At 39.7% G+C, this 106,047-nt stretch overlaps 4 protein-coding genes and 2 long non-coding RNA genes across 9 annotated transcripts; 1 reads left to right on the top strand and 5 right to left on the bottom strand.

Moving 5' to 3' along the window:
• Positions 1 to 7,449: 7,449 nt before the first annotated feature.
• Positions 7,450 to 12,464, bottom strand: LOC128910551 (uncharacterized). 2 transcript variants are annotated; one of them, XR_008466755.1, is made up of 4 exons: positions 12,028 to 12,464; positions 9,411 to 9,518; positions 8,810 to 8,925; positions 7,450 to 8,324 (listed from the first exon to the last, which is right to left on the bottom strand). It is a non-coding gene; the product is annotated as an uncharacterized LOC128910551 (long non-coding RNA). The 2 variants fall into 2 exon arrangements; XR_008466754.1 differs by having other exon boundaries at positions 8,810 to 9,518.
• A 56-nt stretch (positions 12,465 to 12,520) lies between these two features.
• On the top strand, positions 12,521 to 17,981 carry EXOSC9 (exosome component 9). The gene is made up of 12 exons (XM_054203428.1): positions 12,521 to 12,663; positions 12,832 to 12,926; positions 13,499 to 13,618; positions 13,732 to 13,834; positions 14,261 to 14,398; positions 14,864 to 14,946; positions 15,268 to 15,400; positions 15,858 to 15,946; positions 16,152 to 16,298; positions 16,634 to 16,824; positions 17,138 to 17,216; positions 17,736 to 17,981. The coding sequence occupies exons 1-12, from the start codon at positions 12,598 to 12,600 to the stop codon at positions 17,815 to 17,817; spliced, it is 1,326 nt and encodes a 441-aa protein (XP_054059403.1). The 5' UTR covers positions 12,521 to 12,597; the 3' UTR covers positions 17,818 to 17,981.
• A 415-nt stretch (positions 17,982 to 18,396) lies between these two features.
• On the bottom strand, positions 18,397 to 26,884 carry CCNA2 (cyclin A2). Its single transcript, XM_054203429.1, has 8 exons — positions 26,698 to 26,884; positions 26,336 to 26,579; positions 25,092 to 25,207; positions 24,511 to 24,734; positions 23,432 to 23,636; positions 22,523 to 22,636; positions 21,886 to 22,019; positions 18,397 to 21,470 (listed from the first exon to the last, which is right to left on the bottom strand). Exons 1-8 carry the CDS (start codon positions 26,827 to 26,829, stop codon positions 21,419 to 21,421), a joined length of 1,221 nt encoding a protein of 406 aa, XP_054059404.1. The 5' UTR covers positions 26,830 to 26,884; the 3' UTR covers positions 18,397 to 21,418.
• Positions 26,885 to 27,127: 243 nt separating this feature from the next.
• On the bottom strand, positions 27,128 to 47,797 carry BBS7 (Bardet-Biedl syndrome 7). The gene is made up of 19 exons (XM_054202848.1): positions 47,698 to 47,797; positions 47,411 to 47,476; positions 46,665 to 46,727; positions 45,625 to 45,800; positions 44,812 to 44,998; positions 43,985 to 44,057; positions 42,932 to 43,048; positions 41,366 to 41,496; positions 40,520 to 40,604; positions 38,709 to 38,811; positions 37,944 to 38,136; positions 36,351 to 36,425; positions 35,212 to 35,277; positions 32,963 to 33,102; positions 31,811 to 31,975; positions 30,550 to 30,659; positions 30,337 to 30,440; positions 28,725 to 28,848; positions 27,128 to 27,701 (listed from the first exon to the last, which is right to left on the bottom strand). The coding sequence occupies exons 1-19, from the start codon at positions 47,731 to 47,733 to the stop codon at positions 27,565 to 27,567; spliced, it is 2,151 nt and encodes a 716-aa protein (XP_054058823.1). The 5' UTR covers positions 47,734 to 47,797; the 3' UTR covers positions 27,128 to 27,564.
• A 968-nt stretch (positions 47,798 to 48,765) lies between these two features.
• TRPC3 (transient receptor potential cation channel subfamily C member 3) lies at positions 48,766 to 88,658 on the bottom strand. Of its 3 annotated transcripts, none has more exons than XM_054202846.1 (13): positions 88,573 to 88,658; positions 87,481 to 87,845; positions 77,800 to 78,571; positions 68,986 to 69,171; positions 61,723 to 61,887; positions 58,623 to 58,839; positions 57,124 to 57,357; positions 55,524 to 55,788; positions 54,738 to 54,933; positions 53,488 to 53,697; positions 52,040 to 52,123; positions 50,906 to 50,981; positions 48,766 to 48,912 (listed from the first exon to the last, which is right to left on the bottom strand). In XM_054202846.1, exons 2-13 carry the CDS (start codon positions 87,705 to 87,707, stop codon positions 48,770 to 48,772), a joined length of 2,775 nt encoding a protein of 924 aa, XP_054058821.1. In that variant the 5' UTR covers positions 87,708 to 87,845; positions 88,573 to 88,658; the 3' UTR covers positions 48,766 to 48,769. The 3 variants fall into 3 exon arrangements, with proteins under 3 accessions (XP_054058821.1, XP_054058820.1, XP_054058822.1); XM_054202847.1 differs by lacking the exon at positions 88,573 to 88,658 and adding an exon at positions 49,331 to 49,366 and having other exon boundaries at positions 48,773 to 48,912; positions 87,481 to 88,132; XM_054202845.1 differs by lacking the exon at positions 88,573 to 88,658 and having other exon boundaries at positions 87,481 to 88,132.
• A 2,582-nt stretch (positions 88,659 to 91,240) lies between these two features.
• LOC128910047 (uncharacterized) lies at positions 91,241 to 105,554 on the bottom strand. The gene is made up of 3 exons (XR_008466590.1): positions 104,960 to 105,554; positions 99,805 to 99,946; positions 91,241 to 92,008 (listed from the first exon to the last, which is right to left on the bottom strand). It is a non-coding gene; the product is annotated as an uncharacterized LOC128910047 (long non-coding RNA).
• Between the last annotated feature and the right edge of the window lie 493 nt (positions 105,555 to 106,047).

Raw genomic sequence — 106,047 nt, forward strand, 5'->3', positions numbered from 1 at the left:
GGCTCTGAGCGCTCGCTGACAGGAATATCCCGGGTTTGGTTTCATGCACTCAAACAAGTTAAATAAGGAAACAAGGCACAGAAAGGGTGGCTAAAGCATACTGCTCTGCGTTTGCCACAATGGTGTTGCAGGTCTGGGAGCTGGAAGGAGGGTCTGCTCAGGTCTAGTTCATGGATACGTTTCTGAAGTGCTGCAAGGAGGATTCCCCTCAGAGAATCCCTCAGGATTTCATGCCCCGTGGTAGTTCTGCTTCTTGTTGGTCCTGCAAGGTGATCTCTTTGCAATGGCTTTATTCTTCTTGTTTGGGCCTTTTCCTGCTTTTTGTTTTATGTCAGGCAATGTAACTGTTCCTTGGAAGAATGATTTTTGCACCTCTCTCTGCACTATTGTGATGAAATTCATGTGTATCATTCAGGTCCTTTCTGCAACAGGCACTGTGCCTAAGATATTTGCTAATAATGGCTGTGGTTTTCTAATGTAGTATGTAAATTGTAGAGGATGCTGAAACCTGTTTTAATACCCACTAGCTCTGTTGCTGTTACAGATGTTGTGTATAGAAAAGTACACTTTTTAGGGGATCAGTGCACTTTTTCACTGCATGCTTAAAATCCCAATGGCAAAATCAGTATTGAAGTAAGAATAAAAAGAAAAAATATCTAGTTAGGCAAAAAAAAATCGAATGTGAAATGTCCCCAGATGAGCATCTGGTGGGATTTTTAGCTACAGACTAGACAGAAGGAACTTGGTGGTGCATTTGCTCAGGCAAGGTGGGGCTGGGACTCGGTTCACTGCTATGAGTGTTTCAAGTGGCATGAAACCAGGTCAGCCCCAGGCTGGTTGAAAGATGCGTGGAGGGTAAGAGCATGGGAAGGTAGCTTGTGGTTGTGGCCATACATATGTGGATTAAGCAACTGTGAATCTTGTTCTGGTTTCGGTGGGATGCAAGGTGTAGTTGGACACGAGCTGGCCTGTCTGCTGGCCTGGGGGGGTGATGGTTTTCCTGGGTCACTTGTGTCCTCTGTCCCACCGTTTCCTTCCCTCTCACACCCCAAAAGGTATGTTTCTCACTTGAGGCAAAAGCAAGGAGGGGGAAGGGGGAGCAGGAGGCCATGGGGCTGCAGCAGGCTTTGATGGCCCCACTCAGCTTTCTGCCCTAGGGCAGCAGCCTGCCTTGGCTAAAAGGGCCAAAAATGTTTTTGGGTTGTTTTCCAATAATATTTTCTTGGTTTTGTTTGTTTATTTATTGAGCCTTTATTGGCCAAACCTAATTTTGCAACTGTGTTTAATTTATTTTGAGATTTTTATAGATTATAGATTAACTTGCCTTCTTGCTTTGGCTTGGCTTTTCAAAAACAGATATTATTTTTGGCAAAACAGCTGCATTTAAGTTGATTGCATTTTCTCAGCCCTATGCTACTCTCCAAACACTAAGATAGCCCATTGGCAGCCTGTGCTTTCCATATATTAATTGCACTTTTAGTAACCCCTGTCACTACCTGAAACCAACAGTGTTCCTGGGCCATCATCAGCATTTCTGAATGTGTTTCCATAAACTTTGTGTTCCTAAAACGGGGACTTGTGTGATCACTGCTGTTTTGCGATGTTTTGTCAAGGTACGGGGTTCCTGGAATTCCTGCTGGGTTTTTCTCCTCTCCTGCTCAGTGTTGCCGAGGTTCAGGTTTTCTTTGGGTCCAATATTTCCTATCATAGCAATACGGCAATGTTGTCCACTTTTGTTGAGCCAGGAAAACTGCATCCCAACTGAGAGGGTTTTTTTGTGTTCCCTTTCAATATTTGAAGCCATGTATCAGCCCGTATGTGGTCTGTGGCAGCCAAAAGGTATTTCTGAAAGTTGCTCCAACCTGTGCAACTTCTTGCTTGTTACACATGAGGTGCAGCAGGCTCTGAACTTGCTCATGAGCTCTCCTCGCTGTTCAGAGAAGAGCTGGTTAGGATTTGGGGTCAGGCTTTTGCTTTATCTCATTTTTCTGGAGGGCCCTGGGAAAAGGGTTGAGCAAGATGCAATCTGCGAAGCAGGGCAGGAGCTGAAGATGTCGTGGTGTCTTCTTCGGGACGTGAATGCGTACGGTAGTGCCATGGGTGCCAGCAGGGCTCCTGTCATCAGGTCTCCGGGCAGCACATAAATTGTTGCGTGCTGGTCAAACTGCTGCCCATCTGTTCAGCTGCCAGCTACCCTGTGCTGGCAGCTCTGGGTCATTTCTGTGGGATTTCTATTTCAGCTGTTATTATACAGGGTTGGGCTTTTTCTTTTTTTCACCCCGCTTTACTCATCATCATAGAGTGTAAATAAACTGCAATTCTCAGTGAGAACATCCTTAAAAAATAACTGTTAGGTTTCCTGAACATGGAACGTTGGTCTTAAATCTGTTAAATGGTCCTTGTCCCGTGAGGAGTTATGAGCCAGTCCTCCCTCTCACAGCAGCTCTTCACGTGCTGGCACACAGCAGTGGCCTGGGTGTGGGAGAGGCACAATGTCTTAGAGCCCCAGGGAGGAATGAGGATGCCAAACCTCTGGCAAAATGGAGTCTCCAGTGGGAAAAGATGCACTAATAAGCGAGGGGAGAAGACTGATGTGTTTGACTTCAGCACTGAATCCACACTCTGAGGCTTCTGTCAATTAGAAGTATCTGCCTTTTATAGTCCTCGAAAAAGACAAAAATCACATCTGTGATACAACATTTTAAAAAAATAATCTCTCCAAAGATCTTTTGTTTGTTTGTCTTCTGTATTGAGGGTGAATTGCTGCGCGCGCGTGCGTGTGTGTGTGTGTGTGTATATATATATATATAAAAAATTAAAACATGAGTTTTAACTTGCTTGTCTTCAAGTTCTTCAGATGAAAGAGATGTTGGTCAAATTGTAAAGATGAAATTAAAACCAAGCTGCCTGGGCAGGGGGAATTTCTTCTTTTGCTGAGATGTCTCACCCTCCTCTGTGCTCTGCTCGCACACAGTCGCACAAGCACAGCCCCTGGGCGCAGCTTTGCTTGGAGGTGAGGGTTGATGTGGCTGTGCAATTTGTGATTGTGCCGCGCATCTCCCTTGGAATGCAGCTGCATTTCTTGAAATACTCAACAGCACAAACTTGTCACTGTCTTCACCTCATTCCCACCTTTTGAGGGAACATATCAAAATGTTGTGTTTCAGGTTTTTTAACCTTGAAGTTTGACATTCAGGTGCCCTCCTGACAAGACTGTGATGCTGGGATTCATTTGTAAGTACTACTTTGGCAAAATATTCAAGCATGTTTCCAAATCCTATTTATTTTGACTGAGGCTGGGGTGTGTTTTACTGGGCCAGGTGCCCTTGGAAGCTCTGGATGCCTGGTAAGTATGTATTTTCCTTTTTTCCTCTCTCTGACTGCATGCATACTAGTCTGATGCTGCCCTCTGTCTTTTGGTTTCTAACATGAAAAAGAAGACAGAATTAGTCTTTTGTTTTACCGGTCCCTTTTGTCTGACAGCTTTGCCCTTCCTTCAGTGAGGATAACTTTAATTAAGGGCAGTAACTAACCTTCTGCTAAAAACCAGTCATTGGTGAATGTGAATCAGCACCAGACACGTGCAGAGGGATGAATCTTAAGGGGCTGGAGACAGCAGTGCCCTGGCTAATGACTCCAGCAGGGCTGTGCTGTGTGTTTCTGTGGCCATGGGCTTTATAGAGCAGGACGAGTGTATGCCCACCTCAGCTTTCCTTTTTTCCCCTCTGACAGGCTGCAGTGGAGGAAGTGTTGGCATGCCTTGGAGCAGTGTTGGTGCCACAGTGAAAGGGGCTTCGTCTGAAAGCTGAAGTGTGTGTGTGCAGACATGTGTGTGCAAGCAGGAAAAGGGAGTGTGTGGAGCAGAGGGGATGGTCCTTGGGGGAGCATGAAGTTGTAGATCTTTGGTGGTAATTAGATAAGACAGAGTATGGTTAGCTGGCCTATGGGTGCTCCAGCAACCCATGTCGGGTGGGGAGTGATTAAAAAGCAAGAAAACCAGCTGGGGCAAAGCAGGGCCAGGTGCGAGGGGCTGGGAAAGAAGAGGTAAGAGAGAGAAAGGCATGGCAGTCTCTTGGAGGTAAAAGGAAGACCTTGGGAACCAAATGGCAGCAGCAAGAGTGGCTAGGATGCCCGCTGAGGAGGGAAAGAAAGAAGGGCTCTTTGGCTCTGCTTTTCCATTCCTGTCCTTTCTGTCCTGCACTGAGCAAGATTTTGGCGAGGGAGCTGGCATCTGCTTGTGCAACAGAAAAGTGAGAAGCAGGAGAAAATCGCCATGTGGCGTAATGTGCTGTTTGTTTCATCTGGCGGCCGTTCAGTTGGAGATCTGACTCAGACTGTGTCAGAACAGTGCATGGATTTGCAGTTACTTTCTTCCAGCAGCCTGTGCTGAGTTAGGTGTGCTGACTTGCACTGTCCTTTTTTCTTTACTTTACCTTCTTGGAAAATGTGTGTAGGGGAAGATAATTTGCTTATGATTCTTGGCCCGAGTTAAGTCTTACCCATCAAGCAAATGAAGACACAAAAATGCTTCTCGTTGGCAATTGAACCAGAGCTAGGCCTTGCTGCTGCTCCCAGGAACAGCTCTAGCTGCATAGTTGCCTGCTTAGAGTATTAATTTTCAGGACCATTAATTTAATAAGCTTCAGAGAAATTTTCCTGTGGGATGCTGCCAGGTAGCAGGGGTGCCCTAGAAGCTGGGCAGGCAGCCGTACCACACCTGTGTTCTCGTCATCACAGCCCAGTGCACGTGTCGTCTTATCTCTGTCAGGACGCTGGTTGCTGTGTCACCTGACATATGGGTGTGCACCCATTGAAAGATGGAGTCACCATTTCAGTGGAACACTGATGGCAGCTGTGTATTTGCGCGGGCTTTTTGCGTGCAGTGGTGGAACGCGATAACCCCTGCAGACAAGTCAGGCGGCAGAAATTACATAGCTGCCTGTTGGCTTTTTTTTTCCCTTGTGCTGGAACAGTTTTAAAATGAAACTGTGTGGAATCCAAGGAATTGCGTTAAAATGCTGTGAAGTGGCAGCAACACCAGCCTTGTTGACAGAGCCAGGAAAGAATTACAAATATAAGTTTCATCTCCTGGCTCGGAGTACTTTATTTGCTGCCAGTTCCAGTCGAGAGAACATGAAAAGGTTTAGAAAACCAATACAGATGTGGTAAAAGCAGTCAGCAAAAAATTTAAGTGGAGCATCTGGAATAAAGTACTGGGTTTGCAAAAATGTGCGCTGCAGCTATGTTGAAAATAGTTTTAAAAGCAGTTTCAGCCTAAATGAAGATAGAAAGCTCCATTTAACTGTGGGAGTAATCTGGAGTTACGGACTTCCCAGGCATTTGTTCTAATTAAGCTTGAACAAGTTAATTGGCTGAATTCTTATTGCTCGATGACAACTTTTTTGTAAAATCAATCTCAGTGTCATTTGGTGTCAGAGCCGTGCTCCCATCACACAAGATCAGGCTGAGCATCCTGCAGCTGTCTCCGCAGACAGAGCGGAGGACGTGCAGCAAATGAGGTAAACGCAACTGCTTCTGTTTCTCATTGTGGTTCAGGGCAGTTACATTGGGCTGGAGTTGTTGGGAAGCTGCGCAATCAGTGTTGCATTCTGAGCACTCAATTTTAACTTTAACAAACCTTTATTTACTCAGGAGTTTCCCTGAGTCGACCAGGCCTGCCCCCCATTCCTCAGTGTCTGCCGTTTGTAGATGTTTTTGCCTGTTGACATGGATTTTCTCATGCAGCTCTTTTCCAACTCCTAGATGAGATGGAATCATTTCAGAGTCAAAATGTTGTTGCAAGTGGAGGTAAAACACAGAACTGAGGCCGTGCAGTCGGGACGCAGGAAGGCAGCCTGATTTTAAGTAAGTGTGCACAAAAGTTCAGAGCAGCAAAGCAATCTCATATAATTTTACGGGGCTTTGACAGTCTTATTGCTGCTGGTCTGTCTGCATCTATATTGCTAGCACTTGACTGCAGTCCGATGGAGCACAGAGAAAGAGGCTATTCAGCCGGAGTGTTGGTTTCAGAGTCTGCCATCAATCATGCTGGTGGCAATTGTCCTTTTATTTAACTAACCTTCCGACTGCTCCCCTGAGTCTTACCGGATCATGAGCAAGAGATGTTTCTTGGTTTTGATGAATAAATTGCTTCTGACGTGTTCAGTCTGCCCTACATCCATGCATGCTACAAGGGTTAACAACACTGACGCTGGAATAACTGCCCCCAGATCCCACTGCATCTGAAAAGAGATCCTGGAGACACATACGGGATCCCTCCAGCACCTGGCTGGGATCAGTGTTACCTCTTGCTTCCATGCAGCAGAGCCCTCTGCGAAGGCTTGGTTATTTGCCGGACTGCGTCCCCCTCTACAGGAGGACATTTCAGTGAAATCATTTTCCCTCAGCCAGTGATCAAGCCAGGAGGAAATAGTCTTTCTGATGGGACTAAGAATGCATGTATATATTTTGTTTACATTTTAAAACATGCAAGTAGCACTTGCATCGCATTCTAAAGTCTTCTGTCCACATCTGAATATTTTAGCAGTATGTTTAATCCAAACAGTTTTGCTGCAAGCATGGCTCTATTAGGAATGAGATGCCCTTGAGGAAGAGCAATATTTAAAAGTAATTAAAGCTGTGAAAATACAACTGAATTCTCACAATCCTCTTTGAATGTAAACAATAAGGTGTGAATTTAAGATTATTTTGAAAGGATGTATTTTACAAAATTGAAATAAACAATAATCATGCATCATCATGGTGTTATGGCATGTCCTGTAAAAAACCCAAACAGAAATTCCTATTTTAATGTAGTGGTCAGAAATCTCACTTAAACGGGTAGAAATCTAACTTGGGGGCAGCAAGAGAGCTGAGACGGGGAGGTGGCATTTCCCAGAAGCTGGGGTGGCAGCAGGGTGACTTATAAGTGCTGGCTGCATAGTCGTGACTGGAGATACACGGCCAAGGGGGCTGGTCAGGAGTGGTCCAGAGTCTGGTCTTGCTCTTCCTGGAAGCCTGTTCATATCAGCAGGCTGTTCAAATCAGCAGGCTGGAAACTCTGATGTGAGTGACTGCACTGGATTCTTACAAAATTATTTTTTCTTTGTGTTTAAAGGATGTACTAACAGACCTCTTCGGGTTCCTGATTTTTATGGGTGAGTTCAAGGCTTTTAGATGCAGGAAAAACATCATTAATAGAAGCAGTAACAATTCCACATTTGGGGTCAGATGTGCATCATGGTTAGATGCAATGAATTCATGATCCTGAATGATTTTGCTATTGCAAATCCCGAGTTTAGTTTTAAATTAAAAGATGCAGTGGGAGTTAATGCCTGCTGCTGCTGCTGGAGGGCTGCCTCACCATGGGGAATGAGGGTAGGCTGCTCTTTTCTCTCAACCTGGGGGGGCTCCATCTTTGTCACCCTTATCCTGTTGCCAGTACTGGAAGAAGAAAAACGAGTTTGCTGGTGTTAAATCACAATAGCTTTATATGCAGGTAAGTCATTAGCATGTTGCCACAGTAATCCTATACTTTTTTTTTTAATATACTTCGACATCATTATCACATTTCCAGCAATAGTGTTTCTAGAAACAGTTCTGCACAAAATCTTTGTACTTCTGGTGCCGTCTAAGATTAAGAATGTGGACACCACTATACTGGCAACAGGCTTGTTCCTTGTAAACTTTTGCAGTTTTCCTGCCAGCCCTTAACAATATGCCTCCAGAAGCCTGAGCACAAATGTCGTTGCGGGTGGTGGTGTGCAAATTGAAATACAACAGAAGCATCTATCTTAACGATGGTGCTCAAACCTAGCACCATTTGACTTCCAGCTACAGGGTCGACAGCAGAGCTTTTCCACACCAAGGGGAATACCACTGTGTTTGCTGTAACCTTATTTCCTTGCGAACACACACGTCTCCCTCTGGTGCCTGGATGCTGTCAGGATGGACCAATGCATGTGAGTTACTCACAGGCAGCACCCACGGGTGCTGGCACTCTCCCATCAAGAGGAGAAATGTATCAGCTGGCAGCAGCACTGCCAGGCTACTTGGTTTCACAGTTTCTTACTTGGTGTTTTCACAAGCTTTTCTATATCATTATTGATAGACAGCCACCAAAACCTTTACAGGTGGCAGAAGGTAACACTTGCACAAAGAAAATGTATTGTTTTTATTTCTTAACCTGCTGTACAAAACACGATGTTTAAAAGCTGTGCAGTGCCTCCCGTATTCTCATTCCTCGGGCATTTGGAGGAGGCAGCAGAGCTCACATGCAGTTAACAACGTTGCTGGATCCTTGTCCCACGTCCCGGATCTGGCTGCTGAGACAAGAGCACACAGCCACGCCTGTCTCTGCCCTGCAGTGTGACACAGAGCCCACCCGTTCCCACTTAAAGAAGATGGCGGGGAGGGGAAGTTCCTGTCCTTTCCAAGCAACTTGAAAGTATTTATTTTCTGTGTCTGAAATTCTGTTATACAGCCTAGTTGTATACTCTGCACAAAAATACACCCCTTGAGTTTATTCTCATTATTTGTCTGGTAAATCAGACTGAAACAACCAGAAGAATGTCAATTCTTATTGAATGCAGGGAACAGGACAAAGGATGGAAAGAGTGAGGAGACAGTGCTTTAATATTTACAAGAATCTAGTGGCATAAGCAGCACTCTTGCATCACTAGTCATGGACGTTATTCAATTATTACCAGGAAACAACAGATAAACCTCCTGCTGCACACTCTATTATGTTGTGTTTTCATATAGGCAGATTTCATTGTCTTATAAAGCCAAATAAAAAGTTTTAAATTACCTCTTCACTATGGGATCAAATGCTTCAGAGTTGTAAGCTCTGCTACGTATTTCCCTTCTTACTGCATGGGTCAAACTGCTCCACCGAGTTCAGTGGAGAGTTGTCATCAAAGCCACCTGCAAAGAATTGTCATATTACCAGGTTTTAGCCACTTTCTAGGACTTGAATTATCAGGCTGTTCTCGGCATTCGGTGGGTTAGCGTCCAGCTCTGTTTCTTTACATGAATTTTACAAGCTCCTAAAAATTGATCTAACAGCATTTCCTCCTGTAACCATACAAACATCACCAAGAGTGAAAGTTTTCTTGTACTCAAATTGTGAAGAGAGGAGGTATTTCTGTTATTTTTCTCCTTGAATTCATCTTACACATAGTTATAATCAAACACCTCCTGATCTGGAACAGAACAAAACTAAGACCAGTTAAAAGGATGATCCTGATCTTTGGCTTAAGCAAAACACACTCTCACAGTGTTTTCAAAATACAGCATTGATGAATACTTGCATAGGAAAAAAATCCTCAACTAAGACTTCAGTGATGCATTCCCCTTGCTGGGGCAGCTGTCAGAGGAGCCTTTTACTTCAAACCTCTTTAATGACTTACGCTAAGTTAACTATCACTATGGTATCCTGGCATCTTCCTCCCTCAGGCAAGTTCTGTTTCATGGCTCTTGTGCTGTCCAGAACAGCTTCAGTATTGTCCTTCAGTGTCCTATGAGCATTAGGAAAGACAAACAAAAGAAATATATCAGCCAAGGCAGACACATGTTCAAGCAGCAGACACTGAAAAAGACACGGTTGGTTTGCACTTGCCAAACCAAACCAACCTCACACATCCTATCTGAACATCCCGCATGCTCAGTCTGCTAAACCCTATCATTACCTGAATGGATGATAAAATGATAACATACTACCTAAGCATTTTACTCTGCTTTCTGACTGATCTCAGGGCACTTTGCAGTGGAGGTCAGTATCACTGGCTGCTGTCTACAGACAACAGAAACTAAGTTCTGTGAGGGGAATGCTCCTCAACAGTGGTTACCTAGCACACTGACACGGCCAAAAAGATTACTTAGGACACTAACACAACAAGGTGGGTGGAAGAATTCTGATTCTTGTACAGCAAGAAACTAGTACACTATTAGCCTGCACTGGCTCCCCAAGGGGGAGAAAGCATTGTCTTTGCACCACAAGCTGTGCATGTTCACGCTATTCTCAGGGACTGTGAATATTTCTTCTGTCATAGAGTTTCTCTTTTTGATGATGAAGTTTCTTATCACATGTACGTAAGTAAATGCCAAGATCAAGCCTATCTTCTACTTCTCTGCACCATGAACTTTGTGCTTCTGCACATCTCAGCAGTACCCATAACATCAAGCATTTCAGACACTCAAAGCAGTTTACAAGTGGGGAGGCACAAACTCTTTTTTACTATTGCTAGAGTAGAGAGCAGACTGCCTTCAAATATTTCCAAAAGCATAATGTAGTCCTCTTAACTGCAGGTAGTAACTACTGCTTGCGATTTCAATGCATTACCAAGGTCCTCAAAAGGCTGGAAGGGAAAGATTTTGTCCCAAATTGTTATCCCCCTCTTTGGAAGTCATGCAGGCACCCCAAAAAGGAGTTGGAAAGGAGACAGACAAAATTAAAATTGAAATACTTTTACTGTACACAGTTGAAGCTGGCCATGGTCTCAATCTGCCTTTTCCACGGAGCAGGAGAGCAGGGGGAAACCACAAAAGGTCGTCTTTGTCTAACAGTACAGAGCCAAACCCTCCAATATGTCTCCTGCAGTCCCTGAGTACCTTTCTCTGACGCAAAGGTGGCTCTCAGTGCCACAAGGGTTCTGCCTGATTACAGTTATGAAGACCTACATGGAGGGAAAACTGTTGCTTGTTCTCACTGTCTTGGAACTGTTGTTATTGCCCCTCTAACTGTAGGGCTCACACTCTCCCCATAACTGGGCTCAATAGATATGAAACGTCTGGAGATTGATCCTACATGGGAAGTGCCAGGAGGGAAAAGTGGTGCTTGTTCTCACTGTCTCTGGGCACCTCTTTTATTGCCCCTCTAATGTTGGTGCTAACACCCTGCCCAGTGCCAGGCTCAAAACCATCAAACATCTGGAGATTGCTCCCACACGGAGAGTGACAGGAGGGAAAAGCGGTGCTTCTTCATAGTAACGCCGGGAACCACTTTCATTGCCACACTAAACTTTGGGCTAATACTGTGAGCACTCAGCTCAAAAAAACAATAGAAAAAGCAAATCCAAGACAGAATTTCTACCTAAAGACTGACAGTTAAACTCCAAGGAAAATACCCCATCAACCATGTATCTGTGATGAGAGAGAACTTTACACTAAATGTTAGCATTTTTGTGGCTAAAGTCGGAAGCGTTACATCATTTTGCTCGTTATTGCTGCTTCACACATAGTGCCTTTTGGGAAAACTATTTGCTTATTTTTGTCCTTACACCAAGGGGGCCTTTTTGTGATCACATCAATATTCTTTTACACTGAATATTTGTGATTATATTCATTTAACCTAATCTTAAAACATAAAACCAGCACGGAAAAATCAAGACAGCACGGAATCACGGAATCTTCAGAGTTGGAAGGGACCTCTAGAGATCATCTAGTCCAACTCCCCTGCTAGAGCAGGGTTGCCTAAAGCACATCCCTCAGGGCTGCATCCAGGCGGGTCTTGAAAATCTCCAGAGAAGGGGATCCCACAGCCTCCCTGGGCAGCCTGTTCCAGTGCTCTGTCACCCTCACCGTAAAGAAGTTTTTCCGTGTATTTGAACGGAACTTCCTACGTTCTAGCTTGTGCCCATTGCCCCTCGTCCTGTCGCTGGGAACCATTGAAAAGAGCCTGGCTCCGTCCTCCTTAAACCCACCCTTTAGATACTTGTAAACATTAATCAGGTCCCCCCTCAACCTTCTCTTCTCCAGGCTAAAGAGTCCTCACTTGCACAGTCCTCACTTGCACAAACTTGAAGTAGTGAAATGTGACTCAATTTTAGTTTGCACTAGAACTTAAGTGTGTTAACAAGATTTAAAAAGACAATATAGCTGAGATATTTAAACAATTTTGTGTGAGAAAAGTCAGAGTGTCTGGGATTTAACATTGGTGGGAAGACACAGTAACCCATTTTCTCAGTTCAACTCAAACTAAGCGTAACACACACTTGTTTTTACTTGAAACCTTGAGTTTTTACTTACGGGCAACACTTCAGAACAACAGGGAAGGACGTTCCTCTGAAATATTTGAAGCTTTTGCTGCATTTTGGCCTAGAGCACTGCCTGCCTCGCTCACGCTACCAACTCAGCTGTTTTCCAGGGGCTGCGGGAGCACGCGCCCCTTGAAGACTGCACTTCAACACCGTTATCCACTCGAAATGCCCGAGACGCGCTTTTTTAAACTCCAGACGGCTCCCCCGACGACCGGCGCTTTGGCACAAGCCCAGAGGGCCGCCGAAGACGGGCGGGGAGAGCCGCGATGGGGCCGGCTACTCCACCAGCCCCGTCCCAGGTGAAGTAGGCCCCTGTGCCCGTCTTTTAGCGGCCTGTAAGGGACGATGACCAATAACTGCGGCTGGATCTACTGAGGAGAGCGGCGCCTCACGGCACGGGGGGAGCGCCCTGTGGGCGGAGCCCGCCCTGAGGGGAGCTCTGCGCCTGCGCACTGGCACCCGCCGTCGCGCGGTGATGACGCGCTCGCGGCGATGACGCGCTCAGCGCGCGCGGCCGCCGGGCTCCCGCTGTAGCTCGCGCCGCGCCTCAGGGACCGCCATGAAGGCGACGCCGCTCTCCAACTGCGAGCGGCGCTTCATCCTGCGCGCCGTCGAGGAGAGGAAGGTGCGTCGCCGGCTTCCCCTTTTCCATCCCCTTTTCCATTCCCTTCCCCGTCCCCGAGGAGGGTGGGGCGGCTAGCGCGGGTCGCCCCCTGCCGCCGCCGGGGGGTAGGCCGGACCCTCCCCCCGGTTATGGCGCATTAATCCGGTGTGTCTGTCTCTGGGCCCGCAGCGGCTGGACGGGCGGCAGTGCTATGACTACCGGAACGTGCGGATCTCCTTCGGAGCCGACTACGGCTGCTGCATCGTGGAGCTGGGGAAGACCAGGTGGGTGCGGGGGCGCTGGGCCGGCTCCGCGGCCTCAGGAAAGGCTGTCAGGCTGAAAGCCCGCTGCCGTCACGTTAAACAGATTTTAAGGACCGAAGCCTAAAAGTGGTAGCAATTCAAGGATGGGACCATAGAGGAGAAGTGGGACGGGAAGGGATGGGGTTTCTGTGTTGGTTATCGATTACAACAAATTTCTAAAATACAAAATTATTATAATTTTTAATCGCTTTATTCACTGATCTCGCATTACATTTCGTACTCTTCCACAAATCAAACAGCCCTTTTTTGTGTGAGGAAACGTGGAGTATACGCACTTACATAAGCATTTAGTTATAGATTCTCATGTGCCTGAGTCTATTTTTAGACATGTTCTAATGTCTGCATTTGGTACACTCAATTGTTGACAAGGCTTTACGTATGTATGACAGGCACTGAATGAGAAACTGTCAGGAGCGACAAGTACAAACTAAAAGCCTAACCTTGTGCTTTCTCAAAGTATGTATTTTGTTTCTAGTGGTAGGAGGTTTTTTCCTGCTAAATTCCGTGACTAAGTGGTTTATGTATCTTTGCAGGGTTCTTGCACAAGTCTCATGTGAACTTGTACCCCCCAAGCCAAATCGTCCCACCGAAGGTATACTTTTCTTTAATCTTGAGCTCTCACCGATGGCTGCACCTGGTTTTGAGCCTGGCAGGTATGTAGCTTTCTTAAAAAGACTAAGTAAGGATGACATAAGAGCCGCTGTTTTGATACATGTAAGTATATTGCGTTAATCGTATTCAGTTGGCGTTAACTTTATTTTAACAGGCAAACAGATTTATTGGTGAAACTGAACAGACTAATAGAACGATGCCTGAGAAATTCCAAATGTATAGATACTGAATCTCTCTGCGTTGTTGCTGGTGAAAAGGTATGAAAACCTAATTTCAAGTGGTTTTAAACTAAAAGATACATATAGTCTGTTTTTAAGGTGGTCTCTGTCTTGTTTTGGGAACTAGAAATTCTGATTTTAGGATAATATAAGCCACACATCTGATTTTACAGGTGTTTTTAACTTAAATATCTACACAGGCTTCCTGAAGTAGCTGAGACCCTGCACACTCAAATATTTCTTTGCAGAGTAAAGTTTAAAGTTTACTTAAGTGTTACGTATTTTGTCATAATTAAATGTAGCACACTGGGTGTCTCGGATGTACTGAGATCTTTCATCTTCCTAAGCACAGCCCTGAATGCTGGTTCTTTTTATGGTTCAAAACAATGAAGTTATCTTGAAAAACAATAACTTCTGTAGAATCGTGTCACAAATTACCAAGCAGTCACATATGCGTTTCCTCAGGTTTGGCAAATTCGTCTGGACCTGCACCTCTTAAATCATGATGGGAACATTATTGATGCTGCCAGCATAGCAGGAATTGTAGCTCTGTGTCATTTTCGCAGACCAGATGTGTCTGTGCAAGGAGAGGAAGTAACTGTGGTAAGTTCTACCAGAGAAACGTTGTGGCATCATCACAGGTAGCTGTTTCTATCTGTCTAAAAGGGAGAATTAAGTGTGTAAGCAGATAAACTCCAAGATACTTACATTTTAGGATAGATGTGTTACTATTCAAAATGTGAAAGGATAGTAAGGAAGCCTGCTGAATACTGAATTTTATCAACCTCAGTTATGGGAATACGAATTGTAGAAGATATGTATTTTACCGTATTTTGACCAAATCAAGCATAAGGCTGATGAATGTGCTGTATATGCCTATGTAGGTAGTAAACAGTAAGAACTGCACATGAGTTAAAAAAGAAATTTTTTAATATTTAGATGACTAAACATTTGTTAGCCTTTTTTTTTCTTTGTTTTCTATTTCTTTAAATATCTTTGTACAGTACATAACTTTGAAATTAAATGTGTTTTGTAAATAATTGTCTTCTGGGCCAATTCTTTTCACAGTACACTCCTGAGGAACGCGATCCCGTCCCCTTGAGTATCCACCACATGCCTATTTGTGTCAGTTTTGCCTTCTTCCAGCAAGGGTAAGATTTTTAAGTCTTCTGACAGGAGCAGCTTACTGTCAATTCTGCAGAATTGATTTTAAACATAGAAGAGCCCTAAAAATATTTATATTGTCAAGCCAGTTTCTTAAGATACTTTATCTGAAGTGGGATGCCATGGGGAGATATTTCTGTGTTCTGCACGGTGTAACTAACCAGCAGCTTTCCACAGATAGCATAGAAAGCTTTTGGGAGGAGAATATAACCGCAATTACTAATATGTAAACTGATTCTTTTATTTAATTGTTTTAAGGGTAGTAACTCACCTCAGATTTTTACTGTTGCCTTTAAACTTGATTCTAGAACCTATTTATTGGTGGATCCAAGTGAACGCGAGGAACGTGTAATGGATGGTGTCCTCGTAATTGCCATGAATAAACATCGTGAAATTTGTACCATGCAGTCCAGTGGAGGGATTATGCTAATAAAGGATCAGGTAAATCTTTGCCTTGACCAGTCTCCCTCTTGTATATAAACTAGTTCCTTTGCTGTAATCTTCGTAGTGAAATGTCCTTGATGTTTGGAAGCTAAGAAATCAATTACCTGTTGGATATAATTGGAAAAGATGATGTATTTTTAGTCCTAGTGGAAGAGCATAGTACTGTGCATCATGTTGAAGAAGAGACGTAGGAAAGGAACACTGTTTGGTCAGATATGCGTGGTTTTTTCCCCTGTGATTTGGCTGATGGAGTCTGTAAATTAATTTCAGGCTGCGCTGTCATGAATAGCTAGAGGCTGTTGTGTGAACCTGTTGCATCAACTCATAGTGTATCCAGTGCCTCATACTAAGGTTCCGTATTTTATTTTAAGTGCTTGTGACTCCTGTGATGTTTGACAGTTAAAAATACCTTGTTTTCATGATTGTAAACTGTTGTTGTATGTATAACAAACAGGTTCTGAGATGCAGTAAAATAACAGCTGTTAAGGTTGCAGAAATAACAGAACTAATTCAAAAAGCCTTGGAGAACGACCAGAAAGTTAGGTGAGTGTTTCGGGAAGGAAGGGAAATGGGTGTTTTTAAGAAACATACTAAAAAGTCATGTCAGCCTGTAGTTTGAACAGCAAATTGTTTTCACTTGTGTTTGTATAGTAAGTAAATAACAAGTATTTGTATATTTGAACTGGAAAAGAGAAAGCATTTTTAAGTGTGAAACATCCTGACATAATGTCTGTCACTGAATGACTAGGAAAGAAGGTGGGAAGTTCGGCTTTGCAGAATCTATACCGAATCAAAAGATCACTGCCTTCAAAATGGAAAGCACTGCTGTTGATACTAACAATGTGGAAGAACAAGCAGAAGAAATCATCACGAAAGCCGACCCTCCTTCGGAAGTGTATCTTTTCTGTTGCATTATTCAGGGGAAAACCAGGCTTCCCACCCCCTGCATTAGCACTACTAGAAGCTAAACGCACACCCAAGGTTCCTTGCAGCTTAGGTAGCCTTACAGCCTTCAGAGGAAACATCAACATAACTTAATTCCTGGCACAAAGTGCAAAACTGCAGTCTGAAGTAACAGATTGTTACAGTAACTGGAGAAGTAGTCTCTCTCAGGTCCCCTTTAAGGATGTTTTCCGCTGGGGAGAAAAGATACAGCTTAAAACCCAACCGGTTTGCTCTCAGAATACAAAGAGTTTACTGGCAAAGCAAGATTTTTCTTAACTACTTTAGTTTTGCCAAACCGATATTGCACACTCCTGGGACAGCCCAAATTGGGGAAGGAATAGAGAACTCCTGGGGAGACCTTGAAGAATCTGACAGGGAAGAAGCGGCGGAAGAGGAAGATGAAAGTGAAGCAACTGCTTTAGAATGTCAGAAAATGGAAACTGAGGATACAAGTACAATGAAGGAAACTAAGAAGGGTAAGTATTTATCTTGATAGCAGAAATGCTTATTATATCACTTTATCAACAGTTTAGAATTCAAATGTGAAAGAGGTCCTTAGCAAGAGAGAACCATTGTAGCCACTTTCCACTTGAGAGTTACGCTCGTTTACTACTTTCACTTCACCTGGGCACTTCTCTTTTCTTCAAAAGAAAAGTTTATTTCTGTAGTATATGGAGGGCTCCAAGTTAAACACCCTGAATGCTTCTTTTAAAATGCTGTGGTTATTATTGCAGAAGTTGTTTGTACAAAACTGCTCATTGGTTTGTGGATTTGTGTGGGTTTTTTTAGATGAACCTATTGTACTGTCCGACAGCGAGGAGGAAGAAGTTGTCATTCTGGAACCACAGGAACTACCAAAGAAAACAAGGTAACCATCATGTGAAATTAGGAGGGGAAAGATGTTTGTGAGGAGTATTTTCAGGAAGCACAGGATTTTGGCAAGGCCACGAAAGGTCTCAGTTTATCAAAGGGACTGTATACATAGGTAACTGAGAGCGAGGCATTTTAAATCTAGGGCAGTTTGCTCCTGTCCTAGGAAGCCGGTCATCCTGGTGACCTGCAGCTGTCTGAAAAGGGTATAGATATTTGACTAACATCCAAAGGGAGTAAGAGCATAAAACTGGATTTGAATCAGCTCCTCCTTGGAGATGCTGCAGAGATTCTACATGCTCCCCTACAGCTAATCTTACGTTTTCTCTCCAAGAAGTGAGATTTATTGCTGTATCCCTGAACTAGCCATGGCCACCCTTATTGTGCAGAGTATGCTTTCTAGAAACAAAGTTTGAACTTTGCACAATGGTTGCCCTGCTATGGATGATCCGCCTGTGCTCTTTTGAAATAAAACTGTTCAGTACGTTTCTTTAATACAAATGTTGTTTGCTCACAGAGCACAGACCAACTCGAAGCAAGAAAACACAAGTAAAAAAGCATTTAACAAAAGGAGAAAAAAGAAGAGAGCTGCTCATTAAAGCCGTCATCCCTCCTTCAGAAATGCTGTACAATTCATAATTTGTTCTATCATTACTGAACTTATTTTGTAGATAATTTTATTTCCTCTGGTCCTGATTTTATGTATATTTTATAAAACTATTGTACACAGCTTTAAATAAAAAAAAATTGCATGTAAGTGAAATTCTGTGGTTTGCATCTGGCTGCAGCAGAAAACTCCCTAGTTCAACTTGAACTGACTCAAGTCCTACAACTTGAATTGCAGAGGCAAGATGCAGTTTTCTTAATGAAACTGCCTCTGCCGTTACTGAACTGAACTGCAGACAGTTAAGCGTTCAGGTGGTAACAGGAATTACGGCTGAAGTTTAATGCCAGGAAAAGCTTCTCTCAATGAAGGTAGCTATTGCCATGCCTTGGAATGCTCTTCACAGGGGGAAACGGTGTGCTGTGACTTGAAACCTTGCCCACCTCACTCCGCATCTTACCTGTCATTGAATCTCTTTGTATAAAAATCAACAGAAATACATGTACTTAAAAAAATAGCATAGAACTTCTGCAAAACTGTCATAGAGAAGCAACTCATACTTCAGCAATGGAGTTTCTTAAAAAGTTTAATTAAATATTACATGCAACAGACAGGAATGCTTCTTGAAGTATATTCAAAGAATGATGCTCTGGATTTCGAATGGGGCAAAGTGAAGTGACGAGGAAGTTTCCAAAATAGCTGCCCTAGCTGCTTTGTTTGAAAACCAAGTCAAACTGGAAACATGCACATATTTACAAGAGCAAAGTAGGACTATTTTACATGTGACCTTAGTATTTCATGAAATAGTGACAGGAGAGAAGTTACTGTTACAGGTTTTACATTCCCCAAATCAGATTTAGAATTTAACATAAAAAACACTAGTAAACTGCTCCCAGCCAAGCAAAGCTTTTATCAAGTGGTGCTCTTTCAGAGAGGGACGAACACAAAGCCCCATTCCCCCAGGAGCTAAATCAGTGGGTTTTCTTAGTGCTGGTTCTTGCAGCCCAAAGTCACTCTCGGGAGTACAAGAATGGGTGAAGATTCAGTTTCTTCTTATTTCTGCAGTATCACAAGACCTTAAACTTCTTCAGGAAAAAGAATGGTATTCTTTGCACTGCTGTTTCTCTCTTCACACATATTTCACACCCTATGTTCCTTAGAGGCTTTATTTTGAAAGGACTAGAAGTTAAACTGCATAGGCAAAACAGTAGTACAGTACAACCTGGAATATTTTGTTCAAAGCTTAGTAGCAAGAGCTGGAGTTGTCCCATATTAACTTTGGAAAATGAGAAGATGGAAAAAGATGGTATTTCTCACAGCAGCAAGAGCTGTTGCTGAGGGAAGTGGAACGTAATCATACTGAGCAGAGATGCCAGCCCATGACAGAGGTATTTTTTTAGGCTGCAGAGGAAGCCATATTGGTATGTTGAAAGCAAATCTCGAGGAGCAAGGGAGAATATTTCTCTGTGCTATGGGAACAAGTAACAGAACAACTGCCATTGAAAACAGAGCAAAGGGACATTTCATTAAGCAGTAAATTAATACTATAAATCACTGTAGTCCTTTCACTTAAATACTACTTCTTGCTCTTCTCTGGGGAAAATAATTCATGAGCCTCCTTTAAGTTACTCCTCTTCCAAAGTTCATATTTCTCAGTGGTCTTGGAAAGTTTCCAGCTTGCACCACAAAACAGAAGGGGAAGGCAGAACCCAGTTTCTCGGGAAGAGTGCTGTGCTCTGTTGTCTTCAAAGAATAGTTGCCAGCCAGTGTTTTGAGTTGCCCTTCCAAGGTCACAACCCGATGTCGCAGCTGTGGCAATGGTGTTCCTGTATTATAAACAAACTCCCTCTCCTGTGAGGTTGGAGCATTCCCAATGCTACACACTGAACATGATACGCTGCACGGGTTCAGTAGCTTTTCAGTGGCAACCTACTGAAATTAAGCTAAAGGCTAGTGGAGAACATGGTCGACCAGTGACATACAGTTCTTCATTAAACATTAGAACACGTGTAAGAGTCAAAGTGCATCCTAAAAAGCTCAGATTGGCCAAAAAAGGCAGCCCCTGCTGCATTCTTTAGTCTTGAGGGGTTTTGTAACTAAGTTGGTTCATGGAGGGCTCAGACTGGAGAGAGGGGTGGGGGTAGAACAGCAAGTTTTTAATTACTGAGTCGAGACAGGCGATTTGTCTCACTATAATGCGTGTTTGTCAGCTCGACAAAGGGCTGATGATTTTTTTTTTAATTTATTTTAAATAACCCACACCATAACAGCTGTTCAGCATCTGTGAAGAAATGATACTGGTATCTGCTGGCTGTCCAGATAACCAGATGGACAGCACTGAATCGGCTTCAAGTTGAGTTGGCGCAGGGTTCACCCTTGCCAAAAAGCTTTAGAAATGAGTGCCAGCTGAAGAGGGCAGTACTACCCCTCAGTGGGTACCCCTCAGGTATTGGCAAGACCACCAACATCAGATGTAAAAAATTGTTTATTAGCCAACCTGGAAATGGCTTAATTAAACCCGCTTCCGTGTGCTCACTGCTTTACATGCAAAGAACCGCAGGTACAGGGTAGCACCACTCCATTTACACAGGTTGAAGGTCATCGCCATTAGATCAAGTGGATGTTTATGTGCTAGTTTGCTCGTGTAACGGTTCCAGAACTACGGAAAAATAAAACCACGTGGTCTACATTTTTGCTGGAGAGGAACCCTTTCCAAGCAAGAGGGACGTACAGAACTCTGCACGTAGCCCATCCATGCCAGAAGGCATTCCCTTCTCTTGAGGGTACAGAGTTCACCCTCCTGCAGTTTTAATCCCTCCACCACCCCTAGAGAGGTACGAGGTGAGCAGACTGATGACTATAATTTTTTTAGTCGGTATTGATGGGCTCTCGGGACAGCTAACACATCACTGGGAACTCCACGGGTTTAAATTAGCGTCAGTTTCACACGTCGACTAGAAAATACCTATAGCAAGACCGCTTTCTATGTACTGGAAGAGAGAAGTATGAACTGGTATACTGGTTTTTGCCGTGCAGTCCAACCTTTACCTTGATGGAGATCTGGCAGTACGTTAGATAGCAATCAAGGCTTCCAGTAACTGGCACATCTTAACGAGACAATTCCAGCAAGGCATTCTCATTGTTACATAGTTTCTTCCAGTACTCTAGCCCTTAAGCCACATTTTGGATCTATACTAACTCTCAGTTTAAACTAGACAGCATAAAAATGCTACAAATACTGCTGTGGAGTCCAAGTCATTCTTACTTGGAAGGAGAAAGAGCCCTACTGTAATAATGCACTGCTAATATTAATGTTTAGTCTATAATTAGATAAGCAGTCTCAGACTTCACTTGGTCTGCATGGTTAATTCCGTGCTTGAAAAGAAAATTTTTATAAAACCCCAGCTAAATATCTGAACAAGATCGCATGTACAAAAGATTTACAGTAAAACCACATAAAACTAACTTCATAATTAAGCTCATCAAAACCTGTACTAATATTCTGAGTGATCACATCTAGAATTTTGAACCATGTTTAAAACTGTACATCATTTTCCTGTAATATACATCTTTTAAAAAGATCAGTCTCTTGATTATTACAATAAGTTTAGTGTCTCTGGTGGGTCAATAAGCGATACTCCATGGTACCTAGAGAGGGGGGAAAAAAAAAAGACGCAGGATGACACCTCACTCAAAGTGCGCTCTGCCGTAAAGAACAGCACATGTACTGCAGCAAAGCACATTTCTCACAAGGCAGGAAACATCTGGGGGCTTGTCCGGCTGCCACGCCAACAGATTTTTTTTTAGGAGTGTTAGTTACCATCTCCTGCCCACTAACTGTAGGAACATCAAAATTCCTCACCTGGTGGCGAACACAAAGTATTGCTCAACAAAACATTGTGCGAAAAACCTGGGGAGTCTTGTCACCATTTCACTTGCGTGGTGGATTTGGTTAGTTGAGTCTGACTGCAGACCCAAAATGCACACAACCCCACCCCCCCACCCCCTTCAGCAGTTACGTGCTAGGACAACCAGCTTGTCGCACGTCTCTGCAGATACTCACTTTGTACTCTTGTACTTTTCCCTTATGGACTGTTGCATGTGCTGGGCTGCTTTGAGGTAGGTCTTGTGTAGGTCCATGAGGCAGGGCTTGATGTCTTCAAGGGTGTAGCCTGTTACTTTGCACAGGGATTCAGGCTGAGGGAAAAAGGAAAGGAAAAGGGACATTTGAACATTTCTCTTTGCTTGCGCTGATGACCACTGGTAGAGTTTTTAGCTTCCTGCTGAAACTCCGTTCTTCTAGGAGATTAGCCAAGTGTCATTTTCTCAAGCACAAAGTCGTCTAATACTCACTGCTCAGATTTTAGCAGTTCGTGTAGATTTACAACAATCCGGGTAACTATGATATTCTAAGCAAGAATTCCTTGCCTCCAGAGTTTAGCCTTTCTTACCGCCCACTTCCTCATCACAAGGAAGCCGCTCACAGCTTTGAGAAGGATGACCAGAATGGAATGCATCAGTGGATGCCTCTTCCTTCCAAGAAAAAGCGTGTCGCCCCCCACCTCTTTTCGCATACCACAGGGAACAATCCCCAGTTAACTGCAATTCCTGCAGCCCTGTCCCCAGCTTTCAAAACTGCGTACAAATAACACTAAAGATGCATAAAGGTGCGTGAGGTCTCAAGGTTTAGTGGTACATACCCAAGTTTGTCCAGTGATCGTATAGTCTGCTAGATGAAATGCTGCAGCAGCAATAACTGATGGCAAGTATTTCAGGTAAGGATCAGCATCAATTAGACTCAGCTCCCCGAGGTACTGCAACGAGAGAAAGGGAATCATCTGCTTCCCAAAGGAAGTAGAAGAGCATTTGACAGTTGCACTAGAACCCTAATTTAAGCTTCCAATCCTGCCATCAGTTGGAGAAACAGCTTTTACTAGTTTCCACCTACTTTCTCTTTTAGCATCTACTGTTAGCTACTGTCAAACAACGTCCCCAGAGCATGCTTTTTCAACACTACATTTTATATTTAGAGGTATGTAAGATCTAGAGGGAAGAAAGTAGTCAGGTCTGACCTTTGCACAATGAGAGAAAGGCTTCCATGTAGGAACCTGCCATGCAGTTAGGATTCAATATAACTTTAGCTGAAACCTCATCTGCGTGCTGCTTTACAAATTAGCCTCTGGATGCAGAGCTCACTGCTTGTTGAAGGGAAAACCAAAACAAAAGTCCTTTTTAGCCAAAGTGGGTGGTAGGCGTGGCAGTTTTAGATAAGAAAGAGGGAACTATCTAGCAGTGAAACAAACCCCAAGTTCAAGTTCATCAATCTCTGCCTGCTCTGAGTAAGTACACGTGCTTGAGCCAGGCCAAGTGCCCGCCTGTGACAGGAATGGAGTAACTCAGACTTGTGGAGGACCACACGGCACAACTCTCCAGAACTCTCCCAGGGAGACTATGCATTTAAAAATAGGAGGAGGTGGGGAAGCCTGGACTGAAGAATCCTTCAGCATTTCTTTTCTTTTCTGCTGGGACTTGGAAACGGAGCTTGTGAAGTGCATTAATGGTAACAGAACTCTCTACTTAGACAGGCCGAGCCAGTAGTTCTTACTTACCATTGACAGGCTCTCCACTTTAGCACTTGTCTGCTGATGTAGGAAATACTGAGTGAGGAACTGGTTGATTGTTGGAGCTGCCAAGTCAAATGACAAAACCTTCAAAATTAAGTGCTCCATCCTCAGAACCTGCTTCTTGGTATAGGTGTCATCTGTGATGTAGACAAACTCTGCTACTTCAGGAGGGTAGATTTCTTCAAACTTTCTGCCAGGAGAAATAGATATAAGCAAATAATTGAGTACTAGAAAACCAGATAACCAGCAACATTTAATGAAAGCAGCATGCTAATTTAAATTCTGACTTGTGAAGTAGCTGAGCACTGTTACTGACCTAGTTTGCTGCACTTGGTTCTATAGCTCATGGATCAGCAATATTTGAAATTACAAAGTTACAATGGCCTGATCATAGAATCACAGAATGTGTTGGGTTGGAAGGGACCTTTAAAGGTCACCTAGTCCAACACCCCCTGCAGTAAGCAGGGACATCTTCAACTAGATCAGGTTGCTCAAAGCCTCGTCAAGCCTGGCCTTGAATGGCTCCAGGGATGGGGCCTCCACCACTTCTCTGGGCAACCTGTGCCAGTGTCTCACCACCCTCATTGTAAAGAATCCTAATATCTAATCTAAACCTGCCCTGCTCTAGTTTAAAACCATTGCCCCTCGTCCTATCGCTACATGCCCTTGCAAACAGCCCCTCCCCCTGATATTTTAGCACTGAACAATTTGGGACTCAGAGTTACTGAAATTCCAGAAGAACCCACTAAACTAATAATTAGAGCAAGAAAAACTTTGCTTTCACATGCCTTGTGCATATTCCCTCAAATACTGTTTAGAAGCCTTCTGCTGCCACAGAAATAATGAATCCCCACATTAGGGCAATCTACAAAGACAGCTTAGAACCTTGCATGCAGAGTTTCATACAAACTGCCAAGCTTATAGGTGGATAACTCCTGATTTTTCTTCTAGTGTGAAGTCCTCCCAAGTTAGCCTGGCTATAGGCAACAGAAGTATGATAGCCACAAGATTTCCACTTGTATGAGACCAGCAGGTAGAATTTTAAATTAAACAATTTCACTTACGATGCGAGCAGCATAGCTGCAGTACCCACAAGCTGCAGTTTTCCTCTCAAAACAGACATTGAAGAAAGAAACCTATCAATGTAATTCACAGCTAAGTGCAGAGTTTCATTCTGTAATTTGTATTCTTCTCCAACTTCCACCAGCCAGTCCACAAGAATAGCCCGCATGTTGTTTGTGATATCAGGTTGCTTCTTCATGTAACCCATTTTAGGCTTACATTTCACCTGTAGGTTTAGACAATAGATAACACTGAGTTTGGACTAAGCGCCAGCAGGGAAGCAACTGTTTAAGCTCCATTTACCACAGTTTAAACAGATCAGAAGTAAACAATGCTAAGTCTAGGATCAATCAGTTATATTTCCATAAGCTTGCTTTCCAGCTTCTGTTCAGTGCATGGCACAACCAACTTTATCACATGAAACCAATCTTGTGTTCACAGCAGTGGACACAGCATCTTAATTCTCTATTTCTAGCAAGATTTAACTTAGTCACTGTAGTAGTAACTAATGTTTGGGTGCATTTCTCAACCCCAAATTTCTCCCCCATAAGCTGTATGCAAAGAAGAAGAGACAGCAGCTCACCTCCATTTCCCTAAGGTATGTATGGATATCGCCGATATAGTCTGGCACGTTATTAACATTTGGTTTTTTCTCTTCTGCTTCTGAGGTTATTGAAATATCCATAATACTTGGAGAATCTAAGCAGAAGATAACAGCCATGTTAGAAGGGGCACAGTCAGACCACTCCCTTGCAGCAGACACTACCCTATTCTCTAGTATACCAATGGTGGCTCCCCAGGGCTGGTGGGTCTCTTGCCTCCTGGGCAGGCAGAGAAGGCAGACCATCACTCAACTAGACTGGGATTGAGGAGGCTCTAGGGAAGCCAAAACACTACTGCAACGGGGAAGCTTACCGTTCCCCTTTCTCATCTTCCCCGTAAGAATAAAGGGATGGAAAACTCTTGCGATTATGTAGTGCTCAGTGCATCCTGTGTTACCTTGTTACACAGATGTGAATCCTGTAAGCCTAGCTATTGGGGCTGGAGTACCACAGCTTTTTAGAGAATGCAGAAGCGGACCATGGTGAAATCAGTCCTCAGATATTCATGCGCGTATTACAGGAGATGGATCCAACAGCTCCCATTTCTTACATACTGGGAAGAGCTCAAAACACTTGCACCAGTACAGGGTATTACCTGGGAGAAAAGTCCATTAAGTCTCAGTATCTGCCCAAGTAAAGTCCCCTTCTAACTCTACAGTGCAGCGAAGGGTGAAAGTCTAAGGGCTGCTCTTCTTGTCTATAATCTGGTTTCTCTTGTGAGGTACCAACAGTTAATCATAGAATAGTTTGGGTTGGAAGGGACCTTTAAAGGCCACCTAGTCCAACCCCCCTGCAATGAGCAGGGACTTCTTCAACTAGATCATGTTGCACAGAGCCCCATCCAACCTGATCTTGAATGTTTCCAGGGACAGGGGCACCCACCACTTCTCTGGGCAACGTGTGCCAGTGTTTCACCGCTCTGAGAGTAAAAAAATCCTTCCTTATATCTAGTCTAATTCTACCACCTTTTAGTTTAAAACCATTACCCCATGTCCCTGTTAAGGTTAAAAGCATAATACTACCTACAAAGAGTAGGGGATCAAAGTGTAGAGGCTCAAAGGAACCAAATTGGGTTTCATCAACTGGAAACATATCTATCTTCCGAGCCGAACCAGACCAGCCCACTTCCCAAAGAGCTTCAGGATCTCCAGTTCTCCTCCACTTCGCTCTGGAAACCATTCCCTCGCTACAGCCCCCGCCGGAGCCCCGGCGGGGCCTCACCTACCGAAGCTCAGCTCCATGGCGTTGCCCAAGGGGGCGAGGGGCCGCCGCTCCCCGAGGGCACAGACGGCCGTCCGCAGCCCCAGCGCCGCCGCCTCCTCCTCCTCCTTCTGGGTGGCCGGGCCGCCTCGCCGCCGCCGCTGCTCCCCGTCCGGCTCGTCCACATGGATGGTGAAGGCCTGCTGCCCGCCGACCGGCCGCCGCGCCGCCGCCGCGCCATGGCCCTCACCACCGCCCCGCGCAGCCGCCTGTGGGGAGCGGGAAGAGCGGCCGGTCAGCCCGCCCCGGCCCCGCCGCTGACAGCCGCCGCTGACAGCTCCCGCCGAACCAAGATGGCGGCGCCTCCCCCCTTTCCCCTCACCTCACCTGCGGCGGGAGCCCGGCCCGCTGCTGGCCGCCCCGCAGCAGCCCCAGCGCCACGCGGGTGACGGCGGCGGGCGGCGCTGCTGCTTTGCCGCCCGGGGGAACGTTCTCCTGGTTCTCCTGCTCCGCCAACATGGTGGTGGTGGTGGCGGCGGAGGGGACGCGAGGGGACGGGCGGGAGTCGCGCCGGCGGCCGCCGCCGAGTCTCGCGCCGCTCTCGCCGTTCAAGCAGCCCGCGACTATTGAATCGGCCAATGGGAGGGCGCGTCGCGTCACGCGGCCTACGGGCGGCGGCAGGGGCCAAAAGGGGCGGGGTCTGGCGGGGAGGGGGCGGGGCCTGGCGGGCGAGCGGGAGGGAGTCGGCCGAGGGAAGAATTCCCGAATTTCCGAATTTCAGGTGGAATTGGGAAATGAAGCACGCTGACACACGAGGAGCACTGAGCAGGTTTAATGGAATCTACTCCCCAACCAAGAATGAACGCGTAGCTTTAAAAGCAGCTGTCCTTAGCCTAAAATCCACAACCCTTTAGCACACAAATTTCTTCTAAATCTGGTTTCTCTGTACCAGTTTCTTCGTACATTCTTACAAGGGGAGAACAGACCACCACGTGTGGTCTTTAACAGCACTGAAAACATTTTTGCAAAAAGGGTGTTTGGTATTTACATCCAATTGTTTTCTTATCGATGAAGAACACTGTTGACATAGAAACACTGCGCACATTTAACAAACACAACAGTTTATCTGAAATAAAGCTGATTAATGTATTCAGTATGATAATAAATATGAGTAAAACCTAAGAGACGACAGTACAACAAAAGAATGAAAGTGTTTTTCTTAAAAAAAAAAAAAATTACTCTGCTTTTCCCTTCTCAGGCTGCAGCCTCAAAAAAAGCAATTAGTCCATCTTGATCACAGCCATCCAGAATCTCCAGAAGAAGAGGGACTTTAGTTTTCACATTGGTGCCTTTGAATTTAAATTTATCTATGAAGAGATCCGTGATCATACCTGCAAAGGTAAAGCCCCAGGAATTATTGTTTGCCTTGTTTTCATTATGAAGCATCTCTACTTTTAACTCATTCCTATATACCAACTATTCCAGGTGATTCGAGATTGAGACAAGACTCTTTTTAAACTTCACATTTTAAACAATTATCTCCTTTTAAACAAACACCAAATGCTGTTAGAAGCACCGGATTCCAGCTTCATTCCAAAGTGTGTGTTTCTGCCTTACAATTACCCACATCTGGAGTAATTACCACTAAAGAGAGAAAATCACCACAGGACGGGCAAGGAGGGCTCTGCTTACACTGCAGATCCATCGCCTTAGTAAACCTGGTGCCCAACAGAGATTCCCTGAGCTGGAGCCGTGTGGGAAACACCACAGGAGGCTACAGAATTTCCTTCACTAAATTAGATCTTCTACGAGTCCCCCTTCCCACCCCATGCGCATTTTTCTGTTTTTCTGATGTTTTGCAAAACTTAACTGCTGAGAATTTAATCATTTATTTAACTTTTATACGTTCTTAAACACCATCCTGAATTTAAATACGATCCTTAATCGTGTCCATAAAGACAAGGATCATCCGAATATAAAAAGCTGTCTATTAAACAAAAGGTATAGAAGTCACTTGCAAATAATCCTGGTATCTTCATTCTCAGTGATGGCTTGTGATGCCAAATCAATTTTAGAAGTTCTCAGGTGAACAATTCTTGATAAACTCTGGAGAGTTACTTAAAGTTTGTAGCAGCATACAAACCATTTTCAGGATGTGCTCGGTTTTACTGCCTCACCTTTAACTTCAGATTTTTGTGATCAAAACCACTGTGTAAATAGGCAGCCTTGGCTGTACAGCCAGACAGACATATGTATTTACATACCTATTGTTGTCCTGAAGCTACCCAAGCGTACCCACTTATCAAATTATTTAAATTCTGCTAATACCGACTTCATATCTATTTCAGTCACGTCCAGCATGCTTTCTGGACATTAAGCTGCATTTCAATAAAAAGCTGAATTGACCAACAAACCATAAAGTCTCTCGAGATGTGCAGGTTGTCTCTTGTATTCCTCAAGCAGCTGATCTGCCTCTTCCAAAATGCTGCGGTATTTTGGTAGCAGGAAGTCCACATTTCCTTCATGAACTTGTAATTCCTCAAAGACATTTTAAATCATAAGAATTAACAGCAGTTAAGTATCGCAAAGGCATGAAAGTAAGAAGAAATTAAGCTTGGGTCTGTCAGGAGGAAATACTTCAGAGACAAGACAATCCCCTGCTAAAGTAGCAAGAGGTATTTTCAAAGTGCTTCATTTTCTAGCCTTCTAACGAAATGCCAGATATTACTTGTCACTTCAGAGACGAGATTCTCAAAATCCTGTGTATTCCAGCTCTGAGCACTGCCAGAAGAGGATCACGCCACAGCCCAGCCCCTATGGAATCAAGCCTAACAAAGGCTCAAAGCCTTCACCATGTCCTCATTTTTAGAATAAAATAATTCCTAAAAAGCATAGCACATGCTAAAGTCTGAAGGTAAAAGCAAACTTTGAAAGTATCAAGTTGTGACAGCAAAAAGTTTTAAAGACCTCTTCTAAAATGCCCCAGACTACCAATAAACCAATTTAAGATGGTTGATAGTATAGATCATTTTATCCCCCACAGAAAGACTGTTCTTTTCAAGATAAAAGGTAATTATGCTATGCATTGTGAGTCTGCTGGAATAACAGCTTTCATCAGTCACCAGATTATTTTACTGCCTATGAATAAGTTATTATCCAAAAAATGAGTGACAAAAAAATAAAATATGTTAAAAGAGGTTTGTCAAAGAAGATTTGCTGTCTAAAAAAAAAAAAGCGTAAAACAAGCAATGTCATTATTATTGCGCAAAAATAACATGCATTAACAATAAATTCTCTATTATTCTTTGCCTCCCTGGTTTGCCAAATCAAGACCAAGTCAAATACTTTTAGTGATAATAAAGATACACACTGTGCTCATTGGTACTCAGTTTTTCTACTAACTGCAGAGTTCTGTGACTAGTATTTGATTCCCCCAAAGGACAAGAGAGAATCGGTTGTCCATTTTCACCTCTTCCCCCCCTCAAAAAAAAAACAAACCAAAAGAGACAATGGCAGGTTTTTGACAGTAAAATCCTGGTTGTTGGAAAAAGTCCAAGAACTGAGATAAGCTGCCTAACTGGTACCTCCCAAAGACTAACCATTGAGGAGGGCATTAAGTAGAAGATTAAAAAGCAGATGATTCAGAAATTATGACACACTGGGATGAAGCAAGGAAGTCACATCTGGCCTGGATGATCACCCCCAGATCTAAAAAACTTTTAAAGGCTAGTGGAAAGGGACATAGAAGGAACTGGGAAATTACAGTGGGCAAAAAGAGGAGGTTAGATGATAAAGCCGGCTGCCTTCTACTGTCTGCTTTAAACATCCTCACCATCAGTCAGTAATCCTACATGTTATTCACTAGTTATATAGTACAAAATGGGAATTTAGATTATTAAAATACATGTCCTGGGAACAGGAATGGAACAGACACCAGTGTGACACACATCTGACTTGAGCTGTACAGGCTGGTCTCTGACAACATAATCCCCCTAAAAATCCTTCCACGGGAGTTCAGATACTCACTCTCAAAGCATCTATTAAGTGAACCTTCTTGGCCAACAGCTGCTGGTACTCTAATTTAGGGTGGATAAGCTTTAACGTGTGTCTCACAGATTCTTCATTTATGTCTAGTAGGGAGTAAAAATAAAACCCAACAAGCAAATTATTATTACATATTCCATTTATAAGAATATAAAATTAAGTCAAGGACAAAAAAAATAGAGAAGAAAGTTTTACCATATGATATGTTGAGATTAATCTTCCTTTTAGTAGCCTCTTTGGAAAGCACATCTTTTAGGATGGATATTGTAGAAATGTTGTCAGACTTAAAACACCCCTCACCTTTTCTATGAAGGAAGAAAAACTTGAACAAACTTCAACACACACACATGCATTAGATTTGTCTAATTTTGTACATTTAGAAAGCCTGTAAATTAATGGCCAAATCAAAGAAAGCAACTTCTATAAAGGTCCTAACGATTCTCCATGTATCATGTGGCTGTATACACACTTAAACTGTTCCCTCCTTCCCTATTCCCAGTGTAATCTTGTCAGGGAACAGTTTGTTCCAGTACATCAAAGTAGTATACACAAATCTTAGGTACACACAAAGCACTTCTCTTTATTGTATGGCACTAAGGTTATACAAGTAAGATCTCTGACTGGATTCATTCCTCCTAAGTTTTATCATTGCAATACTTGACGCCAAAGAGCAAGCTTCAACACCAGAAGCGAGAAAAAACTCTCTCCCCTTTTCTCCCCAAAATACACCAGCCCAACAACTTTCTGCATTACAAATAGACAACACACATCGTAGGCTGCAAGCAGGTTGGAATCTTTGTAATTACAGCAATTAATTTTTTCCCCACTTTACAGTTCTATATTCAGGTAGACGTACATAATTTGTTGAAGGAAGATATAACTAATTAATTTGAGAACAGAGTATTAAACACAGAAATAATATTTGCTTAATATAAGTTGCAGAAAAAGAAGGTTTTCATTAATTAATCATTATAATGATTAATTATTAATAATCATTAATTAATGCTTATTCACATCTTTTTTTGCATGAGTATTAAATGCCTTTTAAGTTATTTCTGGCCCTCAATAGAAAAAAAAAAGGAAGTTAGAAAACAATAGGCATTACAAAATAATTTCAGTACATTAGTAACTAGGTTCTTTGAATTTTAAAAGCAAGCCACCATCCTAAAAATATATCAAGGCTTTCCTCCCTGGCAATTTTGGTTTTTGGACCAACTTTGAGAAAACCCCTATTCAAGTCACAGATTGCATCATTACTGGATAGTGCTCACCCTGGTAATGTCTGAAAATCCTTTTTAAGAAAGATTCCTGTTCTCTTTAATGGGAGTTTTGATGGGGCTGGGGGTGGAGAGCTGAACAGTAGTGTGTGCGTGAAACCACACTTGGAGACTGGTCAAGAATGAAAAAGACAAAAGCCCCAGCATAGTCACATTGCACTTTAGTAACTGTATTTTACCTGTAAGTACTTTCAAGCTGTGTACCCAGGAAGGTGTTCTGAAAATAAAAGGTGATACTCTCTCCAGCGGGAGTCTTTTCAGGCACTTCAGGTAAGCAAAACACAACCCAGGAGTGAACTTCAGCAAAACTGAACTGGCCTTTGAGCGTCAGTGTATTCATGGGTCTACGACATTATGAAATTTAAAAAAAAAAAAAAAAAAAGAAAGAAAAAAAATAAAAGAGTTAACAGTTACGAAGGAGGGGCACTGTCAGTCCACTGGTTATCCATATGAAAAAACGTTTAGTTCCACGTGGTGATTTCCTTTTAATCAACACCCTGTAAAAAGTGAGCTATCTGGCTAAGTAGTTATGTATTACAGATTAAAGCTACTTTTCTGTATTTCAAGACAAAAAGCTATGTGTACATTCAAGCTTTATCTCACAGCAGGCATGTCAGAACTGGATAAGAAACTAGTTGGAAGTTTTTGACATATCCCGTTACAAGTTGTTAAACCTGAAACTTATGACAAAGGTAAATAACTGACAACACAGCAAATATGACCAAGAGCCTCAACAGTCTCCCATGCTGTAAACCACAGACAGAGCATAATGGCAGCTCATTTGCACATTAAGTAAAAGCATTTGGTATCATTCCTTCAGTCTTTCAGTTTTGTTTTGAAGCCAGCAATGCAAGATGTTAATTGAGGGCGGGGAAAAATCAAGTAGAAATTGCATAAAATAGTAGGTTCCTAACAGAGGGATAAGGGACAAAAGAAGTCTTGGCTCCATTTTGAAGCCAAATTAGCTATGGGAAAGAATTACATTAAAAGGGTGGAGGGGACAATGAGGCTGAAACTGAGAAGGCTGCGGTTACTGACAGAGGGGAGTTTCCTTTCTACCACACCCTCAACTCTACTAACACATGGGGCTGCACTATAACCCAGGTTATTATGAAAAATAATCTGAAAACAAGGATAAAGAATGGCAAGCAAAGCAGGAGCCCATTAAATCCACATTTTCTGCCAGAAAACCCATAAAATGGAACTAAAGGCTCAAAATTGCAGGTTAGTGGTTAGAAACGACATGCTTAAGTTTATAGAGTAAACATTGTTTCAGCCAGATTGCGTCAGTTTTTCAAGAGAAAAAAGCATTGATTTTTCTTTGCAAATACCTGTCATGGTCAATAGAATGAGTTCTCTGATGAAGCGAAAGGGGTTTAATTTGATATTGATGAACTTGGCAGGTTTTTGGTTGAATTCTTGGAGTTACATATGCTTGAAGTGTCCCATACTGTCCTTCAATCGATCGAACCTGCAGAAATAAAAGCAGAACCCACAAAAAGAACAAAAGGGGAAAGATTAATTTACCATGATTTGGAAAACTGATGGGTATTTGAAATGTGTTAAAGAAAGACTGTAGTACTCAAGAATATTTAAAGTACTGTATTTAATTGAGAAGTGCCACTATAAATAGGGCAGATCACAAATGTTTTAAAACTAGATGAAGTAGTGTCCCATGAAGTGCTGCTATGTTAGATGAATGAAATATTAAAAAAAATACAACCTGCTAACTTACATTCTGATCAGTTAAAATTAAAAGTCTATAACTTGCTTCTAGTTCTTCAGTGGCCCCATTTATGTTTTAAGAATAGATCAAGGAATTTAGAAGAGTAAACAGAATTTCAAAATACGCATTCACTTCTTCATAGCCACCAAAGTTCATCCTGAGCTATTTTTGGAGAAGTAAGAGGCCAGATTGAAGTTCGAGTCTCAGAACGCCTAAGAAGCAGGATGTACAAACACATTCAAGATACAGTGTGTGCTCTCCACACCTCTGAGGACACAGCAATGCATCAATCACTTCTCTGCTGAGACCAGCTACACAGACTGCACTAAGTCTGCCACTCACGCAGAACTGACAAGAAAGAGGAGTGTCCCACCTATAGCACCAACACAGCTGTGAAAGTAGGCAGAGGAGCTACTGAAACAACTTTATACAAACAAAAGAGCAGACTGCAGTTCGAGTATAGGTTTGCTTTACAACCTTGATTATGTCCCCTATTTTATAGGGTCTCAGAACTCAAAAAGTGTTTTGCAAGAAGACATCCACTCCAATGTTTTTAATAAAAATAAGTTAGTAAAGAGTTGTCTTTGGAAATTAAATTTCCAAGATTTAGAAGTTGTATCGTCTACACGTGCACAAACGAAATACAGAAAGAGAATGGACTCCACATGGCAGGCAGAAACCACTGGAGATCCTGAATGTATTGCAGGAAGGTGGCAGTAGAACTTGCGCAGATCGAATCCATCACATCAGGATCCAAATGCAAGAGTGACAGTACAGTGTTTTTGATGACACACTGCACTATGATGTAGTTTATAAATGCTTTTAGAGAGAGCGAAAAAACCACCATCCTCTTTTTGTGTATCATGAATGCATTTGACTAATTTTTCTTCTGTCATTTGCTCTTTAGCTAGTATTTTCAATAGTAAAGGTGGCCAGGGTCTTATCCCTAAATTGAACTAAGAGAACTGAGACATCAGGAGATAAAGTGACCTGCTCAGAATCAATAAGCAAACTAACAGCATTTCTTAAGAAGGGAACCTTGGAAATAAGAGTCTTAGTTCAGCACACTACGTCTATTATTGCAACCTCACCAAAAAGCAGATAACCACCCTCAACTTCCCCACATTTGATGCACTTTAAACCAGCTTAGATTTCTAATGATAATCTATCGACTGAGAATTTTACATAAATAAACACATACCACATCAGGATCCTGCAGTGTTAGGTGACTACATAAAGAGAAAACCTAGAGCCTGTGTGCATCTTGAGGATTTTCCTAGTCATGATGTCCTGCATTATTTCCCCTGGTTGCAGCCACAAAACATGTGAATTTGATGTATCACTAAAAATAAACCCCAAAACATCCATATGCCTTTAGTATAATAAGCATGGGATGACCAGATTTGCTTCCTCTCAAAAATACAAATCCAGTCTGTATTCCCTGGTCGCTTCCCAGTGTAACTTCCTTCAACATTTCCGTGTACAAACAGTGCCAGAGCTTTCTTTCCCACATCTCTCTCCACTTTACATCCCACACGCTGTCTCCAGATTCACGTATTTCCACAATCTGTGGTTTCCCCACTGCTTTCATTTTAGGGACACTAAAGAGGGACCCCAGGCTCTCCTCTGAAGTAATACAGTAATACATTCTTAGAAGCTTTTAGAAACCCTACAGACAAATATAAAGGAATACAAGCCCTGGATTAGAAGGTTCTCAGGAAACAACCTGCTGTAGAAACTGGACTGATCATTTGCTCAGGCTGAGCCGTCAGTCAAGGTAGAGATCTCTCCATTCCTAAGCAGACACCTATATAAACATTAATTAATTATGAAGAATATACTAGAGCATTTTACCTTAAGTTCAAGTCTTGTAGTATTTGCTTGGCATCGGTAAGTTGCAAGAAGGAAGTTGCTATTTGGCTGTAAACAGGAAAAAGAAAACCACAGAAAAGTAAGACAAAACAGGACTGTGGACTCACAAAAGTTCTACTCATCTGTTTTAACTGTAGACATGTACTGTAAAGCTTTTGCTATTTATGTACAGCTATTTTACAGAAGTTAAATACAAAAAGGTAATCTTTTGTTCCCTTGAGTATTCCAATTAATTTTAATGATGGTAGAATTTAAAAAATTTCTCCGTATAAGAAGAAATCAACTGAAGCGTCTTACACTCTTTAATACCACCATAAAAATCATATAGATATCTTTTTTTTCCATCTGAAAAATGCATCTATCAGCCTGCCCCACTCATCTGCAACATTAGTCCAACATCCAAAAATGGAAACAAGATCAGTAAGAAAACACAGCAACAAAAAAACCTACATTAATCATCATGAATGACAAGAAACTTAAGTTTATTTCCGAAAGCTCCAGGGTAGATGAATGATGTGCAACTTCAGTTCTTAAAACTAAAATACTTAGAGGACTCTTACAAGGAAAAAGACTTCACAGAAGATTTTCATAATGCTAAGGTAGTTTTTGGATTTTCCTTCTGGCCCTAATCATCTTTAGTAATTCTTTAATTATTTAAGTGTATAATTATTATATAAAAAAAAGCACTAAAAAATATGCCTCCCCACAGCAGAATTTTCATGTTCTAAAGTGATTTTTAAGAGACAATAAGTAAGAAAAAGAATGTTCTTCACCTAAATTACTTGGAAGTAAATACATGCAATACTGGCAAATCCAGAGAAGAGAGCAATACCGAATGTGTCCTTCACTTTCCTGATCAGGCAGGAAAAAAAGCACGAGAGCTGTTGGCTTCTGGATCCTTTTGCACATGTTTAGCTTTGCCTTATGTCAGAACTTGCCTCTAACTCCTAGTTCTGCAGTATCTCTAACAAAGCTGAGCTCTCCAAAATTAACAAATCAGTAGCTTAACTCGACATACTCAAAATTACGAACATATACATCCAAACTTGATTTTTAATATACAATATTAAGAGCTTTCATCATGTGATCTCTATAAATATAATCTCTTTTGTTTCACTTACCTCAGAATCACAGCTGCTAAAACTAACAACAGCAGAATTTTTATCCACATCCAGCAAGTCTATCGGGACATCACTCTGCAGAACACACAAGGGAGGAAAAATAAAGAGCTTAAGTTCCTGAGTAGCTTCTAATGCATTTATCCTCTAACTGTCATCGATTATTTTAATAAAGGAGAGGCAATGATTGCTTCATCCAAGAGGTAAAAGCCTAACAGATACACAGTTTACAACTTAATCTCAAAGTAACATGATGTTTCTCTTATGGAGTCCTGAACTCTTGTGTGGCTGGCTTACAACAACTTCCATACAAGATGTGTAACTATCTTTCAGAGATGAAAGTATATGCACATCTTTCAGACATGAAAGTATACCTCCTTCAAATTCATGACGTATATTCATGATTGAAGTGTTTCCCTATTTTAATAGGGGGATTACAATATTCATTCAAGAAACCAAGGATCATATTACATAATTAATGATCCTCTTACTTACAGTAATGCTTCTGAAACAGACCGCTTATCTACATGTATTTTCACTGGAATTAAGTCTAACACTGTTTAAAAATGAGATTAAAGCGTATGAGAATTGTTAATTACTTGATTTGGTACTGCTTCATAACTTCACCGAAGTGTCAGAAACATTGATAACTATGCAACATATTTCCTAAAAAAATATTTTAAAAACAGTTTTATTGTCTTCTCACAACAGAGAAATAGAGGATGCTGCTTTATGTTTCTTTAAAGAAAAAGCCGTAAGTTCTAAACTCTACATTAAGTTCAAGGCTTGATTAAACAATTTCATTACTCCTCACTTAGCTTTGGGAACAGCAGATACTATAATGCTGCAAATTAGCTGTACGTTAGCATTGCTCTAACAACATCCTTAATAAAAATAAGATTTATATTAGGAAGTGAAAAATAAAATCCTACAGTAGTTCTCTCACATTTGTTACAGCAAATTCACCTCACAAATTCCTCCTTGTCAAATTTTTGTCCCCATGCACATCCCAAAAGAAGGTAATTCAGTACCACTACTCTCTCTGACTACCAAATAAAACATTAATTTCAGCTGATGCAGTAGGAGGAATAACTAATTAAGGCTGTTCTACATGGCAAGAGTATCTATCACCAATTGCACACAAATCAGATGCTGGTCCACATTCAAAGTGCACAGGTGGCCCACACCATCCTAAAATTAATTTTCCACTACAAAGGGTACTTAACTGGCAAGTGAGAATCTGCACTTCATTTAAGATTTGGCAAGTTAATTGCTGTTTAAATAAGGAGGGACATGCAAAAACAAGCACAAAAGTTACATAGAAACCTGCTAATACAGCAGGCATTTTGATCTATTTTGGTAGTTAGTGTAATGTTGCTCTGTTCAATAAAGATTTAGGTTGTATTTGTTCCCTAACAAGCATTTACAACTTATTTCAACGTTGCAAGGCTATACACTTCAATTCCCTCTTATAACAATTCAGACATTTAAAACCCCATATACTTAAGATACTATAACTCAACTTTTTAAACTAGAAAGTCCCTGAATGTTTTATTTACACATCAAGAAGGCCAACAAGAACAAAGCGACACTCACCTGCACCAGGACATTATCTATAGCTGTCTGCACCTCCAAGATGAGGCTGTAGCTAGCATCATCCTTATTTAATGTAAACTTATCATTCACACTAAACACAGGTACTGATGAGACAGCAGTACTGGATTGAGAAGACTGCTGGTATTTTTCACGTTCCTGAAGTACTTTCATCTGTAAGTGTTCCAATTCATTCCTAGAAAAAGGAAACCACATATAATGTCTTAAAAAAACAACTATAAAAGCTACCCTAGAAATAAAGTAGATTAAGCTTGCAAGGCAACAATGTTTATCCTCTGTCCACAATTTTCCAACCAGAAGTGACTGGTGACTCCCCTCTCCACATACAAACTAAAGATAAAACATAAACTATTTCACATGAAAATGGAGATTCTACTGTACCTTGCCAAAAGTGATTTCTATGAGTCACAGGAAAGGACAACTTTTTTCCTTCAAGAGTACAACACATTTTGAATTATATGCTAGTGACCATTTTTATCCCATCATTTAGAAGCTATAAGCAGCATGGAAGAAGGGAATCTTATCTTGCTGATACTGAGGAAAATGGCATTAAGACATCATCATGTGAAGGCAAGATAGAAAGAGGCTGTGAAATGAGTCTGCTACTCATTTCTACTTTAAAAAGGGTTAAATCTACTTCTAGATACATTAACAATACAGAAAATCCAGTGAGATAGGAAGGAAAGATGACATTTCAGCTTTTAACGTTTCAATTATTTCATTTAAATTTCTTTCTAGTGCAATTACCTTAAGGATGAAATCTTGCTCTGCATTTCTTGACTTAATTTTAGTTCTTCACCTGATCCACCTTCTCTATGGACAGGTTCTGTAGTCAGTCCTGTCAGCCAGCCTAAACCAATATATGAAGTTTATATTCCTCATAAGCTATAAAGAAAAGTCTACACTCAGCTTTTGTATGTTCCAGATGCTGGGTAGAGAGAATAGAGACTATAATTTAATCCTTTCTTTGGAGGATTAATCTAGACCCTGAGCATGATTTTTTTATGGGTGTCATTCTTATCTTACAGATTGGAAAACATTACTTATTCTTTTTCATGAAGTACTTCATGCAATAAATCCCTCTGCAGCAGGTTTTAACGGAGCCCTTACATTTTTTCCCACCTCTGTTTCTCTGGCAAAACCTTGAATAATTGGCAGCACTATAGTTGGAAAAAAACCAAACCAAACCAAACCTGTGCAGTGTGTTTATAGCAGGCTGTATGTTGCACAGTGTGCTTTGAGATTGAATGCTGCCAGTCAAAGGGAAAAAAAATAAAAATCACCTTTTTGTTTACATAACTACATTTACTTATAAAAGCAAATACTAGTTGATTATATCCTGACACCTTAGGTATGATATGAAGACTTGAATGGGTGTTTATAGCTCTAGTTACCTCATCTAATGCATGCAAACAGCAAGATAGCATTATTATAAAATGCACCATAAAAGCCGACATGTCCACAATCTTTCACATTCCTTAGCTATCTACTTCAAGTACCAAGAAAGCCCAATAATGGAGCATGAACTTTAAAAAAAAAATCCACAGAAGTCCTGTGCTGCCAAGCTTCAAATGTAACTTTTACTGTTCTAAGAATGACTTTTCCTGATCTGCCAAAATCTGCCAAACTCAGTCTACTGCACATCCTACCACAGTTTACCTTTGAAAAGCCACAGGTGAACATGGGCTTTCGTTTTTTTCTTTCTCCTATGATTCACAGATCTTTATAACATTCCCACATGCACTAAAAGAAGCCACAAAGGACTTTGGTATGACAGGCTGCAACAATACTGTGGCCAAAACAACTCATACGAGGTAAGATATAAGAGACATTTAATCATGCAAAGACTATTTAAAAGAGGTACTTGAACACCATTACTTCTGAATAACTCATTAAGAATTGTATCTTGCCAAAATACATGATTTTGAATACGAGAGGTTTTGGTAGGCTAATTTTTTAGCACTGAAAATAGCTGAACATAGAGAATTAGTAATATTTTAGCTCTTAGCAGTTAACACATGCAGCAGGTTTATGACAGCCTCTGTGACAGTCAGGCCAATAGCTCCAATCCTACAGAGGGACTGCTGAGACGTCTCACACAGGGAAGCTTCATTTTCTACTAAAAGCAAAATCAACCCCATTTAAAGCCCTACGAAGCTGAAAAGGAAGGAAATTATGTAAAATGACAGGAAAAAAATATATGCATGTCTATCAATATTTTTAATACAAAAAAACCCCATGAATAATTATTTTGGGCATAACATATTAATTATTTCATCACAGTTAGGCAGCAGTCTACACCAGAGAAAAACTAGCCACTGTGTTACACAGCAGAACACATTATAAATATCTTAAAATATAAAAATGTAGCTTAAGCGTAAGAAACATTTTTGAGGTGTAAATATTAAATTAGGAGAGATCTTTTCAACAAAACATTATCTTGGTTCCAATCACCACAAAAATTTTAAGAAATGTGAGCTGCACTAACAACACAGCCTGCTTCATTTTTATCACATCACCACAGACGACATTTATTGAGTAGATCACATGATGCTTACCTGAATATGTGGATGCTAAAATTTCATCGTATCCATCTTTTCCTACACAGCCACCCTGGATTGATGCGATGCTCTCTGATAAAGCCTTCAAATAAATACATTCAAGCAGAGGAAAATGTCACTGCACTCATTTTAGAAGTTTGGGGGTTTTTGTGGGGGTTTTAAAGGTTGTGCTCCTCCTTCCATCTGCATCACAAAATACCTACATAACATGCACAATATCTAGACCTACAAAACAGTAAGCCAGCTGATGACTATCACAGCTAAATTGAGGTGTTTTAACAAATGCATTCCAATTCTACTCTGCATAATAAAGACATTAAAAAGCAGTTTAAAGCAAAACACTGATGGACAATATTTTTCCAGCAGGAATTAGCAATCTGACTGAAGCCTGAAATAAGTCACTATGGCTCAAATCTACTATTTTAAACAATTCATAACCAAGGTAATTATGCTCAGTAAAGTCCTGACAGCTTACATTTATTATTTTACATGTAAAACACAGACTACACACGGCATGGGGTTGTTTTTTTCACTGAGAGAGAAGTGCTATATTACATTTCACCCAGGAGAGACTTCAGCAGTCAATAGAGCCAGAGCTTTAACACACCCTCTACAGTATTTTCATTTTTGCTCAAATCAGGACTATTTCACTTTCTGTTTCTTAAATACTAAGATATTGCTTTGAAGTTCATATTGTCAACATTACAGAGCTCAAATTAGAAACAAACCCCACATTTTAGTAGTAATGACCTTGTATATACTTTAAGTTTTGAAACACAGATTCCTTTTTTTTTTTAATTAATTTTTTTTCAGCAAAGAGGAGTATGATGAATGTGGGCTTACATGATCATATCGAAGGCCGGGATCATCTGCGCTCTCAAAGTTATAGATTTCTAGCATTCCATCATCTCGTCCAACGAGTAATTCTTTAACTCCATCTCCCACAATGTCAAAACTATCAATACATAAGATACCTAATGAAAAAGAAAACAAAACCGTTTACACCATCATTATTCATTTATGACACGATACACAGGCGACATTAAATTACATAGAAAGAGATTCTTGATGGGCTTTTAAGGTTTTATCAACGCTGCTTCCGCATGAGTCCACTAGGGGGCTGAAGTCTCTCATCTGTGCCTGAAGTTCAAGCTTGTACAGTGGGTTTTACAGCAACCAACTCCGAATCAAAACCACAACAGTTCCCTTGGTGGAAAGCACTGCACAGAGACCCTCTCTGATGTTCAAATTGTTTACTTTTGAGGGGTTTAACGCTCCTTCATCAAACATTCCCCCAGATGAACTATTTGTCTATCTACACTACTGTAACTTTGCCAGTGAAGAAGCACGCAGTCTTTGTTTCCTATAGTTGACTTAAAGCTATTGGAAAATGGACTACTATGAATTCTGGCTAAGGTGACAGAAGGAGGGTTCTGACTTGTGCCAGACCTGAACTAGGTACTGCCACTTGACACCTCAGTGGACAAACCCACTATTAGCACAGGTGGAACCAGCCTATGACAACTAATCATGTTTGGACAGGAAAGAAAGTTAAGGTCTGGAAGAAGGAAAAGGCAGTGAGAGAGTTTGTACAAGAATTAATCTGAAAACCGAGATGGAATTTAACTTTTATGACTCCTTCGTATTTCATATGAAGAGTAAGGACATACTTGGAAGCATTTTAAGAAAATAATTTAGCAATAGCTTTTATGAGATAATTAAATTTTTATATATATATTTTTTTTCCTATTCCTGGTCTTCTCCCTTTACAAAGGAGTATGGGCTAATTGCAGCATCTATTAGAACATAGAATAATATATAGAATAATAGCTAAAACAGGCAAAGTGTCACACTATGCTCTGATCAGTTAAATCTCATTGTGGAGCTTTAATAAAAGCCTTATTCCGTCTTCAAACAAAACCCCGTGTAATGGCTTTTTTTAAAAAAAAGGAAGAAAAAAAGAGTCTTGCAGGGAAGATACTAACCTTTCCTGTGAAGAAACTTTAAGACCACAGAACATCTGAAAAATCTGGCAGGTATATTTGCACTTAGAAACAGTCACCGAAGGGATAAAAGTCTTAAGTAATCATATATGAATCAATACCGTTTTATAAATGCCACTTCAAAGACAACTTTTTAATGCCTTTTTTTTATTTAAATACTTTTTAAAAAAGTATTTCCAGTACTAAAGTGCTGGAAATAATATGAACAGAACACTCAAAGCAAGACAAACTGATAAGAATTATTTATAAGAAAATCAGGAGAGTGAAAGAGAGCTTACTCGTATTAATATCGCATACTGACATAATGCCTCCAAAGTATCTACGAATAAGATTTCCTGATTATTATACTCATAATAAAGCCTCAGATATACTGGAAAGCTAAAGAGTGAGAGACTGAGACACATACCTCCTCTCTTTTTTTCATTTCCAATTTCCCATTTAGGTATAGGCTTGGAACCAGTAATCTGGATAAGACCCAATTTACCATCAGAAGTTCCATACACAATTTCTTCTCCAGAATCACCTAAGCACATAAACTCAATTTAGAATCAAGAAAATCAAGTGCTCCAATCTAAAAAAATTGAAAGTATTGTGTAATGACATTCTGCAGCCCAAGGGAAAAAGAAAATACTAACCTCAGTGTTGTGTGACAGAACTGTCAGGCTTTAAAAACAAAAACAAATACAGGAAAACTGCACCTGTTCTGATAATTCCTTCATGGCTAACAGTCTTCTGTGTATGACCGCCCCCCCTGTGCTGGAGTTCTGCCTACAAACCATTCATAATCCAACACCTGAAATTTCACAAAGATAGGCTATTAAATTGCCTTTACAGAAGGGAAACAGATTCATTCAGAACACGCATCCAATAGTGAATGTTCTGCCGAGACTTAAGCAGACTCTTCCAGAAGAGCTCTGAGTGTCGTTGTCACACAGTCTAACTGAAACTAAATTAAGCACCAGATTAACACACTAAGGCAATTTCTATTAGGTTAGAACAGATTAGCAAGAAGGATGATCAAACTATTTTAAGCTTGATCCTTCCACAGTTTTAGTTTATGTGCGCTCTACTCAATATTCTCATCCATCCATGGACGGATGCAACTAATGTTTCTAATTATGTAAATCCACGTGCAAGAGAAACCCAAACCCAGAACTTTGAAAAGGCCCCCAAAAGTCCAGTTCTTATTTACACAATGAGACCAGCTTATACCTCACTGCTCTCCTAAGAGGCTTTGAATTAAATGCAATATAATTTACAATTGTCTAAAACAGTCATATGTGTGTGCATATATTTATTTGTGTGTAAGAAATGACTTCACATAGTCAGTTTTCTGCTGCATTTTTAACATCAGCTTAAAAATCAAGGCAAAATGTAATTAACAAATACAAACAATAAAATCTTAAAAGTATAGTATAATAACGTTATTTAGTTAAGTGTATGTTCAAAATCTTGTTACCCCCATTTCCATTGTTTAGAGCAAGAACAGTAGGTGGTCCAGGAAGTTCGACTTCATACAGTAAATCAGATCCCTAAAGACAAAGAGAACTATCAGGAGGTTTTTTTAAAAAAAAAAAAAAAAAAAAAAAAAAAAAAAAAAAAAAAAAACAACAAACCAACCCCCCCAAAAAAACAGCAAAAAAACCCCACCAAACAAAACTATACCAACGAAACTAAAAAAAAAAAAAAAACCACTACAAAACACCAACCATAAAACAAAACCCCACAAGCATAAGCATAAGGACAAAATTATTATTACAGTAATGGACATGCTTCGCTTATGCAAGCTCTCAATACCTACTGGAGAACCATTTCTAAGCCAAAACAGAGTGAAGTTTACATAAATAAAACACAGGACTCTTGAAATACGTTATATGCAAATTAATGGCAAATAAATTTGTTAAACCATTTAACATTACTGAGACTTGTTGCAACAGCACTTTGTGAGAGCATGAATTTCCAAACTGATAAAGACTCACACATTTAAATTCCCTTATGTGAGCATTTTTTGTTAGAATGGACCAATTTGTTATCTACTTCCACCTATGAATTCCAAAGCCTATTTATAGTGGGTTTATTAATCCTCATTTAGCAAGTTTACAATGATGATTTTTCTTCTAAAAAAAAAAAATAATGTACCAGCATTATAGACAGTAACACTGCCCAGTAAGATACAGTATGCTTATCCTTTTGGTATTTCAGCCACACTGATATGCTGATTCCCTTAAGAATTAGTCCAATCCCATGGCATCAACACATAAAACATAAACAAACAAGCATTTTAACCTGTAAAACTCTGAGGACTCTATCCTGACATGCAAGTACCGGTGTAATGCAATTCACTTTATCTACAGGAAGGCAGAGAACATCATTGATTTTGTCTCCCGATAGGTAGTAGTGCTGGTCTTTGCAGTCACAATAATGGTTATAGATATAGCTCGCACAAAGAAAGAGATCTGCTCCTGAAATATGCCTGAGAAAAAGAAAACACTGCCTGTAGCGTTTTCCCAGTACAGTTGCAGTGATAGTCTTTTAGCCCAACTAGACACATGCACTGCCGCTGGCAGATTCAAGACATTAGTGGGCCCCGTAAGCTGGTCCAGCTATTAAAAAATGTTTCTTATAAGTACTAAAATTGCATGATTTCTACAGCTCTCAAGTTTCCTATTTGTCTGCAGTAAATCCTAAGAATATCTTTATAGACAATTCATTAACATCATTTCATGATATTAATTCTTCTTAAGCCAGCTAATACATGGCAGCATCTTACACCACGATCCAAAAAGAAAAATAAAAAATTTGTTCCTGTTCTGCTACTGGAAGGGTATATGGTCACGATACACTATGGCAATAACCCTGGCTCTGCTCACCTGCATTTGCACGGATGCAAATGCCTCCAGACCCCTCCCAAGACCCCCTACACTTTCTAAACTTCACTGTGATTTTCTAAGTTCCTTCCTACGTGTCATGGCACAAGCTAATGCTGGACTGGCACTCTGTGTTACACACAAGCACACAACACAGTAAAAAAATTATTTCATAAAATTACAAACTAACAATCTGCTACGGCTATGAAAAAATGCAAAATATCATACATACATAGCTTTAATGCTTTCAGTGAGGTTAGTTTCAAATGAAAGAAACTGCTTCCCTCTTTTTGTGAAACCTCTAACTTCTGATCCTGTAGCCACAAAAATTTTCTCTTGTGGTGTATTAAGAGCTCCTCCCAACTCCAGTCTTGAAATTTTTTGGCCTGGCAGTGTCTTGAACACTGGCTGTAAACAGAAAAGCAATTTTCATCATCACAATATCGTATTTATGCTAATATTTTAACATAAGGATAATAAATTTGCTTTACAATTTCTGGCAAGACTAAGGATACTATAGATTATATGCAGACAAATATAATCTATACATTTCAGAAACACAAAACAATCAAGCGTTTTAAAAGTCAAAAAATATATATGTTAAATATGATAAATTAAGACTTTACTATTTCATTGTTATTCATCCATAGGAAAATTTCAGCACTGCTGGTAGCTCTAAGTTTTTTGTTTGTTTGTGTTTTTTTTTTTTTAAACAACATACACACACACATTCCCTCGCTCTCTCTTACATGTTGCATTCTTATTTGAAAAGACTATGTAGATTTCTTTGGATTGCTATAGAGTCCTTATAAGCTGGCTACAAAATTCCTTAAGGAAAAAAAAACCATAATATGAAATGATAAATTTTTATTAAGCTGGGCATAAGTCTAGGCTCATAAAAAGCAATCAGTTTGTCAAAATCCCCTAAGGTGACTGACTTAGTGAATCACTGCAGGTTTTTGTCCAGTCACAGTAACTGAGTACACATACAGGCTTAAGCCCAACTGAACTGCAGAGGAAAAGGTGTTAAACTGACTTTTTTTCTGATGATACACACTAGTGTCTGACTCTACAACCGTGGAGGATCATGTTCTTGCCCCCAGCATGCCCTCATCAGCATGCCCTCATCATAGCTATGTATCAGTCCACAGCTCTACCTTGACACCTTCTCCACAGGTATTTTATTTCCCATGTCAATAAAAACAGGCTTTCAAAGTTCATTAGGAAGAATATTTAAAAAATACAGTTTTAAAATGGAACATTTCCACTTACCACAGCTTCCCCTTTTTTTATGCCAAAACATGTAATGACCCCATCCTGATCTCCAACCACCACCTTCAAAAGTATAACACATCATTATCTTTTATTACACGCATAAATATTTTTTTAAGTAATGCTTTTCCTATGTTGCTCATATTTTCCTCTATTTAAATATTTTAAGTTCTACAGTACTTAATTTACATAGTGTATGTAGAAAAGCTAGATAAACTGCTATAGATAGGATACTAAAGCCTAAGAACAGTAATTTAAGTGATACCATTTACAGTCCTTTTTCTGCTTCTACTTGTAAATGCCAGCAACAATCAGGTGGAACACTCCAGAAATGCATATTTGGGAATAGTTGTATTTTCATTTCGAGAATTTATTATTAAAATAAGTGTTATTTCTATTGCATTTTCCTAATTAAGTTTCCTTAGTTTAAAGCTGCATTAAAGAAAACTGAAAAGGAAATGTTTCCTCTTAAGTGTTAGCAAAACAGAAATAGAGAAACATGCAAGAACTTCCTTGCGGTTTTCAGCAATGCCTGAAGTTTTGACAATTCCTTACTGGTCCTGGAAGTTTTCCAAATACAGACTTTTTTTTTCCCCCCTCCCTATTTTTTCACAAGTTTCCCAAAACGTTCCAGTAGTTTTTTTCCAAAGCTTTTTTTCCTGTGAGGCACTACTCAAAGAGCCTCAAGAGCCGGTTGACAACGGGAGGAGGGCCGGGACCCTGCCGGAGGTGCCCACAGCCGCTACCTTCTGCGTGGCCTTTTTCCCCGAGGCGGGAAGCAGCCTCATCGTCTTCTGAGCCGTCACTCCCACCTGTCGGAAGACACCGTGGTTAACCGGGCCCGCTAGCCCGCCAGTGTGCCCAGGGAGGGGTGTCCCGGCCCGCCTGAGGCGGCGCTGGGGGTAGGCCTGCTCGGCCCCGGCCCCACCGGGAGGCGCTTCTCAGCCCCGGCCCCCGCCGCCCAGAGCACCGGGACCCTCCTTTGGGCTTCTCGCTCCGCTGGCCCCCGGTCCCCCCGTAGGCCCGCTCCCACCTGCAGGTAGTCGACGCGGGCCAGGCTGAGCTCCATGGCGCCGGGGCAGCGGATCCCGCCCGGGCCCCGCCGCTCCCGTTACCGTGGCAACCGACATGGCCGCCAGCCGCCTTCCCATTGGCTAAGGCTGAGGCGAGGGGGCGGGCCCGCAGCGAGGGGCGCGCCGCCATTGGCCACAGGCGGGGAAGGTGGAGCCTGGTGCCTAAGCAGCGGGACTAGAGGGAGGGCGGGTACAGTTGGAATATTTAATTTTATTTTATTAACAACGAAGCATCAGAGGCGTCATTTAGAACGGTGTAACAAAATACCAGCCCTGCAGGGAGGCTGAGTGTTAAAAAACCCCCACATTTCTACCACATAAAGAGTAGCTCTGGACCAAGGTCACAGCTGTTGTTTTTTTTTAAAAAAGGTATAATACGCAGAATTAAGAAAGAGGAGTTGTAGGTACGTGTATATACATAGGTGTTAAATAGTGCTACTACAAGTACACTCACACTTACCTGATTTTCATTAATTCCTTGTAACCATACCATGAGTTCTCAGTTTAAGATTAAGACGCATCACTAGCATTGCTAATAAAGAACAAAGATTTCAAGTAATCCTCCACCAACCTCTACTTCATTTATTGTATTGTGAAAAATCCTACTCCTACCCAGCCACTGCAAGGAACAGAGTACTACGCTGTATCTGTTATTTTAATTTCTTCTTGCAAATTTAGTGCAAAGAATTCTCAATATGTATTCAGAAACCTGTTAAAATATCAGCAATTGATACCATTATACCTTTTTAATGCATAAATGCACAAAAAAAACCCCAAAAAGAACAAAAACAAACAAAAAACCCAATCAAAAACAAATAAAAAGGAGAGTTCTTGCTTTTAGACAATTTAAATGAAGAGAGCAATCTTTCTGTGGCGAGTTAATAAAATTTCCTAAGACTAAATTCCAGAGAAGCTGTACATAAAGTTATTCAGTGCTAAAAATCTACAATACATTTTTCAAGTATAAGATACTGAAATATTATTGCCAATAAATAGTTGTGCTGTAGTCAAAGCCATGGTTCCTCTGTTGAATCATTCACATCTCAACATATTAGGATTTAGTTTCTCACTGAGTTTGTGTATTAAAATCGCTAACTCTTCTGTTGCTTGAGACTTATCCTCCAAAAGTTCATAGCGAAGACTGGAGATGTCCTGTTTGATTTCCTTTAATTCGCCTGTATTAATCATTGAAAGAAAAACATGTTAGCAAAGATCAGGATTCATTCAATCCTGTTAAGTCACATCAGTGAGTATCTCAGATTATTATCTTAAAATGTTGACAAGAGCAGGTACAGAGGTGGGGCAGAAAGCTTTACTCTCAATAAAATTGAGTGTTTCTCCACCCCTAAATAGCACCAAATGTATTTTCATAGTCCACCAGACTCTAATGTTGTGCTCCACACGTATACAGAACATCAAAGATTCAAAAAGCGATTTACATAGGTTAATAAATTAATCACGGCAACACTGCTGAACAGCTGGTAATTATTAGTATCCCCTTTTTAGAGAGAAAAGGCAGAGAGATTTTTTTCTGAAGTGCTGTGCCAAGATCACACACAGGAAAAGTGTGGCAGAGCTGGCAGTAAAACTCACAGCTTCTGAGTCTCTCTCCTCTTCCTTACCATTATCCTTTGAATTAGAAAAAGTCAACCAATTTAAAATTACGTTAGAATTTGACACAAATACAAAAAGCGCATTTAAATGAAAGCGATTGTCAAGGCCAGGCTCATAACGAGCAACAGCATTTTTTCCATTATAGGATATTCAGTTCAAGAGCAGAAGCTTTTTAAAATATTCAAATACTATTCTCCCAGCAAGTGTGAGGTATGCAAAGTCGTACACAGTAGCCACCGCAGGAAATTATTTGTCATCCGTGATATAAAGGCTACAAAAGAATACCTGAATTCTCTACTGATGCAGAACAGGGAAAAATCCCTAGACTTCGGTTTAAAATAGCTGCAGTATATAAGAATGCACAAGTTTTCTATTTAGAATACAGCAAACTTCAAAAATTGTATCTTCAAAGGCTGGATCTATGTTTCAGGTACCAATGAGAGGGGCGTTGACCCAAAGAGCTCTACACCTTTGCTACACAGATGAAGACTGAGTTTCAGGGATTAGCTGACGTGCTCTAAGTGGACTTAGCGAAAATTGGTGATAAAGCAAGAACCATGATGTCCATGAACTACGATTCTCCTGCTTGTTATGCTTATCTAAAGACATATATGCCAATACCACCCAGGCATCAGGGAACTGGAAAGACTTGTATGCCCCTGGCACTGTCGGTGAGAGAACAGCCTTTTCATCCATCTCTAGGCAGATGATTTCCATCACGGAGCAGGAACAGGAGGAGAGCAATGGGGATTCAGAAGAGGGGCACAAGGGGCACACTGAGAGGAAGATACTTTGTGGAGTTTCTCTGCTTTTGTCACTCACAAGCTCAGCTCTGTACAGCCACATAGGATGGGGAAGAGTTGGGATAACAGTAAATGCACAATATTGCCTTTTGAAGGCACAGAGTGGGATTTAATTCCTATCTTCTTTTCCGCTCCCTGCTTCTCGCAGGGAGTTACACATAAGCAGAAAGTAACTAACAAGAAAAATAAAAGCTGTGCTGCCATTGCTGAGATAGCGGCCCGTTCGGCCCCTTCACATCATATATCCAGCATAACGCCTGGTGCTTCCATGCCAGTAAAAACTGTTCTGATCCCAAGCTGTTGATCCCTGCACACCAGCTGGAGAGCACAAGGCTGCCAGCAGAGTGGCTTGGGTAAGCATTCCCAGTGCGCCAAAACCAACTAGCCCAGACTTATGCTAAACACATATGTTTTTCTGGTGGTGATTACACAGATTTCTTACTGGCTGAACTGCAATGGTTATAACCTCCAGCCTATAGGAACAAAACCATTGCTGGGGTGTTACATTTCCAAGAGCAGAGCCGGCTCTGGAAGGGACATCGGTCTATTGCTTGGTAATCTTTTACATTGTACTTGTCCATTTTTGTTGTCACAGGCATACTTCCATTACTATCTAGCTGAGTTCAGTGCATTTGAAGCAGAAATAAACCCTCTTTTTACCTGAAACCTCCATGCACCACTGTAATATGGATGCCTAATATAATGTGACAAAAATTATCTCTGAATATTGCAAATGCAGTCTCTTTCTTACCTTCATTTACTTCATCATTTTCTTTGTCCACTTGTGCTTTCAGAACATAACGTTTTATCAGTCTTTTCATTATTTGCTGCCAGATTAAAACAGTTACATAATTAGGTAAGCATATATAATTAAACACTATTCACTTTTCCTTCTTAACTATCTCCCTCACATCCATATAAGGAAAAGAATGAACAGCCCTACATCAAGCAGTTGCCTCGGATAGGCTCTTTTGGTGGCATGCTGCGATTCTTCATTGCAATAAAGCACCTTTTTCATCCAATTAGCTCATATTTACAGGGCACCACAACTTTTTGTAGGGAACAGGACAACAGGAAAAATACATCTAAACACACCTAATTTAGGCTTTAAGTAGCTTCAGAATGGGTCTACTCTGTTAAACTCAGTTCACATATGAAAGGATGTGTAATAGTATGAGATAAATACTTTTTAAAAAGAAAGAAAAGTTGAGATTTTACAGTATGACAGTGCAATGTCAGCGGTAAAGAAAGGATTCATTAAGATTATATCTGTATTTTTATACCATAACTGCCAGGGTTCCTTGTATGTACTAATATACTTGTACATATCTAATCTAATGTAGCTTGTCTTAAAAGAATTTGCATAGGTGGATTACATACCTTCAACGTTTTCACTAGGGGAACAAAAGCTCCTATTTACTCTTTTCTTTCCGAACTGGAAAGCAGACAGGAAGGTAATATCTGACAGATTCCTCCTATCAGGGAGAAGCATTCCCATCTGTAGGAATGCTGAACATCACATCTCAGATCATGAGAAGAAAGGAAGGGAAAGTAATGCTAACCTAGTCAGCTCAATGCTTTCACATCCCTTCCCCAGAAATCAGTTTCAGATGTTTGCTTCTCACACTTTCCAAACTGGGACATCAAAGGAAAAAAAAAATAAATAAAAAAAAAAAATCTAAGTTTTGTATGGGCTAGTTTTTTAAATGCTTCAAATAATGGGGCTTGAACAATAACTGTCTTTTTTCCAGTAGCATCCTGGAGTTTGATTTCTACAGGAGGTTTTCTTTATCTGATGAAGGCAAAATGTACTTGAAACACAAAATTCTGCTAGTACCTTCACACAGTTCTATTACTTAAAACAGTGGCCACTGTAGGTACTTACCTGATAGCGTGTTGGCTGATTGAGAATGCTGTTAAAACTGTGCGATTCAAAAACTCTGGAGTTCGACTGAGTGAAAAGGTTTAACTAGGAAGAAACAAGACAAAATTAAAATATATTATAGAATTTGCAGTTAGAATTCAGCTCCATTTTTTTTTCTTGGAGACGCCTCCATACTCACTATATCAGAATATTCTTTCCAAAAAAACTGAGATTGCCTTGACTTATTTGTTGGTCTGGGTTTTTTTTTTTTAAACACTTACAGTTTTAGCCATCCTGTTCACAGCACAACTTCAAAGCAAATGTGCTTGCACAGCTGAGGAAATAATGAATGACGACTTGGAAGCAGGGATGAGTGGCTAGAGCAAGGAGAGACTCTCTAAACTGGCTTTAACAAAGAGCTGTTGTGGATCTGCACTCTTAAGCAAACGTTTAACTACAAATACATGCCCCAAACCATTTCTGCTTAGTTTGAAGTGTTCTTCCAAAGCACCATTTTCAGGAATAGTAATACATGTAGAAAAATGTTCAATTATTCAAGGATCACAAAGCCATCAGATCCCAAATAATTTAAGTGTTTTGCAGCAGTGGGCTAGAAACTGAAGGGAAAAAACCTACCTTGGACAAGATGGCTTTGTGACCAAGGAGGAAGATTTGTTAATACCAAATCAGGGACCTAACTCTTCTCTCAGATACATTGGTGAGGGTGAAGCAGAAAAACGTGTATGAAGAAGGTTCAATCCCCTAATCTGGACCTGTCATTAATTTTCTATGTAGCAAATTAAAAGTCGCTGAAGCAATGATAGCTGATCTCTCTGGTGGGGTACGTGAGCAAACTGAAGTCAGCCTGAGGCTATATTGTGATCTAATTCTCACAAGGGTGTTGTGACACTGCATTCCATTAATATTTGTAAAGAACCTAAGCTTAGAATGTCATGGGAGTGCTGAAGATTATTGTTATTACCAAGCCCGCCTCTTTCCTGTTGTCTTCTGTTGAGAACATTGACTTCGACAGTAGGAAGTGAATTTCATACTGACCACACTTTATCCTTCTCCTGCCTGTCATGAAAGGAAAAGTTTTCTCGTCTCGCTCCCCTCCCCCCCTTTTTTTTCACCCCAAACTAAAAAAAAGTCTTTCTAATGGAGGAGGCCGAAAGCATCTTTATTCAATATTTAGGTCATTCCTTGTGGGAATTATTTGCATCCTTGAATACTCAGTTATTTTTGTTTTGTGTTTTTCCAGTCACTGGACCATGTTATCCTAAGAAAATTTATAGCTATTATTTGGTTTTATGTAGTATGTTTAGACAGTCTGAAATACAGATCTATGAAAATAAATGCTTGACTAATTACCAAACTATCATCAGAAGCACAAATTATACCCTAAAACCTAAAGAAAAGCAGAATGGACACACAATTCTTCACTGCAATGAAAAGATTTCAGTACCTACCCTAGATTTAGAATTGCCCATTCCCATTTCAATGTCCTTCTGCAGCCCTCTCCTCCTGCACTTAGAAAAGTTAATGATCCTCATGATGAAATAGAAAAAAGATTTGGGGCTTGGTACCAGGCTGAACGGTGGAGGTAACGTTTTTCCATCATCAAAATACGACAACCAAAGTTTAGAACGAGCGAACTTCCACTCTACATCACTGTCATCCTGTGTTAAGATATAAAAACAGGTATGTCCTTTGTTTTCATGAAATGCAAAATTTCTTCCAAATTAAACTTCTTTTAAATATTGACCCTTTCTGCTTTTAGTTGAAATGTTATTTGCTTGCTAGTAATACCCCCAGTAGTTCTGCAAAAATGCAATCACTTCATCAAGTCTATTTTAACTAAATTTCAGTTGTCTTTTTATGGCAACATCTCTTTGACAATACTTAGTTAAAGCATGTGAGCCATTTAAACAAGTGTTATTTTTGCACTGAGTGAAAGACAACATATAAACTCCTTGCTATTTAAAGTGGATCTTTTTTGGGTTTTGTACAGTCTTGTTTTCTCATTAAAGTGGTCACATGAATTTGGTACTCACATAAGTGATGAACTATTAGCTTCAAGGCAGACATGGTTTAAAATGGTAGTACTCACAGCTTTTTCATAAACATGAAAAATAACTGATTTATAATGGAGTACAGAAAATAGAAACTTTGTTGTCATAAAGAAATTCTGTTCAAAACTGACAAACTGACTTTGTCCTAATACATTCTTACTGAAGTATTCCAAGGCTGGACTTGGCTTACTCCAAAGGTGAAAAGTTTGTTTATTATAACTAGTTTTCTCCTGCTGAATGATTGAAGCGCATTACATTATGGAAACATGCAATAAGCACGCTAAGGAAACTGCGAATGAGCCACCCATGTCTAAAATGTTATGGCCAGCAACTTTGTTTTCTACTTCACAGCAGTTCTCCTTTGAATATTACTTTAGATTTTAAGATTTCTGGATGGATGACATCTCCTTAGATATGTGTACGTGACACATGATGAACTACTTGTTCAGATCCTGTAAGGTTCTCCAGCTTGGCTGGCTTGTTAGATAAAGTCAGTCCTACTGAACACAGTATGTTTTGTGATCTCCTTTACCGAGGTAATCTCTTCACTGTACTTTTGCATATCAAGATGTGCTTGTTGAAATAATTCCTAATAATTCTGCCCTTTTCAACATAGCAAAAGAGAACAACTTGAAAACAGAGCCCACCTCAATTTCTTGATATGAACTGTTGATCATAGCAATCAGCATGTTGAGCAGAACTACCACCATTGTTACATTGTATATGCCATAAAGAACGTAACCAATGTTCTCTATGAACTTATGATCATATTTGAGGACAACAGAAGTTACTTCAGACAAGCCAAATATTGACCAAAATAAGGTCTTGAAACTTTCTTCCACTCTGTAGGGGAAAAAAAAAAGAAAGGCATTATTACTAACTACACAAATAAATAAGTTGTGCTAACAGTAAGCAACAATCTATCTCAAGTGATTTGTCTGTGAACCAGGTTTGTAGAGCACTGATCAATACAACAAACACGCAAGAGAATATTTTTCACAGTATGTTCCATCTCTCCATAGTGCTCCATCTATACATCATAGAGAATATAGTTGGAACAATACATGCAAAACAACAGTCCAGGAGTTAGAAAAGTATAATATTTCCAGGTTTTGAGATGAAGGATATCCTCGTCTCATTATTTTCCAGTCTAACTCTGCAGGGGGCAGACCTTCCCTGTCCTAATAAACCTAAAAATGGGGCTAATGGGAAGGAAACTGCTGCACTCCTTCCAAGAGCTTCTGATTAACCCTTCCGTTAGGTCAGCTGGTCTTTTGTATTCAGCTTTCTCAGGTTCCGAGATACCCGATTTCTCACCGACTTCAACTGTCTTCAGTTTTAATGCTAGGAGACAGGATACAATATCTCACAGACTTAGTGAAAAACTCAAAATTTCATATTGGCTTTTTACTTAAACATAACATCATACTTACGTTGTAAAGGCTGGGTTTAGTTTAGCTCCAAGGTAGTAGGAATACAGTATGAACATTCCAATCATAAATGCAAGAAATACCATAATAAAAAGGACCATAAACTTGAAGATGTCCTTAACGGTCCTTCCAAGGGAAATCTGCAAGGGCCCAAAACTCTCATTTGCAGGCAGGATGTATGCAATCCGAGAAAAGCTAAGAACGACAGCAATTGCATAGAGGCCTTCGGATATTATCTGAGGATCAGATGGGAGCCATTTATCTCTAGCTGGAAGATATGAAATACGGGGGTAAATATAAGGAGTTACTCATTTATCACTATGTTTAAAAATTAGTCTTGATAGGATTTTTCCATGAACATGTCTGAATTTAGTTGATACAAATACTTGAAGTATGAAGTAGCAGGTGCTACTCTATTCCTATTTCCTTTAAGTCACAAATAATGAATATAACTTACATTACCTTTTGCTAGAAGAAAAACTGTAGTTGAAGAAACATGACATTTTCTTCTACAGTTTGCATTTTAACCTGAACTATATAACAATAAATAAATCCTCACTGCCTTTCTTAACTCAACTGTATTATTTACTATCTTAATAATCATTATGCTAAAGCCAGAAATCTATTCATATTTTGTGTTTTATTGATGGGAAGTTCACAGTGTTGGTTGATAAGCAATTTAATTTGTTAATCACACTAAGCTTTTGCCATTGTTACAAGTTCAGGATATAACCTGGTTCCCACTGAAATCATGAAGATTTTTGCCATTTACCTCAATGGAAGTAGGATCATGGCTTTCACACACAATATGCACAGAAACAACTGAGTTTATATATAAACTCAGAAATTGTTTATTACGTGAATTAATGCACCATCTTTGCAAAATAACACTGAATTAAAATGTGTTTCATCTCAAAATACCATGTGTTTCTAATTGTACACATTTAGATTGATTATATAGCAATGAACATAAATAACAAAGCCAAGTCTGCTATTATAATATATTGAAGTTCATAAAGCATATGCTAAAATACACTGTCAGCAGCAAATACAGCCTTTGTTGGTGCAAACAGAGATTCATCACACCTTTAATTACAATTTCTGCACTGCAATAACTATTTAGTACTTTTATTCTATTTGAGTAACATTTATTGAGCCAGCATCCCTCCTTCAGTAGGAAATGCTGATAGATCTTTACAAATATGAGTACAACTGAACGAACCAAAAAAAATTTCACATCAAAATTTTATCTGTTGTGCACTAAGCCAAGAATAAAATATAGCTTGCAAATGTTTAAAATCCAGAGGGTCAAATTTAGCTCTAAGATAAACAGCTACAATAAAATTACGGACAGCTATGTTTGAACTGATTTTGTCCTCATGTCTATTGTTTGGTTTTAATATATTGGCAAACTTATTTGTCAAATTACCGTCATAACAACCATTCTTTAAATAGCATGGAAATAAAAATATTGAGGGAGAAGTGGTTAGACAATGCTATGAACACAAACACATGCAAATACTCATTTTAGGGCTTTGAAATGCTAGTGTATCCTACCAGTTTTTCTATGTTCAGATCTGTGTTGCAGAAAAGTTAAACTCACCGTAAGTAAAATATTCTATTTCTGGAGGAAGTGTGACCTCAGAGAGGTCATTCTCCTCAATGTAGTTGTCCACATATTGTTGTGCTTTTGTGGCCTGCAGGAATGCCAGAAGCCTTGCTGTGAAAGCGGCAATGAAAATGGACAGCATCCCAAAATCCAAAACATTCCATAACTGCAAGATATATTCCCTGGGTCCTTCCAACCACAGCTCTTTGCATTCTGACCACATCATACCTGCAACAAGAAATCAAAAAAACCCCAAACAAATATAGCCATGTTGGCCAAACTCTTTTCATTTAAACTCTCTGCATTTTCCCATTTCATGAAACCAGGTGGCCCTAGTGGAACAAAAATTCACTTATTTGCAGTGTCACAGAGTCATCATACACCTTGAGGAAGGCTCTCTTGGTTTCAGCAGGGCTGATCAAATGGCAAGGTATTAATTGATATGTGGAGATAAAGCTCAGACGCTCAGACATCTCCACATGGGGTAGCGTAGAGCCACAACTTTGCAGTGAAAGTATTATGGCCTAATAGTGTAACTTCTAAAGAAGGAAAAATGTTAAGTGTGGAAGAACTCCCTCCTCTACTTTCCTTAACATTTACATTCATAAAACACTTCTGAATCAGAAGGGTTTGTTTTTACAGAGAAGCACAATTACTCAACTATACAGATGACCAAATATAAATGGCACAATTACACTACTCGTTCTCCACTCTACAGAATAAGATGCTTTTCAGCATAGGAAATGGAATTTGGCTATGCGTAATTCAGTTTTCTTACTCAAGCTTCTACTCAGAAATTCATTTATGTGGAATTAGTCCAGATCACAGCCTCGTCATAAGCTAGAGACGTAGTTGTTGGGAATCAAGACATCTTCAAAAATTTTTCTTAGGGGAAAAAGAAGCCCAAAACAACAAAACCACAAACCCACAACTTTTTTTCCTGTTTCCCATATACTGACGAGTATATGCTGGGACTACCAAAAGGCAGCACACAAGGGATAAGCATCTCCCTACCCTAACACAGTTTAAGATAAAGCAGTGTTTAGACCAGGAGATTCAGGTGATTGAAAAGGCACCTTCACATAGCAGACACAGTAACATTTCCTTTCTCTTCTGCAGCCTGTACAAGCTGAGAATGCTACATTATCATGTGGCTAACTGACATTTTGCTACGTAAAGCACCTGACTTTGATGAAATGCTAGAAGATAGCGTTTTTTGCCACACGGAGTTTCAAATAGCTGATCAGGTTTTGTGAAAAAGAGCACCTGAATAATGAGAACTGACTCATTAGCCCCTTGACACTGGTAGAAACTGTGATTTCCCCAAATGCTCTGATGTTGTCACCAGTTCCAATGCACTGTTATCTGCCCTAAGGGTTTTACTTTAACCGCGCAGCAGTTGGAGCAAAGGTTTGGGATCTGGGCATCTCTCTTTCAGAATTTATATCTGCAGGAAAACAGTTGACAAAAAGATGAAGGGACAATATACCTACCAAGTACCCATACCATGATCAGCATTTCTGTCCAGGTGAACTGGGTAGTCTTCACCCTAAAGATCTGCTTAGGGTAATCAGTAACAGTGACATTCGGTAGCGTTGTTATACCTTCAAATCTGTCTGAAGCATTGAACACCAGCAGGCCTAGGAAAATAATGAAGGATGCTGCATGTGCCACAAATTTCATAAATGGGCTTCGAAGAATTCTTCCAAGCTGCAAAGGCAGAATGAAAGCAATCACTCAGTTTTCTCAAAGAAACAAACTCTTTCAATCAGGCATTCCAGAAGCATAAATGGGCACTCAGAACTCCCGACAGTCTGAAACCTAGTTTTTTCAAAGGATACTTTTCCAAGTGCACTGAACTGTGATACTTCTCCATTTCAGACAAAAGTCTCCCAAAGGCAGTCTTATGGAATTTCTTGTCCTGTTAGTGAGTGTTTATGTTATTCCATAAACTCTAGATGGCACTGTTTGAGGGGAAACACTCTAAAGAATTACAAATGTTCAATGGCTGTGACCAGACTTTAATCTAATGCCTGCAGATACCAATGGGGGTCTGGAAGCAAGCCCATGGAAAAATAAAATAAAATATGCTTTCCTTACAAACAAGAACCTACTATTAGCTTGCCTGTGACAATAGCTCTAGGAAAAATTACAGACTCATCTTCTCATCTCTGGCTACTGCATTCCATCCACAGAATATATGTTGAGAGCAAAAAGTCCTAAATAAATAACCTGTGTCTACTAAACATAATGACTACTCCATCACAATGGAGTGAGAAGGACAAGATCAGAAATCTTACTGATTTCAAATAAATTCAGTGTATTTCATTCACATCTGCACCTGGTAAAGGACAAAACAGCAAGTGCAGAGGCAGTCTGCACCAGAAGAGAGAACTGGCTGCCTCCAGAAGACCACACTGGAAAGAGCAATGGGTCTGTGGCTGTTACTCACTGTAGGAAAAAGAAGAGCCTGTGATCCCATCAGTACGAGCCTTATGCTGCAAGCCAGCATCAGAAGTGCCAAGCTATAAGCCTTCTCCTCTGAGGACAAATTGACAGCATCCTTTATTCAGGCAGTGAAGGTCTCATGTGGCCAGTGCTGCTGCTACTCCCCACCGCGTAATCAAGAAATGCAGGTACCAGGGAAGTGGCCCCACAAGCAGCCATTTGTTCATTGGCTCAAGCACAGAGACGGAACTGAGATTCCCTAACCACACTCTTTGGAGACCTCCTGGGGGGAACGCACATGTAGGTTTACTTGTCCTTCCCAGCCTACTTCCCTTTGGAAGGAGTAATACCTTCGGAATACACACCATTTCTGTGGCCTGAGCAGAACAATGCTTGTCCCAGCTCCGCACAAGGTGTAACAAGGTAGATGCTAGAGAGACTTCTTCATCTTAGCTGTGAACACCTCTTAAGGCATTTCCTTCGGTACAATAAAACAATATACTGCTCCACACATAATGCCTGACCTTTATTAATGTTAATATATGGTTCTAATGCGATAAACTATCACATACGTCACCCATATTATGCAATATTCCAAAATCCCCTGTGAAGAGCTCCGTTATCAGCAGTATCATATAAGAAAAAAAAAAAAAAAAGTTCAGCAGATGGGGAACTGGAAGTAGCTTTCTTATTTCAAGGAATGGTTTTGCCCAAAACCGCAGTCAGCCACCATGAACTAAGTGGACCAGCACACACTAAGTAGCATTTACTACATGTGCAAACAATCTCAGGTTCCCTTCCTGCTCCTGACCTTTAGAAAGCATTTTGAAATTACAGTATCAAATAACTGATCTGAATGTACGGTGCTTTTATTTGACATGAGCACTAGCAAAAATGTCAGGTGTTTCTGGTACTGGGAATTACAGCTCAAGGACAAATGTCACTTTTCCATATTAGACACCAGCTAAAAGTATATTAATATGTTTCTATGATATGGAGCTGCGAGTAAGGAGTATCTTTACTACAGATATGCATGGAAACTGACATTTCAGAAAATAATGACAGTAACAATTATACTATTTTCATAAAGGTTTAACTTTAAGGTAAATAAATATTTAACCCAGAGAAAACACCAGGTTCCCTTGAAATATGTAGGAGACGAGCAAAATCTTACCCTTTTTGAGGTGAACTACAAGAGCAAAATATAAATGAATGACACTCACATTTTTTTGCCGTACACTTCTTAAGGAAATAAAATTGAAAGACCACATTCAGCACAGAAGTAAATTTACTTAAAATTTTTTAAAAAAGTTAATGTAACAGAGAAATCTTCCTTTTTCTGATTTACCAATGATCTATCAATACGCTTCATTTGCAGACAATTCACATGCTACAGACTATTAGGATTTCAAAGAACCCCTGTTATTTTCATTGTGAGATCATCAAGAAAGATGGAAGCATGAAATTGTATTATATGAATTATATTTTCATATAATTTTGAAGAAGTAAGAGTTTTCACAGTTACTCTCTTTTACAAATATATCCTGCCACATGGCAGGAATACTGCATTTAATTTAATTTCTGCTCTATGGTTCACTTGGTAAACAGATCTCGTAGGGCAGGTACAACAAATATTTTACTGAAGTTCTGCATCTGTGAAGTCAACAAATGTCCTGCTAATGGTTTATACGGGAACAGCATCAGATCTTAAGATGCCATCAGAGGAGACCTAATATAGAATCTGAGTGGTCACTTTCAAAAAATTACTAATAAAAAGTTACTAATAAAAATAAAATTACGTAGCAGAGATTGTGAAGTGAGCAAGATCTATGGAAATGTAAAAAAGAAAAAAAAAGAAAAAAGCTCTCGGAGAAGTTGTTTGGTTTTGTTTTTGTTTTTTTTTTTTTCTTTCGTTAAACTTCACAACAATTTATTTTCATACTTCATCAGTACGGTCCCCTCATTACAGTGCAAATAAAACAAATAGTATCTCTTGGATCAAGAGTAGAAATTACTAAAATTATCATTAATTAGTTAAAATTTGGAAGCAGCAGAATTAGAGGTACGATATTGCGTTTTGAATGCCAGAAATAGAAAAACAGCTCCCAGAATAGTACAAGATACGTAATTTATAAAATTCAGTACCCTGCTACATGGTGCAATCCAATAACCAATGGCTAGAAATGGAAGGCCCAATGCCACAACCAGCACAACCAGACACTTGATAGCTATGGTCTGCTCCCGTAATCCTGAGAGATTTTCATACCAGATAGTCAGTAGCTGTTGCTGACAGTTTGGATGGGCCACAAACTAAAGAAAAAGAAAGAAAGAAAAAGAAATATTATATAAAGAGTTATATAACTGCTACATACATGATCACAATCACCTTAAATATCTGTGTTAATTTAGACCTTAAGAACCATGTTTTTTCTTCTTTCCTTTAAAATAATGGTTAATAAATAAAGAAGAAACTGCTGAGACGACTTAAAGCAGCACTTTGGGGATGAGGTTGCACGTGTGGACAGCCATCACTGACAGAAACCTTTTATGCATTATTCGAACAGCTTCACATGCCCAACTGGACCCAGTCAGAGTTGAACCTCAGTCCTAACTTCCAACAGTTTCTCAGCAAATCACACTGATTGAAGGTACATGCAGAATTCCTGCAGAAACTGAAAATTCTGGTCTGATCATAATCCACCGCTAGCCTCTCCCATTCCTGCACATGCTCTTCACAGACCTCCTCAAACATCATTGCCATTTGATTTGGTTCTTTGACAAAGATTCCAAATACCTCCTTAACCATCTATATGTCTTCAGTCTAAAACTTACTGAGGCAACAAATAAATGAAACGAGTACAGCACAGAATTTTAAACCTCACCAGAACGCACAGAGATGAATATTAAAGGGGTTTCTTCTCTCTTACTACCATCGATGGTGCTATCAATAGAGCTATCACCTCTACTTAGATGTAACTTGGGATTTGAAAAATAATCAGAAGCCACTTACTACATTTTTATGTTTTATGAAAAATAAAATTTAGCATTCAGTAATACAAGGAAATTCCATTTTGTGAAGCAGATGAAAACATGAGCTTATGATTTTGATGATGCTCTAAGGACTCTGTAATAGACTGTATTTTGCTATGCAGTTTTGTATTTTCTCTAAGTTCATGCCTTTGATACCATCTCAGCTGAAAAATATTAAATCTTCAAATTTGACAGTTTTCAAAAATAACTTTTCCTTTTTCACCATTTTAAGATTCTAAAGGACCTGAATGTAAGATTGTTATCACTATAGAGTCTTATGCTATTTGTGTTTTAATGAGTTGTTAACAGCTTAACAACACACTGCAGAAGGCTCAAATAAGATCTGAGGGGTATGCTTTGACTAAAAATATAAAAATTTCAGTGATTTCTGAGCAAGAGAATTTTATTTTTAATTAATTATTTTATAAGGTGTTCCTTTTATCTTTGCTGATTAGTTTACATTATTATTTATCGATATTAAGTATTTGCTTATTTATTTCTATAGCACAAGGGCTTAAAGGTATCAAACATAATAGAAGAAACTGCAAGAGTAGATGCGTACAAATATCTGAATAAATATAGTCTCTGATAAATGACCAAAAGTTGGCATTTTCAAACTTGAGTACTTAATTTTGTAAGATAATATTCAGGCATTTAAGCAATAATGTCATGATTGTGAGTAGTCTAAGCATACACAGCTACCATCGAATTTCAATACATTGAGCGTCGGGCCATTTTTGGAATGTTCAACCCTACATTCAAATTTTGATATTTACTTTTCTTGTTCTCAGACATGGACACCTGAAAGATGATTTTTGAATACACTTACCTTTTTTTGACCTAACTTGATGCCCAGTGAAGTCAATGGTAAAATTTCAACTGACCATAACTAATTAGAGTCAAGACATCATCAAGGACTTTTGTAACCAAGTGCTTTAAAACAAGGGGAAGGAAGCCAGAAAGACATCAAGACAAAGAAATAGGGCATCAAGTGAATTTATCAGGATCTAGTTATGAAAAGACAATCAGAAAAACAGTCTTAGGATTAACATTCAATTTCTCCTCAGACCACTATCACAACACAGACTTGCTCTCCCGAGACTTTTTTCTAAGTTTCATTGGTCTTTTGCTTCCACAAATTCTTCCCTAAGCATCCCAAAATTGAAACAGAGCAGAGATTGAAACATTAAGATACTAAACTGGCACATATTAAGGATATAGTACCCACTAAAAAAACCCAAAAACCAGTCAACTTCCATCTTTCTCCTATGCAGCAAATACAAGCAAATGTTACTTTCCTGGTTTCAGTAAAATTTCAGTACATTCACAGGGAAAGGGAATGATTCCCAAATTAATTATGGAATGATAAAACAAGATGCTGCCAACAACTGCATTGGTTTAGATATACTTTAAGTTTTACTTTACTAAAAATCAACTCTTGGTTGAGTTTGCTGAAGGGTGAGCATGTATTGCTCTGTTTTTAAAGCACTGTTGTACTTCTTTAGGATGAAGCATTGGGGACAGAGGAGATGGTGCAGCCACTCCATCAGGATCATGTTGTGTAACCAGGAGGAGTGTGTAGTCCATGTTGGGTGCTGCTACTGAAGAAACATAAGGGATGCGAGGGAAGGAGTATTCTACAGCTCCCTACATTCTTTGCCATTATATTTACATTTCTGGTTAAGTCCATTTCTGAAGTGTTATTGTACTCATCTTTATCCCTATCACTATTATACCATGTCCTGTGATACTGCCACATCACAAAAGCATGTGCGACATCAGTTAAGCACGAGGGTAAACAGCCGAGTTATCACAGCACTTTCAAGAAATCTGGTAATTTATTTGTCGCATTGGTCAACAATAACTATTAAATCAGAGTAAAGATGCTAGGTAGTTGGACAAAAAGGATTTGAAAATAATTCTGATAACTCTGATAATCCATGTTGGATTAAGAGTGAGATTTGATCAGAGTTGCTTGTACTTAAAAAAAAATTACTGTAATCCTTGGATATCCATTTTATTATCCTTTGTACTCAGTTGAGATCATAATGTACTATATACACTGTTGTTTGCCAGGTCTTGCCTGCAAAACTCCATTTACATTCCAAATCTCATTAAAAAGTGCATACAGTAGTACAATAGGGCAGACTTCTTTAAAAAAAATCAAATTAAATAATTGGCAATGAAAACAGGGAACCTTAAGTCTCAAAAGAAGGAATCTGAAGATGTTGCATGAACATTAAAAAGGGAAGCAATCTTCATATTTTAATCTACTTTGCTCCAAAATGAAACTCCCAAATTATTTTGGTGGATGGTTCGTTATGAACACATATTAACACAATTTGTACCTATAGTGGAATGGACAACAGAAATACATAAAAAGATTTTGAAAGTCTTTAAAAAATTAATGTCAACCTGAACTATGTTTATCTTCTTTATATTAGGCTGTCACCTTTGAAGCTTATGCACCATAAGAACTGCCAGCCTGGTCCATTTGAAAAAAAAGAGACTGTTTTTTGTGTGTTTTTGTGTTCTGACATATGGCCCCGGTCTCTTCTTTTGCTAAGATAAATTTCATTCTCAACTCAGGATATCAAGGGATAAATCCCATAGCAGATTAACTGTGGCCAAAGACAGGAAAATAAAAAATTATTTCAAATTACAAAGGCATTTTTAAAAAGCAGGCTTAAAACTGTAGGAAAGAGGAGAGGAAAGAAACACCCACATCATTCCTCCAATTACCAGAGGGAATGGGAAGAAACAGCAAAGGAGCTTGCCTAGGGCAATGAACCAGCCCACAGGGCCTCCTGCATCTCATCCAGAGCTCTGCGCTGGTTTATTCCTCCTGGCCTATCAACATTTTGATCTGATGCTAAGCGGAGATCTGCCTGTGCTATAACTTTCCCCAGAAAAGGGAGGAGTTAGTGAATAAGATGCCAATGGTTACAGCAAGTTCTTCTCTGGCAGTAAGTCTAAGGGCTCTCAAGATCTTCGCAACTTATGTAACTTTGGCAACTGCACTATCTGTACCACTTCCAAGCCCTCAGAGCAACTCGTGTCACTTCTCCCATCTATAAAAGCTCTGAAATTCATCCTTCTCTCCAGCTCTGCTGAAATACTTGAATTTATGATTTTATAGGTTTTACTTCCAGCAACTGCAACCTCTTCTGTTTCCCCCCTACCCCATTTGTCTCCCCCCCAGCTCCATCAGTAGATGGACAGTAGATTCAAATCATATTTCACCTACCAATCACATCACCCTACAAGCTTGTTCCTTCTGCATTTCTCTTCTCTCATCCTACTTTCCATGCAGTTTCTTACTTTTCATTACATGTTGATCATATTATCACATTTATATAATATTTTAGGATCCAGTTCAAACCCCAGTGGGCAAAGACGCATGAGGACAGTAGCAGGTCACTAAAAAAAAAAATAATCCCAATTTTAATTTAGCTGCTTTTCTGGGCATAATTGACTGTAACACTCCAGATGCATTCAGTTTCATGACCATACACCAAGCCATCAGTATGTAAATATTTTTCTGTATGACTAAGAGTGATTATAATGTTATTTTTTCCCAACATCCTAATGAGTGAGTTTAGACCTAGCAGGAACAGATCCTGGCATGCTCTGATACACAAACACACAACATAAAGAGAATTTTTAAAACTTCTTTCTTATTTGAAACATCACTGTTTGAAAATTAAATCCTGTGATTTTAGTCAAACTCTTATTGATTTCACTTGGAAATTCCACTCTGATTTTTATCTCAGCAAGAACTGGAGAACTTGGCCTGGTGTCAGCAACTTCTCTGAAATTTTATTGGCAATCTGAAGACAGAGTTAAGGTACAATACTAAAAGCATGACTGCAGCAGCAATTCAGCATATGGAGCAAGACTACTTGTTCTAACTAGTTTTTCTTGGTTTTTTAATTCCCTTAATCCGTCACCATTGGGGCTGCAGTTTCAGTCTGAACCTTAGCCTCAAAAATCATACTGCGTTTACAAAATGGGCTAGTCTTTAATGCAGTGCCCAGGGTACTGAGTGCAAGAGTTTCATTACTAATAGAATTAAAAACTCCATTTCCCTAGCAGTGAACTTCTGAGCACATTTGCTCACTTGTCATATGCTTTTTCCTGTCTCTCCTTCCTCTGAAAAGGCCATACGGCTTATTAACCATTTCATGGACCTGCAGTTCTGTTTGGCTGTGCTATTTGCAACAGTGAACTGACCTTAATGTAGCTGACCCAGAAGCCCAGCTAGAAATACTGAATGTGAAGAAACATAAGCCACATCCTTATCTGCTTCCTACAGCTATAGGGTTGAAAGCATTTCATGTGGATGTCTGAATCTGTTCTACAGTCAGAATATCTCTATAATCTGCCACAGTTGTAACGGAGCCAGTCCCAGCATCAAACCATCATTGTGGCAGAGACATTTCCTGGCTCAACCCTTGTCATGCCCTCTGGAACAGCCATTTACATGGAACAGCACATGTATGAATATGATAACAACTCTGCACCATCTATTTATTTCCTTCCACCAAGTTCATTAGTCTTGTAGGTTCTGAAGTGTATTTGTCATGAATTGGAGCCAAAACCTTGAGTTTATCTGCAACTAATTAATTTCTTGCAAGCGAAGAGAACAAAGTTTGCTACGTGGAATTGTCTTTTTTTTTTTTTTCCTCCCCACTATGCAGATTATGCAGATTTTTGTTATTCTTAACAGACCTGTGTGGCCCTTTGCTCAGCAATGAATTTCATCAGTGACAACATCCTCTTGGAAGAAAACCACAGTCTTCAGCAAGAAAGCTAAGACAAGAATCTCAGCAAAGGTTTGGTACACATTAAAATGCAACAGCATAAAGAATTCATGTGTTATTTAGATATGGCAACATGCTTACACACTTTGATTCTTTCCCTGTTCCATACCTTTCAATTAATTTAATACTTGTATATCTTTGCCTTGAATTTTGGTAATTAATTTGCATTTATGTACTATAGATCAATTCTTTATTGGAAACAATGATTTGCTGTTTTGGATCTGCATTTGCAGTTTTTGTTAACCATCTTTTGGGGACATAATAAACACCAACATCTCCCAGTTGTCCTGGCAGGCTGCTTACAATTCATTTTATATGGCAGATTGGCTCAACAGGTGGCCACAGAATACAGTGTTATTTATGCTGAAAGACACAAAGACTTCTTGTAGAGATGATGAGACTATAATGGCTGTTAAGAATGGAAGTGATGCTAAACATGTAAATAGGTAGCTGTAAATAATACATAGGCATTGCTGTATTTCTTGAGTTCTCTCACAGTAGGACGCAGACCTATTTGCTGTGCTAGGGTAGTGGGATCTGGAAGAGAACATCACAGCTACATATTGAAAACTGTTGCAATAAACTGATATCCATTATGTCAAATGTGTGATACACAGCTCCATTTTTTAACACATAACATTCATTCACAAAATTGTTCATTAAAAACTACTTTGAGAGGCATCAACTGAAAACATACTGCACTTTACAGAACACTGATAAATACAGGTGCAAAGATGAAGAACGGAAATGAACTTATTAAATAGCCACAAATATATTTCATACATTTTCAGACTGAATTTTAAAGTATTTTTTAAAGGAACACACATGGTAATCATGTAGAATTTCTCACTACAACCCACACAGTTGCAGATGAGCTCTTTGATTTACTGTCATATTTTGAAATAAATAAAAAAATAATATACTTAATGACAACTTAGATGTTTTGTTTTCTCTTCCCTTTCCAAAGTGGGAAAAGGAAGACTTTTCTTTTTTTTCTTCAAAAAAAAAAAAAAAAAGACCTATATGTTGATAGAAACACTAGTAGAAAGCTGCAAGACTTACTTTCCAAAATTTACTTGCCCAATTAAGTTACTTAAGGTAGAAAGCAAAGGTAATAAAAAGAACTATGAACTGACCAGATCTTTTCATTAGTTGAAACCAACGCTTTTGCCAATACAGCCTTCTCTTCGGATTAGATATTATCACACAGACTGGCAGGAAGACACATCCTTACTTTCACTGAGTGAAAGCCGAGCACTGAAATGTTGTCTTTTGGATTAATCAGGAGAAGGATCTGACCAACTGTGTATAACCTTTCTAGCCCAGCTGATTTATGTAATTAAAATCTCCTGCCAATTCTCAGCTGTGGAAAGTAGATTAAACTGAACTCCTTCACTGTAGTCCCCTTCTGCCAGCTTCTGCCTTGTGAGAATCTTGATTATACACACTGTATCTCAGTAATGCATCTGACCACTGCTTCATAACACCTGTGGAATAATGAGATGACACTGTGTTCCTATTACAATGTCTGAAAGCATTGGCTATGAGGAGTTACCTTTTTGACTTCATACTTAATGGCCAGCTTCACACGGCTCAGCGATGCTCTGTGTCTCTGCGCTTCAACCGGCTCAGAATTCAAATCCCCATTCAGAATGGCCTCCACTTCTTCCGAGTCTCGGCAGAGATCAAGAACACCAACCACAAAATCTTTGCACTGCATAGACAGCTTCCGATAATCATTCTGAAACAGAAGGGTGAGAGAAAACAGCCCATGACGAACACACTTAAGAGTCAATGGCAAGGGAAAAGAACCTGGACAAGCTGCTAAAAATTAATAGTGTGTGTGACTGTTACACAGTACGTCAAGTTAGGAGAGTATCAGACATTACAGAGCTCTTGTATAGCGGAATCATTTTTCCTCTGACACAGAAAGTGAGGAGAGCTATTCAACAGAGCATGGGAATATTACATAGCAGCAGATGGGCAGCAAGGGGAAGTTGAACAGATAAGTAAGAATTGTGCAAACAAACCAGGACCAGAACTCTTGAAATACTAACCTCACCCTGGCAAAAACTTTGCAGACAATTAATAAAATAATTCTTACAGAGTTGCCTCCCAGCCTACAAATATATTTCCATCTATCTAATCTCCTCTCTTCTGACAAAACATTTGTGGCTACATTTCAAAATTTAAGATAACTCTGTAAAACATGCACACATAAATCTTCACTTGCACTTTTGTTTATGCTTGTATATGTCTTCCACTACCTCTGTGACGTTGCCTATAAGCTCTTAACTGGTATCTACTTCAATAGAAACCTTGGTCTTCATTTATGCATCCACGTCTTCTCGAGCAGATTTCTAGGGCTTCTTTAGCCAAGATGCAGCCTCTGATTTCCTCACATGAGGCTATAGTTGGAGGAGGAAACTTGACTGAACCTGCCAATTTTACCTTGTTGTATGAATTGTTTCAGTGCCCAACTGAAAATAGCTTAGCCTTCTTTTTCAATTACTCCACAGCTTTTCTTCATTTTTTTTCCCCCACTAGGCCACCAAAAAACTACTCTGAGTCCTCTGTCTCTCCATTTTTGTGTGTTCACTGTTCATTTTCAGACACTGCCTTTTTTTAAATCACTTTTGGGGGGGTACAGATTTTTCCTTTGTGGTTTCTGCCTTCTCAAAAATGGTTCCTTACTGCTTCTGCCCCCATAATCTTCTCATTTTAGCTCATTTTTCCCCCCGCCCAAGTCCCTCGCTTTTTCCCCCCTTGCCTAAGTAACTTTTACCTCCTTGTACTACTAGTTTTGCTAGTTTTCAACTTAGCATCTATAAAATGGGATAGAGAAACCATTGTGCTCTCAGTAGCTTCAAATTATTTTGGGAAGAGATGCAAAAAGAGGCTGCATAGGATAATGGCAAGAATCAGCTATCAATCCCATAGGTCAGATTCAGATATGAATCAAAATGAAACATTACTGGAGACAAACAAATACTACTAGGAATTGTGTTATTATGGAAGACTAACATCCCAGATACAGACTTGGAAATAACCAGTTCTAATCACAGACCTGAACAGGACCCAGTTATTTCTGTTGGTCATAGATGACTAATTAAAGTTGTCAGTGAAACAACAGGATTTAGGTTATTTTAGATTTGTTTTTGGTAACCAAAGAGAACAGTACAGAAGAGCCAATTATAAAAATAATACGGGCACACATGATTAAACTCAGTGAAAGGATTAGTAAGCATATGTATGACTACGATTTAGGACTTTTAAAAAGGCAAAGTCTTATCAGAAAGCTAGTCAAGGGAGTGGAATGTACTTATAAGCATGGAGGTCCAAATGCAGAGAAGGCTTTTAAGTAAAAGATGTGAAAGTGATTAGACATCAGATCCTACAAAGAGGTAAGAAAACGTAAAGAGAAGATGGAAATTTTCTTCAGTGAAGACAAAGTAGAGACTAAAAGCCAAAACCAATACGCACGTTCAGTTTATTAGAGTCCTATATTCTTAACACTGTTTATATTGTTTTCAGAACAGAATTATTATGTGAGAACTTAATCACCCTCCCTTAAATTTCCAATTTCAAGCAAGAGTTGCTACATATTTCACTATGGCTAAAGGCATTTATTGAGATGGCTGAGCAAAACCCACAATAATCATCAGATACAGCATAATGATTAAAGATACGATGGATTAAATCTTATTCTGTCAAATTTAAGGATTAAATACAGGCTACATTACTTACAAATGCTGTTACAAGAGCTGAAAACCAGTATGTGCATTGTTAATATCTGACTCAGACTTTGAATCTTATGCTAGGAAAACTCGTTAGATTTCCCTCTCCAGGTCTCTACTTATGTATTAGCAAATCAAATTTATCTCAGTCTATTGGATTGCTTTACAGAATTAAACAGACAAATACTAACCACACTGTAACCGTGGGAACCAATTCTCAATCAATCTTCTAGCTCTAGGGTGTTGTATGAATAGCAAAAACCAGCATCTGCAGTCTCAATTACCTACATATGCCTCTGCTTACTTCTGAGAAGATACAAATGAAGCCACCAGATCACACATCTCTTCCACATCCTAAACAAGGCTACCAGAACTCCCTGTGTGGAGTATCCATATTTGACAAGCCATGCTACATGCTGTGGAAGTTGCCAATTCTTTAACGTGAAGCTAATCTTCAGGGGAACACCAAACAGAGTAAGGCACCGATAGACCTGCTTATATGGTGGGGTTCTTGGACTATTTTTTGTCATAATGAAGGGACGCTGTTTCCTTGAGCAATGAATTGCTTCTTCAATTAATTCACAACATAATTCAGTTGGTTTTACTAGCTAAATCATTTTAAATGATAGCGCACTCAAAAAAATTTATAGTTACACATACATCTTTGTAAGATCAAAAACATCAACCTGTATTCTGCATTTCACAGATACCGTAGCCAACACTGGTATATAATGGACAACTGATGATGACTGGAATTGCAGAACTGTGTCTCACGAGCAGTTTCAGGGGACTCTGGCACACATCCATGGTTGGATCTCAGCCTGTCCAACTCTGCATATTCTGTTCTCACTCATAACATTAAAGACTACCTTATAAGTTCATCTGGAATTTTGACAAAGAACATAACTTATTCAAAGAATGCAGCATATGAACAAAAATCTTCAGCTGATTTCACCCATAAGATTTTTAACTATTCCAAAGAAAATTTATACTGAGCAGTTACACACAGTCAAACAAAATGCATGTATCTGTTTTCTACTGAGAGCCGCATTCCTGTAAGCACCATGGATTGTGTCTATGCACAACTGCATAACTAGTTCACACATATTATATGCTATCATAGATTTATGTTGAGTATTAAATGGCTGTTTTGAGATCACATACATAGACAGTTTGCATATATAACTACAGGAACTGTATATGCAAATCAAGCACATAATTGCACTAATGATTATGGATCTAGGCCCTGTCCTTTTAAAAGTTGGACTTAAACGTAGATCAAGCTTGAACACTCTTTGTTAGTTCAGCTGAGATAACACTATGTAAATTTACTTGGAACACTGACAGATTCCACTTTTAGATGCACGTCCACATCTTCCGTTGGTTTCAGTATGATCTTTTAACAAAACTGGGAACAGGGATTTATCCTATATAAAGTAGTACTACGATCTTTTTGATCCTTGCTATGATGGGACATATTCTGACATGATTATCAGCTAGTGCAATTTCCACTGGGAGAATTGAGCTTGCTTACACAGGACAGTATTTCTGTACTTAGCTAGTATACTGAGACTATTATGTGGCTTTTTAACTACCTTGCCCTGTTTTTTTTTTCTATGGTGACTCCAAAGGAAAGTTCCATCAGCTGTTCTGATTGCTAAAAATTCTCCCATCACTGTGCAGTAAGTTTTAAAGTTCTCGGGGGGAGGATTAATATCCATTAACTTTAGTAACCCACAGTAGCCGCAATGGCCAGGGTCTGCTAAAAACAGAAGAACAAGAAAACATAAAAATTGGGGATATTTGTATTCCAAAGTATTTTGTGGTGCTACAGGGATTGGAAAATATGATTTTCCAACTATGGTAATGAACACTTTTTTACATTAAGACAAAAAACAGTTCCAGACTGAGCTTCCCTAGCCAGTCTATCAGGTACAAAGCAGTACACCTCAGAGATCTCCAACCACCCATGAAGACAGATGCTAGTAAAACACCACTCCATAACTTTTTCTAACTTAACAGGTTTTGTCCTTTCCAACAGAAGAAAGGAACTGAACCAGAAGATTTGATACACTTTGAAAACACTTTCTGAGCCGGCCCATTTGTTATAAAATCCCGTAGAAAAATCAAAATCGGTGAAGAAGTCCAGAGTGAAGCAGAATTCTGGTTTTGCATCTTAGACACAGAACTTCATCAACAATGCTGCTTTCTTTCTAGTTATCTCTACTCCATATAAAACACCCCTAAAAACCTGACAGGAAAGAATCTAATCAGCTGCTTTAATACACTGAAACTTGGTGTGATAGCAGTAGGTATGTAAGAGTGAAGGTTTTTTTTTTTTTTACAATTTGTTAGCAATCTTGACTCAGATAAAACAAACTGAAATTACTGCCACCATCTGAAATCCTGTTGTCAACCTCTGGAATGGGGACTAGGATCACCAAGGAAGGTAAGAGAAATACTGTAGTTCCTGTGCTGGCCACAGGGATGATATGCTGCTATACTGGCCACTAAAATGACGTTTTACTGCTTTGACAGCCAGTCACTGATAGTCTCTGCTGTTCCCTTAGCTGGTTTCCAGACCTAAATAGGAGTCACCAACATGTTCAGGCAAGCCAGCCATGCTTTATCAGGATTAGAAAATGCAATAAAGAACCTAAAGGGAGGAAGACAGAGAGTAAAAAAAAAAAAACACCAAAAAAAAACCACAGAAAAAAAACCCCGTAAAGACAATTAGGCAAACACTTAAAAGGGAGACAAGAAAAAAGGAAATCTAAAGAGGGAAGTGAATAGAAAAAAATAGGGGAAGAAAACAGGTGTATGCAAAGAACAAAAAAGAGAAAGTTTCAAGAAGAAACTACAATAAAATAGATGAATAAAGCAAAAGGAGCACCAGGAGCTTGGAAAAAGGATTTCATAAAGGAGTAGGAAGTAAGGAAGCTTGGGGATGAAAGAAGTAGAGTGAAATGGTCTTTAGGGCTCCAGCTTCCCCATCTATTTTTACTCATTTTCAGTACTTATTTTTGTGTACGTGTCTTGTACGTTCCAGGAAAAATGAGGGTTCACTGGTTTCTTTGAACCATTCCTCCTTACTTCTGAAGGGAAAGTAAAAAAAAAAATTAAAATCAGTGTAATAAATAAGGTTTCTTTAATATTCATGGCGAACTGACTGTCATGAATTAGTGTCCTAAGCCACCTTCCCACATTTCTAATACACTTGTACAAACTCAGGCTTGCGCATGAACATCAGAATTTGTTAGCGTACATCATAAGTGATAGAGGCAGACAGGACTTTGCATATGCAAAAGATGTAAGGTTCAATTTAGCAAGCATTTACTAGGGAGCTTTGCTCTCAGGCACTTTTAAACAAGTTCACCCTATACGTATTCTCTGTGGGAAAACCACCTAGAAAAGTATTTTCTGTACAAGCGCTCCGAACACAGGAAATACATTGCTGCAAGCATGCGCAGGAAGTGCTACGGGCCTTAATATACCGTATATACTAAGAATAAATAATTAATATCATCAAAAGTCTCTTTAAACACACTTGTCCATTTGTCCACTTTTCTTTACCCTGAAACAATTCTGCTCAGCATTGTGCTATAGATTGAATTTGATTGGAATAGTTAAGCATTTCCAGCAATGATCCTAAAGGAGAGTGCACCAGAAGTCCATCAGTCATTCTGCCTCATAGGGAATGTGAAAGTCGGACTAGAAACCTTCTCCTCTGGGACATGACAAAGCACACAGTTACTAGCAAGATACATTCAGATGACATATCTGTAGAAAAGAAAGCACTGAACGGTTACAAATTGGATTTGCATCAAATGTGGCAAGCTCCACGATGGCCTTCTGTAAGACACAGAAGCGTTGCTTGCTTTCTCCTTGATCTACCTCTACAGTTCTCAATGTGGCATCTCATAGTACATCCATGCCATGAGCAGCCCCATCATACCTGCCCACAGCCCCAGTGGAATACACAGTCATGCCATCAGCCGTGACATTTCAGCACTTCCTGAATTTGGTTTATGGTGATGCTAAAAAAAAAAATCCTTGTTGCTTCTTTTTCCTCCTCTCTCCCTCCCTTTTCCACTACCCCTTCTTCCCAGGAAGGGCGGCCAATCATTGATGCCAGAGGAAAACAAGAAATTCTCCTACCAGCCTTGGTAGAAACAGAAGGAACGCCCTGAAATACATAAGAATCAGAAGGAAAAGAGATATGAGGTCAATAAGGAGAACAATTATTTCACTGGAATGACTTGATTTCTATGAGAACCTGGAATTTCCATACTAGCAAGGACCCAGAAATAATTTCTACTGTAGGTGCCAAAACTGAATTACTTCATACACCTGGAAAGGTTAGCAGCTGCATAAGTGCTATCCAAAAATAGTGAAATCTGTAAAAATAGTGGATTTCTTGTATTCTTAGGCATCCCAAAATACCAACAAATAGAGGCCAAACAGTGGAGAAAAAGAGAAAAAAAAAGAAGAAATTGAAAGCCAGAATATTTTATTTTGGGACAATTTAATATTTTTAAAATGGAAGTGTTTTTTTTTTTTTAAAGTTCTGGGTTTGAAATTAAAAGTCCAACAAAAAAACATCGCTTTTTCACCTCCAAAATTTCAAGCTATTCCTTTTCTGATTAAATTCGTATTCACAGTATTAGTACCTGTGATACAGGAACTGCCCATGAATTTTTATTTTTACTGAAAGTTTTTTATTCAACTCTAATCACCTACATCCTCCCCTTACAAAAACATGATACAGCTTGCCTTAATTTAGCTTTTGGTGGCAGAGATTGTATTTTGAGATTCTAGGGAGTTGCGTAACACTTAAATTGAGTCCCTAAGCCCACTGGTGTTTCTGGACGCAGGTATAATAACAAAATTTGTATGCAGCATCACAAAGAAAAAGACAGATGGTAGAGTTTCTAAAGGTGCCAACACAGAAGAAAAGTTCTAAGAAACTGCAGGAGAAAAAAGGGGTGGGGGTGGAAGGTTTGTATGCACAGCCACCAAAGCGTTGTTCAAAAAACCCATAAATCTCCATCTTGGGCACACAATTCTGGTGACCTTGTGGCTCTCAGGTTGGCCTAGTTGAGAAGGAATAAATGATAAACAGGACTGACTTATACACATCAGAGATTTAACCTTCTATAACGGCTCCAAATGAGGCACATACCTGCAATTCACTGTGTGAAGCACGCAAGCCAACAGGGTCTATGCCTATGACAAAATTCTCTATTTCTTCAATTTTATGTTCATGAAGAGCTTTCCCAGTTCAGTACTTTTTCAGCAGAGGAAAAAGAAAATCTGACATTTTTCTTATAGTCCTGAATAAATACATTGAGGAAGCACTCAATCCATTTGCCAAATTACACAATACGCAGCATGATATGAGGGGGATCCTTCAGCAAAGGAAGGAGAGGAAAGGTTTAAGATGAGTTTTACACTTTATTAGTGCATGGTATTAATACATGAATCCTTCTCAGCACTGAAACCTAATTTTAAAACTATATTTTTACTCAGTCGGCTATATCTGGAGCTATTCTTTCTCAGGATTCTAAAATTGTTTCTTCCTTGTCTGGTAAAGTTCAGTTTATTAATTTCTGACTACATTTCTCCAGGTTGATGTATATTTCTTCTGAGTACTTCACAGTGTTAGCAATGTTTGCTGCTGTTTGAAAAGGTTAATGCATTGTTTGCCTCTCAGATCATTTGCGAAAATATTAAACAAACAAGTGGTACCCAACACTGATCCTGCAGAACACCATAAAATTTTTTGCTAAAACTAGATAGAATGCTATTAATATCATTACTCACTGAGAACAATCTGTCATTCCCCAAGCCAAGTTTTTCTTATTACACGCAGTCTACTGGGGTTTGATTTTTTGGTGGGGTTGGGGAAGGGGAGGGCAAGGATGTGGGTGTTACTGTACTTTCAAGGCATTCAACAGAACTGCAAAATCACTTAAAATAAAAAAAAGCACTGGGCAACAGGTAACTAAGTCATTAATTGTCTGATGGAGAAGCTGAAATATAAAGAAAAGTCAGGGCACTGACATATTAAACCAGATACAGCTCAAAAAACAGGTAACACAACCCACATCTGTAATCAGTCTAATGGCTCATTTTGAACAATTAACATTTCTAAAAGGTGTGACAACCCCCCCCCACTTTCTGTATTCTTAACAATTAGCCATCATTCAAAATTGGTACAAATAAAAAAGAGGGGATAAGGTCAATGCTGCCGTATGCTCAATAAAAGCATAACGTTTCTGCTTTCTGCGCTTGTGCTACTCAGCATTTGTAACTAAAAAAGATCTTAGTCTGCTACAGCAACCAAAATGGTCTTCCATCAGCTGCAAGGTTATCAGAATACATACTGTCTGTTTTTCCAATTTTCTCCATACACATTAGGTGCAAAAGCAATTTAATTTCATTAAAATGTCTTTTTTAAAGGCTTTTGTATTGAAAACTCCAAATTAAGAACAAGAGATACAATAAATATCATGAAAGCATTTGCAATTGAAAAAGAAAAGACACAGGAAAAAATTTCAAGCATCTAAGGACATCATGAAGTAGCAGCAACTGTAAAACAAAGACAGAGAGAAACACCAAAACACCATTACCTTGAATTCTTTTTCAATGTTGGCCAACTTGGCAAGTTCATTGCTGAGTTCTAAAGCAGTGAGTACCGGATCTTCACTGGAGAGAGACAGATACGCCGGACTAGCCAGTCCTTTGTATGCATTTATTCTTGACCTAGAATGACTGAAAGAATCATGCTTTTGCTTCTCTGTACAGTCATTACATTTGCAGAAATAATCATGAGGTCTTTCTATCCTTGCTCCTTTCATCAATAGCATGTGCACAACTTCGTATTTTTGGCAGTGGGCAGCTAAAATTATGGGAGTGATATCTGGAGAAAAGCGGGTACCGTCTTCATCATAGGAATAAAAATCATCATCCTGGAGCTCCTGCTCACAAGGGCTCAGAGTCAGTCGCTTATTTACTGAAAACCCAGGATGATTCAAAATTGCTTCCACTATCCTAATGTAGCCCTTGCTGATTGCGAGCAGCAGGGCATCTCCAATCCGTGCCAAGTTCTCTTTTTTTAACAGAAGTTCTGTCACTTCCAAATGTTCATTCCCTACAGCAAGCTGCAAGGCGTTTTGGCCCATGTAGTCAACACAGTTGACATTCAGTGTTTTTGACTCCTCCAACATTTTGCGCACCACAGGTATGTTCCCATACTCTGCTGCATCTAGAAAGCGCTCCTCTTCAGCCGTAAGACTGGTGCCCCTGTTATTGAACATGAATGCCGGGCCTCTAATGGCCTGTCGCCTTCCCTTTTCCCTCATCATAGTCATGCGTCTCAGAGACGGACTTTCTTCAATGTACCTAATGAGAAAACAAAAAGGTAACAGAATTTCATTGTGTTGATTATTTGTGGCTTCCAGTTCTCCTGTTGCTACAAAAACAATGACTTATTTTGTCTCTTGTCATTTGCCCATCTATTGACAAGAAGTATTCTTTATTGTGATTTCTCTGCTTTCATACTCGCTTGGTCTGCAATCTAAAGACATTTACAGGCTCAGTATCACAGGCCATTTCTGTTTTGTTAGCATGGTCAATATTATTTTTAAATTTTTTTACTTTATGTAAGACATCACTTCTCTTCAGAAATCCTTCCCAACCCACTTCAGTATATATGTATAAAATTAAAACACATCTACTATACTACTTTCAATAGTAATTAACACTACCCACCATAGTCATTCAAGATGATGGTTTAAGGAAGGCAATATTTATGCTTACTGTATTGTAGTTCACATAAATGAGGTGAAAACAAGTTTTCTTCCTGACATCTTGCCAAGCAATACACAGTGAAGCCTGATCTCATGCCTTCTAGTGTTACTACTAGAAACATTAACCAAATCTGAAAGATTCTATTCACGAGTCAACTTGGTCAAATTATAAATCTTTGAAAAACAACAGTTCACACACATTTGCAACAGACTTTCTTGCTGCTAGTACCTAAACTACTCACAGATTCCAGACACCAGGCACAATCTAGTGTAGACTGGGATCAGCTCTCACCCTAGCTGGACTCCTGCAATGCTGTGGGTTATGTTGGGCCTATTTCTATTATACATCTACCACTTCAGGAGCTGAAAGGAACAAGCTATCTAATATCATTACATGAACATCTATATATTTTTAAAAAGCCTCACCCACTCTCGTAATACAATCAAGAAAAACAGGAAAGTCAAAGAGCTATTAAATGAAAACGTAAATTGGAATGGAAGGCTACACTGGAAAAAGGAAACATGGGTGTAGGAAAGTGAGATTGTTTAGGAAAGGGAACTGGGGAAGCTGTGGACTCCCCTCAAAAACCAATTGCAAAAGAAGAAAGAAGGAGAAAATAGAAGGGGGGCAGCAGAAAAGAAAGGGTAGGCAAGCCAATTCAGAAACACAGAAACTGGGATTATGAACCAGTGAAGATGCTGGCTGAGAGCAGAGGAGAGCAAACAGGAACGTGCTGAGAGAACAGACAGATCAGATGCGGAGCTGGATCTAGCTAAGTAAGGAAACTAGAGAGGGGAGAGGAGGTTCAGAGAAGCGAGACCAGGAGCTGCAAAAAAAAGGGACCTAGGACAAGAGGCTGAGGAGCAGATACTACCTAGCTGGAGAAAACAACAGGAAACAATCGCCTGGAGAAGTCTGAAACAAGAGAATAGATGGCATCAAGCTGAAGTGGTCACAGCTGGGTGAAGAACAGAAGCATTTATGTACGCCTGCCAGAGCAGAGGCCAAAGGCCTGAAAAGGTACTCAGGATACCAGAACCTTCCTTCGCTACCACCTGCAAATAAATGTGAAACCTATCAGCAATCTCCCTTTCCTTTCTAGTCCAGCTCAATACTGAGAAAGACAGCCTCCAGCTGCTATCAGTTAATCCATTAGCTCGAGGGATAGAGATCACTTGAGCTGATTTGATGGGCACAGAAACACCACTGCAGCTGATGGAACAATATAGGAGTTAATGGAGGGTGTGCTTTGAATACATATAACACTATAGATAAGCTACATAGAGACAGGCCCTATAAACTTCAAATTTGGTCCTTAGGTCCTATGTGTCTCTGCTCCTCATCTAAAAAAAAAGAGCAGCTGGCTCCCATTTTACAAGAGCATTGTGAAAATTAATTTATTCACTTCAGTGAAAAACTCCGATACAAGAGTAAAAGGCCAGACAGAAAAAACTGAAGAGGAAATTAATCCTTCTACCCTCAGTGCAAAAGCCAGGTAATGTGCATTAGCAGAGATGTGGGTCCACATAATGAATGCTGAGGGCAAAACATAATATTAAACAGCCCTTTTAAAGCAAACCCTGTCAGTCTGCAAAAGGACAGAACCAAGGGAAAAATGACACACACACCTTTGGCGCACACAAAGACTACACATTTAAGTGAACATGGTGGAACCTGCATAGGCAGCTTCAAAAGCTGCATATCCTAATTGCTGCTGGATCAAATCCACAACCTGAGAAACATTCTTCTAAATGCAGTCATCTTTATTTTTTGTGTGATCTTTCAACAATGAGCTTAGTTGTATCTCCACTGCACAGAATATGCCTGTTGACATCACTGGATTTCCCCATATGCAGCAATGTTAGCCCTAACGGTTTCCTTTGGGCATAACTAATTCCATTCAGGTTATAAGAATATGTCTGGCATTCCAGCTATCTGCATCAGTTGTAATAAATTCAGCAAAACATAAAATCTTAATCACTTTATCACAGCTACTAATATAGTAAAAGCTAGTCCATGCTTTGAACATTTCAGTTAACACAAATGGGCAGTTCCATTGCAGACCAAGTGAAGGGATTGTAATACTCATTGCCAAGGGCAGGTCTCTCCTGGGATGAAGCATTTCATATTTTTACATTTTCATCTGTGGTTGGTATTTCTGGACTACCAGAAATGACCTGGGTGGCACTGCAGTACAAGCAATGCTAACTGGTATTGACTTTTTGAAGTATGTGCCAAAACCGTTTTGCCAAACACGACAGGATCTTTTTTTTTTTTTTTAACTTCTGTACTCTAAGTCTATGAAAAAGGCTGCATAACAGAGGGGATTTGGGATTCTCTTAAACACAGAATTGATTTAATGTCTCTAAGCTCGGGCATATTTCACATTTGGGAGTACTCAGATATAAAGATTTAAGCCCAGAGCGCGCATGGCGAACAGCCATAGTATGCTACTACCTTATTCCCCAACAAAATCAGAAGTAAAACCAGAAATATTGTCTTTTCACAGTTACCTTTTAAACAAGATCTTATTGTCTGCTATGCTGTTATGTTTCTATTCTTCCTCCACATCTAAAAACATACAGCTACAGAAATTTGTTTACTGTAAAGCTATAAAGAAAAAATATGTATATTAAAAAAAGTAAAAAAGACAGAGAACAGATTGACTCATACTGACTTCTTGATTTCAGAAGGCTCTAAATTGCCACTCTGCATCTCATTTATCTTTTATGAAATATATAACAATACATTTTCCCCTATATATTCAGTGTAATTTTTCAGAATATTTTGAAATATGACACTTATTTTCTATTTATCTTTCTTTCTAAACCCACTGACTGAGGTGACTCATTCACTTTCCGTAAAAAGAGATATATCCTTCTAAAGGTGTGGTATTAGAATATCTTCCCAATAAGGAAAATTTCCTTCGCTATAAATCCTGTGACAGAAATGATATATTTGAAGTAACTGTACTATCTTCTCAAAATAAAGATGAAAGTTGCTTGATATTTTAATGATTAAAATATTGTCAAGACCTCCTGAAAAAAAAAAAAAAAGGCAAAAAATCTTGTATAGCACCACACAACCAGTTAGGTTCAGACTGTTCTGTTCATCCATACCTCCCTACCTCACCAAATTCAAAGACCTTGAAGCCAGCGCAGCTCTGGTCAGAACACTGCAAGCAAGAAGCATCAGGTACAAGGTCTCCTGTTAGGTTTTCTGCGCTCCTCTTCTTACATCTAATTATTTTCAAGCTATCCCAAAGCATGAAGCAAATGGTAAAAAATTTAGTTTTAACTATTTAACTGTTTTCAGCACATTTTACATGTAATGTTTGCCAGCTGAAGTAATTAAAACAACAAAATCTCAAGTCACATCTCTAAATATCATTAGACTGGCTTAAAAATACGATTAAAATAGAACCAAGTGTGCATTAATTATTTGTGTTCTATTCCTAAAGCCTTTAAAGTCCATATTCTCAACCTTGTCTCCGTAAGGAGCTGACAACTTACATTAAAAGAGGGAAAGAGAGATGGAAATCGTGATGCTGCTCTTCCCAACTGTTCTAAATAGTTGAAAGAACAGAAAAAAATAAAAATTTGTAGAACACACAGCAAAAAAAAAGCCACAAGAGCACCAAGTAAGAAAAAAGCCCAATTATTTAGTGTTAATTTTTCATCAGAGATACACCACAATCTTAAGTTCTAGTCCTAGTACACAGGTTGTATAATTACACTATGAGAGTGAGAGGACACAATTCAGTCCCCTTTTGCTGACACGAAGCAGCAGCTGAGCCCCTCCATTTTTCCCCCCCAGCTATTTGTCACACTTCACAGCAGAAAAATTGCCAAGGGGTCTATACAGCTTCAAACCTCTGTTTTCTGCTCAGCACAAATAAGAAGGATGGAAGCACAGAAGAGCAACCACGTTAAACAAGTACACCAATTCTACCACATCTGGACACATGTCACTTGGCCCTGAGCATGCACCACGTAGGCAGCTTGTTTCGAGGAACTGAAGAGCTTCACTGGCAAGAAAGAACTTCAGAAACTTCCAGGTTGGTACACCAACCTTCAGAATCATTCATTCATTCATCAGTATAAAACAAGGATGGTGTTAAGTTACAAGTTTATTTCCTTAAGTATACAGTTACCACTAGCCAGCTTAAGTCTCATTCACTGCTTCCTACTTAGGCAAACTCTCAGTAGCTTCAGTGATAGCCATAAATGAACATGACTTACTATAAGATGACTAACAATCCACCAAGATGTGACAGGACCCTAAGTCAACCTCTTGCTGAAGAATACGAAAGCATGACACCTCCATTTCAGCTTTGCAGCAGAACTCTCACATTTAGCAAGGCCATGGCTCCTAAAGGAGTATACCATATTTCAAGACCTGTATCTAATGAGAAGTATCACAAGCTTTCGGATAGAGCAATGTTAGGTACACTCTGATCAACTAACTGGTTAGTTATATACCAGGTAATGCCATAAGACACAAAAAACTATTCCACATTACAACATATTTATGTTTACCTTAAATATTTTCATCTAAAATGTATGACCTTCATATGTGCAATAATAAATATTTTTTTAAAAAATTACCATTAAATAAGCAATGTCCACTTGTCTTGTGTTTTGTATCCATCACGTTTACTATGACCTTACGTTGCATCGTATTGTTGCCTGGACAGTTACTCCTACGTACAAGGTTAGAAATTTGAGCAGCACAGCAACTCCAAAGGACTGGAGTAAGCATTATGATTCCTCTGCTTCTACCATAGATTATTTCAATTACAGATTTCTGCTCTGTTAGCCTACCCATCCCCTTTCACATTCAAACCTTCAGAATTTTAGCATAAGGACAGAAACGTGTCACAAAAAGTTGACCTGAGAATTCCCTGTGTTCTTTCATTATCTCGTCAACAGCAGTTCAAATTGTCAAACAACAATTTATAATATTGTTTCCAAGTCTATTTTTTAACAATGCAAGCTGCATAAGCTATTAAAAAAAAAAAAACCAACAAAAAAAAAGAGAGACAAGTTGGAGAAACAGAGGTTTTATTCTGGGCCTTCCCAGATCTGTAGTCATTTTCTAACATTTGTACTGAAGAACAGACTGTTATTCTCCCTGAACTATTAAATGCAATAGAAGATGGCTTCAACAATTTGCAGGCAGTTTACCCCACTGCTAAACTGCAGTACAACATCAGTGATCTTTATTCTATTCTAGCCCTGAAAAGGAAATGGAGTCCAGTGATTATAGACAGCTCAGATAGGTACATCACTGAAACACTGATGCGCACACACATTTAAAAGCAACACCACTGGTGTCAGCCGCACAGAAGATGCGGATTATGCCTCCTGTTCTGCCAAAAGTAACCTCTGACGTCCCAGTTTTAAAATTAAAGAATGATCATTGCCTTACTCTCAAAAGTAAGTGCTCAGACATGCACATACATATGAGCAGCCTTTTAGCTCATGGCTCCTGAGATCTCTTAAACTAAGTGGTCTCAAATGTTTGTTTTGTTGCCATCACACAAAAGACTGTTGTTCCACGTGAGGTCGCAGCTCCTGGCTCTGTGCAGGGCCACGAGCAGTGCTAGAGGGGCAATTCCCCCAGCCTCCCTGTCTCTCCCAAAGGAAGGCTTTGCCACCCCTCCAAGCTCTGCTACAGCCACAAGAGGCTACTGGTAAATTTGTTTCTTCACCAGTATAAAATAGTGTCACATTCACACATGTTTGCATCAAAGCTTGCACATGTTCCACACAATTTGGGAATCCCCGCACCAAATCTAAAATGTATGAAATGAGAACTTCCTTCTGTGAACTACTGCCTGGGCTTTCCAGAAGAGGGAGGCTAATTCAGCTGAACAGCAGAACATAAATCAGGCCAGCTGCACGATCTGACTCAGGTCTATGCTCTCCCACTGGTCTGAAAGGACACAATCCATCATCCAAAATGCCCTCGTGTCAGCTCACAGAAGTTCTGTCTCCGAACTGGAAAGGATTAGTCAAAAAATGGAACAAAACACAACAAGGTTATCAGGAGGTGTACACGCAGTTTGTTTCTTCCCCTCCTGCCCCACAAATTATGCAGAGCTTTTTCCTACCATTACTCTTCACTAACTCCTCAACAGAAAACACCAACCATTTGAATTCCTGAGGGGAAAAAAAGGACTATGTTTTGATGACAGGAGTCCATTCGTGCACACACAGAAAAAAGCAAACATCTAACCAGGAAAGAACCAAGTTAACAGGCTTGTGGCAACAAAGTATTTTAAAGTTCCTTTTACATTCAGTCCTTTATGTGTGTTCTGTCATTCCGCTCAGGAAACCAAGCCATGATTTTCAGAGAGACCCAGGAAATCAGGCATCCAATGCCTACTACATTTAATTTACAGATTTTGTCCGCATTTTTCCCACTGGGACATATAGTACCTTGTGAAACAAGTATTACATCCAGTCTGCAGTCTTAGTGGGAATCTGAGGTTAATTACTTTTTCCAGCAATATGTGGCACAGGAGGGAGCCAGCTGTACATTGACAGGCACCTTGTGCAGGTTACAGCTTTCAGAGTGAAGACGTTTCAAATACCAACTAAGTGCATCTTCTTGTGCAAACTACGTCACATCTTCCTGCCTCTTTCCCCTCGCACTGTTTGTCAGCACTGAATATTTAGACTACAAATTCCTCCAGTCAAGGATTCTCATACTCACTTTGTGCACACTGAAGCCTTACGCGTGTCAATCCAAGCACATTATGAGCAAGTTGATATTCCTGCTTGTTTTGTTAACATACACTGTGATTTTAGGCATTAGCACCAAACACAAAATGTTACTCCATAAGAAAAATCCCACTGCTATGCCGAGGATGACCATGGGCACATAACAGGGGAAATGTGGGTCTTTTGCCTCTAATGCCCTGTCAGTTCAATACACTCCTATTACAATGATTAATGTCAGCCCTTTGTCCACTGGGCAGTGGCTCGCAATCACTGCTGTCATAGATTCCCAGGACAGGATCACAAGAATTATATACTGGGAAGTAATTCCAACAGACAGAGCTCACTCCAGGCTCACATGCCTATAGCTGTGCAAACTGAACTCTAGTTTTAGTCCCTGGTGGCATAATACCCATTTCTTAAAGAAAGGAATATGCCAACAGTTCTAAGAGGACACTATCCTCAATGGGATCCAGAAGTTGAGGACTCGTAGCTCACAATTCATCTGAGCTAGCTTCAACTGTCTAAAAATAAAGTGTCCAAGTCTAAACTAATCCTCTAGGCTCTTTTTATGGTGAATGGAGAAAGACAGGCACTTCAAGAAAGAAGATAAATGATGACGCTGGCTTGCCCACTGTTATTTCCTCTCTCATCCCATCAACTACAGAGAGAGCCCAGACAAACAATTTACGTGCAACTAACTTTCAGACAGCTAAAGACGTGCGAAAGACTTCTTCGCTTGAAGTCTGGACTGCTGGGTGCAAGGTATTTGTGAAGAATTTCTGCACTGGGATGGTAAAAACCACTTTTATTTGTGGTTATCCCATTCTAAGCGCTACTCTAATTACTTCTGTACTTTACAGTTGTCTCTAGGGTGATTTTAATTAAGGCTGCTTCTATAAATGCTGAATATGTTATCTTAAAACTTGAAATAAAGTGTTTGTCATCTGGTAATTAAAGTATTTAATTAAGAACTAAATATCATCATGAAAGTATAAAATACTCAAGTAATCCTCAGAAGTGAGTCTATCTAAACTACAGCATGTTATAAAAATAAGTGAATAATTCATAGACAACCTACATTTTATAAGTCAGAGAAAAGAAAGTTAACATTCCTATTAGTAAAATTGAATTTATTTCTCCAGCAGTAAGTCTAGTCATGGTCAGTATTTATATGTATATATGATTAAGTCTTAAGCAACAACAAACTGAAATTTCCAAAGACAACATCAAACAGGATAAGATGCATCTCAAGAACTGAGGCTTTTCCGCACAGGTGTCCTAGATTTCTGTGGGGAGTCTGGTTTTATCACAGCCTAGATTTTAAATAAAAAAAAAAAATTGAGAGAGATGCATTAGCGCTGCTAGTACTGAAGGGTGCAATGGGTTCTCTACAAAGCTTGGCTGAGCCAATAGTTAGGTTTTCTCGGCAGCTATGACACTAGCGGGGCGGGGGGGGAAAGAAGAAAGAAAGAGATGAAATCGCTTGTGCCTGCCTCCTGAAGGAACAGAGCCGAGGGGCTGGGGAGGAGGGAGCGGGGCGGCCGGGGTCAGGTAGGGACCGGACCATCCCCTCACGGCACTTTCTCCGAATTCTCCTCACCTCAGCCATTGCAAACCGGGCCCGCCCCCACCTCCTTCCACCGGTCCCCCCGCGCCGGCTGCCCGGCCCGGGGGACAACTCGCCGGGGGGACAGGGCGGCCGGTCCCCCCGCGGCTCCTCCGGGCGAGTTACCGTCCAGCACCCTCTTAATCCACCCCCGGGGCCCGACTTACATGGTGCTGGCAAAGGGAGGGGGCGGGTAGTAGCCGTAGGGTTCCCGGAGGGTTTTCACGGCTCTCTGAGGTGGCGGAGGGGGCTCCGGCCCCCCATTGACGCCTCTCCAGCCGCGGCGCCGGCGCTGCTGCTCCTCTTCCTCTGCCCCCTCCTCCTCCTCCTCCTCCTCCTGCGGGGGGAAGGTCACTCTCCCCTGCTCCTTGCTCTTCCTGCTCTTGCTCGACATGGTCCGGGTCCCCTCAGGCAGCGGCGGCGGTGCCGGCTGTTCCCGCTCCCGGCCGGCCTCGTCCGGCAGTGTGTGTGGTGGGGAAGGAGGCGGGAAGAGGACGAGGAGGACAGCCCTGCCCGGAGGGGGACAGAGCACCTGGAGAGGATAAAACCCTCACCATAAAACCACAGCCGCCCCTCCGCCCTCTCCTCCTGCCGCCCGTCAGGAAGGCGGCGCGATGCGGGGCCGGCAAGTGCCGGGGAGGCGAGGAAGAGACAGTGCTCCCGGCGGCGGCGGCTCTGCCCCTCTCCTCTCCCTGTCATCATCCCTCGCTAGGACAGCATCGTTACTGAGGCAGAGGGACGAGCCGAGGCAGAGAGGAGCAGCCGCCTACCGCGGCGAACGCTCCGGAGAGGAGGGGACGCCTCCCCCCCGCCACCTCCGCCCGCCCAACGGCCGTCTGGGCCCGGGGCGGGGTGTGAGGGGGAGGCGCCGCTGCCGCCACAGGGGCGTTATAAGTGTCCCTCCGCCGCCGCCCCTGAGGTAAAAGGTGCTCTCTGCCTGCAGGTGAGGGCATGGCCGCTGCTGGGGGGGAGGGGGTCGTCCTCCGGAGGTACCCGAACGGTACCGAGGCCTTTCAGCGGTGCCCGCCCGCGGTACGAGCCCTGAGGGAGGGCGGAGTGCTCGAGCAGTAACGGCGTGAGGCGGCAGCGCTGTCCCGGCAAAAGTAGTTTTCTCCAAAATGGCCCAAAACCGGTGCACGGCCCGGCCAAATCCGCCCATAAAGGTCGATCGTTATCGTAAGAAATATCCCGCCCTGGGCTGGAAACAGGTGGAAGATAAAATTTTCAGGCGGAAAGGGACTGTTTTTTGACTGACTTACCGATGATAAAAGCGAGTCAGGCTTTCCAAAGTCTTCCAGACGTTGCTGCCTGAGACTTGACTGGTTTAATTCTGCATGGTGTCAAACTAAAAAATAGTGGGAGGATGTTGAGACGCCTATTGCGTGTAATCAGAGCTAATTACACGCTATAGATTATCAGTCACAAAGATTCTTGCTGTATGGAGACATATTACCTCTTTTATGAGATTTTTTCAGTGCATTATGCCATAGGAAAAATTATTCTATGCCAAAACTGCAACCCCATTAAAATCGAGGCAGGGTATGTGTGTTTTTATACACAGAGTATTCAGAACAGTAGGTACACAGAGACTACATGTGTCGAGATATATATACTATATATACAGTAAAGCTATTCCTTTCCTACATGCTGATGAGATGCCATTTTCCTCTTGCTTTAAACTTTTTTGAAGCATTATGTGGCAATCAGTATAAATTTGCATGAAACTGTATTCAAAAATACAGGTCCTATTGCAATTAAAATTCATGTAAGCTTTCCACTTACTTCAGAGAAAGTGGACTTTAAATCCAAGAACGACTGCTTAGATAGAATTCTCACTGCCAAGCGTCATTAAGTAGTCTCTTAGTATAAAATGCTCGTTACCTCACACTGTACACTGTTTTCAGTATCAGCCGTGGTTTTGCCTATGTTGTTTTCCATATGTACAAAATTCATACTTGTGAAGCACAGGAAATGCCAACCAAGAGTTTCACAGAGATAATTTACTCAGCTACAGCTTTGAGGAAAGAATTGGGTTTTGTTTCCATCAGTTTAATTCGTTTGTGTCTTGAATTATTTAGGGAAGTGTTTTTTTGTCTTTCATCACATGTGAAAACGCATTGAGCTTCAGTGGAATTATGTACATGGTAGAGCAAATTTTGCTCTCTAAGAAACTAATATATAGTATAGCTACTGTAACTTTTAAGTACTTGGGGTTATTCATTTAGGACAGTCTAGTTGTCTAATTATACATACGGTATCAGTGTTATCTATTTTGGAGCATAGCCATGCAGCAATCTGTTTGCATCAAACCTTGTATGTTTGCAGGGGCCATTTGACTTAAAAAATGATACTGCCCATATTGTATTCCTTTTCCAAAAAAAACCCCTCTGTTATTACAGTGGGCTACAGGAATGGACCTTGAATTGCCTCTAGAATTTCCCTTGAGAACAAAACATAAAAGTAGAGCTGAAAGTAGATGAGAAATGCTCTTGCTTCCCAATGTACACTCAAAGCAAGGCTTCCACAAATCATGGTTTATTTTCCTTTCAGAAATAGATAAAAGAGGGGTTTCATATTGATTCTTAGTCTTAAGAAAGTCACATTCTTGCTTTTTCTGTTGCGCTTCCCATCGCTAATTTGAATTACATGTTCTGTGGGCTGTGTTTCTCATTATTTGAGTATTTTCTAAATAGAGATTGGTTTGCCATTTCTGCAATGAGAGGTAATGACTATTGTCTCTTCAGTTATCCAAGTCACTTATAATCCTTGACTTGGAAGTCATCCTTGCAGAAGCCTTCATGATACTTCCCTCCATTTCGAGGGGTAAAATGATGATAACTCTCCAAGTAATTACAATACTGTATATATCAGTATATATTTCATGCTGTAGAACTTTCACCTAGACTGTTTCTGTAGTTTGCTTCTGAGAATTCTACGTGAGACGGTGGCAAAAAAACACCTTATTAAAGTCATGGTATAGCACTATAAGTGCTGTGTAGAAGGCCACTTTTTCTACTAGACAATACCCCTGCAATGTGGACTTCTGCCAAATGTGATTCCCCTCAATGCCTATGTTAGCAAGGAAACGCCAGTCAAATTTGTCAGGGAAGCTGAGAATTCCTTCTTGATACTGAAGGAAAAGGCTAATGTAAGAAAAACTGACCAAATCCTTTTCTCTTTCTCACCACACTGTTATAAAGCCACCAAGCTGAAATAAATGTTTCCTAATGTGCATTTAGATTAAGTGCTTTTCTTCATCCTGCCCTTCCTGCTTTACTTGCTTTCTGGTCAATTTTGGCCAGCACTTGCTTGCATTTGAGCCCTACGGCACAATAATAATGGAGAAATTTTCCCCTTTGCTTTTTATTTGAGGGAGATCCTACCTGAAAACCATCCAGGATGGCAACAAAAGAATCCATTACAAATCTCAAATGTGCTTTGTATGGTTGCAGTCTTAGAAATACTTGTATTTCCAAATACAAATACACAAGTGTGGAGGGAAACAATCTCAGTCACAACAAAATTATGTACAGAAAATTTACCACAGGCTGCCACCAGAACACGGTATCGGAACAGGGATGTGAGAATCCTTGTCTGGTTAAACTTCAGCTATCACTGCCTTACCTGACAGTAAGAATTTAAAAAACATTGCTGTGTCTTGGTGATATGCTTGAGGCTCCAAAGTGCCAAATTCAGACAAATAAGATGCATGAATCTACACTTGTGAAACACCAGAACAAGCGAGAAACCTAATAGTAGTTAAATTGCACCTTCAGAATCCTGGTCATGGCTGATTGTTCTCAAAAAGGGATTTCTGTTCATGAGTCATTTACACATTTTTGAAAACATTAATAATGTCAATAATGCAAATATCACTATTCTTCTCAAAAATATTTAATGTTATCAAAGTATCAGATAGATGTCAACATAGCAAAACTGCATAAAGCGAGTGAGAAAGGATGAGTAGATTTAAAATACCAGGCAGAGCAATACAGGGAACCTTGTGCCGTCTGTTGTTTCAGCTGGTTAAAGACTTCACAGTCAAAGGCTGCCAATCTAGTACATTTTGTGAACACTGACTTGAATTTACAGGGTATTGAAGTGATGTCATTTTAATTTAGAAAACTGCTTCCTGGAAGTTGCTTAGACAGGATTAAAATAGTGAAAGGTATGCTACTGTAAGGACAGAGACTGAACAGAAAAACCTGAAAGACTTACAGCAAATAGTGAAATATAGCAGATACAGTATTATATTTCTGAAGGTGCTAGATTATTCTTCATGCTCTTGTTTTTTAGGACATGGATTTAATGCCGTAAGTATTTCATGTTCGAGTTGGAATTGCAGCCAGAATACAATCCCTCATGCATTTCACTGATCAAGACAGGCTTGATCAAGACAGGGTGGAATTGGATTGGAACAGAGGTTTGTTTATATGGATTGACTACTCCCTGGTGGAATTTTTCTGTCCTCCTCAAAATTATGAGAAATACACAATTCATATTTTAAAATTTCTATTGGCAGTATTCTTCAGCTGGAAGGGAGTGATCAAAAAATAGCTCTTCTAAATTGAAATGAGGTGTCTAAAGAACCCACAGCAATAAATTTCCTTGAAATATTGTCAAAAACATGAGTTCCATATTTCTCTTTACCATTTTTTCAGCTTCTTTAACTTCGGAAATGAATGGAGTAAAGATCTGAAATATGAAAACAGCACAGCTGGCATTCAGTGTACAATAATATCAGGAAATACATTCAGATTCTCAGACTGAACTAGCACAGCAGTAATACCTTCCAGATCTATGAGGCACCTAACTGAGTGTGTATGCAAATTGGTAAGACTGTGACAAGTGATGGGGAAAAAGGTCATTTAATGAATATGCTCTGGGGTTTTCTCTTACCAGAATTTCTCTGAGAGGTACAATTCAACAGCATTAATTTGAAAATAAATCTAACCTGCCTGTGGAAAATTGGATTGTTGACACTAAGACCTTCTTGTTGAAACTAAGTGATTTAGATTTAAGAATCAGCAAGATCCAAGAAACTTCTAGTAACAATTTCCCTTGCAGAACAACCTTTTATATCCTATGATTATGACAAATCATTATTTTCCTGCTTTATAAAAAAAAGTAAGAGTATCTTCTCTCAAGAGACAAAACTTTTTTATTTGCTTGAAGTGATGGGTGAAGAGAGGCAAAAAGACGCTCATGGTAATGCTAGAAATAGAATCCAGGTCGTGCAGTACACTGAACCCTTTTCTAATGGGTGTGTGTACTACTTTCATGAAAATTGGGAAGTTGGTGGGAATAGCAACAGTGTAATGAAAGCAAAATTGGCCTTCTTTGCCTCATACTGGGAATTTGCCTACTTGCCAAGAACCCAGTGTTTTCAAGGACATTTAGCTCCTACATCAAGGACTTCTGTGAAAGTCTAAACAGGTTAATCAGCATGAAGAAAAAAGGAGGAGTGATGTGATGTCACTGATCTGTAAGCAGATCTCAGCCACAGAACTAATATTATGGTTTAAGGCTCTTAAGTGAGATGAAAAGATAAATTCCTGAGACTCGAGCCTATAATTTCATGCACACTGTGCAGCCATTCAGGCCCATGCAAAGTGAGTGGGTATAAAATACTGTCAGATCACATACTGGAAACCAGGCTCTCAGAGCTGTGTGTTGCAGTTGTATTACATGATCTACTTTATGATATTAAAAGGCTACTGAAGTCTCCTGCCAATAAAACCACTAGATAGATACTAGCTACATTTTCAAAGGTCTGCAAAATGTCTCTCTAGCCAAAATGGACAAATACCTTTTTTTTTTTTGCATTAAGTGGCAACTGTGTGTACATTTACATATTTGTGCCTGTTATTTCCTTTTTTTCTAAGGCAAGACAGATAGGTCTTTAAACAAATCCAATGTCTTTGCACACTTTTGAACAAATCCACAGGATCCTGACCCTATGCTAATTAAGTTTTATTCCTCTCTTTTCACTCACACTAGTAGAAATCAGAAGTTAACAGAAGTGCTACTAGGAAAGGGCTACAGAATCAATTCCCTTATCTATACATTGTCCTGGGGACTGTATGTAGCTTATAAACTCTAAAAAGTTTACTTTGAAAAGATTTGCTTTACTTATTTTTATACAAGGCTGGAATTTCTTCCTTAAATTAGTTTCCCTGCCCCTGTGTCAGTCAGTACTCCTTGAAAATGTTAACATGAATCTTAGCCTATTGCAGAGTGCTGGCAACCATGTGATAAGTAAATTTATTGTCACAAGATAACGTCTTTAACAACTAAGTTTTCTTTTTGACGGTGCTTCAGATATGGGCGAATAAATGCAATGCATCCTACTGTCCCCTTGCAGATTGATAAAAACATGTATTGAATGGATGTGTTCAGTGTTTCAATTAATGAGACTGAGAGTTGCAATGGGTGTATGGAGCGCAGAGTAGCTCTTATTTTAGAAAATTGTCAATGATTTCAGTCCTGTGCAATTAATTAAGTCTGAATATATTTGGACACAGTTTGATCTTTCTCTAATTGGGAGAGCAGGATTTGAGTCACTGTGGGGATCAGGATAGGGGAAGCAGGACATAATAAAAATAATAGCAAGAGACAAACAGGTCATGGGATGAATTAAAATGGTTCACAGTGATTTTTTAAACCCAGAACCAAGTGGATTCTTCACATTGTTTTCTGAATTGATAATATATTTTAATTTGTGGACACATTCTCCCTTGTAACACCTTAGCAGCAAGAAATTTAAGCAGCCGCTTACCATTATAAAAGACAAATCTGAGTGACAAGCATGGCTCCCTGAGGAGGTGAAAATCCTTCATCCTGGTTTGCACCATTCAAAGCTCCATTGTCCAGGATGTCTGGCGATTTTGACTGAAAGATTACCTGATTCTGTCATAGTTCAGAGCCTAATTTTCTTAAATAGCATCAGAACCCTTGGATAAATACCCTCTGGTACTAACTACTTGCCATACCTCAAAGCATTAAATTCCTCTTGTTGGAAGAGAAGCAAATACCACAGCACAGTGTTGATTGAAAATGTAATCTTGCCTTTCATGGGCTGCTGTGCAATAGGTGATAACACTCGACCATGGGTGCTAAATATTTGAGTGACAGCAACTCAGTGGGTCATCCGAAACCATTTCTTTGCTGTATTGGGGGAATGGGCAACTACAAGGGGAGGGGATTAAAAGAAGATCCTGCTAAGTAGTGTAGCTATGCTGTGAGTGGGAGTACATCCTCCTGCAGAGCTCCCAAGTCATTTGTGGCCAAATGAAAAAACAGCTCAGTATCTGGTATGGCAAAAATCAGATTTCCAGCTCTACCAAATAATTCTTACTTTGAAATGCTTTGCTGTTCAGTGCACAGTGAAACACTGAGCACTTTGAATATCATCATTCCCAAGTGACCAGGAGATAATATTGGCAACTGGTGGATTAGTTTTAAGCCTCTTGATAATAAACTTATGAAGAAGCCACATCTTATCTCTGAAATAAGATGCTCTCAGAGACATTCATTAGGAATTAATCAGAATCAATATAAGAGACACAGTAAAGCTCTATACTTGTCTGATTAAAGCAGCCGCAAGATACCAAGAGCCTGCTTTTACATAGCACACAATGCATTTAACTCCTGCCAAGTTCAGGTGTTGGGGATCCCATATACCATATACATATTCTGTGTTGTGAAATGAAAAAAAAAATCCTATATGTACTTCTGTTACAGTTTTCCTGCCTTGTATGTAAGAAAAGCCACTTTTCAGAAAAGGGAGTGAGGAAATGCCAGTTTCTAGCAGTTGAGAGGTGCTCAATAACAGAAAGAGGAAAAAACCAAACATGATATTTCTGTGAGAAGATATTACACTTACTGGTAACAATCTTCAAAGTGACTGATGGAAAATGGGAAAGTGTGGAAAAAGGGAGACGTGACAGTACTTATAAATTATTCCCTAAAGTCAGTTTAAAACATAGTGAAGATGCCATATCTTCTGCCGTGAAAACTAGAGTAACTCTGTTGTTGTTGGTAAGAGGTAGATGTCCCATTCAATTCATATGTGTTTTGGGGAGGAAGATGGTTGTAGGGCTGAAAGATTACAGAACCTCATCAGCGCTGTCTTTCAGCAGTCCCTGTGGTACCCCGGCATGGGTTACCAGGTGCTGACACAGAGGTATGGAGGTCAGATTTCCAACTTCACTTTCCGACTTCAGGAAAGGAAAAACCTTTAAGGATTTTGTCACTTTTTTGGTGAGTTCAGGTGAATGGAAATGTTACAGCCACTTTCCGTGGAGTGTGAATTTCATATTTGGCTTTTAATAAAAAAGTAACACTCATTCATGAAAAACTGGAATAAAACTGGAATTTTCCTGGTGTTTCAGAACACGGCCAAATCCAGATGGACTGGTACCTCAGTCAAATTAAGGAGAAAAAGTAAATCTCAGGAGACCTTCATAAGTTGCATTAATTTTTAAAACACCCATGTTCTGGTTTTTATCAGTAAACAGCAACTATAGTTGCTACATTAAAACTCAGAAAATGAGACCAGAGATGCTTATTCAGCAGAAGAGCAGTAGGAGGCAAACTATTTTGCAATAACGTGACAGACAGACATAAGGATACGTCCTTCATGCAGAAAGCATTTATATGTCCATAATAGAAGTATTTGCATCTTCCGCAATATTTTTCATTACGTTATCATAGCTGCTGTGTAGAAACTGCCTGCAACAATTAAATCTTTGTGTAGAAATCCCCCCATTCCCCCAGGCTTCTAGATTCAGGGGAAAAAAACCACAGGGATTTGATACCAATAGAAAGCTCAAATAAAATTTCATCTTAACAGCAAGAGGTAGAGTAAACACTGAAAAATTGGAATACTGAGCATCAAAGTTAGTCTATAAGGAAAAAGTCATACAAATGGTTTCCTTATCAGATGACACAGCTATTGACAGAAATATATGCCCGGCAAGTCAGAGATTTTTGAAAATTAGGAATCTGCACATTGTGGACTTTGATGTGGGCATCATGTGAAACCTATGGAATTCATTTGAAGAGATCCAAAGACTATTCAAAGGCTTGTTAAAAACACACTGTAAATTTACATCCCGCCTGTAAAAGCAGCATGTTAAAAGACATACAGTAGTATTTTTAAAAATTGAAAAAATAAAAATGTGGCCAAAATTGGATTCTGAAATTAATAAAATCTCCTTTATATATGTAATCCTCAAAAAATAACTAATTTGCAGTATTAGATAAAAAAAATTTCAAGAGCCTTACACACTCAAACTTTCTATTTTTGAAATTATATCATAAGCCATTGAAGGGGAGCCCTTTAACATCTTAACAGTCGAGGCACTTTCACTTTAAAACAGGCTATTAACTTTGTCCATTTTTGAACAGTCCATTTTCAGATTCAGATAGTGCTTAGTGTAATTCAGTATAATTTCAGCAAACCTTTTAGCAAGAGTGAATCTGCTATGTTACCCATTCTGTCTGACACAAATGGAAAGGATTGATTGCACATGAGTATATAAATAGTTTCTCACTCATACATGAGTGACAGAAATGTATGTTGACTTCTCTGTTCTTTCTTCTTGACACTTTGTAATGAAGATCCTTGTATCAGATAAAAGACACCCAGTTACATATATTTGCATTATAAAAAGGGGAGGGTGAAAATGATTGTGAACACAAGGAAAGTTCTAAAAAGGCCAACAGTGATACACTGACTTGTCCCAAACCAATGAGATAGGAGAAAATGAAAAAGATTTTGGCAAGGAGGCAACAGTTCATTTCGATCATCTTCAAAGAAGACATCACTGCAGAAATAAAGTATATATTGAGATGGAATGGAAGGAAGCAAACATGAGTGTATCGGCATTTTTGTCCTTTTCTCCCAGTGACACTCCCGCAATTAATACAACAGAGTTCATAAGATAATGAAAGGACTAGACACTTTCTTTAACCATGTCTACCTGTAGCCCTATTAGATTCCCCATTGTCTGATTATGCTGAGACAATTAAATAATCAGCATCCAGTTTTGTGGAAACCACAAATAAAATCCAGTTAAAATGCACTAGGGTGTCCTTGACTTTTGCAGGAACTGAAAGATCCATATGACAAACTGAGATGTTAATCCTGACTCTTCATCCCATGAAGAAAAATAAGCGGGGAATTTTGTGAACAGGCACATAAAGCTTGCTGTTCTTGTACAAGTTCTGATTTGTATAAACTTTTCTTCCATTTGTCTCCTCTACCTTTCTCTCCCCCGTGTATTATATTCTTACATTTGTTGTCTCCCATGGTCCCTTAGAGCTATCAGATCCCTCAGATACTCTCTGCCATGCAGTGCTGAAAAAGAGAAGCTCTACCCAAACTATCCTAGATAAGAAAAGAAAAATCTGTATTTTATAGGACCCATTTATTTTCTCTTTTTATGTACTTATCTTGAAAGTTTTTTCCTTCTGCTTATTATACAGATACACAGACACTATCTCATAGAGTCCCCTTTGCCCTGTTGCAGAGCCTTGAAGCACAACAGTACAGAATATACAAGATAAAGCTGGACTATAAATAGATATATAAAATGTACCAGTCACTATATTGCTGCTTCTGACCTTACTTTCCAGTCCTCTCTTATTGCTCTGCCTTCCGATACCTGTATGTTGCACAGAATATAAGATGCTCTTGATGTAGGAGGGTGGACCTAACCAGCATATCTGAGATGGTTTGACAAACCCTGATTCCTAAATTATAACCAAGGTGCAAGACAGCTAGAGGAAAAGAAAGGTGAAAACGTTGCAAAATATATCCCAGGCCCTCAAACGGTAAATGAAATTCTGAAGAAAAACAGCAGAGAACAAGAAAAGAAAAATGTTATGCCCAGAAAGTGATAAATAAATAAATAGGCAAATTATATCAAAAGAAATAATGAAAATACCTTCCTGTGGTTTCTAGTATCTAACAGCACACCAGGTCCCTTAGCCCACAATTCATTAGCATTTGTTGGGCATGGGTCAAAACTGCAAAGTATTGAGATCTAAACTAGAAACTTTTCTTACCTCAGTAATTAAAAGATACTCCCATGCAGCAATAGAATATGATTCAAATGAAGAAAATTCAGTGGAGCACTATTGGTGCTCTGACTGGTGCATGCTGCTTTGTTGCACCAAGAAGTTGTTTAATAGAAATATTGTCTAATGGCTATTTAAAATCATAACTGATTTTTTAAGACTGACGCAAAATTGTGGGGATTTGTGAATACCATCGATGTGCTCAGCTGCTGAATTGAAGTAGAGTAGAAACAGGGGATGTAATGAGAATGAATGTGAGGAGCATTGTACACAAAACCAATTGACAGTTCAAGAGAAACAGACCCAATCAGAGCATAAACATAGCCTTAAATATTATTAAAATAGTACATTGGGTCATTCATGCCACTTGATTACTTTAACATTTGTAACCATATGGGACAAGGACTTGACATGAAGAATGGAATGGCTTTTGCACAATGGACTATTCAAATTGAAAAATTGGCCAAGTGCATGACGGGCAATTTGCCTTCCTTTCAAGCATCTTGCATTTGCCAAGCAGAGTGGAGAAGATTGGACTTGATGGATCATTGGCTTAATGGAGCATGGCAGATCCTATGTTCCTATTAAAACTGACTGGCAAAGGGCATTGTTCCAAACGCAAATTTGGTATTAAAAGTAAATGTATATATTCTTCGGAGCTTCCTTATATTAAAAAATTACAATTTGTCTGATTTCTGTTAAAACTTATTAATTTTATGTAGCCTGATTTTTTTAGTGCTGCACTCTGATTTACAGATGACCTCAGAATAACAATAATTTTTTACGAGACTGAGTGAGAAGAAAAAGAGCTGTTCTGAAATCTAAAAGAGAATAGCGGTGTTGGTGAATTATTTTATATGTCACATTTCTAGCTCGCTTTGCTAGAACAAGATCATGTGAGAGGAGGCTGTTTTTCTAAATTGCCATGTAAACAAGCAAGTAAGGTGTTAAGATTTGTGTAGCTGAGAAATGCGGTGGTCTCGTGACACAAGAAGTACCTCTACATAAAATGAAGGGAATAGTCTCCAGAAACCAGAGGTACAATTCAGTGATCACTGTATTATCTTCCAGCAAATATAATGCCACAAACCTACTTAGCTCCCAGCCATAAAACCTCTTAACAGAATTAACCCAAAATTAAGAAATAAAAAACATTTAAACCTTTTTACAGGCAAAGGCAGGTCTGGAATGGATGAATATCTCAGAATTACATCATTCTCCACTGTCGTCTTTGTGGCAGGCCCACACCCTTAGAAAAAGGGCAAGGCAGGGCATCTTGTGTGGTTGCCTGGCTGCCAGCAAGTGCTGCAAAATCCTCTCCCTAAATTTACAGGGACCTGTCTTGAAAGTAGTTAGGTGTTTTACCTGCTTCCCTCTCCTCCTTTGTTAGAAAGCTATGGTAGAACCTTATCTTTGTCCAAATAGCTCATTTTCCATGTCTGGTCCCCTGCTGAACAGCGTCGTTGCGGTCTAGTGACTCCATGCAGTAACACAGCACCGTACAGCTGATTTGTGCATGTCATTTTTTTGAGGGCACAAGCTACAAAACTAAAGCAGTAATAAATACAAAAAGCCTTTCAAATCCGTCTACCTCCAAGTTATTTACATCATAATTATTAAATTACTTCAGAGCTCGGGTGAACATCCTGCAGTGAGCAGTAATAGGAATGAAGGAGACTATCACGGTGCCTAACTTCTGGTAGCTAATCTAAGAAATTAATTAAGAGTCTGTCTTCCTAGCTTCTTTATATTATCAATGGAGAAAAGGAGCGGCTCTTCCAAATAGTCATTCTAAATCCCTGTGTTAATGTAACAAGAGCTTTCCCATTTAGCCACCTTTATTTGGTTCATAAAGTCAGGTGGTACATTGTAGTCAGGGAAGGGAAGCTCTAAAACGAATTGCAAAGCCTTGCTCTGGCTATCAGGATATCACTTTAAATCAGCAACAAAATGGAGATGGAAGAATTCTAGAATTTTGTGAAACACAGAAGTGCTGAGGTCACTATTTTAACATGGATTTTATGTGATGTCATAACTGAACTACTAGAGGTCATTTATAGCTGCTAACACTTAACTTATGATTGTGCCTTGGTCTTTTTTCCTAAAAAAATCGTATTTTAAAACCTTGAAATAGGGACAGAATTGAACGCAGAACTGAAAGACTGAGGCAATTATTGGAGTCCAGAGCTCACTTTCCAAAAGCTTGATTTATCTTCTTAAATACATTGCCAATTATGTTTTGATTTCTAGCAAGATAAAAAAAAAATTACAGCTCAAAAATGGATGTTACTCTTAATACTTCATTTTTCCTTTGAGCTTTTCTTTTTCTTCAAAAAAAAAAGCGTATAAGTGCTTTTTTACACCTATTCTATTCTATTCTATTCTATTCTATTCTATTCTATTCTATTCTATTCTATTCTCTCTATATAAAAACTTACGCAGCGGTTTTAAAAGAACAATCCTGTCTGATAGCCTCTGAGCTGGTATCAAATGTCCTTGTTGGGAAAAGGAGCAATTCAACTTGGCAACTCTTGTTTTTTTGTCAAAGTCAATTAATTTATTTTTTTTTTAAATTGAAACAGAAGAATTTACAAACATGGAGAGAAAGAGGTCAAAGGCTATCAGAAGTGAAGAAAAAACAGCTACTGCTAATGGTGCTTGAACTTCAGCCGCTGGTAAGTCATGCAGAACAGAACAATAGAAGTTTAGCTTTTCCAGCTTTATCTAAGTTTTTCTGTATTTTCACAGGCATATTAGAGGCATATTAAGCACTTTGAGACGCTAGTTGTACTAGAACCCATTGCTGGAAGTGGTATTTTAGATGCCAAAAGGGTTACTGTAAGATTTATTCTGACTCCTGTCAGATTTGGACATTTCCCTGGGAGAAGGAAGGAAGGAAAACATAGAGGATGTGAGGAAGAAGATGAAAAAGAAACATATCCTAGAGATTGTACGTGAGATTACCATCTTCTGACAAAAGAAGTCAGGAAAATGCTGATGGCATCTGGTTCAATCTTTCCATCTGAGCAGGGTATCTGTCAGCTTTAGATAAACGAAAGCTTAACAGCATTATGGCAAATCCTGGGATGGAATGTTCCAAATTATTTTTTTAATAGTGAAAGATCCAGAAAGGTGTTGGCCATTTCTACTTAAGTCTGATAATAAAAGCAAGCTTCCAATGACCAGTTTGGAAATTTCATGAAAATTCTGGCTTCATACTATTTTATAAGCTCTTCAAAGGACTTGAAAACTCTTAAGTGGCAATTATTTTCATCAGACCACTCACGTGCTTTTTTTTTGGTTCCAGTACGTGGCTTCTTTCTAACATAAAATTATACAATATATTCGCAAACTAAAAACATTTTCACCTTCCCTCTTTTCTGGACATTTAAAAATCTTAGTCTAGACTACTAGTTACCATTCTGTTGCTGTTCAGAGCTGCAGAGATAATGTAGCTGGATGGCATTTAGACAGGCAGAAGAAAATTGCCCTGATTCAGATTTCATCTGAACATTACAGCATGCAGAGCCACTCCGGTGATTTCAGCTTCAAAATGCTGTTTTTTATTAAGAAAGTGCTTACATTCTCAGTGTTTACATATGATAAACAAGAGTTTAGTGGGGATAACAAAACACAGCTTTGCTTAATTGTGAGACCATCGTCTCACTTCAGGTGCTAAAGAGATATGTTTGAGTCTTATGTGGAGAAATCTGCAGGAGGGAATTTGTTTTAAAACCTATTAAAAATTTGTTCCTGCACAAAACTAGTTCCTGTGTACTTGCCTTTGAAGGACATGGATACTGAAAAGGGAGCACACCTGCGTTCGCTGATGACTTCAAAGTAAAATGCTCTGTTAAATACAGAGTTACTGAAACAAATAGTGGCTTTCTCTACTTGTGCTTCCTAAAAGTCTTTTCGTTTTAGGCCTTTCAACATTGTGCAAGTATTCGCTTGGGAACACTCATGTTGCCATACATACAGATGTTTAATGCTTACAGAGTGCTTTATTTTTTCAAAGAGCTTAAAGAGCATAAATAATTGCTATAGTATACCCACTACTCAAAATGTTAAGCAAAACCTAAGTTCATGACAAGTTTAGGGCCAGATCATCTGCTCCACAGCAAAAAAGGCTTGAAATTGCTTTCAAAAGCAGTCCAATTTGGCAGCTGTAAAGGGAAGAAGGGATCATCTTCTCTTTACAGCAGCCAGAGAAGACACTGAAGAGGCATAAGCTGTCACAAATAACTTCCCTGTCGTGGTCACAAATAACTTCCCTGTCGTGGGACATGCAAGATTTTGGGAGAGATGGAAAACGACGAGCAAAGTGGTAGCTTTTCACACTGATGACGTCTTGGGCAGAAACTTAAGTCATTTCTGAAAACCCTGATGATGAAAGTGAAGATAACAAAAAAGACTGTGGGTAATAAGCCAAGACAGTTGCATGAAGAGGTTGCTTCTCAAATTGCCTGGCCAGATGCCTTCTGCCTTCTGAATGTGGTTCTTTGCAGCATGTAGGTAAACAGAGTTACATCCCTTGATGCTGCATATGCCTGCAGACGCTTCCCGTCTTCCAGAACTTAAGGTTTACTACAGCTTTCAGGTTGCAGGGATTTATGAGAAGCTTGCCCTCATCTGTGCAATTCTGTGCAGACAGGGAATATGAGGTCTCAAGGGCTTTCCCTTTTATTAGAACACAAACATCAGTTTTATGAGCTTTTAAGTAAAGCATTGGAAAAAAGCAAAAAATATTAGTCAATATAAAATATGCATGCATCTTTATCTCTGCATGAGAAATTAAATTATTTTCAGTAATTTTCAAGGATAAAAAATAACTTTGGCATACATTTAAAATCAGGACAGGCTGGGCATAAGGAAAATAAAACATTCTGTGCGAGAGCTGATCTCAAACAACCAAAACATTCATTTCTCATTGATTCATAGCTCAGGAATATATATTTGGGTCATTGCCCAGCTCTTTTTGCCCTGAATTTGGATTGGCCATCTTGCTGCTGTATTAACAGCCACTGCTCTGTTCCAGGGAACACTTATGGGAATACCTTTTTGTATTGTGATTGCAATAACAGTAAATACAACTGGTCTTTCAGATTATGAAATACTGATTGTGTACAGTTCACTCCACTTAGGGCTGACTGCTTTTTAAAAGTAGTTTCTCTCCTGCCTTTTTAGACAGTGAGGTCAATGAGTTGGCCAAATGGGATGAGAGTTTCTTAGTCAGGTTGCGGAAAATGCATATTAATATAAAACTACATATACATACATATACATACTAGTGTACAAAATAATTTATAAATTATGCATTGAACTTTCTTACCTAGGAAACTATTCAATGACCAATTTAAGATAATAATATAGTGTAGCAGGGGTTGATTACAGAATACCACATTTAAATGAAGATGTACTTTGCTACAATAGAGGTCTCAGAAACTGTAGAAATGTAGGGCTAGGTATAATCCCAGACATCAATTCCATTTTCTGGGATCAAACCTAGTAGCTCTCACAGATATTTGTATAGCCTGTTCTTAGGCATGTCCAGCAATGCAGATTCTGTAAATAATCTCTTTTAGTGCTAAAATGTAGTTAGAAAATTATTCCTAATATTTAAGATGGATTTTTACCTTGCCATGAAGAAAGTAGCTTAATTGTTCTTCTGTTCTTGATGTTATAGAGAGTAACAGTTGGTTACCATGCTTTTATGACAATTCTTTACACATTTGATGTCACCCATCTTTCTCCACATCCTCACTTTCCCATGCAGAAAAAAATCCATTTTTTTCAACTCTTCTTCAAAGGCCTTATTTTCTAAACCTCTCACCACATGCTCACCTCTCAAATTTATCCTAATCCTTTTTGACACTGAGATTGGTACTCAAATAAGGAAGCATTATGTTCCGATTTAGGTCATATCAAGTTCCAAGTACAACAGAGTACCTCACTTACATGCTATATTTCTGTTGATAACTCCTAGAACAATTACTGTTTTTCTTTTGGAAAGAGTGTTACATAAAAGCATTCCCTATACCTATCATTTAGGCTGTTAATTAAAACATTAAATAAGCCCACATTCAGGTCTGAGACAGTGAAGAGCCAATTATTTTGTATATGAGCTTTCAACACTTACCTAATAAAAACACCTTTTTGCCAGTGTTTCTTAGTTTTCATGTGAGAATACCACTCATGTCTTGATATAGTAAAACTATATCAACAGTCTTAATTAAAGTGAAGTTATACCATACTTACAGGTTAACCACTACCCATTAGGCTGGATGTTCCATCTATAAAGTAGAAGAGCTGGACTTGAAATGTATTGGTCAAATCCACATTGGCTGATTTTATCCCCTTATTGTCCTCTGGATGAATACAAAGTGAGTACTTTATAATTGTTCCATTATCAAAGCGCCATTAGCTGGTCTGTAATTCTTACAGTCCTGTTCTCCTGACCTATCTCTAGTGAACATTAAGAGGTAATTGAGAGCAGCAGGAAGAGAAAGTGAGCCAGAAACTATGGGGTGAGGACAAAACAAGCAGAGGCAGTGAACTCACCAACTTGGGTGCAGTCCCCCAGGACTCGACCAAGGCAGGGCAGGTCTGGTACCACTCACCAGGGTCAGCCACAATCCAGTGGATCACCAGGCAAGCCCGTAGTGATGGGGTAAGTCCAAGATCAAGCCAAGAAGTCAATTCAGCAGGGCGAGGTCAAGATCAGCCAAGTAGAAGGCGGAGCGCAGGCAGACCTGCGACATAGCTTAGGCAAGGGCCGAAAATGAAGACCTTGACCATAAATGCATATCCCAAGTGAAGGAGGGAGCCCTGATGTGGCTTCCCACAGCGCTCTCTCACCTAAGCCTGACCCAACATTGTATGGCTATGGGTAGATGGCATTTCAGAGCTGGCCTTTCTTACCCGCCTGTGTTGAGGCAGCCAGGTGCCTCCGAAGGATGTGAGAGGTTGCAGACTCTCTTGGTGCACACCGGGCCCTGACAATGGCTGGCTTTTGCTAACTTATTTTCCTCCTCTTCCCCTTACTTTTTAATTTCATTGTACAATGTGTAGATTGAAAATGGAGTTCTTCACTGAAACTGTTCTGACCTAGTTTGACCTAGTTTGAGTGCAGCCATCGCACCTTAGCATTACAGTGTTCTGAAGTCATAGGCTTCAAGGACACTTTCCCTACAGATAGCTTGCACTGGTAGTACTTATCCACTTGCCCATATTTCCGTAGGCTGGTATATACATCATTACATTCACACTGGATGGACTATTATACTTCTAATATCTAAGTACAGTGATACAACTTTTATGTGTAAAAAAGGTATTTTTAAGTCTCTCTCTTCTTTTTTTCCCATTACCTCTTGCCTGCAACTCATCTTGTAATGGAGGGAAGTATCAGGCTCTTTCAGTGTCTCCAGATAGCTAATAGAAGCAGAGAGGTTGTAAGTGTTCTTAAGAACAATGAAACAATTTTTGTAGCCGTTAATAATAAGGAAATAATCGTTGAATTGGTAAGAATAGAAGCTTTAGCCTATTCAAGCATTTTTTTTGAATGATCACAGTTCTAGCAGCTTTGTATTGGGACTACTTTGCCTTTGCACATGCCTTTATTAACAATTTTGGAGGTAATATCACCATTT

This window comes from Rissa tridactyla, chromosome 5 (assembly GCF_028500815.1).
Source record: "Rissa tridactyla isolate bRisTri1 chromosome 5, bRisTri1.patW.cur.20221130, whole genome shotgun sequence".
Classification (NCBI taxonomy): Eukaryota; Metazoa; Chordata; class Aves; order Charadriiformes; family Laridae; genus Rissa; species Rissa tridactyla.

Excerpts from the sequence above, each read along its gene's own strand:
- CCNA2 (XM_054203429.1), bottom strand. The coding sequence starts at position 26,829 with ATGTTGGCGGAGCAGGAGAACCAGGAGAACGTTCCCCCGGGCGGCAAA. Across the intron at positions 23,637-24,510 it reads GCAGCTATGCTGCTCGCATC|AAAGTTTGAAGAAATCTACC; the intron begins GTAAGTGAAATT and ends TTCTCCTGGCAG. Across the intron at positions 22,020-22,522 it reads CGATCACTGGACAAACTTGG|CCTGAATCCCTGTGCAAAGT; the intron begins GTATGTACCACT and ends TTTTTCCCTCAG.
- BBS7 (XM_054202848.1), bottom strand. The coding sequence starts at position 47,733 with ATGGAGCTCAGCCTGGCCCGCGTCGACTACCTGCAG. Across the intron at positions 45,801-46,664 it reads TAAAAAAAGGGGAAGCTGTG|CCAGTGTTCAAGACACTGCC; the intron begins GTAAGTGGAAAT and ends TTCTGTTTACAG. Across the intron at positions 30,441-30,549 it reads TAATCTCAACATATCATATG|ACATAAATGAAGAATCTGTG; the intron begins GTAAAACTTTCT and ends ACTCCCTACTAG.
- TRPC3 (XM_054202846.1), bottom strand. The coding sequence starts at position 87,707 with ATGTCGAGCAAGAGCAGGAAGAGCAAGGAGCAGGGGAGAGTGACCTTC. Across the intron at positions 78,572-87,480 it reads CCTCCCTTTGCCAGCACCAT|GTACATTGAAGAAAGTCCGT; the intron begins GTAAGTCGGGCC and ends TTTTCTCATTAG. Across the intron at positions 48,913-50,905 it reads AAATGATGAAGTAAATGAAG|GCGAATTAAAGGAAATCAAA; the intron begins GTAAGAAAGAGA and ends TGATTAATACAG.
- EXOSC9 (XM_054203428.1), top strand. The coding sequence starts at position 12,598 with ATGAAGGCGACGCCGCTCTCCAACTGCGAGCGGCGCTTCATCCTGCGC. Across the intron at positions 15,401-15,857 it reads TTATGCTAATAAAGGATCAG|GTTCTGAGATGCAGTAAAAT; the intron begins GTAAATCTTTGC and ends TATAACAAACAG. Across the intron at positions 16,299-16,633 it reads GCCGACCCTCCTTCGGAAGT|TTTTGCCAAACCGATATTGC; the intron begins GTATCTTTTCTG and ends TAACTACTTTAG.